General features: G+C 43.5%; 1 protein-coding gene across 1 annotated transcript; it reads left to right on the top strand.

Annotated features, from left to right (window-relative positions):
• Positions 1–1,459: 1,459 nt before the first annotated feature.
• MBTPS2 (membrane bound transcription factor peptidase, site 2) lies at positions 1,460–65,368 on the top strand. The gene is made up of 11 exons (XM_073670745.1): positions 1,460–1,651; positions 3,447–3,595; positions 6,661–6,799; positions 12,589–12,692; positions 14,266–14,393; positions 18,427–18,545; positions 45,853–46,033; positions 53,831–53,925; positions 57,603–57,798; positions 61,245–61,320; positions 64,497–65,368. The coding sequence occupies exons 1-11, from the start codon at positions 1,577–1,579 to the stop codon at positions 64,717–64,719; spliced, it is 1,485 nt and encodes a 494-aa protein (XP_073526846.1). The 5' UTR covers positions 1,460–1,576; the 3' UTR covers positions 64,720–65,368.
• The last annotated feature ends 35,622 nt before the right edge of the window (positions 65,369–100,990 follow it).

Genomic DNA, 100,990 nt, shown 5'->3' on the forward strand with positions numbered 1-100,990 from the left:
AATCTGCAACATTAAAAATTCATCAAATACTCGTTGTGGGAACGAGGCCTAAAGCAAAATCCCTGCTGCACTTTTACAGCAGGGTACTGCGATTTTCCTATGACAAACAATGCCACAAAGCACTACATTTGACATATCCGACAGCTTTACATGTGTTTTTTAAATGGTCACATTGTTTACAGATTTTTTTTTTCTACTTTTGTTTTATTATGGGTGAAAAGTAAAATATAAAAAGGAGCAGCAGACAGAGCAGCTTTCTATGCCGTGCTTTCAGAAGCCTGGGTCTTGTTTGGGCTCCCTGGTGTTTTTTCCACAGGCAGCATGCTCTGGGTGTGCTGGTCGTGAGAAAACACGTGTACACATGCAGCAGGATGATGCCTCCTGGCTTTGGTGTGCCGTGGAGGGGATTCTCTGTGGCTGCTGGCATCAGGTCATCAGTTGTACTTTGCTCTGGTGCAGGATGTCAGCCATATTATTATTATTTATTATTATTTATTATTATAGCGCCATTTATTCCATGGCACTTTACATGTGAAGAAGGGGTATACATACAAGAACAATTACAATAATCTTGAACACAATGTGATGGCGACTGGTACAGGAGGAGAGAGGATCCTGCCCCTGAAGGCTCACAGTCTACAAGGGAAGGGTGAGGATACAGTAGGTGAGGGTAGAGCTGGTCATGCAGCATTATTTGTGGAGTGGTGGTTACTGCAGGTTGTAGGCTTGTCGGAAGAGGTGGGTCTTCAGGCTCTTTTTAAAGGTTTCCACGGTCGACGAGAGTCTGATATGTTGGGGTAGAGTTCCAGAGTAGGGGGGAAGCACGGGAGAAATCTTGTATGCAATTGTGGGAGGAGGATATAAGAGGGGAGTAGAGAAGGAGATCTTGTGAGGATCGGAGGTTGCGTGCGGGTATGTAACGGGAGACTAGGTCACAGATATATGGAGGAGACAGGTTGTGAATGGCTTTGTATGTCGTGGTTAGGGTTTTGAACTGGAGTCTCTGGGCAATGGGGAGCCAGTGAAGAGATTGACAGAGAGTAGAGGCCGGGGAATAGCGGGGGGATAGGTGGATTAGTCGGGCAGCAGAGTTTAGGATAGATTGGAGGGGTGCGAGAGTGTTGGAAGGGAGGCCACAGAGCAGGAGGTTGCAGTAGTCAAGGCGGGAGATGATGAGGGCGTGCACTAGTGTTTTTGCAGATTCATGGTTGAGGAATGTGCGTATTCACATATTTGTGAAGGTCCAGCTCCCAAGTACAAGAGGTGTAATTAGAGCTTGAACCACCTCACCGATTACATTGCACCCTGTCACACTGATGTATTTACAGTTCACTTGCACTTTACTATACATACACACAGTATAATTCCATATCCACATTACTTCCGCCCGTAGTAAAGATGGCCGCTCACCACGCCTACTGGCGCTCTGCCACCTAGAGGCAGCCAATCACTTAACGCCCCAACTGGTCCATTGACCGGAAGTGCCCGACTGGAAACGTGAATCAGCGGCGCGAAGTTCCTGTGTTGGTAAAGTTCCGCCGTGATCTGATAGCTGAATGGCCGGAACCCTGTCGCTATGATCCCGGTACCGCTGGTCGTGGTGGTACTTGGCGGATGGTGTGCTATTTATTTGGCTGACACGTTACTGACGGTGAGAGGACAGAGGGATGAGCGTCCATTACTCTGCATGGAGGGTTGCTGTCACGTGGTGTATATTTGCAGGAGCTGCAGTTTTGCTCCATTGTGGGCACTGGACTCAGCAATCTGTACCTGCCGGAGGAGCACTGTTTCTGATCGGAGCTGGGTGCACTGACAGCTGTGCTGCAGCATTCTGTGTCCGGCTGTCACTGCTCCGGACAGCTCCATTATTCCCGGCCCCATCATCAAATAGTAATGAGGAAGCTCTAGCTAAGACTCCACATTGTTCTGCTTCTCTGTTCTGGAGATTAATGAATAAACTGACAACTGGGTGTGTCCCTCCCTGCACAATAGTTCCATCCAATAGGATCAGGCTGTGTAGGGACACGCCCCTATGAAAGAAAAATATGGCAACACCCAATTGTCAATGTATTTATTAATTTGTAGGAGTAATAACTGCGGCCCGGCACAGTGTCGTCCTTTCATACTCCTGCAGAACATTACACAGTGTCAGGCCGTGTTCACATGAGCGTAAAAAGCATCATCCAGCTGATTTTTTTGGATCTGTGTTGTCGTTTTGTGTGGCGTCTGCTTTATACCTCAGGGAATCACATTTACAAGATCAAGAAGTTTCCAGTGCTAGTAATGGCAATGTGTCCGTAAGGGCTCGCTCTCACTTGCGATTAAATCAGATGAATGCAATCCGATAAAAAATCAATTTAATCCTATGATTAGAGTGGAGGTTTTTTTCCCAGCGCCGATCAGATTGCAATCTGGCTGGAAAAAAATTGCCGCATGCTGCATTCGGATCACATGCACCCATATAAGTCTATGGGAGCGTGTGAAACATCGCACTGCACTCGGATATCACCCGAGTGCAGTGCGATTCCCACCTATGCCAGCAATAGCGGAGATGGAGAAATTGATTTCTTCGTCCACTCCGCAGCATGCGAGACAATCTGAGCACAGAGCACTGACACACGGCTCCCGTTCGCAGCAGAGCAGGAGCCGAGTGTCATTAGCATATCGCATCCGATGCCATACGTTAGTGGGACCCCGGCCTAAAGATCAGATGCTGCACAGATCACATGGGTCCCGAGTTTTTTATTTTGTTTTTGCACCCCAAGAATTAAATGAGTGAGTCATATCTGAAATACAGAAGTGCCTATTACATGCCGCCATGTTATTGATGGGGACATTAGGTCTGTATGTAAGATGGTGATCTGAACAGCCCTATGGAATGGGGTCTGTGTGAAGTCAGCTTTATCCACGGACCGAAAATAAGGTTGTGTGATCATAGCGTAAAGGTGATGTTTCAGACAGGCTCAGTTTTCCTCGAGTAAAAATCCACACTTTATAATGTCGTGAGAGTTCTCTGGTCCCTTGATATATCATTATAGGGCAATGGGTTGTCTTCACCAGAGAACCTTCTTATTGATCCACATAAATGAAAAAGAGAACACACTATATGTGCAGCAGGGTCCTGTATAGTCAGCTGTCCTTTTTATAGAGGATTGCTCAGCCGCCTACACAGGGTTGTAATGCTATTTCCCTCTAGATTAACCCTATATCTGCAGGTGGATAGTGTTTTTGATGATAGGCTCCATTTAACACACATGAGCACAGCTGTGCTGTTCTGTACACTCTGAATCCATCCAGCAAACAGCTGATCATTGGGGGTGTCACATCCTCTCTGATATTGATCACCTCTCCTAAGAATACACCATCAGTTTCAAAGACTTCAAAAACCACTGTAATACTTGTTTCTCTATTAGTACAAATCACCTGTGTCATTTTTTTCCCCATAGTCCTCAAAAACGTACAGGAGCTCATATGAGGAATGGCTTGCTACGCACGGCCTCAGCATTGCACCCTTCCACATCCGCTGGCAAACCACGATTTTTAACCGTCTATTTTATAAGTGGGGGAGATGGAAGCCGTACTTCTTGTATGTATGGTAAGCGTACATACAGATATATAATTGTGTTTTTGTGTATATATATATATATATATATATATATATATATATATATATATATATATGACCTGTTATAATATAAATATATTACCATTACTCTTCTATTTCTAAGCAAAAATTTTGTTTGCCTTTTGAGGTAGAGATTACTTGTGATTGACAATAGGTTTTAGTGTTGTCATTAACCCCTTTCTAGATTGAAGCTAGCCCTGTGGCTCAACTTTAGGAATCCTCAGTGATCGGCTGATGTTTCCGGAGGAAGCCGCAGACTACCACATATGAAGATGCTGCAGCCACTCTGGCTAGAGGACAGTCGCCCTCTGGGGACGTGCATATACTCTCATAGAACACATGGGAAGGAGTTGTCATAGTGAGAATACCACCTTTTAATTTTTAAAGGGGTTTTCCCCAAATCACTTGCTATTCCGTATTCTTGGGGGTCTGACTGTTAAGACCTCAAGAACTGGTCTCCACCGCTCCATTTGCCTGTAGGACTGTATGAGAAAGTGGAGTGCAGCACTCTGCTATTTCTGCTAGTCCCATTAACAATGACTGGGGTGGAGGTCAAGCATGCTAGCTTCTACTCCATGAAAGAAGGAGCTGCAGAGCCCTGTTCTCTCATGAATTTTTTGAAAACTTCTACTACAAATAGAAGCAAGGTGGACCGACTGCTCGTTCAGGAGCAACCTCTTTTTCCTTTTGCACGCATGCAAAAATCGCAGCCAACATTCTTCAGTGACTCCACTCATCAGCCCTTTGAAGGGGTCGAGGACCACTCTGAAAGCTGTGACTCAGTCATGTAATCCAAAAGGACTGTCAGCACGCCATTGCATCATTATGTTGTGTGAACAGAGCCATGAAGATGTATTTAATTTTACCTAATAAATGCTTGGAGTTGTGCTGATGCCGTGGTCTGCTGGCGGCCCTTTTGGGTTACACTTATGCTTAGGAATCGAGCTGCCATGCACCTGGCAGGTGAGCTGATAGGATTCTTTCTTCACTTGTCTTATATCACTTCCATGTATTATTTTTTAGCTGCCTCATCACTGCAAGGTTCTGCAAGGACCTAGCAATGTCCTGTCTTGTGCCATTCTTCATTATGCAGAATACCAGCTGGGGATGACTTAAATCAGTGTTGAGATGTAATGTCTTTGATGTTCACCCAACAGTTTTTCCAACATGATCCGCAGTCTTCACTAGTTGCTAACTACCAGCCTGTTTTGCCCGGTGTCTATCTCTGCCGGCACAAAGCAGTAAAGGACCGCTTATGCCACTTATGTCATGTGGACAGAGCATCTGCTTCACTTCTGCCCTGCTCTGTTGTCGGGGCGTGACTGCCGATGCCATGCTTCTGGAGCAGCAGCTCTCACTTTCTCCAGATGTATGTGATTTGTATGAAGGAATTCTGCAAGAATTGTGTGACATTGACATGACAATGTAATGCAATCCTGGGAGAGCAAGTGCCGACACCACTGGAATTACCATATTACCCTGGAGGGTAAATAAGCCCTAATTTAGGGATGCGTTAAAACATGACTTTTATTTAATACTTTTTAAAAAAATATGTGGTAAATGAATATAAAAACACACTAGTTTGCCAGTGTTTCCTCTATCTTATTTATGATCAATTCGATCTATTTTATTCATTAAGGTTCTGTATAATCATATATTCATCATGACTGCAGTTCATGAATTATAGATAAACTCGGCTGAATTACTGTTGCTAACACATACACTGGTAGTGCTGCTAAGTCCAATCTATCAGATAGCCACCCCAACAAGTTTCACCACAAGGACTTCCGCAGGGGGTTGGGGCTATATTGAATGGCACAAGCATTTAAGGTGAGTATAAGTGTTATTATTTTACAAGGGGGAAACATAGGGGTTGAAACTGGGTTGTCCGAGTAGTGGACAACCCCTTTAAGAGAGAATGATGAGTTTGGAGGTGGGGAGAGTGGCTTATAAGTGGAGAAAGAAGCAAATATAATAGCTATAGTAGAAAGCATCTTATAATCTTTTGCATCATTGATGTATGCAAAAAGAGATGTCTAAAACCCCCCAGGAAATCCCCTGTGAGTAGCAGATCACCAGCACAAATCCCTCTACAGAGCTGATACGTTTGCTACAATGTTTCAGTATAGGAAAAATAATGAGCATGGACTGGAGTCACTTTTCATGAATCCTTAAAATTTTAAGGAATTGAAACAAAAAGTATATTCATAAGTTGCAGAACTTTTCATGTCACAACGATGAAGCTTATTGTCGTATTTTTTTTTTTTTTTTTACAAAAGCTTTGTTCACTTTTTTTGTGTTCACTGAATGACCTCTTCTAAATATAATTGAACTGGACCTTTAAAATAAGACTAAGTTGATTAGATCGGGCACTGATATTTACTATGAAATTGTGATTGATATTTGCGATGTATATGATGTGAATACTAGGTCATTGTTCTAGAAGCACGTTTATAATTGATATGTTCCATTAACTATATATTAGCCAGAAATTCACAGCAAACCTTTTATTCAATCAACCAAAAATTCTACTTATAAACTTTGGGTAAAATAATTACTAATTAATTATTGTGGCACCCTTTTGATGTTATATGAACTAGACCCAGTGCAGTGATTAGTTGACATTTTTGACTTGGATTAACTGTTAATACATAACTTTATTCATTGTCTATGAGTGTAGTTATCCATATGTATTGGAATGTTAATTAACTTACTGAGCTGTGTACCCCATTTTGGTTTGAGGCACCTTTTTAGAATATTTTCGTATATGTTTAGTTTCCTTTGTAAAATAATTTTTTTCATAATATTGTTGTATAACACTTCTTGATCCTTATATGAACATTTGTCATAGGATTATTATGGTCTCTTGTTCTGTGGAGTGTTACCCTCTCTATCTTTGAGAGATGGTTTTTGGGTAGTTTGTTAATCTTCCTCAAGAAAAGCAATGTGAAGTCTTATTTTAGTAAAGGAATGTGAACCCCCTCTATAATTTGACTGTATCGGGGGCTAACTACATCCATTTCCTCCCACCGCAGGTTCAGCTTGGGGATGGTGTTTGGTATCCTCGCCATGTTCGGATCCATGATTCTCTTGGGGAGAACGCTGCTACAGACTTTAAATCAGATGATGACAGATACCCCCGGACCTCAAAATGATCGCATGCTCCAAGTTGTGGTCAGTACTAGTTATATATAGTAAAAGCGGTCATAACATACTCTGACTGGGAACCAGTAACTAAATGTACTGTCCGTAGAGTGGGCAGCATATTATAGACCAGGAGGAGCCGAGCAGATTGATGTACATGTCTGTAGGAAAATAGTCAGTATCACTCAAAATGTTTTCTTTTAAATCTCTGCGCATTTTGGGTTTAGGAGTCCAGTGGGCGGTCCTACTTAAGGACTGACAAATATCTCTGTTATGGCTCTTTCACATGTCAGTGTTTTCAGTATGTGTGGTGTCCGTTTTCACACATACAGGAGAGACATACACTCCACTGCAGCTAGGTGTCCTGTTACTCAGTGAGCTCAGTTCAGGGGCCCACTCGCTGCAGCGAGTCATTCTCCTCAGCGTGTGCGGTTGCCTCAAGCCAGGTGAGTATAATTTTTTTATTTTATTCTTATTTTTACAGGGTTTGGAGACATCAGGAGGTGAATACAACTCTCAACATTGTCCCTTGCTAGTGTTGATTGCAGCACAAGCAGTGGACAATGATGAGAGATTGCTTCAGAATCTGGCACTTGGGAACAACGCTAACTGTACCGCTGATTCCCAGGCGCCGGTACGTGTGATCCTGATGCAGCACACTGTTGCCACACAGGTGCACACGGATATCTCCGGTACTGTTTTTTCCAGTACTGGAAATATCCGGACGTGTGAAAGAGGCCTTATATAGAGAATGATGTCAATCAGAAAGTAAAAGAGCCCACTGGGCTCGTAAACCTAGAATATACAGAATAATCTATTAGTTCTACTCAGTCTATTACCACAGATCGATAACTGTTTGCGGAGATGAGTTGTTGGAAATTAAAATATCATTAAAATTGTCTTTTATCTGTGACATTTCTGTAATGTTAACTGACATTTCACAAGTTTGCTTTTACCATTAGTCTAAAGAGGCACTCACATTGCAAAATAATGGTGAATGAGTGTTGTTAATAATACTTGTTTCACGATTATCTTGTCATGTATACAGGCTGCCGATCACCCGATGAACAAACAAAACGCTCTTGTACTTAATTTGAACAATCATTTTGTGCTGACAGACTAGATTTAAGTCATTGTCCTCAGAAAGTTGTTATCTTCAAATATGACTTACAAAGTATTATTGCCTTCCGATTTGTAGTCTTGTTATGAATTATGTAAATCGAAGGTTTAGGCCACTTGAGCACTACCAGCGCCCCCCTATGTAAGCAGGTAATTGAAACTAGCTATCCTCGGATAGGTCAAACCTGTGTGTATAGAGGTGTTAGCAGCTAGCGGTGAATTCTCCATAACCAAAATGTGGATCAGATGTTCCTCACAGGCTTCCCTGCTAGCACCCAGGTGTCAAACCAAAAGTGAGAGAAGGGCCTGAATAGCCCCAGCCACTATGGCTCCACAGCGGCAGGAGGTCCACTTGACATGAGGAACAACGGCATTTTAAGTTTGACACAATCCATGCGTATACCCGTGATCGGGGAACATATTGGCATCTGTGGGTAAAAGTGTTGGTAGCTGGTAACCCACAGGAGCGCAATATCTCCCACAATTATGGATATGGATATATATATATATATATATATATATATATATATATATATATATATATATATATATATATATATATAATACAGTTGTGTTCAAAAGTTTACATATCCCGGCAGAATTTTTCCTTTCTTGGCCTTGTTTCAGAGAATATGAATGATAACAAAAAACCTTTTTCTCCACTCATGGTTATTAGTTGGGTGAAGCCATTTATTGTCAAACTACTGTGTTTTCTCTTTTTAAATCTTAATGACAACCAAAAACATCCAAATGACCCTGATCAAAATTCACATACCCTGGTGATTTTGGCCTGATAACATGCACAGAATTTGACACAAATGGGTTTGAATGGCTACTAAAGGTAACATCCTCACCTGTGACCTGTTTGTTTGTAATCAATATGTGTGCATAAAAGCTGAGTGAGTTTCTGGGATCCAGACAGACTCTGAAGTTTCTGGATTGTGAGTGATGAGGAAAGCAAAAGAATTGTCAACAGATCTACAGGAAAAGGTAGTTGAACTGTATAACACAGAAAAGGGACACAAAAAAATATCCAAGGAATTGATAATGCCAGTCAGCAGCATTCAAACTGTGATTAACAAATGGAAAATCAGGGGTTCTGTAAAAACCAAACCACGGTTAGGTAGACCAACAAAAATTTTGGTCACAACTGCCAGGAAAATTGTTCGGGATGCAAAGAAAAACCCACAAATAACATCAGCTGAAATTCAGGACTCTCTGAAAACTAGCAGTGTGGCTGTTTCAAGATTCACAATAAGGAGGTGTGGCGCCCCTGAGGGTTCGGTCGCCACAGGGTTGCTGCATCTCTTGCATCAGGTGTGGTATCTCTCCTTCGAGGTAAGGATGGTGTATCTGTCAGGACCCCACCTCTGCATTCATCACCACACCTCTCCCACCTGAGGGGGGGGCTTATAGGCACCAAGGTGCTGCCCCAGCCAGCATAAGAGGAAATGGGGGACCCAAAGAAAGGGGGAACCTAGTAGTGGGTGAGGGTGGAGGACGCACACTTAGGTTACACAACAAAAATTCATATTTAATAGCCAGCCATCTTGGGCTCAAAGTCTTTGATTGTGATCTTCATCACTGAACGTGGCTTTCTGTGTGAACCTGCAGTTGATGGGGACACGGTCCTCGTACACTGGCCTTGAGTCGAGGAGCGGGTAAGAGTTAACGGCTGTCTCTGCCCGGTCAAGGTCCCTACCCAAGAAGGCCTGGAGGGGAGCAGAGGAGACTAGCTCCACGGGCAAAAGGATCCCAGGGGGATGCAGACGGAGCGGTATACGCCACCTGTCCTCACTATTCTGGCCTAGTCAGAGGGATTCCTGCTGCAAGAGGGGTACCGGCCCCCGATTTCTGACTCTGTCACTCTAAGTCTTAGTCGGAGAAGCCCGGAGGCTCAGTGGATCCCACCGGGTAACGGATGGAGCAGAGTCGCCACCCGTACCCTTGTTCTGTGCATAGTCCAGAGGGAGACCCGGCCTTAGTACACGCATCACATACAGGACAGGAGAGGACCTAGTGGGAAAGTCTAGGAACACTCTGGTACGGGGTCCTGACCAAAGCACCTGAACTACCCGGAGGTTGTCGGACCCCTGGCCCTGGTGGCCGCAGCGCGCCGTGAGGAGCAGGGAGAAGCCTTGCAGCTGTGCATTCTACCGTGAGTAAAGCTTGGAAGACTACCCCTATGGCCTCCGGTTTCTTATTGCAACGCGGCACCACACCGCACCACATCTCCCACTACAATTCCCATCCTCCTGTTCTCTCTGCCCTGAGGCCCTGCTCCGCCTGTGGGGAGTAGTACCATCTCCTGCTGCCACTGCGTCCCGCCTCAGAGGACTGAACGCAGCGATGGTGGGGGAATCACCAGACACAACAGGTGGCGTAGTCAACACAACCACTCAGTTAACACCAACTCTGAAAGCCCATTACACCCTTTTAATGTGACGGCCCTGGGCACGGAACAGGTCCAAGCTACGGCTACAACCCACCAAACATCTGACCCGGCTCCAAGTAACCCCACTTCCCAGGGTGAGGGCTGTGAGCGTCACAGAGGCACTTGAAGAAAAATGGGCTGCATGATCGAGTTGCCAGAAGAAATCCATTACTGCGCAAATGCCACAAAGTATCTCGCCTACAATACGCCAAACAGCACAGAGACAAGCCTCAAAACTTCTGGAACAAGGTAATTTGGAGTGATATGACCAAAATTGAACTTTTTGACCACAACCATAAACATTACATTTGGAGAGAGGTCAACAAGGCCTATGATGAAAGGAACACCATTCCTACAGTAAAGCACGGAGGTGTATCGCTGATGTGTGAGTTACAAAGGCACAGGAAACTTGGTAAAAGTTGAAGGAAAGATGAATGCAGCACGTTATCCGCAAACACTGGAGGCAAATTTGCACTCATCAGCCCGGAAACTGGACGTACTTGGACGTTCCAACATGACAACGATCCAAAACACAAGGCCAAGTCCACCTTCAATTGGCTACAGCAGAACAAAGTGAAGATTCTGGAGTGGCCATCTCAGTCTCCTGACCTCAATATCATTGAGCCACTCTGGGGAGATCTCAAGCGCGCAGTTCATGCTAGACAGTCCAGGAATTTACAGGACTTGGCTTTTTGCCAAGAAGAATGGGCACCTTTACCATCTTAGAAAATAAAGAACCTCACCCACAACTACCACAAAAGACTTCAAGCTGTCATTGATGTTAGAGGGGGCAATACATGGTATTAAGAACTGGGGTATGTGAACTTTTGATCAGGGTCATTTGGATGTTTTTGGTTGTCATTAAGATTTAAAAAGAGAAAACACAGTAGTTTGACAATAAATGGCTTCACCCAACCAATAACCATGAGTGGAGAAAAAGATTTTTTGTTATCATTCATATTCTCTGAAACAAGGCCAAGAAAGGAAAAATTCTGCCGCGGTATGTAAACTTTTGAGCACAACTGTTCATTATATTCATGTTTGGTGTTGATAGAATTCCTAAAGTATGTTCGGTAAGATGACGGCCATATTATTTCTCTAGGAGGTTCCTTGGGAAAAATATGACGCAGAGTAGAAATTAGGGACAAAACTGAGGTTTAATCGTCTCCCAATCAGCAGTCGTCCTCTGCCCTTCAGCGGAGTGAGGGGTCTGGTGAGACCCCTTATAACAGCTCATCTACAGAATATCATTGTTAGACCCTTCCTCCGCCTGAAGCTCTCACAAATTAAATTTGTAAGAAGTATCTGTGTTTCTTCCTTTTTATTTTTTACTGTTTTTGCCTCTTTGTAAATCCTTCTCTTTTTCCATCTTTTGCAGTCTTTTTAAGCACTATACTCTTTTTGTATATTAAATGTAAAATGTAATAAGCTTAGAGCAGCAAGGAACAAACTTATCTACCGACCCTGAAAGGGGTGAGAATAGCTTGGTTGTGTTACCCTGTGTATACCAGAGTGCAGGAAAAGTACCTATCAGGTGCTCGGAAAAGCTGGGTGAGGTGTGTGACCCAGTGCAGGCGTCTCGCTGGTCTATCAAAAAGGCGAGTGGTGGCAGCGAAAAGTTCATAGATGTGAGAACTGGTTATGGGGTGCGCTTAGCTCACTGGTAGCCCGTTTGTGGAAAGCGGAGTGCCCCTTTACAGTAGCATCCGAGCCACTGTTTTACGAGCGAGAGGGGTTTGTGACTTGTCATATAAGGCGTATATCGGAACAGCTAAAATCCTAATCCATGGAAGCCCCGCAGACCTTATCACATGTTCTTCTTGTGCCATGACACATTGACATATTTGATATCCGTGTAATCAGAAAAAATCCAGGAATGTCTTTCCAGACATACATAAAGCACATCAAAAATGTACTTATTTATATATTATCATACATGAAATTGAAGATAACCTAATTTTTTGGGCCATTTTGCAAGATGTATGGAAAAGAATAATGATCTCATGTATATTACCTAAAGAAAAGCAAAACAAAATCAAATTGATGGGGCTGCATATAATGGAGTGCATGCGGGTGGCAGGGGGTAACGTGGACAGCTGGTCACTGACTTTCCAGGCCTTGTATATATTTATACAGACTGATGTAACCCAATCGGCCTCCTCTATGAGCGCTGGCCGTCCATGTGTCCGGGCAGCTGCCCGCACTGTATGCTGCTGTGTCTATGGAGCTCATGTTTTGGCTTTTGTCTCCATGCTGACTTGAACAGGTGCCCGGTGTGAACCTGCCCATCAGCCAGCTGACATACTTCTTCTCCGCCATCTTCATCAGTGGTGTCATACATGAGGTCGGGCATGGAGTGGCAGCCGTCAGGTAATCGGATCCTCCTCTTTTCATGTCTGGCAGGGGTGAAGCTGCATTTTGTATTCACATCAATATTTAAAGGCAATGACTGACAGCCGTGTACGAGGGGTGAATTATTTATACCGTACCTGGACGTGCTGGGGAAAGATGTCTCTGATGATCCTCTAATACTATATTCTAATCGGCTTTTATGTTTGGCCATTATTTAATTTTCTGAGAAATTTTGAATATGAAATAATAATTGAAGACTATAGTTAAAGAGTAACTAAACTTTCATTTATTTTTTTTTAATAATTTTGTCCAGCATGGAAAGTTGGGGAACTTAGCAAATCACTTTATTACAGGATTTGTCTTCATTCCTGTAAAAAATTGCTTATAAGTTGCTTCCACACCCTTGCTTTTCCCCAGTCTATTTGCCTCCCTTCAACTGCATTGATACCAAAACCTACTCATTTGGAGTACAGATGATGGCAGTGAAATGCTCAGCACTGGTCTCCACTGAGAGTTCTGCTTATGCCACGTTCACACATACAGTAGTTGGTCAGTATTTCACACCAGGAGTGGAACAGTCGGAGGAAAAGTATAATAAATACAGAAGTGGTGACGTGTTTCTATCACCCACTCCTGGTTTTGGCTTACAAATACTGAGGTAAAACACTGACCAAATACTGAACATGTGACCGTGGCCTTATTAAAACAATCTTAGTGTTAGTGAGACACAAGTGCTGACCCTTTCACTGCCATCATCTGTACTCCACCACATTCTGATATTATTGTAACTCTGGGATTTAAAAAAAATTGTGAACAGCAGAAAATGTGGTAAAAAAAGAACAACATTCACCTGAAGCTCCAGTGCCAACACTCCTGTGGTCCATGCCTGTCTTTATCTACTTTCTGGCAGTGATGACCCACAATACATACTATAATAAAGGTGGTACCTTTTCTTAGAATTGGCTGGAGAGACCTCCCATTTACATCATAGTGGGGCGAGCGCACTGCACAGGTTGTATACAACAGTTTGTGCTTTGCCTTTATTTAAAGAGAATCTGTCAGCAGATTTTTGCTGTGTAATCTGAGAGCAGCATGATGTAAGGGCTGAGACCCTGATTCCAGCGATGTCACTTACTGGGCTATATGTTGCTGTTTCAATAAAATCAGTATTTTATCAGTAGGAGATTATCACTGCAGGACTAGGTGTCTGGTGCCTCCTAGTCATCTGTTCTGTGTAGCCCCGCCCACACCACTGATTGTCAGCTTTCTGTCAATGTACAGTCTACCAAGCAGTGGTGTGGGCGGGGTTATACACTGCTCAGCATTTGAGCTCTGCTAGATCTGCAGCAGAGAAAACTGATTATATCAAAATGACATCATATTAATCAGTAAGTGACACATCGCCGGAATCAGGGTCTCAGCCCCTATATCAAGCTGCACTCAGATTGCATAGCAAAAACCAGTATACATATTTCCTTTTAAGAATGCTATAAGTGTGTACGTGAATATGGCTCCTGGAGGTTTGAAGACGTATCCCAGTTATCGATGACCTATTACTGTCACCTGATTGCCGTTCCTTTTGTATCCGCAGGGAAACGGTGCGATTTAATGGGTTTGGCATGTTCATATTTGTGGTGTACCCCGGGGCGTTTGTTGATCTTTTCACCACTCACCTCCAGCTGGTTTCGCCCGTTCAGCAGTTGCGGATATTTTGTGCAGGTAAATGACCTTCACCTGTCATTATAGGTTATTGGTGTCATTGGGGGTGTGTTACTCGCTGCTCCTGGGAGTGAGGAGGGGGGATTTCTGTTTATAATCGGAGGGCACATATTTCAGATTTGTGCCATAACCTCTCACAACACGTTTCCCAGATGAAAATAAATTCTTCAGCCGCTTCACTTTTTCTTTTTTTAAATTTGGTATGTGGAGTATTAGCTTTGATGCCGCCATGTCCTTTTCTATGCCCCCAGTATGGAAGAAGACCATGCACCAGGACTGTAGGGTACGGCCATGGATGCTGTCAGTGAAGCTTCCGAGACTTTATAGACTCACATTGTTATGAGAAGACCTTACCCTTCGGCCGTGCACTCGTTCTGCCAACAGCTGCTTGTTCTCACTCCCCCATACACCTACATGTGTTCCTAATGGAGAGGAGGAGTGAGCCGCCGCCAGGCACCTCTTATGGGAACAAAAGCTTCGCCATGTTAAAATTCAAAACGTGTGACCCTTATTTCCCTCCATTGCCGCTGTTTCATACACTGGTTTATTTCCTAGGGAAACAATGAAATTCAGCAGGGGCCCACATTGGCAAAACTCAAGAAAAAAAGAAAAATGAGTAAATAGTATTAGTTCATATAAATGATTTATGGCACTTAGTTAACGCTATTTTGATCAAAAACATAAAAGCCATCCCACCACGACAAGGTGTACCCAATAGGGACAGTCCTATCCTGTCTCTAGTATTAACTCCTTACCATGTGTCATACGACATCAGTGTGAATAAGGGCAGAGCCAGACAGGGCTCAGCTGAGACACCCAGCCATGGGAAGCTATGCAGATGAAACACTTAGCCCAGAGAAGGAAGCCATGCGATGTGTGTACAACGTACAAAGGATCACAGCAAAACCAAAGAAATGAGCCGGACTATAAGCTGGTATACGTGCAAAGTGTAGGAGCTTGTATCCCGGCTATAGCGTACACCTGCCATGGCCACAGTGTGAACGTGCTCTTACACTTTGCATGTATACCTGCTTACTGTCCAGCTCAGTTTTTTGGTTTTGCTTTTCGGTGCTGGTCCAAACAGTCACATGTATTGTAGCTCAGCTGTGTCTATAACGTCTGTGATGGGATTGTGGCATTTAATGTTGGATATCTGGGGGAGTTTCACCCCTTTTAGATGAACACACTGATTCCACTACAATAACCTGATCTCAGCCCTGGGAATTATGTTACTTTGACTAAATAAGGCCACCACTTTACTGTGTACAATGTCACAAAATAGTCTATAAATCTCTAAAATATAAGTGTTATTAAAAGTGTTGTCCAGTCTTATGATAGACCATCAGTCTCTGATCAGTGGGGGTCCGGCACCCAGCAGATGCACTGATCAGTTGTCTGTTTTCAGCTTTGGTGGCCGGATTAAAAAAAGGGAATGGAGCGGAGCTGTATGCATAGTGCTCTGTTTACTGCCTAAAACTGCAGCTTAATGTGAATAGGAGCTGAGCTGCAGTTCTCATCAGCGGTCAGCACACAGTGAACCAAGCTGTGGTGATCCTGCTCCATTTACTGTTTATATTCGGCCTCCACCAGACTGATAGAGGTGCTGGATGTCGGACCCTCACAGTCTGATATTGATGACCTATCTCAATATAATAAGCCGGGAAAAAACCCTAGTTCTAAATAGCAGCGAGAACTACAACAAGCAATGTAACAACAACAAGGTAATAAAACTGCAATTATTTTTAGCCTTGCCCTTCATGGCCACTAGATGGCACAGTAAGCCTTTGTTCATGTCGAAAGTGTTATTTAGACTTTGAGACAATTTGGGGCATTTTAGTAACAATAAAAGGTCTCCTCAGATGCAGACCGACATCTATTGCAGGGATAGAAAAACATTTTACTAAATAATTTTGAATAGTTTCTATACTTATTTTATTGGACACATGCTGGAACCTGTAATTGGCCACAGAATTGTTAATTGGGAAAATCTGCAGCCATTGATAGCTTCATTAAGAAATAAATAGCTCTCCCAAATGTATCCCAATAATAATGACATATATTGCAAAGTTTCTCAGAGGCACTTTATTGTGGCTAATTTAATACGCAGCTATACCTACAGATCGGTAGTATGGTTATTATTTTCCTTATCAAAATATTTTTAGCTATTTTTTTCCATTTTAACCTCTATGTAAATATACTCTGCTCAAAAAAATAAAGGGAACACTTACATTGTGTTGTTTAACTCCAAGTCAATAACACTTCTGTGAAATAAACCTGTCCAGTTATGAAGCAACACTGATTGTGAATCCATTTCTCCAGCTGTTGTGCAAATGGAACAGACAACTGGTAGAAATAATAGGCAATTAGCAAGATACCCCCTATAAAGGAGTGGTTCTGCAGGTGGTGACCACAGACCATTTCTCTGTTCTCATCTTTTTTGGCTGTTGTTTTGGTCACTGTTGCATTTTGTCATTGCTTTCACCCCTAGAGGTACAGTAGCATGAAGCGGGCGGTGTCTACAACCCACAGAAGTTGCTCAGGTAGTGCAGCTCATCCAAGATGGCACATCCATGCGAGCTGTGTCAAGAAGGGTAGCTATGTCTGTCAGCACAGTGTCCAGAGCATGGAGCAGATACAGGAGACAGGCCAGAACACCAGGAGACGTGGAGGGGACCGTAGGAGGGCAACATCCCAGCATCAGGACCGCTACCTCCGCCTTTGTGCAAGGAAGGACAGTGCCAGAGCCTTGCAAAATAAGCTCCAGCAGGCCACTAACATCCATGTGTGCTCAAACTGTCAGAAACAGACTCCATGAGGGTGGTATGAGGACCCGACGTCCACAAGTGGGTGTTGTGCTCACAGCCCAACACTGTGTGCAGGGCGATTGGCATTTGCCAGAAAACACCAAGATTGGCAGATTCCACATTGGTGCCCTGTGCTCTTTACGGATGAAAGCAGGTTCACACTGAGCACATGTGACAGAGTGTGGAGAGCGATCTGCTGCCTGCAACATCCTTCAGCATGACCGGTTTGGCAGTGGGTCAGTAATGGTGTGGGGTGGCATTTCTTTGGAGGGCCGCACAGCCCTCCATGTGCTCGCCAGAGGTAGCCTGACTGCCATTAGGTACCGAGATGAGATCCTCAGACCTCTTGTGAGACCATATGCTGGAGCGGTTGGCCCTGGGTTCCTCCTAATGCAGGACAATGTCAGACCTCATGTGGCTGGAGTGTGTCAGCAGTTCCTGCAAGATGAAGGCATTGAAGCTATGGACTGGCCCGCCTGTTCCCCAGACCTGAATCTGATTGAGCACATCTGGGACATCATGTCTCGCTCCATCCACCAACGTCACGTTGCACCACAGACTGTCCAGGAGTTGTCGGATGCTTTAGTCCAGGTCTGGGAGGAGATCCCACAGGAGACCATCCGCAACCTTATCAGGAGCATGCCCAGGCATTGTAGGGAAGTCATACAGGCACGTGGAGGCCACACACAATACTGACCCTCATTTCCTTATCTTGAGGCATTTCCATTGAAGTTGGATCAGCCTGTAATTTGATTTTTCACTTTGTTTTTGAGTATCATTCTAAATGCAGGCCTCCATGGGATATTAATTTTGATTTACACTGATTATTTTTATATTTTATTGTTCTCAATGCATTCCACTATGTAATGAAGAAAGATTTGCAACTGGAATATTTCATTCAGTGATATCTAGGATGTGGCATTTTAGTGTTCCTTTATTTTTTTGAGCAGTGCATCATTGAGTCGCTCAGATTTAATAGAAATGCACAGTTGCTCCCGCCATCTCTTTTACTGTTTCCATTATAGGGCTTGATCTAATAGATAAAAAAAGGCACATTTTTTTTTAAAGCACTTACAGCGGCCGCATGTAAACGTTGTACGTAGCCAGAATATCATGGCTCCATACACTCCTGGGTACTATATATATACATAGATACTTGTAGATGAATCCCGTTTATATACACTTTCTGTCATTGTTTCCTCATTGTGTACTGTTGTATCTGTCTGTAGGAGTCTGGCACAATTTTATTCTCGGCCTCCTGGGCATCTTGATATTGTTTCCACTCCCTGCCATCCTGTATCCATTTTATTACACCGGTGTTGGTGCCCTTGTGACTGAAGTCTTTGAGGTAAGTCTGTATTTTTCATACCAGTAGGATTAGTGAACACTGGATTCTGAGGCTGCCGATCTGAAACATGAGACTACAGAGCCATTTTCACCATAATTCATATTCAGAGGGTTGTTGTAATTCTCAACCTCCAGTATTGCTCCTCTCCCAGACCCAGCTTTCTGCTTTGCTGGGGGCGGTACGCGCCTGAAGATTGACAGTTTGCACCAGCAGTGTGGTCGCGCCAGCAGCGTGGTCGCGCCTATGGTCTGAATTGTGCCCTCTCCCAGGCTGCTAACATGAGCAGCTATGTTTCTGCAGCATGGAAGAAGTGCTGGGGCGCTGAAGCTGACCTGATCCCGCCAGCAGAGAAGCGAACAAGCAGCTTTTGGTATTACATAACTTTGTCTGCTTTAGTAATCAGATTTTTACTAAAAATAAGGATTATATTGGATATACTTCAGATCTAGAATTTGAGCGTTGTAATGATGTGTGTGAGTAAGTTTTTGTTGTAGAAATGTTTAATTATCTGATTGGTAGGTCCATGGTTTGCACTTTGGTTCTAAAGCTTCTTGAATGTGTCTAGGTGTGACCCTCTTTCCTCTTTACAGATGTGCACATATGCTGAGTTGGGAATCAAAACAGTTACAAAAGAACAAAATTAGACATGCTAATGCATGTGAAATAAGGCAAGAACTCCTAAAGAGTAACTAAACCTTTTTTTTTATCAGTCTTGGCAAAGTTTTAATCTTTATAATATACTCCATTACCTCCTTTTGCTTCCTTTTCTCCCAAACTCCATGCTGAAAGTGCTGCTTTAGCTGCCTTGTTTATGCGCTTTGTGTAGCTGATTTGAACCTTATCTTTACCAAAAAAGCCTCATTCCAGTGTGAGCTTCTCTGCTTCCCCCCCTGTGCTCAAACACCATTACAAATGCTCTCCATGTGTGAGGTAAGCAATGTGTAATAGATCGTTCTGTGCTCATAAGCTGCCGTTGGTCTTGACAGCGTATGTCCTGTTTATGATGATCTTTAGTGCATCACATTTGATCATTTCACTTGACAAACAAGCGTTGTTCTTGTTCATAGGGTGAATGACAGCCTGTTTATACTGCAAGATTATAATGAAACAAGTATTCCTAGGAAGGCTCATTCATGATCTCGCAATGTATACACCTTAGGTGCATGTACAAGGCAGGTAAAACAGCACTTTCTGCAAGGAGTGTGGCAGAAAAGGAAGCAAGAAAAGGTAATTGAGTATATTACAGAGATTCATAACTTTGCACAGACCAATCAATAATTAAATAAAACAAATATTAGTTACTGTTTAGTCTTGGATACTGCATGATTAAATCTAGGCAGCAAAAACCAGCTGGTAAAAAGGAGAAATGAAAGTGATCACAACTGAAAAGTGATGAGTTGTGAAATGTAAAACTGTCAGAGACCTGAAATGTGAAATGGTTTTACTGTATTCAACTACTCCATATGTATATTGGTCTACAGATATATAAACTGTTAGACAATGAAGCCTTTTTATTTTTAACCATATTGGATTGTAAAGCTTGCACCAGCGCTATTATTTCCTTACTGAGTACAGTACATACAACAATCAGCTGGAACATTAAAACTACCAAAGTAATATTATGTAGGTGCCGATGAGCTACAAAAACTGCTTTGATGACTAGTCGGACAGGCGGGTCCCTGGCAACTTCTCCTTGCTCACTGCTAATGACTGATAGGTCTGTCGTTGTACACGGACGCAGGGAGAGACCTGTCACTTAAGGGGAGCGGTGTGGTGAGAGGCTGAAAGGGACTCGCCTCTCCATCGAGTGTCCATGAACTCTGCAGCCGATCAACAGCATCTGATAGTCTGCAGTGCTTACACCTCCCTTCGGCCAAGGGAAGTGGAAGTGCTGCAGCACTCACATGGTATAGCAATGTCACGTTTGTGCTGGGAAATATGGTGCTGGCATCACTCGAATGGCGCCAGTGCGGGACGTGAGTATGTTTTTATTATATTTTAAAAAGAGGCAGTGCAGTAGTGGAGAGACCCTCTAAGTGATCAAACACGTAGAGTCGTTTTACAATGGATAATCAGTGAGCTAATTATATATTTTGGGAAAAAAAATGATTTTATTTGACTTTACCAGAATTTCTTCCTCTCTTTTCAAGTCTTGAGGGAAATAAGTTATCAGATCTGGACATGGAAACAGTTTTGGGGAAGAAACTGAAAATACAAATGGGGTTGTCCCAACTTTCTACAGTATAGATAATATTGCTGGGGGTCTCACTGCTGGGGCCCCCACCTGTTTCGAGAGCGGGGCTCTAAAATGCTGCATTCAGTGTCTTTGATTGATTGGCCACCGCTCTGAGTAATGCCATTATTGACACTAGTATGCTAACTATTTGGCATGGTGATGGTGACTCCACGTATGTGTGCCACGAGAAGAGTATGTGCTCATGATCAAATGATGAACATTAGGCCGGGCTCGTGCTGAGGCCACTACATTTCCTACAAAGTACCTCTGACACCTGCTCAGTGATTTTAAGTTGATCCCACCATGCATGGCTTATCAGAAATGACATGCTGTACATCGGGGATGACCATACACAGAGCAAAGCATGTGGGAGGATGGGGCAACTTCAGGGGAGGTCGCTTCACTAAGAGAGGGATGGATGGAGGCTTCACTACACTCGGCTAGAAGAGGACTGTGACTCAGTGAATTGAGATAGAGTTCGGTTCATCTCTGAGACTACAGGCACAGCACCACCTAGAAAGTAAAGAACATCAACCCTTGTACAGAACTGAGGACACTGCTAAAATGTAAGAGAATAGAGAGATATTTGCTGTTCTTACTGGAGAGGCTATAGCCCTGATTAATCAAAAGTGCTGTTTTATACATCAGTTCTGATGAACACTGTATTGGAGTAAGACGCGCCAAATTTGCTCCACCACAAGAATTGTACTTCAGTCGGGATTAGATTACAGTTTTGTCACGATTTACACCACTTCCGAGGCACAAATTAAGATGAATTTTCCTGGCTGCCTTCTGCCCTTGCCCCCTCTTTGCAAAGCTCTAACCCCTTTTTAATGAAATTGTAAAAGCTGGCCACTACTCGTGTAAAAAACGGCAACTATCAGTTGCGCAACGATTTTGTAATTTATCGAGAAGTTTTAAGCCAGAATTCTGGTGAAACCTGTTTAAACGGGTTTTCCCTTGAACAAAGTTAATTTTAAAGTTTATTTGAATCAATACATCTTGGAATAATAATAATAATAATTTCCACAATTGGATGTGTTTAAAAAAAATGTTCCTATGCTGAGATAATCTTATAAATGTGCCCCTGCTGTGTGCTGTGTAATGGCTGTGTCTGACCGTGCAGGAACATGGTCTGATCATACCACAGCTCCTGGACAGGGGAGGAAACAAAAGAGTATACAGACATTACAGCAGGGGATCACAGCTGATTCTTTTTGTGAGATAAAGCATTTCCCTGCCTGTTTGTAAAAAATGTTGTACCTCAAAGAAAGAATTATTTGTGATCCCCTGCTGTAATGTCTGTATACTCTTTTGTTTTCTCCCCTGCCCAGGAGATGTGGTATGATCAGACCATGTTCCTGTACGGTCAGACACAGCCATTACACAGTACACAGTAGGGGCACATTTATAAGATTATCTCAGCACAGGAACATTTTATTTAAACACATCCAATTGTGGAAATTATTATTATTCAAAGATCTATTAATTAAAATAAACTTTGTTCATGGGAAAACCCCTTTAAGGACTAGGGGCTGTAAGGCGGCGGTGTTCACTCTGTGCAGTAACTGAGGCAGTGACCCAAGCAAGTCCAATATAAACAGCTTTTATTCAGCAACTCATGGGTAAACAGAAAGTCCTCCGGTTCGCAGCCGGGTTACCATGAGCCCATAAACAACGGTTGCCGTGGGCAACGGCCGTGCCGAGCCGCTCAGAGCCTGACAGGTGCAGAGCCTTCCCGGGCGTGGGTTCAGCCACCCTCAATCCTGCTGAGCTTTCCTGCTATGCTCCTAGCAGGTTCCAGCATAGAACAACATTAATCCTTAGTGCAGGGTTTTTACTAATCTGCCTTAACCAGACTGCCTGACCAGGTCATTGCTCACCTTCATTCCTGCATTGCAGCCGCAGATGTGTCTGTGACTGCAATGCACTCCAATGGATTTCATAGGTCTCTGTACACATTCTGGGGGAGATATAACGTCCTTCGTATATGATCCCGGTCACTGCCTCACATATCCCCCCCCCCCCCCCGTTCAAACTTGTGGGGTTGAACATTTGTCACCATACAGGGTGCCCGGGACAGGGCATCCGCGTTTGCTTGCGGCTTCCCAGGGCGATGTTCCACAGAGAAACTGAAATTTTGCAGTGACAGGAACCACCTGGTGACTCGCGTATTCCTCTCCTTGGCATTCCTCATCCATACCAAGGGTGAGTGGTCCGTCACCAAGCGGAACTGATGCCCGAGTAAATAATAACGTAGCGATTCCAAGGCCCACTTAATAGCCAAACACTCCTTCTCTACCACACTATAGTTTTTCTCTGCCGGGACAAGTTTCCTACTCAAGTAGGTGACCGGGTGCTCTTCACCATTCACTTTTTGTGACAATACCGCCCCTAGGCCTAGCTCCGAGGCATCTCTCTATACAATGAAGGTTTCCTTGAAGTTTGGGGCTGATGAGGAACGGCTGTCCACACAGGGCCAACTTCATGGATTGAAAGGCTTCTTCTGCCTGAGGGTTCCACCAAACCATTAACGATGTTTTTTTCCTTTCAAGAGATGGGTCAGGGCCGCCATTCTCCCAGCAAAATTAGGTATAAACCAGCGGTAATACCCAAGGATGCCAAGGAACGCCCTCACCTGCTTTGTACTTGACGGTCTAGGCCAGTTTTTTATGGCCTCAACTTTATTGATTTGGGACTTGATAACTCCTCGGCCTATCACATACCCCAAATATCAGGCTTCCTCTAGCCCTATCGCACATTTTTTGGGGTTTGTCGTTAACCCCGCGGCTCTGAGAGAATCCAGCACCTCTTGTACCTGTGATAGGTGCGTATGCCAGTCGATGCTAAAGATGATAATATCGTCTAGATACGCGGACGCGTACTCCTGATGAGGCTTGAGCACTATGTCCATCAACCTCTGGAATGTAGCCGGGGCCCCATGTAACCCAAAAGGTAAGACCACATAGTGATATAGACCCTCTGGAGTTACGAAGGCCGTCTTTTCCTGCGCCGATTCTGTGAGAGGTACCTGCCAGTAACCCTTGGTGAGATCGAGCGTGGTAAAGTACTGGACCTGCCCCAGCCTCTCAATCAGCTCATCCACCCTGGGCATCAGATAAAGGTCAAACTTCGACACTTCATTTAGTTTTCGGAAATCGTTACAGAAGCGTAACGATCCGTCTGGTTTCGGAATCAATACAATGGGGCTAGCCCACTCACTCCGTGATTTCTCAATGATGCCTAACTGGAGCATCTGTTTTACCTCAGCTGTGACGGCTTGCCTCCGGGTTTCGGGTACCCGGTACGGTCTCATTCGCACCCTTACCCCAGGTTCGGTAACAATGTCATATTGGAGAACTGTAGTCCTACCCGGTAGCTCTGAGAACACGTCGGTATTCTGCTGCACCAGCGAGCGAGCCTGACGTTGCTGCTGTTTAGTGAGGGCATCACTTATCCTGACCTCTCCGGACGCATCCCGGGCTGAAGTTAGAGAACTCTCTGGCGATATGCCCGGAGTGACGTCTACAACTAAACACTCTCGATCTTTCCAACGTTTTAGCAGGTTTACATGGTAAAGCTGCTCAGGTTTCCTCCTTCCGGGCTGATACACCCAGTAATTTACCTCCCCCACTTTTTCTCGAACATCATATGGCCGATGCCACTTGGCCATGAGCTTACTCTCGGCTGTGGGTACCAGTACTAACACCCGATCGCCCTTGTTAAAAGACCTGACTCTGGCTCTTTTATTATAGGTGCTCCTCTGGGCTGCCTCGGCATCTAACAGATGTTCTTTCACGATGGGCATGACCGCCGCGATCCGGTCCTGCATACTAGCCACGTGTTCAATTGTACTCCTATGTGGAGTCGGCTTTGTTCCCATGTCTCTTTGGCTACGTACAACAGACCCCTAGGGTGTCTGCCATACAATAACTCAAAGGGAGAGAACCCCGTGGAAGCCTGGGTAACTCACGGACGGCGAACATTAAATAGGGTAGCAACATGTTCCAATCCGTTCCGTCCTTAGAAACCATCTTTTTTAACATGGACTTGAGGGTTTTATTGAACCATTCTACTAGCCCGTCGGTTTGAGGGTGGTACACCGAGGTGTGCAATTGTTTAATTTTTAGCAGTTTGCATAGTTCCTTGTCACTTTGGACATAAAAGGGGTCCCCTGATCCGTTAGGATCTCCTTAGGTAGTCCAAGGCGACAGAACATGGTAAACAGCTCCCGTGCAATCAGTTTTGCCGAGGTGTGGCATAGCGGTATAGCCTCTGGGTACTAGGTGGCATAGTCGACGACCACCAGTATATGTTGGTGGCCACGGGCGGATTTTACAGTGGGCCCTACTAAGTCCATTGCAATCCATTCAAACGGTACATCTATCACTGGCAGGGGTACCAATGGGCTACGGAGACTTGTGGTGGGTGTGGTCATCTGACATTCGGGGCAGGATTCACAGTACCTTTGGACCTCCGCGAAAATCCCCGGCCAAAAGAACCACTGCAAAATACGCTCTTGCGTCTTTTTAACCCCTAAGTGTCCACGTAGCAGGTGTGTGTGTGCCAACTCCAGAACCACCCAACGGTACGACTGAGGTACCACTAACTGTTCCACAACCTCGTCCCTGATTTTGTCTACTCTATAGAGCAACTCACCATTGACTACCATGCGTGGAAATACAGTATCTGCACCGGGCTGTTGAGCTACGCCATTTACCTCTACCACCCTTTCCCACGCCCGAGTCAGGGTGGGATCCTGTAGCTGAGCCGTCCCAAACGTGTCCCCGGGACACTTCCAGCTCGGGGATCGATGGGGTCTCCTCGCCCCCTCCTGCCAGCACCTCTAAGGGAAACCTATCAGGGTCACACTCTGTCCCTAGGTTGGACACCCCTACGGCAGGTACCCCTGACTCGGGTTCGTCGGGTACAGCGCCTGTAATACATTTTACCGGGGGAGAGTGGATTTTGTTTTTCCACAGAGTCCAGAACAGGGGCAAGTCTCTTCCCAACACAGTCCCATAGGGAAGACTTTTTGCCACCCCCACCACATGTTTTATATCTCCACATGGCGTGGACAAAACTACCTCCGCGGTTGGGTATTCTCGGAGGTTGCCATGGATACACACAACCCCAACTGTCCGTCCACCAGGGTTGTCTCCTGCCACCAGCGACCCATGTACCAAAGTCACTAGCCTCCCCCAGTCTAGGAGGGCCTCCGTGGGGTACCCATCAACCAGTACCTGGCACAGTTGGAGTTCACTGTCCCAGGGGTCGGCGCTTGCCGTGCAGACAGTCTGGGCATACATTGAGACCCGGCGGTTATACCCGCAGTCTATGGGTTCCATAGTCAGGGGGCAATTAGCAACCACATGTCCTGGCCCCTGACACCGCCAGCACCTAATGGTGGAGGTACTGTTAGGTCTTATGACTGTTTGGGAGGGAACCGGTCTCCTGCCACTCTCATTCCGGGGTATCCCTTCAGCACGGGTATGGCGCTGACTGTCCTCAGCAAAGGGACGCGACCCCTTTCCCGGTTCCTGGGTTGGCAGGGAACGGCGTCACAGCCGCGAGGGGGCAGAGTCCCGGATAAAGTCCTGAGTGGCCGAGTAGCGCTCGATCAGGCTGACCACCTGGTCGAGTGTGCCGGGGTCCCCTTGCCCCACCCTACGTTGGATAGCGGCTGGCAGAGTCCTCACCAGCCGGTCAACCACCACCCTCTCTACCATCTGGGCTCGAGACAAAGTCTCAGGCTGGAGCCACTTCTTTACCAGCTGCAGGAGGTCATAAGCCTGAGACCGGGCGGGTCGGGTCTCCACATAGGCCTATGAAAATACACGCTGAGCCCTCACGTATGTATTGACCCCCAATCGGGCAAGGATCTCACCTTTGAGCTTCTGGTAGTCCTGGGCGTCCTCCCAACTGAGGTCGAAGTAGGCCTTTTGGGCATTGCCGATGAGAAACGGAGCCACCACTTCTGCCCACTGGCCCGCCGGTAGGTTTTCCCGCTCTGCTGTGCGCTCATAAATGGTCAGGAAGGCTTCCACATCGTCCTCCGGTCCCATCTTCCTCAACGCTGAGTGAACCTTGTCCCGGGCCTCTCGACGTTCCGGGGCTGGCACCGTCGACGTCTCCTGCAAGGCAGCAATCTGTTGCAGCAACAATTTGTTTGTTTGCTGCTGCTGCTGCTGGGTGAGTACCGACTGCTTATACAGTTCCATTTTGTCCATGGGGTGGAACTGAAAGGTGGCAGGCCAGATTGTGGTCATGCAGCAGCCAGTGGGGGTATGCCTCAGTCACTATGCCCGCATTCTTCACCAAGCTGTAAGGCGGCGGTGTTCACACCGTGCAGTAACTGAGGCAATGACCCAAGCAAGTCCAACATAAACAGCTTTTATTCAGCAACTCACGGGTACACAGAAAGTCCTCCGGTTCGCAGCCGGGTTACCATGAGTCCATAAACAATGGTTGCCGTGGGCAACGGCCGCGCCTGGCCGCTCAGAACCTGACAGGTGCAGAGCCTTCCTAGGCGTGGGTTCAGCCACCCTCAATCCTGCTGAGCTTTCCTGCTATGCTCCTATCACTATGCTCCAACATAGAACAACACTAATCCTTAGTGCAGGGTTTTTAAAGGACCTGTGGCAAGAGGCACTGGAAAACCTGGGTTGGAGGGAGGAGGCCGCCCCACCGCCTCCTGTGACCTTCTCCAAGAAATGAAGGCCCTGCCGAGTTTTTACTAATCTGCCTTAGCCTGACTAGGTCAATGCTCACCTTCATTCCTGCATTGCAGCTGCAGATGTGTCTGTGACTGCAATGCACTCCAATGGGTTTAATAGGTCTCTGTACACATTCTGGGGGATATATAACGTCCCTCGTATACGATCCCGGTCACTGCCTCACAGGGCCTATATCTTCTAGATATGGAATCTTTTTTTTTTCCCCTCTTAGCCCAGACAACCCCTTCAATTAAGTATGAATCAAAGTTTTGTTCATTGAATTTCAAGCACAACCCTTACATTTCGTTCATTTATCTGGAAGGATGGAGACGTTGTGGATATTGAGATTAGGAGACATGTTCCTGGCTACAAACATCTTGTCTCCATCTAGTTTCTTTCAATGAATGTGAGTTATACTCTACGGTTGGTCTGCGGTGACTTATATTCCACCAAATATGTATTGATTAAGCATCCAAAATGCCATCAGTTCTTGACAAATCTATTCTTAATTTCTGCAGTTCATCCATCCGTACAATATAGATAGTTATTGGAAAGGAATGAAGTTACAGATTGTGAGCCCAGTAGTAATTATTTTTCATTCATGCTGATAACTTGCTGGAACGTTGCCTCAGTGTCAGACAGACGTTACATGAGATGTGCGGTGAAACTGAATATAAACTAATGACAGGGCATTCCCAAACCAGGGGGAAGAAAATACCGTGTCCCCTCTCATATAGAAAATACCGTGTCCCCTCTCATATAGAAAATACCGTGTCCCCTCTCGTATGGAAAATACCGTGTCCCCTCTCGTATGGAAAATACCGTGTCCCCTCTCGTATGGAAAATACCGTGTCCCCTCTCGTATGGAAAATACCGTGTCCCCTCTCGTATGGAAAATACCGTGTCACTTCTCGTATGGAAAATATAATGTCCACTCTCGTATCTGATACTAATATCTCTAGACTTGTGCACCATGAGAACGTGGGTAAAGTGCACCTGATGCAACCACTTGTCCTGAGTATCCTGGTCCCTGGCAGTAATCACTGTGCTCCCTTATGAAGAGGGCAACTCCTCCACGTCACATTTCCAGATGTGGGAGAATCCTCTGCCACCTTTTCTAAAGCAGTGACGTACGGAGATGCTTAGTCATATAATGTCCCCTCTCGTATAGAAAATACCGTGTCCCCTCTCGTATGGAAAATACCGTGTCCCCCCTCGTATGGAAAATACCGTGTCCCTTCTAGTATCTGATACTAATATCTCCAGACTTGTGCACCATGAGAACGTGGGTGAAGTGCACCTGATGCAACCACTTGTCTTGAGTATCCTGGTCCCTGGCAGTAATCACTGTGCTCCCTTATGAAGAGGGCAACTCCTCCACGTCACATTTCCAGACGTGGGAGAATCCTCTGCCACCTTTTCTAAAGCAGTGACGTACGGAGATGCTTAGTCATATAATGTCCCCTCTCGTATAGAAAATACCGTGTCCCCTCTCGTATGGAAAATACCGTGTCCCTTCTCGTATCTGATACCAATATCTCCAGACTTGTGCACCATGAGAACGTGGGTGAAGTGCACCTGATGCAACCACTTGTCCTGAGTATCCTGGTCCCTGGCAGTAATCACTGTGCTCCCTTATGAAGAGGGCAACTCCTCGACGTCACATTTCCAGACGTGGGAGAATCCTCTGCCACCTTTTCAAAAGCAGTGACGTATGGAGATGCTTAGTCATTGATAATCGTCTTATAAAAAGGTGAAGTCAAGTTAGTTAGTCAAGCAGGTCACTGTCTTCAAAATCTCAGGAAATATCTCCTATTTCAAATTGATAAAGGATAAAGGTCATTAGATTCCTGCTGCTTGAACCATGGGCCACATGAATCGGAGCCTGGCGACGCGATTGCAGCCAGGTATATTGTACTCTGAAGCACAATGGTGTTTCAGAGGAAACATAGCATGAAAAGTCGCCAGGGACTATAGGGAGAGACCTGACTAGTCCGATGCGGCTCCCGGCCAGCTTCTCCCCGCACCTGACTGAAATCGCGCAGCCAGGCTCTGGCTTATGCCGCTCATGGTTCTGGCAGCCTGAATCTACTGACCGGTTCCCTTTAGGTGCGGAGATGTCAGCCTAATCAATTTTGGAGGCAGATTAAAGGGAATCTGTCAGATCCTTGAAACGTCAGAAAACACTCTCACTTCCACTTATAACATGTTTCCAACTTCCCAATAATGTCTTTGATACCAGAGTACCGGCCTTGCTTGATTAACATGTATTGGGCGATGCCGCGCACAACTAGTCGGAATGTGGCCAGCAATATGCCATATTTTTGGTCACATGACTGCCCGCTTCTGGCACTGGAGAATCCTGAGGATTCACAAGTCTGCAGTCACATAGAGTGACTGGACAACACCCTTAAACAGTACCTGTGGTTTCATACTAAACCTGTAGAAAGTGTGATCCTGCTGCCGCCATGGTCACAAGTTAGTTTTGTTGCACATGTAGAAACTTTCCCAATCCTCATGGTTTGTAAGTTGCCATCTTTTTGTGTTTTTGAGCACTAAAGGTGCTGGAACTTCCTTTCCCTCTCTTTCCATCATGCATTGAACCTGTCATTGTCCAATGGCATGCCTGCCTCAAAAGCCTCTTCTGCATGCAATTTGACAGTTAGGAGAGGAGTGGAAAGCCAAATACTTCCCGTCCTCCCTTTTGTACTCCTTCTCGGCGTTACTACAGTTTTTAGATTACACTTTATATCAGACCGTAGATAGGAAACACCTAGTTGCTGGCACTTTAGATTGATTTTTCAGATGCAAGACAGCAAAATTGTGATTTTCAGATTGAACATTCAAATTTATTTACCTTAGAATCTGTCATCAGGCTTTTTCTACGTAGTCGGAGTATAGCATGATGTAGGAGCAGAGCTCCTGATTACAACAATGTATCACTTACTGGGCTGCTTAGTGTAGTTTTGATTAAAATATCTGTTTTATCAGCAAGAGATTATCACTAGAGGACTACTAGGTCTGCTGCCAGGTAGTCCAACCCCGCCCCCACCACTGATTGGTAGCTTTCTTCCTATGCACAGTGTACACAGAAAGCTGCCCATCAGTGGTGGGGGGGTTATACAGAGCTCAGCCTTCAGAGAACTGCTAGATTTGCAGCAGATAAAATCGTTTTTAATCAAACTGCAGCAAGCAGTAAAGTAAGTGATACATCACTGGAATCATGTTCTTTGCCCCTACATCATGCTACTCTCAGATGGGGTAGCAAAAACTTTGTTACAGATTCCCTTTAAATGAGATCAAGTCAGGGTGCTACATCAAGTTTTCTTTCACAATTCGATTTAAGGAGATCAACTGTCCTTGTACTGTGCCCACCATAAAACGGAAGCCAAAGAGCGACAGACTGCCATTATTGCTGCCATGTTAGAAGTGTATCTCCTACCTCATTATACAGGTGCATCTCACTATATTAGAATATCATCAAAAAGTTCATTTATTTCTGTTCTTCAATACAAAAAAGTGAAACTCATAATATATAGTCATTACAAACAGAGTGATCTATTTCAAGTGTGCATTTCTGTTAATGTTGATGATTATGGCTTACAGCCAATGAAAACACAAAAGTCATTATCTCAGTAAATTAGAATACTATATAACACCAGCTTGAAAAATGTTTTTAAGGTCCGAAATGTTGGTCTACTGAAATGTATGTTCAGTAAATGCACTCAATACTTGGTCAGGGCTCCTTTTGCATCAATTACTGCATCAATGCGGCGTGGCATGGAGGCGATCAGCCTGTGGCACTGCTGAGGTGTTATGGAAGCCCAGGTTGCTTTGATAGCTGCCTTCAGCTCGTCTGCATTGTTGGGTCTGGTGTCTCATCTTCCTCTTGACAATACACCATAGATTCTCTATGGGGTTAAGGTCAGGCGAGTTTGCTGCCAATCAAGCACAGTGATACTGTTGTTTGTAAACCAGGTATTGGTACTTTTTGCAGTGTGGACAGGGGCCAAGTCCTGCTGGAGAATGAAATTTCCATCTCCAAAAAGCTTGTCGGCAGAGGGAAGCATGAAGTGCTCTAAAATTTCCTGGTAGACGGCTGCACTGACTTTGGTCTTGATAAAACACAGTGGACCTACACCAACAGATGACATGGCTCCCCAAACCATCACTGATTGTGGAAACTTCACTCTAGACCTCAAGCAGCTTGTATTGTGGCCTCTCCACTCTTCCTCCAGATTCTGGGACCTTGATTTCCAAATGAAAATTGGAACTCTGGCACCTTGTGGAGTGTGTCTATGACTGCCTTCTGGACATCTGTCAAGTCAGCAGTCTTCCCCATAATTGTGGAGCCTACTGAAACAGACTAAGGAACCTTTTTAAACACTTAGGAAACCTTTGCAGGTGTTTTTTGTTAATTATTTTAATTTACTGAGATAATGACGTTTGTGTTTTCATTGGCTGTAAGCCATAATCATCAGCATTAACAGAAATAAACACTTGAAATAGATCACTCTGTGTGTAATGACTCTATATAATGAGTTTCACTTTTTGTATTGAAGAACTGAAATAAATTCACTTTTTGATGATATTCTAATTTAGTGAGATGCACCTGTATATCGAGTTAGTAAGAGCATTATAAGCACGGAGTACAGCAGCCGTGAGAGCCCTCCTGGATTAGAGTCATATAATGTCTCCAGAGCGCCTGCTGTAAATAAAGCTCTTCACGCACCTCTCGCAATTTTAGCAACTAATTAGACATTTATGTCAAGGAAAATAAGTTTGCCGTAAAGATTACTCCGCAGAATGCCCCTTTAGCTTTGGATGTGTTATAGGAAGCGTACAATGTTTTTTTGCTTACTTTTTAATACTGGTATGAAGCCCACCCTTATCGTGGCTCTGGATGCAGGCTGCTGACTACATTGGCGCATGGTCTGCCCATTTCCAAATCATAATATAGTGTAGTGATGATTGACAGGAGAAAAAAGCGCATTACTCCATTACCATACTACAGGAAAGTTGTGAATTCTCCATTAAACAACTCATTATATTTTCATGATGTAAAAAACCTGATGAATGATTTATACAGTATTGTGAATGGATCCTGGTCTTGACCTGCAGTGTATAATTCTGTATAAAGGATATTATCACGTTTCATGTTGTTTGGGTCTTTGACATTATAATTCGGGGCTGAATAAAGACTTGTTTTACTCCAATGATCCTTTTGACTAATAAAACTGCTTACCTATAATCCCTTCCTGAGCCAGGTACGCTGCCGTCTCCCCTGCCGGTGCTGACATTGATACCAGTATCTCCGGCATTAACCACTTGATGTCACACTGATAGTGTGTGCTCTGTCTCTATGGATAATGTCATTATTCACTGCAATGAGGTGTGAGAGCTGTTTCTGATTAAACATGTACACCTACAGCTTGTGGATGGGGCGGCCACATTGAAATGCCATTTTTCTAATTATTTTGAAGAAAACTGGAATGCCAATAAAGCGAAAATAGTGCCTTATCCGAGATACAGTGGGGAGGCCATAGGCAATGGCGCCCACCTGGTGAGGTTGTGTGACCACAGCCACTGAAAAGCTCAAGGCTGCTGCAGACCCATGGCTTGAAAAAGATAAATGGAATGTAAGGGTTAATTTGCGCTGCTGGTATAGAAGAATGGAAGAGAAGAACAATATTCAGGAATGCGGTTTTCTTAGTCAGTTCTTCCCGTTTTCCAGTGCATCACATGAGAAAATGAATGATGTCGTTCAAAAGTACAACTTGTCCCACAAAAAAGAAGCCCTCATATGGCTATGGGGACGGAAAATTAAAAAAAAAAAAAAAAAAGATTGATCTTGGAGTAATGGGGGAAAAACGAAACCGCAAAAACAGAAAATTGCAAGGACATGAAGGGGTTAAAGGAAACCCATCACAATAAAATGCAGTGAAAACTGAGGTACAATGTTGGAGATCAAAACCAGCTGTACAGATTGCTATGTTATTTGTGGAAAAAGATTCTGTAGAGCCTATAATTTATCCATTTATGTATAGAAACTTCTGCACATTGTAGGCTTAGGAGTCCAGTGGGAGGTCTTAAACAGCAACTGATGGATATTTGCATAAAATCATGCAGGGAAGACTGTGAGTAGGACCGCCCACTGGACTCCTAAGTCCTCAGTGAGCGATTTATATAAATAAATGACTGGTTATAAAAAATCCCTTTACATAGTTATACAGTTGAAACCAGAAGTTTACATACACTATATAAAAAGACACATGTGCATGTTTTTCTCAAAATCTGACATGAAATCAGAATAAACCTTTCTCGTTTTAGGTCAATTATGATTACCATCATTTTTAATATTTTCCAAATGCCAGAATAATGAGAGAGAGAGAATGTTTTAAGGCTATGAGCACACGTTCAGGATTTGAAGCAGAAATTTCCTGAGTGTTTCTACATTTCCTTGGCAGGAAAAAGTTGCGGAAAAAACATGCGGTTTTGCCTGCAATTTTGATGCATTTTTTGAAGCGTTTTTGTACATCAATGAATGCTTTTCGGAGCTAAATAACGTTATTTGGTGGGACATTGCTTTTTGGATTGTCAGAACTGGGGTGAGTATATTGGTTAATTTAAATGATTAAAGAATGTGTCAGTTGTATTTCAAATAAAGTGTTTACTCTGTGTCTGTGTGTTTATTTAACTCTTTACTTTAATTAGGTTTGGTGTTGAAAGGGTCTGATTGACACCTTGTCATCACCAAGCAAAAGAGCTAGGTGTCAGCTAATTCCATTCATGTAATTTCTGGGGCAGCTGTGAGCTGCTATTTTTAGCCTAGGAAGGTGCCATTAGGCAAACATGGTCCCTGGCCATTATTAACAGCTCACAGCTGTTTTGCTAGCCGCTACGTCCCCCCGATCAGCACTCAGCAGTGCTTTGGACACAGCGTATTTTTGCTAAGTCCAAAATGCAGTGTTCTAATTCCGCACTTTTGTTGTCAGTACATGTTAATCCACCGCATATAAATGACACTTCAAGCGGTCAAAATCTGCAGCGGAGACTAGCATGTCCGGTACAGAAATTGACATGCTGCAGGTGAGTTTGGGTACAAGGCCACGGTCAAATGCCGCTGCAGGTTTGACGCTGCGTGCCTATGCAGCGTCAAACCCGCAGCGTCCAGATGTTACAGCATAGTGGATGGGATCTATAGAAATCCCATGTCCACTATGCGTGCATCAGAGGCTGTGGATCAACTGCGGACACTGACATGAGGCGCGTCTTTCAGGACCGTAGCATGTCAAATACTCTTGCAGAGTCGCTAATCTCCGCAACAGAAATTTGACCACTAGAATGTATTGAATGCGGTAAATACGCAAGGTTCAGTGAACACATGTGGATTTACCTGCGTTCAATAGAATGCAACGTCTTGGACGCAGCAAAAAATATGCGTCCAAAGTGCAGCTACATCCGGATCGTGGGCACAGAGCCTAAAATTAAGAAAAAAAAAAGGCATGGGCACCCGCGTAATTTTTATAACCAGCAGAGGGAAAGCCAACCGCTTGGGGCTGATATTAGTAGCCGGGGATGGAGCCATTAGCCAACTATGCTCTCTGGCTATTAATATCAGCCCTCATCTGTTTGTTTAGCCTTTACTGCATAGATTACAGGGGGACCCCAGAAAAAAATTGACGTGGGGTCCCCCTATAAAATCTAACCAGAAAAGGCTTAACAGACAGCTGCAGGCTGATAGTAATAGCCAGAGAAGGGGTCATGAATACTATCCCCCTCTGTGGCTATTAATATCACTCCTCAGCAGTCCCAGAAATGGCGCATCCATAAGATGCGCCAAATCTGGCGCTTAACCTCCGCTCTTCCCATTGCCCTGGAGCGGTGGCGAGTGAGGTAAGACGCCCCCATTACTAACTGCGTAGTAAAGTTATCGCCGTCTTTTCAATAAATACATGGCCAGAATAAAGTATTTTAATGAAATAAAAAACACATGGTTTTAAAAAAAAATTTATTGCGCTGTCCGTCCCCGAAGCCTTCGATCTTCTGAAAAAAACGTAAAAAAACAAACAACCATATCCCTCACCTGTTTGCCATCACGAAGCAGTCCACGATTACCGCCACCGATTGTCCCTCGGTGATCCGGGTCACTTCTACATCAGTGACATCAGCAATCACTGATGTCACTGCTGTAGTAGACAGCAATGTATACTGACAGGGGTGTAAAATCACTCCTGTCAGTATACATTGCTGCTGCTGGAGTGAGGTCACTGGGGTTCATCAGCTGATCAGCCCCGGTGAGCTCACCACCAGTACTGGTGGGAACAATCTTCAGAATGTTCCCACGGTGAGGTCACGTGAGCGATCAGCAAATTCGCGCCCATTGGCTTTAATTAAAACGCAGCAAATCCGAAGGTATAGTTATTATACCTGCGGATTTGCTGCGGTTCAATTCAAGTCAATGGGCGCAATTCCCGGCAGAAACATGCAAAGAATAGACATGCTGTGTTTTTTTCCGCAATGGTAATCCTGAGTGGAAATTTCCGCATCATGTGCACAGCACATCAGGATTACCATTGCAATAGCTGGCAGACGGATTGGCAAGCATTTTCACCGCATTTATGCGGCGGAAAAAACGCAGTGGAAATGCAGCAAAAACGCTTCATGTGCACATAGCCTAAGGCATTTTTATTACTTACTGCAAAGTCAAAAGTTTACATACATTTCATTAGTATTTGGTACCATTGCCCTTAAACTGAATGACTTCGGTCAAACGTTTGGGATATCTTTCCACAAGCTTCTCACAATAGTTGGTCAGAATTTGGGCCCATTCCTCCTGACAAAACTGATGTAACTGATCCAGGTTTGTAGGTCACCTTGCTCGCACCTGCGTTTTCAGCTTTGCTCATAAATTTTCAATAGGATTGCGATCAGGGTTTGTGATGGCCACTCCAAAACATTAACTTTGTTATCCTTAAGCCACTTTGCTACCATTTTGGCAGTATGCTTCAGATCATTGTCCATTTGGAAGACCCATTTCCCCCCAAGCTTTAACTTACTGGCTGACGTCTTGAGCTGTTGCTTCAGTATTGCCACATAATCTTCTTTTCTCATGGTGCCATCTATTTTGTGAAGTGCATCAGTCCCTCCTGAAGCAAAACAACCCCACAACATGATGCTGCCACCCCCGTGTTTCACAGTTGGGATGGTGTTTTTTGGCTTCCAAGCTTCCCCCTTTTTACTCCAAACGCAATGATGGTCATTATGTCCAAAAAGTTCAATTTTAGTTTCATCAGACCACAGGACATGTCTCCAAAAATTAAGGTCTTTGTTCCTGTGTGCATTTGCAAACATTAATCTGGGTTTTTTTATGTTTCTTTTGGAATAATGGCTTCTTCCTGGCAGAGTGGCCTTTCAGCCCATGTTGACACAATCTTACCAGCTTCCGCCATCATCTTCACAAGGGCTTTTGCTTTTGTCCTTGGGTTGATATGCATATGTCAGACCAAAGCACATCAATCTCTGGGACACAGAACGCGTCTCCTTCCTGAGCGGTATGATGACTGGCCATTCCCATTTTGTTTGTACTTGCGTATAATTGTTTGTACAGATGAATGAGGCACCTTCAGGCTATGTGCCCACGATGCAGAAATGAAGCAGAAAATTTCTGCAGCATTTCTGCATCTCCCTGGCAGAAAAAAACACATGCAGATTGTGCATGCGTTTTTCCTGCAGAATATATGCGGAATACATGCGGATTCACATGCATATCCACATGCGTTAACGCATGTGTTTCCGCATGCGGACTGACAAGCACTTTCCAAGCGATTTTAGCATCACTTGGAAAGTGCTTGACAACTAGGTCACACTATATAAATCCATGCAAACGGCATGGATTTATATAGTGTGACCGTAAAAATAAAAAAATAAAGCTATACTTACCCCCGATCCCCCGCCGCTTGTGCTGTCGTGCTCGTCGTGGCTTCTTCCGGGTTGCCGGCATCTCGCGAGACAGCCTGCGGTCACATGACCGTGATGTCATCTCAGGTCCTGGAAGGTAAGCGCTGCAGGGGCCGCCGGACAGGTGAATATAAACTTTATTTATTATTTTATTCTTTTTTTACAGGTACAATGGTACCCAGGTCTGGATGAGAGTCTTCTCTCCTCCAGAACTGGGTACCATCCGCACATGGAGACGCATAAAATCCGCTTGTACAAATGAACAGACACGGATTCTATGCGTCTCAATGCAAGTCAATGGCGGCGCTTCCGCTGCGCTTCCGCAAAATGAATGAACATGCTGCGGATTTATTTGCGCTGCAGAAATGCTGCGGAAAAATCCGCAGCATGTGCATTGACACTGCGGAATGCCATTGGGGACCATGGGGTGCAGATTACCATGCGTTTTTGATGCGTTTCTGCTGCAGAAATTCCGCAGCATAAACGCATGAAAAACGCATCGTGTGCACGCAGCCTCAGGTACCTTGAAATTGTACCCAAGGATGAGCCAGACTTGTGCAGGTCCACAATTCTCTTCCTGATATCTTGGCTGATTTCTTTAGACTTTCCCTTGATGCTACACAAAGAAGCAGTGTGTTTCAGGTGTGCATGAAAATACATCCACAGGTGTGTCAGAAGCTTCCAAACACATGACATCATCATATGGGCAGTCCAGAATTGTTTAAAGGCATAGTAATCTTAGTGTATGGAAACTTTTGACTTTGCAGTAAGTAATAATAATAATCTTAATTTTTATATAGCGCTAACATATTGCACAGCGCTTTACATACATAATTATCGCTGTCCCCATTGGGGCTCACAATCTACATTCCCTATCAGTATGTCTTTGGAGTGTGGGAGGAAACCGGAAAACCTGGAGGAAACCTACGCAAACACGGGGAGAACATATAAACTCCTTGCAGATGGTGTCCTTGGTGGGGTTTGAACCCAGGACCCCAGCGCTGCATGGCTGCAGTGCTAACCACTGAGCCACCGTGCTGCCCTAAGTAATAAAAATGCCTTAAAACATTCTCTCTCTCTCATTATTCTGGCCTTTGGCAAATATTAATAATTATGGTAATCCTAATTGTCGGGAAAGGTTTATTCTGATTTCATGTCAGATATTGAGATAAACATGCAGCTTTGTCTTTTTATGTAAGCTTGTGGTTTCAGCTGTATATTAATCTGCTTAGCTTATTTTGTTTTTAGCCATGATGACTGAACTGCATTTTCAATGTGACAGGTTCTCTTTAAATGTATTTGGAGTTTGCAAAAAATAACAAGCCATGAGAAAATGTAGTCCTTGAGATGAGATCTCAGGAGCCTCAGCTGTGAGAAGAAAACAGGATGTCCGCTCACTGCTCCTCCCTGGCCTAGGTACATGCCGACATAGGGACAGAATCTGTAGTGTGGGTCCAGAGTATTAAAAGAACAAAGTCCAGCGGCCTGCCTGTATCCCACTAAAACTTATTTATTAAAAATACATGGAAGAAGTTCTTAAACATAATCACAACAGATGGTAATTGCAAAAAACGTATTTCCACCGTTTGATATGGGCCTTCTGTATAGTAGTGGACAACCTCTTTAAGTCTGAGCTGTGTATAATCCCGCCCACACCACTAATTGCACTTTCTGCCTATGCACAGGGTACACAGAAAGCTGCCAATCGATGGTGGGGGTTGGGTTACATAGAGTTTATGAATATATAGGACAGCAGGTTTACTAGTCCTCTAGTGTTAATCTTCTGCTAATACAATCGTGATTTTATCAAACTGCAGCAAACAGCCCAGTAAGTGACATGTCATTGAAATCAGGGTCTCTGCCCCTACATCATGCTGCTCTCAGATTAGGTAGCAAACACCAGGTGACAGATTCCCTTTAAAATCAGCTGTGATGGTCACATGACCTACAATATACTCATGTGACAGATTGTTTAAAAAGAAAAAAATATCAATACCATGTATTCAACCAAAAAATATATTATCGTCCTATATAGTGACCAGGTGGAAAAATATCCAAAGTCATATACTATAGTAATAATAATAGTATGTCGTTTTGGTTGTTTGTCCAATATGGCCACTGTATATATTGTCCCAGCAGTATTAAGTTATAGTTGCTGATTACATGGTGTTTGAGCATTGCTCAACTGAATTAAAGAACAATGGGCCTGATTCATCAAGACCGGCATTGTACACGGTCTTGATGAGGGGGCGTGCTGAAGTCATGAATTGGCGCACACCCCTTCATAAATCAGGAGCTCTGGGCGAGCAGTGTACACCTTTAACACCAGAATTCTATGGTGAAATTCTTGGTGAATAGGGCCCTATTTCTAAAGGTCATAAGACCATCACCAGTGATTTTAAAAGGGGTGCAATTTCCATTTTAAAACTGGCTAGTTGTAAGGAATCATATCAAAACTCATAGGTTGCTCCAGGCTCATGTTCCATGTGTACAACTTGTTTTATGAAGTTTGTAATTAAAGTAAAAGGAATCTGTCGTCAGGTTTTTGCTACCCCATCTGAGAGCAGCATGGTGTAGGAGCAGAGACCCTGATTCCAGTGATTTGTCACTTCATGGGCTGCTTGCTGCAGTTTTGGAAAAAAATCCCTGTTTAAATTCTGCAGATCTACCAGTTCTCTGACTGCTGAACTCTGTATAACACCGCCAACACCACTGATTGGCAGCTTTCTGTGTACACTGTGCATAGACAGAAAGCTGCAACTGAGTAGTGGGGGAAGGGTTATAGAGAGCTAATGAATATGGAAGACTACATGGCAGTAGGTTGACTCGTCCTTTTGTGATAATCTCCTGTTGATAAAATAGTGATTTTACCAAAAACTACAGCAAGCCACCCAGTAAGTGACAAATCACTGGAATCAGGGTCTCTGCCTCTACATTATGCTGCTCTCAGATTACATGGCAAAAACCTGGTGATGTATTCACTTTAATGGATATGTCCATGCCACTGGACTGTCTTCTTTAGATTTCCATATTTGTTGCTAATTTATAGGCAATACACATAAAAAGTATTCAACCCATGGGGTATTTTCTTGTTTTATGTCCAAACAACATTGAAATACTTGTAAGGCTGTGTGTCCACGATGCGGATTTAATGCTTTTATTAATGCGTTAATGCGTATTTCCGCTGCGGAAACGCATTAAAATTGCTTGTTAAGATGTCTGCCATGTTCCCCAATGATAATCCGCATCTACTGTGCACATGCTGCGGAAATTTCCGCTGCGGATTATCATTGCGGAAAAATCTGCAGCACTACCAATTATTGTGTGATTTCGTGGCGAGCAGTGGGCGTGGGGAGCAGTGAATTTTTATTGTCCTTAATAGCCGGCACACTGTGCCTGCAGCGCAGCTCCAGGTATGTACGGACCCCCTCATCCTGGTATCCTTGACACCGCCTGATCCCCGTCGCGCTGCACAGAAAAAAAATAAACCATTATACTCCCCTCCTCTCTCCTCCAGCGCTGTGTCCCGCTCTGTGCCTGAATAGTCACTGCTCCCCATGCCAGGACTATGTGCGTGGGGAGCAGTGACCATTCATTCTCCCTAATAGCGCGCACACTGTAGCCGCAGCACGGCTCCTGCTGCACTCGGCGGTCAGTGAGCCCGCTATTAAAGTCCATGAATATTCACCACTCCTCCTCTAAAACCTAGGTGCGTCTTATTGTCCGAAAAATACGGTACTTTGAAATTGCAAAAAAAAAGTGCAATTGCACAATGTTTTTTTTTTTTTTTTTTATTAACCATGTTCACTGTATGGTAAAACTGACCTGGCAATATAGGTAATTCTCCGTATGAGTACGCAGATACCAAACATGTATAGTTTTTTTTATTATTATTTAAGTGATGAAAAAAAATCGAAAATTTGTAAGAAAAAAACATTTAGCTTTTATCGCCATTTTTCAAGACTCGTAGGATTTTAATTTTTCGGGATCTGTGGCAAAATGATTGCTTATCTTTTGCGCCCTGAGTGGACGTTTTTATTGATAACATTTTGGGGTAGATACGATGTTTTGATCGCCTCGTATTGCACCTTATTACAATGCTGCGGCAGCCAGAAGAACGTAAGGCTGGGTGCCCACGTAGCGCTTTACAAGCATTTATGCTGCTGAATTTCCGCAGCATAAACTCTTGGGAAACGCTTGGTAATCCGCCCCCTATGGTCCCCAATGACAAGCTGCTCTTTCAATGCCCATGTTGCGGATTTTTCCGCAGCGTTTATGCTGCGCTCAAAAATCCGCAGCATGTCCATTAATTTTGCGGACACGCAGCGTAATCGCCGCCATTGACTTGCATTGGACCGCGTGACATCCGCATCACTACATCTGCACATGCGGATATCACACGTTTCAATGTGCGGATGGTACCCAGGTCTGGAGGAGAGGAGACTCTCCTCCAGACCTGGGTACCATAGAAACTGTAAAAAAAAGAATAAAATAAAAAATAAAGTTTATACTCACCTTCCGATGTCTTCCCGGTGTTTTGTCTGCTCCGTTCGGTGTCTTGCATTGTTCGCGTTGATGTGAAGGACCTGCCATGACTTTACTGAGTCATGTGACCCATCACATGGCTCAATGACATCACCACAGGTCCTTCACAGCCCCGCAAGCAGTGCAAGACACCGGACGGAGCAGACAAAACACCGGGAAGACATCGGAAGGTGAGTATAAACTTTTTTTTTATTATTTTTTACCATTCTTATTCTTTTTTTTAACTAACTTGGTCACACTACTATAAATCCATGCCGGTTGCATGGATTTATATAGTGTGAACAAGTTGTCAAGCACTTTCCAAGCGATGCTAAAATCGCTTGGAAAAGCACTTGATAACCTGCATGCAAAAATGCTTGACAAACGCTTCTACCTGGCGGGAAAAACGCATGTACAATCCGCATGCGTTTTTCCTGCCAGGGAGAAGCGTAAAAAATGTGCTTCATTTCTGCAACGTGGGCACATAGCCTAACTGTTTTTTTTTATTTTTTTTTTCTCATTACCCTGTTTACTGATTGGATTAATTTATTTTATATTATGATAGATCGGACTTTTACAAACGCAACGATACCAAATATGTGTATTTTTTTCTATTGTTTTATTTTTAATGGGGCGAAAGGGGGATATTTGAACTTTTGCTTGTGCAAAATACATCAGCAAAAAAACAGTCAAAAAAGTATAAAAGCAATCATGAATCGTCCCCTTAAGATACTATTTTTATTTTGGCTATATAAGCTGAAGCTACGTTTTTTCCTTTAGAACAGGGAGGGGGATTGCAGCTTTAGAGTTGGATTGCTGCATTTAACTTCTCCATCGGTCATTTTGAAGCAGAATACATAAGATGTAATGTCATGGTCCTTGCTTTGCACAAATACAACCTGATTTCCAGAAATCCTTAAGTCGCTGGCCTCCAGTTATGTCTCTGTAATAGGCACGACGGACATTTTTCAAGTATTAATCAATAGCGATCAATTCTGCTGATTCAGCTCCCATTCACTTAATAGCTTCAGTTCCTTGCCCTTAGGAATTGCTGCTGACAGTTTCCCTTTGGGAATCCATTCACAAATTACGGATGTTTATAGGAAAGGAAGGAATTTCTTTTCAGCTGCGGTATTTTTATTGTTTAAAGTTATTTACCACGTATCACTGCAGTTTGACATCTCGCTCTTGGACAATGGGCTTCATAGCAGCCTATTTCAATATTGGAGTATCACATTATTCGCAGTTGCCTAATGTGTTTCTAATATCACAAGAAGGAATGATTTGGATACCTAACTTGCTTTAAGGAGAACTTATCAGTAACACTTCCCCTGCGCAAGGAAGAAAGACCAAATGTTCTCTGTGTACTTTCCCATTATCAAAGCGGTGCTGACAAAAAGTTACAGATAATTGCCACTAATGTAGACTGGCTGTCTCCAACCAGACCAGGAACAGCTGAGTGGCACAATAAGAATGTAATATTTCATGCCATCGCTACAATAACATAACTCACAGTTAGGTCCACAAATATTTGGACACTGACACAAGTTTTGTTATTTTAGCTGTTTATGAAAACATTCAAGATACAGGTATAGTACAGACCAAAAGTTTGGACACACCTTCTCATGTAAAGATTTTTCTGTATTTTCATGACTATGAAAATTGTACATTCACACTGAAGGCATCAAAACTATGAATTAACACAGGTGGAATTATATACTTAACAAAAAAGTGTGAAACAACTGAAAATATGTCTTATATTCTAGGTTCTTCAAAGTAGCCACCATTTGCTTTGATGACTTCTTTGCACACTCTTGGCATTCTCTTGATGAGCTTCAAGAGGTAGTCACCGGAAATGGTCTTCCAACAATCTCGAAGGAGTTCCCAGAGATGCTTAGCACTTGTTGGCCCTTTTGCCTTCACTCTGCGGTCCAGCTCACCCCAAACCATCTTGATTGGGTTCAGGTCTGGTGACTGTGGAGGCCAGGTCATCTGGCGTAGCACCCCATCACTCTCCTTCTTGGTCAAATAGCCCTTACACAGCCTGGAAGTGTTTTTGGGGTCATTGTCCTGTTGAAAAATAAATGATGGTCCAACTAAACGCAAACCGGATGGAATAGCATGCTGCTGCAAGATGCTGTGGTAGCCATGCTGGTTCAGTATGCCTTCAATTTTGAATAAATCCCCAACAGCATCACCAGCAAAGCACCCCCACACCATCACACCTCCTCCTCCATGCTTCACGGTGGGAACCAGGCATGTAGAGTCCATCCTTTCACCTTTTCTGCATCGCACAAAGACACGGTGGTTGGAACCAAAGATCTCAAATTTGGACTCATCAGACCAAAGCACAGATTTCCACTGGTCTAATGTCCATTCCTTGTGTTCTTTAGCCCAAACAAGTCTCTTCTGCTTGTTGCCTGTCCTAAGCAGTGGTTTCCTAACAGCTATTTTACCATGAAGGCCTGCTGCACAAAGTCTCCTCTTAACAGTTGTTGAAGAGATGTGTCTGCTGCTAGAACTCTGTGTGGCATTGACCTGGTCTCTAATCTGAGCTGCTGTTAACCTGCGATTTCTGAGGCTGGTGACTCGGATAAACTTATCCTCAGAAGCAGAGGTGACTCTTGGTCTTCCTTTCCTGGGGCGGTCCTCATGTGAGCCAGTTTCTTTGTAGCGCTTGATGGTTTTTGCAACTGCACTTGGGGACACATTCAAAGTTTGCCCAATTTTTCAGACTGACAGACTTTCATTTCTTAAAGTAATGATGGCCACTCGTTTTTCTTTACTTAGCTGCTTTTTTCTTGCCATAATACAAATTCTAACAGTCTATTCAGTAGGACTATCAGCTGTGTATCCACCTGACTTCTGCACAACACAACTGATGGTCCCAACCCCATTTATAAGGCAAGAAATCCCACTTATTAAACCTGACAGGGCACACCTGTGAAGTGAAAACCATTTCCGGTGACTACCTCTTGAAGCTCATCAAGAGAATTCCAAGAGTGTGCAAAGCAGTCATCAAAGCAAAAGGTGGCTACTTTGAAGAACCTAGAATATAAGACATATTTTCAGTTGTTTCACACTTTTTTGTTAAGTATATAATTCCACATGTGTTAATTCATAGTTTTGATGCCTTCAGTGTGAATGTTCAATTTTCAAAGTCATGAAAATACAGAAAAATCTTAAAATGAGAAGATGTGTCCAAACTTTTGGTCTGTACTGTATATAAAGTGGTTTTTGCAAAGGATTTCATTTTAATGAAAAAAGTGTGTTTGTGATGTACATTTTATCACTAACATCGCACTGGGGACAGTTTAAATACTACACAGGACATGACAGGTTCCCTTTAAGTAGCTCATGTTTTAATGTTTACAGCAATAGTGGAGTTCATGTATAAATTAATTGCAGGGTGGTGATACACAAACATACACTATGTGGCCAATAGACAGTGTGTTTGTACACCTGCACTTTATTCACTTTCTGTTTTCCTTTTTTGTGTACAGTTCTTCCTTATAGACAGATTAGTATATCTTCATACCTGTTCCCTTTCCTTTAAAGACCAGACATAATGTGACACGCTGTAATATGAAGCCCTGTTTGGCCTGTGGACAGATCCTCCTTGTTCCTGCACAGAATAACTAGGCAGTACTTGACTGTAGATCACTCATTTTCCAATAATAGAACCAGTTTACAGTGGCTCCTGAGCCTTCATAGCTCCGGCCTCAGCGCCCTGTACCACAAAGGACTACTGTAAATTCATGTCTGCTTTATAATTCACTAAAAGAATGATGATAGTTTTTTAAGTTGATTGATCCATAACAAAGGCAAAACCTTGTTTTTTTCCTCAATGCAATTTTTTACTTCTTTCAAGGAATCTCCAGCAAGTGGACCAAGAGGTTTGTTTGTCCGAGACATCATAACCCAAATTCAAGACTGTCCAGTGAGAAGTGTGGATGATTGGCATAAATGTCTATCTGACATCTCCTTAAAGCCCCAATCCGGCTTCTGCATCAGCACTGCAAGTCTCCAGCAGCTGCATTTCCCCAGCAGAGGTAGAATAACAAGTGCTGAAACATCCGTCAATAATGATCATGGTTTTTTTTCATATTTCTATTTTGAGGTTTACAGTAATGCCACATCTTTGTTTTATCAGCATAATGTCTCGTTCACACTGGAGTTTTCTAGAAAACTTGAGACTCAAGAAATTATGTGCAGATGATAATCCTGGGGCGTTGATAGGAAAGAGTGTTTGTAAAAAAACGAAACACATATTGTGTATATATAGTCATTGTGACACAGAATTAATTACACACTTTACACGTTGTGACACTGCTCAAAAAAATAAAGGGAACACTTAAACAACAGAATATAACTCCAAGAATATCAAACTTCTGTGAAATCAAACTGTCCACTTAGGAAGCAACACTGATTGACAATCAATTTCACATGCTGTTGTGCAAATGGAATAGACAATAGATGAGAATTATTGGCAATTATCAAGCCACCCTCAACAGAGGAGTGGTTATGAAAGTGGGGACCACAGACCACATCTCAGAACCAATGCTTTCTGGCTGATGTTTTGGTCACTTTTGAATGTTGGTTGTGCTTTCACACACGTGGTAGCATGAGACGGACTCTACAACCCACAGAAGTTGCTCAGGTAGTGCAGCTCATCCAGGATGGCACATCAATGCGAGCTGTGACAAGAAGGTTTGCTGTGTCTGTCAGCGTAGTGTCCAGAGGCTGGAGGCACTACCAGGAGACAGGCCAGTACACCAGGAGAAGTGGAGGGGGCCGTAGGAGGGCAACAACCCAGCTTCAGGACCGCTACCTCCGCCTTTGTGCAAGGAGGAACAGGAGTAGCACTGCCAGAGCCCTGCAAAATGGCCTCCAGCAGGCCACAAATGTGCATGTGTCTGCACAAACTGTTAGAAACCGACTCCATGAGGGTGGTATGAGGGCCCTACGTCCACAGATGGGGTTGTGCTCACAGCCCAACACCGTGCAGGACGCTTGGCATTTGCCACAGAACACCAGGATTGACAAAGTCGCCACTGGCGCCCTGTGCTCTTCACAGATGAAAGCAGGTTCACACTGAGCACATGTGACAGACGTGACAGAGTCTGGAGACGCCGTGGAGAGCGATCTGCTGCCTGCAACATCCTTCAGCATGACCGGTTTGGCAGTGGGTCAGTAATGGTGTGGGGTGGCATTTCTTTGGAGGGCCGCACAGCCCTCCATGTGCTCGCCAGAGGTAGCCTGACTGCCATTAGGTACCAACATGAGATCCTCAGAAAACCTTGTGAGACCATATGCTGGTGCGATTGGCCCTGGGTTCCTCCTAATGCAGGACAATGCCAGACCTCATGTGGCTGGAGTGTGTCAGCAGTTCCTGCAAGATGAAGACATTGAAGCTATGGACTGGCCCGCCCGTTCCCAGACCTAAATCCGATTGAGCAAATCTGGGACATCATGTCTCCCTCCATCCACCAACGTCACGTTGCACCACAGACTGTCCAGGAATTGGCGGATGCTTTAGTCCAGTCCTGGGAGGAGATCCCACAGGAGACCATCCGCAACCTCATCAGGAGCATGCCCAGGCATTGTAGGGAGGTCATACAGGCACGTGGAGGTCACACACAATACTGAGACTCATTTTGACTTGTTTTAAGGACATTACATCAAAGTTGGATCAGCCTGTAGTGTGTTTTTCCACTTTAATTTTGGGGGGTGACTCCAAATCCAGGTCTTCATTGGTTAATAAATTTGATTACCATTGATGATTTTTGTGTGATTTTGTTGTCAGCACATTCAACTTTGTACAGAACAAAGTATTCAATGAGAATATTTTATTCATTCAGATCTAGGATGTGTTATTTGAGTGTTCCCTTTAATTTTTTGAGCAGTATATATATATATATCCTGCTGCTGGGTTATTGCCCTACTATGGCCCCCTCCACGTCTCCTGGTGTACTGGCCTGTCTCCTGGTAGCGCCTCCAGCCGCTGGACACTACGCTGACAGACACAGCAAACCTTCTTGCCACAGCTCGCATTGATGTGCCATCCTGGATAAGCTGCACTACCTGAGCAACTTCTGTGGGTTGTAGAGTCCGTCTCATGCTACCATGAGTGTGAAAGCACAACCAACATTCAAAAGTGACCAAAATATCAGCCAGAAAGCATTGGTACTGAGATGTGGTCTGTGGTCCCCACCTGCAGAACCACTCCTTTATTGAGGGTGTTTATATACAGTGTTGGCCAAAAGTATTGGCACCCCTGAAATTCTGTCAGATAATACTCAGTTTCTTCCTGAAAATGATTGAAATCACAAATTCTTTGGTATTATTATCTTCATTTAATTTGCTTGCAAGGAAAAAACACAAAAGAGAATGAAGCAAAAATCAAATCATTGATCATTTCACACAAAACTCCAAAAAAGGGCCAGACAAAAGTATTGGCACCCTCAGTCTAATACTTGGTTGCACAACCTTTAGCCAAAATAACTGCGAACAACCGCTTCCGGTAACCATCAATGAGTTTCTTACAATGCTCTGCTGGAATTGTAGACCGTTCTTCTTTGGCAAACTGCTCCAGGTCCCTGATATTTGAAGGGTGCCTTCTCCAAACTGCCATTTTGAGATCTCTCCACAGGGGTTCTATGGTATTCAGGTGTGGACTCATTGCTGGCCACCTTAGAAGTCTCCAGTGCTTTCTCTCAAACCATTTTATAGTGCTTTTGGAAGTGTGTTTTGGGTCATTGTCCTGCTGGAAGACCCATGACCTCTGAGGGAGACCCAGCTTTCTCACACTGGGCCCTACATTATGCTGCAAAATTTGTTGGTATTCTTCAGACTTCATAATGCCATGCACACGGTCAAGCAGTCCAGTGCCAGAGGCAGCAAAGCAACCTCAAAACATCAGGGAACCTCCGCCATGTTTGACTGTAGGGACCGTGTTCTTTTCTTTGAATGCCTCTTTTTTTTCCTGTACATTCTATGTTGATGCTTTTTCCCAAAAAGCTCTACTTTTGTCTCTTCTGACCAGAGAACATTCTTCCAAAACGTTTTAGGCTTTCTCAGGTAAGTTTTGGCAAACTCCAGCCTGGCTTTTTTATGTCTCGGGTAAGAAGTGGGGTCTTCCTGGGTATCCTACCATACAGTCCCTTTTCATTCAGACGCCAACAGATAGTACGGGTTGACACTGATGTACCCTTGGACTGCAGGGCAGCTTGAACTTGTTTGGATGTTAGTCGAGGTTCTTTATCCACCATCCGCACAATCTTGCGTTGAAATCTCTCGTCAATTTTTCTTTTCTGTCCACATCTAGGGAGGTTAGCCACAGTGCCAGGGGCTTTAAACTTCTTGATGATACTGCGCAGGGAAGACACAGGAACATTCAGGTCTTTGGAGATGGACTTGTAGCCTTGAGATTGCTCATGATTCCTCACTATTTGGTTTCTCAAGTCCTCAGACAGTTCTTTGGTCTTCTTTCTTTTCTCCTTGCTCAATGTGGTACACACAAGGACACAGGACAAAGGTTGAGTCAACTTTAATCCATGTTAACTGGCTGCAAGTGTGATTTAGTTATTGCCAACATCTGTTAGGTGCCACAGGTAAGTTACAGGTGCTGTTACTTACACGAATTAGAGAAGCATCACATGATTTTTCAAACAGTGCCAATACTTTTGTCCACCCCCTTTTTTAGGTTTGGTGTGGAATTGTATCCAATTTGGCTTTAGGACAATTCTTTTTGTGTTTTTTAATTGAAGACAAATTAAATGAAGATAATAATACCAAAGAATTTGTGATTGCTATCGTTTTCAGGAAGAAACTGAGTATTATCTGACAGAATTGCAGGGGTGCCAATACTTTTGGCCACCACTGTATACACACACACGTACATTCTTATACACACTGAAATGCATTCATATATACATGCACACATTCGTACACACACAAAATGCACACACTACGTAATCGCAAATATACATTTACACACTGACATATATATGGTACATACATTCATATACAAAGTAGACACCCAAATACATACATTCACCCTCGTACACTATGTAGTCAAAAGTATTTGGACGCAACTTTTAATCACTGAATTCAGTTGATTCATTCTGGCCCATTGCCACATGTGTATTTATCCAGCCCGCACCGTGCAGTCTGCCTTTGCTAACATTTTGTCACGCTCCACCAAGGAGCCAGATGACGCACGGCGAGACGGATGGGAAGGGAAGCACTGCCACTAGAGAACCATTAGAGGGGCAACCCCTGAAACTTGCCCTGTGCAACTCTGAGCTCCCTGACGTCCCTAGACTTGTTCTTTCACCCCGTGCTGCGATCACGCTCCTATCCCTGGCTAGTTTGTGGGGCAGTAGGAACGCTAATCATGCTCTATAATAAAGACACAAAGGGAAACAGATAAGGGTAAAAGAAAGCAGGACTCGCCCTCAGCGCACCCAAACTATAGAATGGTATATATAGGGAAAGGAAGGGAGAGGAAAACTAAAAGGGAGAAAATGAAAAGGAAAACCCCAGACAAAGTTCCAAGCAGCAATCTCTGGAGATGACTCCTAAACGGCTTCTCTTTCCACGGCTCACAACTCCAAACCAATTCCAAGATATAGTAAGCTATCACTGGCAACTACCCAGGCTAAGAGGTGAGCACTTATACCAGAGGGGAGTGGAGAAAATCAGAACAGCTGAGATAACGCAGGATGGAAAGCTTTAGGAGACAAGCTAGAGTGTTTAATCCTTGTAACTAACAATCAATGGAAATCTGCACAGCTAACTGGAAAGCAAAGCAGATCCAACCAGTTGAGGCGGGCGTGTAGCCAAATGCTGCGATCCTCTGACCCCTGAAACAGAGGAGACAACTCTGTTATGGTACCCCCATGATGCATGAAATATCTTCTCTACCAAATATTACACAGTCACCTGTGAAAAGTGGAAGTCGTTAGGGACCACAGCAACTCAGCCACAAAGTTGGTGGATGCCAGGAGAACACTAGCTGCCCTAATGCATTGTGCAATGATAAAGTCAAGAAAATATAATGTTCTCGGGGTGTTTTTAGGAGTTGGCCTGAGCCTCTTAGTTCTAGTGAAGGGAAATCTTAATGCTTCAGCATACCAAGACATTCGTAGACAATGCTTTGCCTGCAGTTTTTTTTTGTTCCAGCACTACTGTTACCCCGTGCACAAAGCAAGGTCCATAAAGCCATGGTTGGGTGAATTTGGTGTTTAACTAAAGTTTAACTAAAACAGAGATTGTCAGCCCGACCTTTTTATCTGACCTTACAAGTTCTCTTGTGGAATGGGAAAAATATGCCACAGATACAGAAAAGTGGAAGCTGTTATAATTGCAAGATAGAGACCAGCTCCATATTAAGACTTATGGATTTAGTATGGGATGTCCTAAAAATATATAGGTGTCCGAATACTTTTGTCCATATAATGTATTTGCATACTGTGATACACTTATATATGCATGCACAAACACCAAAAATATACATATAAACTGTCTAACCTATAATAGCTAGAGGAGGAGAACCAGTGGGGGCACAAATGTGAGCCTCCCCTCCCCTTATTGTGCTCACCCCATTAAGATCAAATTTTATGTGCCATCTAACACATTTAAGGAGAAATCTCATCATGACATTCCATTTTCAGAATAAAGCCAACAGCAGAGGACATTTTCGGACAACTCCTTTAAGGGCATGATTGTGATTAGCCATACATGTAGATTTATTTTACCAGTGTATTTGTGCATGCAGTATAGGAAAACTTTGTGCTCTGTTTCTTTTTTCTTTATATGTTGGCTTACTCATAGATTGATAATTCTCCCCTTACAGCACTACCTAAAAAATGTCAGGGTTCAACTGCTGATGTAGAAGTGACCTTACAGTGGGTACGGAAAGTATTCAGACCCCTTTAAATTTTTCACTCTTTGTTTCATTGCAGCCATTTGGTAAATTCTAAAAAGTTCATTTTTTTTCTCATTAATGTACACTCTGCACCCCATCTTGACTGAAGAAAACAGAAATGTAGAAATTTTTGCAAATTTATTAAAAAAGAAAAACTGAAATATCACATGGTCATAAGTATTCAGACCCTTTGCTCAGACACTGATATTTAAGTCACATGCTGTCCATTTCCTTGAGATCCTCCTTCAGATGGTTTTACTTATTCATTGAAGTCCAGCAGTGTTTAATTAAACTGATAGGACTTGATTTGGAAAGGCACACGCCTGTTTATTTAAGACCTCACAGCTCACAGTGCATGTCAGACCAAATGAGAATCATGAGCTCAAAGGAACTGCCCAGGGAGCTCAGAGACAGAATTGTGGCAAGGCACAGGCAAGGTTACAAAAGAATTTCTGCACTACTCAAGGTTCCTAAGAGCACAGTGGCCTCCATAATCCTTAAATGGAAGAAGTTTGGGGCCACCAGAAGTCTTCCTAGATCTGATGACATGAAGATAGAACTTTTTGGTGATAATTCTAAGCGGTATGTGTGGAGAAAACCAGGCACTCCTCATCATCTGCCCAATATAATCCCAACAGTGAAACATAGTGGTGGCAGCATCATGCTATGGGGGTGTTTTTCAGCTGCAGGGACAGGACGACTGGTTGTAATTGAAGGAAACATGAATGCGGCCAAGTACAGAGATATCCTGGATGAAAACCACTTCCAGAGTGCTCTAGACCTCAGACTTGGCCGAAGGTTCACCTTCCAACAAGACAATGACCCTAAGCACACAGCTAAAATAACAAAGGAGTGGCTTCAGAACAACTCTGTGACCATTCTTGACTGGCCCAGCCAGAGCCCTGACCTAATTGACCTAAACCCAATTGAGTATCTCTGGAGAGACCTGAAAATGGCTGTCCACCAACATTCACCATCCAACCTGACGGAACTGGAGAGGATCTGCAAGGAAGAATGGCAGAGGATCCCCAAATCCAGGTGTGAAAAACTTGTTGCATCATTCCCAAGAAGACTCATGGCTGTACTAGCTCAAAAGGGTGCTTCTACTCAATACTGAGCAAAGGGTCTGAATACTTGTGACCATGTGATATTTGTTTTTCTTTTTTTAAAAATTCTACATTTCTGTTTTTTTTTTTTTCAGTCAAGATGGGGTGCAGAGTGTACTTTAATGAGAAAAAAAAAGAACTTTTTATAATTTACCAAATGGCTGCAATGAAACAGAGTGAAAAATGTAAAGGGGTCTGAATACTTTCCGTACCCACTGTACATCCAATGCAAACTACATAATGTGAAGCTTGAGCAGCACCAGCCCCTGGTGCCATAATGTCCGGTCTATATTTGTCCAGACACTGAATGGTTTAGTAATGCAAGAGCCTGTGCAGGTCACACTTTGGTAGAGCTATTCACTATAATTTGTACTCTCTGGCCTCTGTTATGGCCATGTCCATCTTATTTGGTAGACCCATAAGCATAGTCTATTATTAATGGAAACACTAAATTGGGCCATACCTGAATTCCCTTTTTCATGGGTTCAGATGGAAACCTGATGTAGTCCAAATGTGTGAACAAGCCCTAATCGACTTGGCAAGTCATGCATGTGTTCAGTCAATAATTTCCCCCCGCTATACTGTATGCTACAGGGGCTGTACTTTTTCCATCATATACTATATATTTTCTTGGTAATACAAACACGTTTGTAAATTTCAATACAAAACAAAACAATGGGAAGCTTAAATACATGGGAAGATGTAAACTATTAAGAAAGAGGAGGTGGGAAGATGAAGTAAGGAGTGTCTGGCTCAGCAGCATACTTGTTCTGGTAAATAGTAGTCATTCATGATGATTACCTGCATTTCAGTGTACAGACGGCTGGATGGATCTGTGGAGTGCTGCAGTAACAACAGTCTTTCTGACATATGCTTCTCCTACAGTAGTAGTGGTTACAGTCAGCAGGTAAGCATTTACTACACCAGTCAATAATGTATGGTCTAAATATATTGCTTAAATGGGGTTTCCAGGACTAGGATAGTTTATCAGAGTCCGATCGGTCAGGGTCTCATACACCTTATGTTCTTGCTGCTTCCAAAAGAAAACAGTGTATGAACTTGGAACCCCAGAGCGCTGTACAGTGTGTAGTGGCCGTTCTAGAGTACTTAAGTACACAAACACTACTTGCCAGAAATTCCTGCAGCTCCTTTAATGTTACTGTAGGTCTCTAAGCAGCTGCCCAGACCAATTTTCTTCTTGTCTTTTTATCAAATTTTGAGGAACATCCAAGTCTAGGAAATGTCACTGTTGTGACAAAGTTAAACAATTTCTTGATTCACAATTTTCCATGGCATATCTAATGCCTTGGAAATGTTTTTGTACTTGTCTCATGAGAAATAACTTTCAATAGTGAGATCCCTTTGCTGTGTTGTAAATGGTTTATGGACCATGGCTTTTTCTGTAAAATGCAACTAAGAAAATGTCAGGAAAATCCAACTAGAACAGCTAAACTTTATATGGGATGAATTGGAATCCTTTTAATGATGGCAGCTGTGTACTGACTAATATGTAACATTAAAGTAAATGTGATTGGCTAATTCTAAACACAACCCCTTCCCCAATTATAAGAGGGTGTTCACACTGATGCAACTACATTGTTAGTTTTCTTATTTTTATTTCCCCCGCCTCAAATACTTCTCAATTGATTTGTACATATTATGGGTGAGATTAATGGTGAAAAAAGTTTTGAAATTATTATTCTTTGTAGAATTTTTTTTTTTTTTTTTTTTTTTTTTTTACACTACAAAAAAATGGCATTTAACAGTCGCTTGAAGACTTTATCTATTTATATAGATATATAAACACACTTTATATAGTATCACGTTTGTTGCAGTATACTGTACCTTTGTGAATAAAAATGTAGTCAACTTTGCTCTTCAATACAATGAAAAAAGAAATCTGTCTGCCTTTGCAGGCCATCATGAGGTATAGAAAAATAGAAAAAGGACTCTTTTTTTTTTTTCTTTTTTCTTTTTTTTTTTACATGCTTTCTAGTGATGAGCGAACAAGCTCGGATAAGGGGTTAACCGAGCACGCTCGGGTGCTAACAGAGTATCTTCGGTGTGCTCGAAAAATATGTTCGCGTCATCGTGTCTGCATGTCTCGCGGTTGTCAGACAGCCAACATATGCATGGATTGCCTATTTGTTAGACAATGTGACCCCTGCATGTGTTGCGGCTGTCTAACAGCCTCGAGACATACAGCTGCGGCGATGCGAACGTATTTTTCGAGCACGCCGAAGATACTCTGTTAGCACCCGAGCACGCGTTCGCTCATCACTAATGCTTTCCCTTCATAGCCTATAGATACATCCGGTGTATACATGCAGTACAGACCAAAAGTTTGGACACACCTCATTTAAAGATTTATCTGTATCTTCATGACTATGAAAATTGTACATTCACACTGAAGGCATCAAAACTATGAATTAACACATGTGGAATTATATACTTAACAAAAAAGTGTGAAACAACTGAAAATATGTCTTATATTCTAGGTTCTTCAAAGTAGCCACCTTTTGCTTTGATGACTGCTTTGCACACTCTTGGCATTCTCTTGATGAGCTTCTTTGAAGAACCTAGAATATAAGACATATTTTCAGTTGTTTCACACTTTTTTGTTAAGTATATAATTCCACATGTGTTAATTCATAGTTTTGATGCCTTCAGTGTGAATGTACAATTTTCATAGTCATGAAAATACAGAAAAATCTTTAAATGAGGTGTGTCCAAACTTTTGGTCTGTACTGTATATACATGCATACATACATACATACAAACAAACATGCCTTTGTTGTAAATAGTTTAGAATAACAATTTTAAAAATGTACTGTGATACATTTTGTGTGTAAAATATACTCCGGTCCTGAATAGGAAGTCACTCTGGAGGGGAGTTCCAATAAGAGATCACCAAATCGTCCTAATGGAGGGAATGACACAATTTAATATAAGCAGTAGTATATAGCAGGGAAATGGATACCTGTCTGTAATTCGCATGGGAATTCTTGGCCTGGAGTATCTGCAACCCATGCCGCCTCGTGATGATGTAGTCAGAGTGCCAGAGCCATATATTGTGTACTGCTATCTGGATATTAGATAGCTCTGGTATGAGTCCTAGACATACAGTTGGTGAAATAAGTATTGAACGCATCACCAATGTTCTAAGTGAAAATATTTCTAAAGGTGCTATTAACATGAAATTCTCAGCAGATGTCGTTAACAACCCATCCATTCCACACATGCAAAGAAATGAAACCACAGATATCCATTAATTAAGCTATGTGTAGTAATGAGAAATAACACAGGAAAAAGTATTCAACTTGCTTACTGAAATGTAAATAATAATTCATACTTAAGCCCTTGTTTGTGATGACTGCTTCAAGACACCTCCTGTATGGAGAAACTAGTCACATGCATTGCTCAGGTGTGATTTTCGTCCATTCTTTTACACAAACACTCTTTACATCCTGAAGGTATTGTGGGCTCCTTCTATTGGATTCAGGTCAGGTGATCGGCTGGGCCATTATAGCCGCTTTATTTCCTTTCTCTTAAACAAATTGAGAGTTTCCTTGGCTGTGTGTTTGGGATCATTTTTTTGCTGAAATGTCCACCCTCGTTTCATCTTCATCATCCCGGTAGTTGACAGAAGATTTTTATCAAGAATGTCTCATTTGTACATTTGTCCACTCATCCTTCTTTCAATTATTATATGAAGTTTGCCAGTGCCGTGTGCTGAAAAACAGCCCCACACCATGACGTTCCCACTTTAAAACTTCACTGTTGGTATGGTGTTTTTGGGGTGATATGCAGTGCCTTTTGGTGTTTTTGGGGTGATCTGATCTCATCTGATGATAATTTCATGTCAATAGCAGCTTTAGAAATATATTTACTTAGAAAAACTTAGAGAACCCTCTTTTGTCATCCGTCCAGTGCATAGGCTGTAGATACAACCAGTATCCTCTGCTTTTTGTTAACAACGCCAGTGTGTATATGTAACTATTTATATGGATATACTGAATGCATTGATACTGTATATATCTAGCATTATCTCTGCATTTGGTTATTATAGCCTTGCTATATTTCAGACTTTTGGAAAAGATCTGTGTGTTGATAAAAAGATAAAAATGCTGATAAAAAGTGATGTAATCTGTCTGTGATCATTGTGCTGGAATAAAATGTCACATGTCTACGTGAGAGCTGCGGATTCATATTGGAGATGTAGTGGGGTCGCTGCCCTTTACACTTAGCACCAACACTGATTGTACAGTAGTGCGGAGTCAGCAGAAACACAGGGAATGTTATATGTCAGCATATCTGTCCGATGAACAGTTATTAACGCCATGTATAATATACACACATACTGTGCCTGATTACACCCCACCAGTGGTTTTACACATTTGCCGACAGCACAGGGATTCACAAAATCTGTTTCCCAGCACTGACATTAATCTGCATATTGCCAGAATCCATGTTATTGCACACAAGTACTGACTCTGATATATGTATGTATTTGAAAGTTTTGGGGTTTGTTTTCACATGCATAAAAAATGTAATAACCTGTGATCTTCATTTTGCCATCTACAGTATGCTTGTCTGGCAGCAAGGAAAGCAATACAATCAAGTCCAGGATGTCAGTCTAACGCAGACTGTCAGAAGTCATCTGCTGCCAGTGTCTGCGCCATCCCATCAATAGAGAACCAGACGAGGCTGATCAGAGTAAAGCATCCTCCTCAGCTAGATATGTTATTTATTGGATATCCTGCACACCTAGAGTTTGGAGGTGAGAAAATGTTATAATTAAGTGGAAACTTTGCATAAATCAATAGTGCAAGTGAATGTAACTTTGTTATAAATCTTAGGCTATGTGCCCACGATGCAGAAATGCTGCAGATTTTTTCCGCTTCTCCCTGGCAGGAAAAACGCATGTGGATTTTACATGCGTTTTTCCCGCCACGTAGAAGCGTTTGTCAAGCGTTTTTGCATGCATTTCTGCATGCGGGTTATCAAGCGCTTTTCCAAGCGATTTTAGCATCACTTGGAAAGTGCTTGACAACTTGTTCACACTATATAAATCCATGGAACCGGCATGTATTTATAGTAGTGTGACCAAGTTAGTTAAAAAAAAAAAAAAAAGAATCAGAATGGTAAAAAATTTAAAAAAATGATTATACTTACCTTCTGATGTCCTCCCGATGTTTTCTCTGCTGCGTCCGGTGTTTTGGGCGGCTCACGGTGGTGTGAAGAACCTGCGTTGACGTCTTTTGAGTCATGTGACAGGTCACATGACTCAATGACGTCATGGCAGGTCCTTCACAAAAACGCGACCCATACAGCAGACCAGACGGAGGGGAGAAAACATCGGGAGGACATCGGAAGGTGAGTATAATCTTTATTTTTTATTTTAAATTCTTTTTTTTACAGTTTCTATGGTACCCAGGTCTGGATGAGAGTCTCCTCCCCTCCAGACCTGGGTACCATCCGCACATTGAACCGTGTGATATCCGCTTGTGCACATGCAGTGATGCGGATGTCACGTGGTCCAATGCAAGTCAATGGCGGCGATTACACTGCGTGTCCGCAAAATTAATGGCCATGCTGCGGATTTTTCCGAAATGATAATCCGCAGCGGAAATTTCCGCAGCATGTGCACAGCACATGTGGATTATCATTGGGGACCATGGGACACGTATTACCAAGAGTTTTTTAAGCGTTTTCGCTGTGGAAATTCCGTGGCAAAAACGCTTGAAAAATGCTTAGTGGGCACGCAGCCTTATCAGAGAATTGTGATTTTTTTTTTTTCTCTGAATATGAGCTACTCCCCACCCACATCCTAAACTCACATTCACTCTGATAAAAGCTACTCAAGTCTCACTTCTTCAAATCAAGACAGACTGAGGTGTCAGCTTACACCTCCTATTATACTCTATGGATAGGGGGCAAGGAGTGAGGAGCAGAGAGAAAACAAGGAGCGGGAGACGCAAAGATTGTGCTGAGTTTTCTGACAAGACTTTTACCTCATTTCAGAGCTGGATTCACATCCACGCAGCTGAGTACTGCTGTAATCTAGGAAATGAGGAGCAGGAATCTATTTATGTACCGTCATGCTGTATATCAGGAACATCATAGCCGCTCTTTTCTTCCCACCAGCTCATGTGAAAGTGCATAATATATAATGGGGAGATATACTGTTATTCCTCGTACACACACAGGAGTGCTTATTCTGCAAAGTTTCTTGAAAGTACAGTTACCCTTTTAAGTAGCACCGGGACAGGTATATTGTCTGTCCAGTTGAGAAGTAGCAATGTTCCAATCCCTGTTTTGTCCATCAGCACCATAAGCCATTTCTGTGAGGAAACAAGTAATAAGAGTAAAACAAAGTGCCCAACACCTTTTCCCTCAGCATTTGCTGACATGGGGCAGTCGGGAGGCCCCCATAACATCACTTATCTAATGTATATGGGCAGTTTTATTCACAGTGACATGCTAAACAGCAAATGGGTTTCATGCCAAGTACTGCAGTGTGATTGTGAAGCTGCAGCACCCAACAAATCTGCTTTTATTCTTGGCACTGACCTGCTCAGGAATTTAGTATACGTGTGTTAATTACATTTTTTAAGGCATTATGGTACCCGATGCTGCTTAATTAAATTGCCTTTACCATGGAGAGCTTAATTGCTATACATGAGTAGCTTTATATTGCACAGGAAACTCCAGTACACACTAATCAAAAGTGGTGCGGTGCTATTCTACTCTTGTACTGTGTCCGTTCATTTTAGGTACTGAATGGCAGTGTGCTTGTCAAGATGCCAGTGATATGAATGGTTGGATTAATGGCATGGTGTCTTTAAGGGGTTGTCCACTACTCAGACAACCTCTTCTCAATTACTATACTCCCCCATGTGAAATAAAAACAGCCTGTAGTCACCTCCAATGCCGACACCGGCTTTCCCGGGGCTTGTATGACATTGTCATATGAGCCCTGTAGGCAATAACTGGCCACTTCACCCTTGCTGCCTTCGGATAAAACTAACATCCATAGGAAGTCAGAACTGCGGTTGCTCTCTCATTTTTTCTGGATGTCACTTTTGTCTGAGGGAAGTGAGAGTGAAGTGGCTCATTAGTGGCCCCTGATTTACTGCATTGCTCACATTTTATGTCACGTGAAACCCAATACCGACGTTGCTAGAATGGCACCAGTACTGGAAGCGAGTACAGGCTTTTTTTTATTTTAAACAATGGAATTTAGTAATTGAGAAGGGGTTGACCAAGTAGTGGACAATCCCTTTAAGAGAATTTTTCATATTGCAAAACATACATTTCAACTTGCAGTGCCATGTGCATGGCACCATATGTGTGTAAAAAGTTTCAGTCGAACTGCTAATTTATTTAGTTAGGCCTTTGATAATGTCATAGGTTAGGAGTCCAGTGGGCTGCCCTAATCCGTGATCGACAGCCTTCCCTGTGCATAAAGAGAGAGGAATCAAGTACGCCGTCCTACTCATTGACTACATAAAGAGAAGGTTGTTAATCACTGAATAGGACCGCCCACCGGACTCATAAGCCTGGAATAATCACAAGTTTAAAGGGAACCTGTCGCCATAAAAAATGTTATTAACTTGCCGATAGGGATTAATCTGCAAGTTAATAGCGCAACTAACCTGCCTGGAGCCTGCACTTAGCCAAACACTGCGGTGGGGGGGGGTGAACTTTATTCCCCCCGGCTGCATTCTTACTGACAGCTGGCCCTAATGTAGAGCCAGTGTCAGTCAGGGCCGGGGATGTGGTTACAGCTGTCGCTCTGTATACTCAGCACCTTGACTGAACCGGCGCCGCTGCCGGGGGGAATAAAGTTCATTTTCTCCCTGCAGCGTTTGGCTATGTGCAGGCGCCGGGCAGGTTAATAACGCTATTAACCTACAGATTTACCCCATATCTGCAATTTAATGGCATTTTTTTCTGGTGACAACTTTCCTTTAATGAATGATTTTCTATCTTTACTGAATTTTTCCCATAGATATGGAAATCAATCTTTTAAGCTTATTTTGCTGTACATAATGGTTCCTGCAGATCGGACTGTATTGTCAATGAGACATAGCTACAATTTGTAGGGTATATTCGTTGATGCAAAACTAATAACAGTTAATAGTTAAAGGTATATATCAGCGAAGTAGTATACCTAAAATATCACCTGCCCAAAATTAATGATTATGTCCCTTCTTTCCACAGTAAGTCTGAGCAGTTTCATTCCTCGATACAAGTTTCTCAGTGTCGACCTCCCAGTGGTAATAGAGACCTTCTGCAAGTATCCTTTACAGTACTTTATTCATCACCGAGGAGAACATATAAAATATAAAGAAATGACTTTTTTCAGATTTCCTCCGTCTTCAGTCATTCTAATAAATTTGGATTTGAAGATTTCACTAATTTGTTGTGGGGTTGGCTCTGTAATAATATTTTATTACACTGAAGGGCTTGAGCACTAAAATCTTTATTTCTACTATATATTATGTAGACACTTCTTTCGTGGGCATCATTGCTGCGGAAAGGAGACATTTCATTCTCAGACCTATATAGCACTGTAATTGACATGGTACACTAATCTCACATTGCATTATTTATACATACTACCATGTGGGCATTGTTATCTGCTTACATCACTGGCATGGGATCAGGTCTTGAGGACAGTGTTTCATCACATTAATTCGTAAATGTTAACTTTAAAGGGGTTGTCCAGGCAAAATAACATTTTGCCGAAGAAATTGCATATGTAAAAAATGACAAACTCTGTCATACTCACCAAATGGCACCCCCAGCAGCACAGGCCACTCCATGGTCTGCACAAAGATAAGAAACAGGGATGACCATTTCATTGATCGCTGTACTACTGTGACCTGTGATTGACTGCAGCGGTCAGGTGACTTTGAACATTGTGTCATCATAAAACATGTAATGATATGATGCTCAAGTCACCTGACCACTGCAGCCAATTACAGGCCGACAGAGGTCCCCAAGCCAGTGAAATGGAACGGTGACATCGCCACGTCCTGTCTCAGCGCAGACCATGGACGTCCTGTACTGGATCCAAGTGGGTACTAAGTAGGCGAATATGGCTTAGTTTTTTTCTTTTTTCATATCCCATTCCCTGGGCAAAGTTTTATTTTGTCCAGATAGCCCCTTTAAGTACTTTCAATGCTGAGTTAACTAAGATTGATTATAAAACCAATACACTTGCATTAAAGGGAACCTGTCACCCGAAATAACGCTATTCACCTACTGATATGCTGTTAAAGACATTGTCCAATACATTGTATAATGCCCCCATCGATTTAAACCTGGTAAACAAGTGTTTTTGCAAATACATACTGCTGCCAATTGTGCCTGTGAGCGGCGCTATTGCTGACCTCTCACTAGGCATCATGTGACCCCCGGCTGCAGCCGGCTCTGACATCCGCTGATGTCACATCAAGTTCCGGATTCATGCAGGCGTGACCCAGTGGCACGCACCGCCCCTGATTGATGGGCTGTGGGCAGGGTTTCACCGCACGTCACAGCCCAGCATCCACCGCACACTTGTGGCCAATGAAAACAGAAGGAAAGCGCACAGTGGATGCTGGGCGGTAACGTGCGGTGAAACCCCTCCCACAGCCCATCAATCAGGGGCGGTGCGTGCCACTGGGTGACTTCTTGCATGAATCCGGAAATTGACGTGACATCAGCGGATGTCACAGCCGGCTGCAGCCGGGCTCACGTGATGCCTGTGAGCGGTCAGCAATAGCGCCACTCACACAGGCACAATTGTCAGCAGTATGTATTTGCTAAAACACTTGTTTACCAGGTTTAAATCAATAGGGGCAGTATACTGTGTATTGAACCACCTCTTTAATCTGCAGGTTAATAGCGTTACTACCCTGTCCGGCGCCTGCATGCAGCCGAATGCAGCGGGGCGAAAATTAACTTTATTTTCCCCAGCAGTATTCTGTTTCCAGCATGGGGCAGCGCTGGCGTTGGTTCAGTCACTGCTCTGAGTAAACACAACAGAGACTGTGACCGCGCCCCTGACACTAACACTCCCTCTGCATTGGGGCTGGCTGTCAGTCAGGACCGGGGGCGCAGTTACAGCTCCTCCTCTCTACAGAGATGCTGCTGCCATTTTTCCAAAACTAAACAGGAGTTCTAGTGAAGTGTTATCCATTTACTAGTGCCATGCCACCAGTGGGTGGATATACCCTCATAGAGCAGTGGCAGAGGACCAGCAGAGTGGAATTGGCTCCAAATTTTAAGTTACTATTTTTTTCAGACATCTTCACAAAAATAAACTTAATGGGAACCGGTCACCAGAAATAATGCTATCAACCTGCAGATATGGGGTTAATCTGCAGGTTAATAGTGTTATTTTGCTGCCCGACGCCTGCACTTAGCCAAATGCGGTGGGGAGAAAATAAACTTTATTCTCCTTGGCAGGATTAGGTTTCAGTCACAGGGGCGGTGCCAGTGCCGGTTTAGTCAGCGATCTGAGTATACAGGGTGGCCGCTGTAACCGCACACCCGTTTACGGCCGCTGTTGTGTTTACTCAGAGCAGTGACTGAACCAGCGCCAGCGCTGCCCCCGTGTCGGAAACAGAATGCTGCCGGGGAAAAAGTTAATTTTCTCCTCGCTGTATTTGGCTGCATGCAGGCGCCGGACAGGTTATATATATATATATATATATATATATATATATATATATATATATATATATATATATATATATATATATATATATATATATATATATATATATATAATATATAATCTCTCTAGTGTTGAGCGAGTATGTTCTCGTCCCAGTATGCTCGGGCCGAGCTCCGAGTATTTACAGCTGCTCGGTGATATGGTTGAATCACTCCCGTGTGCATGATTTGCAACTGTTTGACAGCTTTATTACATGGGAGGAATGTGTAAGAAATAGACATTCCTTACATGTACTAAAACTGTCAAACAGTTGCAAATCATGCACACAGGAGAGATTTAATTTAACCTTATCACCGAGCAGCTGTAAATACTCGGAGCTCGGCCCGAGCATACTCTGCGAAATAGAACATACTCGCTCAACACTAATAATCTCCATAAAGATGATGTTTGGGAAAAGATGGATGAGGCATGTTAATCTTACCTTTTATCTTATTGTTCTCAGGGGAGATAAGCTGCCATCAGAGGTGACTGGTATCGCCTTTCTCCTAGCTCTTCATTCAAAACCTACACATGTCTGGTCAAGCTGAGCATACATGTGCATGGGGTGGTCAGGAGGAATAGTTGTCAGCCAGATGAGTGTTCACCCTATAGCTATCAGAGGTGTATAGGCACTTTTAGAGTTAAGAATAATCTGAATAGGAAGGTGCTCCAGTGCTGTGGAAAATTCCTTTACCTTGTTAGGTCTTCTGCATTTATATGTAACTATTTAACATATTACCTGGTTGGGTTTCCTTAATTGCACTAAGATATGTGATTTCCCTGTCTGGGGCGCTGGCGGTAATCAATGCAGTTCCCTGCTTTGCACTGGATGGGCAGTGGATACTGAACTCTTTCCTGGAAGCTGCCCTGAGTTCTCTTATAGTAGAGAAGGAGAACAGAGAACTTTTGGGTTTTTTCATTCTTCTAGCCGGCAGTGTTCTGTTAACTGCTAATGTGGCACTGGGACTTTGGATGGTGACAGCCCGGTAGCCACATTTCCTTTTTGGTTACCAATTCAATCTTAATGAACTTGACTTCCAAATCCATGCACTATTCTTTAGTTCCTTTTTTTTTTTTTTAAATGCTACATATATGACCAAAACGACCTGATCCTCTGATGGGAACCGTTCTGTGAATGACAAGCGAGGAGCTTCACTTTTTTGTAGGAATTCAACATAACAATCCGATTGACTCTAGGATGGAGGCAAATACTGTGCAACACAAAATCCAAAGGAATGGCTTTTAAAGACTAATACCACCATGATACTAGTGTCTATATGTTTGTTCGTGAGCATGGTTTCATTGCTGAGGACACAAAGGAGATTCTTGTCATGGAAGCAACTAGCTTTCCCCCAGTCTGTATTGTTGCAACATTCAACCTACCTGCTTGTTCACTGTTAAACTTGTTGTAAGGTCCTATGTTTTACTGGGTCTTCATTCTACAATTGTGTTAGTGTATCTGTCATTTCAGGTGATTTTTATGCATCTGCTACTATGTGGATATCCATAGGAGTAGCACAATTTCTGGCCATTATAAGACTTGTATGCGTATCCTAAGTCATGCGGTTAGGCTCGTTAAAGGGTCAGACATTGACTTAGCTAGAAGTGGAGATTTGACTTATGTGAAGAAAGACATTTTTCTTTAATAAAATATATTACAAAGTTTCCTATATTTGCTTCATGAAAACTCTGTTTCTAGAAGCCCTGATACTTCACTTAATTGGTCACAGTCATTTCAACAACCTTTAGAAATACAATCATTCGAATAAGGGTTTGATTGTGCCGACGTTATGCAACTTATCTAATGTCCTAATCTAATGGTCACAGTGATTGATCATTTATCTAAATCTGCTGTCCCATTACTCATTTTGCAGTCTTAGTGTATTCCAGTATGATACAGTTTAGCTTGATCTCCCCTGACTACTGTTTGTGATAAGTTCCTCCCTGTCAGCTTTTATAAGAGGAGGCCGGGGAGACAGACAGAAGCTACATCAAATAGAAATAACCTGGAGATTTCTCCAGCCAGTTGATGTAAGTCAGGGGAGTTTTATAACTGTAACATCCTTTGTAAATACTCACCAACTATGTTATTTCAACATTTACAGTACAGACCAAAAGTTTGGACACACCTTCTCATTTAAAGATTTTTCTGTATTTTCATTACTTTGAAAATTGTACATTCACACTGATGGCATCAAAACTATGAATTAACACGTGGAATTATATACTTAACAAAAATGTGTGAAACAACTGAAAATATGTCTTATATTCTAGGTTCTTCAAAGTAGCCACCTTTTGCTTTGATGACTGCTTTTCACACTCTTGGCATTCTCTTGATGAGCTTCAAGAGGTAGTCACCGGAATGGTTTTCACTTCACAGGTGTGCCTGTCAGGTTTAATAAGTGGGATTTCTTGCCTTATAAATGGGGTTGGGACCATCAGTTGTGTTGTGCAGAAGTCAGGTGGATACACAGCTCATAGTCCTACTGAATAGACTGTTAGAATTTGTATTATGGCAAGAAAAAAGCAGCTAAGTAAAGAAAAACGAATGGCCATCATTACTTTAAGAAATGAAGGTCAGTCAGTCTGAAAAATTGGGAAAACTTTGAAAGTGTCCCCAAGTGCAGTTGCCAAAACCATCAAGCACTACAAAGAAACTGGCTCACATGAGGACCGCCCCAGGAAAGGAAGACCAAGAGTCACCTCTGCTTCTGAGGATAAGTTTATCCGAGTCACCAGCCTCAGAAATCGCAGGTTAACAGCAGCTCAGATTAGAGACCAGGTCAATGCCACACAGAGTTCTAGCAGCAGACACATCTCTGCAACAACTGTTAAGAGGAGACTTTGTGCAGCAGGCCTTCATGGTAAAATAGCTGCTAGGAAACCACTGCTAAGGACAGGCAACAAGCAGAAGAGACTTGTTTGGGCTAAAGAACACAAGAAATGGACATTAGACCAGTGGAAATCTGTGCTTTGGTCTGATGAGTCCAAATTTGAGATCTTTGGTTCCAACCACCATGTCTTTGTGCGACGCAGAAAAGGTGAATGGATGAACTCTACATGCCTGGTTCCCACCGTGAAGCATGGAGGAGGAGGTGTGATGGTGTGGGGGTGCTTTGCTGGTGACACTGTTGGGGATTTATTGAAAATTGAAGGCATACTGAACCAGCATGGCTACCACAGCATCTTGCAGCGGCATGCTATTCCATCCTGTTTGCGTTTAGTTGGACCATCATTTATTTTTCAACAGTACAATGACCCCAAACACACCTCCAGGCTGTGTAAGGGCTATTTGACCAAGAAGGAGAGTGATGGGCTGCTACGCCAGATGACCTGGCCTCCACAGTCACCAGACCTGAACCCAATCGAGATGGTTTGGGGTGAGCTGGACCGCAGAGTGAAGGCAAAAGGGCCAACAAGTGCTAAGCATCTCTGGGAACTCCTTCAAGATCGTTGGAAGACCATTTCCGGTGACTACCTCTTGAAGCTCATCAAGAGAATGCCAAGAGTGTGCAAAGCAGTCATCAAAGCAAAAGGTGGCTACTTTGAAGAACCTAGAATATAAGACATATTTTCAGTTGTTTCACACTTTTTTAAGTGTATAATTCCACATGTGTTAATTCATAGTTTTGATGCCTTCAGTGTGAATGTACAATTTTCATAGTCATGAAAATACAGGAAAATCTTTAAATGAGAAGGTGTGTCCAAACTTTTGGTCTGTACTGTATATGCTATAGATTGTATATTCACCATCCAGTTATAGATATAGAGGACCAAGAAGGGTGGAGCTTGGCTGGGTAGAGAGATGGCTGAACTCTAAAGCCCCCGTCACACTAAGTGAGATCGCTAGCGAGATCGCTGCTGAGTCATAAGTTTTGTGACGCAACAGCGACCTCAGTAGCGATCTCGCTACGTTTGACACTTAGCAGCGACCAGGCCCCTGCTGTGAGATCGCTGGTCATGTCGGAATGGTCTGGACATTTCTTTGATCGTTGAGGTCCCGCTGGGTAGCATGCATCGCTGTGTTTGACACCTTACCAACGACCTTGTTGACGACTCAGACACAGAAACACATAGGCGTGCATCGTTATACAGATCGTTACGGGTCGCTGCATCGTTGGGAAGATCTGACTGTTTGACATCTCACCAGCGACCACATAGTGACGAAGCAACGATCCCTGACAGGTCGTATCGTTGTCGGGATCGCTGTAGCGTCGCTTAGTGTGACGGGGCCTTAACAGCTGCCAGGACACCCCCGCTATATGATGTCATCCTATAGTTTGCAGGGGGTTAGAGACCGATCTTCTGTCTGCTGAGAACAGTATGTACGGGACTAGTAATTATCAGTAAGGATCTCATCTCACAGATGCCCATAATAAATGGGTCTAAAATGTATGGATTGTTGGTAACTTATCGTATAATACCAGTCAAAAGTCATGCGTTCATGCAATGGTTTTCATTGTTATTATTGTAATGTGCACATTGTAGGTTAACACAGACGGCAGCACAACTACAAAAGTACACATATGTAAAGAAAGAGTAAAGAAACATATGTGCAACAAACCAGAATATGTGTTAAACCTTAGATTTCTCAGCTTACACCTCTGTCTACTCTGATGACAGCTTTAAATGCCCTTGGCATTCTCTCATGTAGGTTCATCAGATATTCATCTGAAATGGCTTTTAATGAACAGGTATGCCTCGCCAAGAGTTTTTGTGGAATCGCCTACTTTCAGAAAGTGTTTGCGACCATCTGGTATGTTTTGCACAAGCAATGTTGGTACATAGTTCCATACAGTGTTGAGCCCTATTCCACAGCTGTTCTAAACCATAATATGGCAGGATTCACTCTACTAAGTAAATAGAGACAACAGTCCATCATTAATTTAAGTTATGCAGGTCAGTCAATCAATCTGGAAAACTGCTAGAACCTTGACAAACATCACAGAAAAAAAGGCAGCCTTACTTACTAACACCAGAAAACAACACCAATGCACTACAAGATGCAGGAAACCCCCATGATAAAGGCATGGGGCAGCACAGGTGCAAAATACTGATGAAACAACCACTCACAAACCTACCACATATGGAGGAGGTGGTTGCCTAGTATTATAAATGCTCACAAATGAGGCGTCACTAATGGGCTGTAAGCCAGACACTGTCCGCCACATATGTCTGTGTGACTGGCACCCTATGCAAGCCTCATCTATGTTAATTTATAATACACGGCAACCACCGCTACTATGATTTGTAGTGTATTGGTATTGTGACTTTGAAGGCATCCTCAATTGCAGTCATAAAATCATCAATCGATATGTATGAATTGGCTGTCATGAGGACCACCCAAGGAATGGAAGACCAAGAATTACCTCTGCTGCAGAGGATAAGTTCGTCAGCGATACAAGCCTCAAAAACTGCAAATTGAGAGCTCCTAAGATTACAGCCCTAATAAATGATGCACAGACATCAAGTCACAGATGTAACTCAACAGCAACTGTCCAGCGGAGACTGAGAGAAGCAGGCTTTTATGGTCAAATTGCTGAATAGAAGCCATTACTACGGACTGCCAGCAAGAAAAGACTTGTTTGGACTAAGCAAAACAAGGACTTGACACTGGATAAAAAATAAATCTGTACTGTGGTCTGATGAGTCAAAATTTGAGATTTTTAGTATAAACTGTCATGTCTTTGCGAGGTGCAGAAAATGTGAGCGTATGGTTTCTACATGTGTGATGCCTACTATGAAGCATGATGGGGTAGATGTGATTGTTCCGAATTCCAGGCAAACTTACCCAGAATGGCTACCACAGCATTCAGCAATGACATTGCCATCCTAGTTAGTTTGCACTGAGTGGGATTATCATTTCAGATGCAATAGGACAATAACTCAAAACACAAATACAGTCTATGTCAGGGCCATGTTGAGCAGCATTTACATTGAAAGATTATCGTGAATGATTGTTCTTTAGAATGCTCATTCATAGTCATCTTTTAGTATAAACAGGCTGCCGATCAACCAATGAATGAGCAAAACGCACGTTCATTGGATGAAATAATCTTTTGTGCAGCATAAAAGATCATCGTTCTTGGTGATGCATCATAATGTGTAAATAGGACTCACACTGCCGAGAACAAAGGCAGCGTATGTGCACTGAGCAATCTACCATAAATCTGTTCAGTGCACATCGCCTGACAAATATGGGCAATTCCCGTATGATTTGAGGCTGTCTTAACAGCCGCGAAACATGCCGCCGCCGCGAACACTTGAACATGTCACTCGAGCACCCGCGATACTCGGTGCATACCTGAGCACCCCATAGGCAAACTCCAGTAACGAGCACTTGTGCTTATCACTAACCTTTAACAATAAGGAGAGGTATGGAGTACTGCGTCAGACGATATGGCCCACACAATCACACGACCTCAACCCAATTGAGATGGTTTAGATGAGCTGGGCAGCAGTGTGAACCTCGTGAAGCTGTTTGAGAGAATTCCAAGGGCGTGTAAAGCTGTCACAAGAGTAAAAGGGGATACTTTGAGGAGTCTAAGGTTTAACACATACTCTGGTTTGATTCACACACGTTTCTTTACTCCTTGTTTCCATATTTACTTCTTTGTAGTATTTGCTGCCTTCAGTCTGAATCTGCATTGTGCACACTCCAACAAGGAAAACCATTGCATGAACAGGTGCGTCCAAACTTTTGACTGCTACTGTATGTGCAAAAAATTGGCTGGAGTGCTACTTTTATAATAATGTATGGAAAAATTGAATCATATAAAAATCTAAGGACCCATGCACACTACTGCCCTAACTTAATTGTCCAAGGCCCATGGAAGTTTATGAAGCCCTAGTGTACCTCAGTATGACTCAGATTTTCATACCATACACTGGCATGCAGAGTGCCTGCCCCCAATGTAGTACACAGCCCCAAGGGACACCATGTGCCTTTGTATCACTGTCTTTTCTGACAGTGGTAATTATATCACAAGGGTGTGACAAAACGAGATTTTTGACATTTTTTTAAATGCAATAGTAATGGATGCAGTAACACTGACTGAATATGTCATTGTTTGAATGTGAAAATACAGCGTTCCCATAATCTACTGCTGAACTTGAAACCAATAGCTTTTGGCATAAATGGAGATGAAAGTGTAAACTAATGTGTATTAGGCACGTCAGATAATCCTGTGCCAATTAATGATCCACACATTACTCAGTCCTGAGAGTAAGGGGTCATACCCATATGTGTAAAAAAAAAAAAAAAAAGTTCCGTTTTCTGGACCAAAAAAACAGCCGAGTGTCATGCGAATGCTATGCGATTTTCACGCACCATCTCTTTAAAAGCTGGTAATTCATCAGCCCCCTACAGTTACAACACAGCAGTACCCAACAATTTAGAATAGAAAGAATAAAACAAAATACATAGAATAAACAGAAAGATGTCAGTCACATATATAATAAGTACAGTGACAGTGTTGGTTACTGTACTTGTCATTTATTGTTAAAATAAAGAATTTATAAAAAAAAATAAAAAAATTGGTTTGGGGTTCCCCGTAATTTTATAGTCTAGCAAAGGTTAAGCAGACGGCTGGGGCAGATGTTTGAAGCCTGGGATGGGGGTAATACTTAGCCTTTACTGGCTATTAAAATGGGGGAGCCCCCCAAAAAATGACATGGGGTCCCCTTATTTTAACAGCTAGCAAAGGCTAGGCAGACAGCTGGGGGCTGATATTAATAGCCTAGGAAGGGGCCATGAATATTGGCCCCCTCCGAGGCTAGAAACAGCAGCCCTCAGCTACCCCAGAAATGGCGCATCCATAGATGCACCAATTCTGGCACTTAGCCTCGCTCTTCCCACTGCCCTGTAGCGGTGGCAGTGGGGTAATAGTGGTGGAGTTGATGTCAGCTTATAATGCCAGCTGACATCAAGCCCAGGTTAGTAATGGAGAGGTGTCTATAAGACGCCCCCATTACTAACCCCATAGTGGAAGTCCAATGTAAAATAAAGACACCAATTTTTTTTTAATAAATTGTTTAATTTAACAATAAATGACAAGTACAGTAACTAGCAGGGTCTCTGTACTAATTACGACCGACATCTTTCTATCCATCTATTCTATGTGTGTAGATCTATTATTTCTATTCTAAATTGTCGGGTACCGATGTATTGTAACTGATGAATTGCCGGCTTTTATAAAGAGATGGATGCGTGAAAATCGGACAGCACTCGCATGGTCCGAGTGCCGTGCGATTTTTTTCTCGCACCTATTGACTTGCACTGGCGAGTCTCGTCCGAGTTACCTGGCAATACGCAGCATGCTGTGATTTTTTTTCTCAGCCCGATTTCAGCTGAAAAAAAATCGCAGATGAGATGTCACTCATTGATTAACATTGGTCCGAGTGCAATCCGATTTTTTATTGCACTTGTCCGTTTTACTTGCAAATGAATGAGCCCTAAGACGGATGTTCTGAACTATTACATAATCTACTATAGAAATTGCATCAAGCATGTGGCGATGTGTGCATCAATGGGGCTATCTGTCACAGTTCTTGACTCCTGCAGGTCGGACTGTTGTAGACCAGTGAATTATTTGATTTATTGTAGTCTTGTTTTAGGCCTCATTGAGACATCAGGGAATCTTCTCATACTTAGAAACAACAAACCGTTGTTCATCAGTGTTTTGGATCAAAGTTTCATCAGTGTTTGACCAGTTTTTATAAACCGGGTGTTTGATCAGCGATTGATAAAAAAGGCAAATCTTCTCCTATGCATTGTAATGTTATTCAGAAATTCCATCCGCGTGCTGTACTTGATTTTCACAGACCCATAGACTTGTATGGGTAGTTTTGATTTGTGACCCGAATCAAAAGCTGATATGTCTCTGATTTTTTTTTGAGGACCGCTCAGCCCCCCTAGACTATAATAGGTACATGTGAAAAACACAGAACACATATGTGAGTCATGGATGTTTGGATGAGTCCTTAGTGAGTTTAGAAACTTGACGGCTGTGCTAAAGATGGACCTTAGCTGTGCATGTACCTTTAAATGTATCAGTTTTCAAGGAAAAATTGGTATAGAAGTAATAAAGGGGTTGTCCCCATTTGGATGAGCTTTGCCCCTTGCACACATTGTTAAAAAAAACATGCCTTACTCACTGGCCCGTCTTCGCTGTGGTTCCCAATGTCTATTATTGGCTGCAGTGATGACACCTCAAAAGCGCTGAAGCCAGTCAGTGAGCTTAGCGACTTTGAGTGGGGAGTTTTGTCTACACGGGCCGAGTTGTTGGGCAAACTGATTGACCTTCGTGCTGTCGACATGACATCAGCGCTGCATCCAATAACGAACACCGGAAGCAGTGGAGGAGACTCAACAGTGGACCCAGGGATGGTGAGTAAACCACAGTTTGTTTGTTTTTTTATAAGAAGCTGCACAGGCACCAGGATTTACTGAAAGGTAACAGTCCCTCTCTAAATCATACATGTCAAACTCTGGCCCGTGGGCCAAATCTGGCCCAAAGGGTGGTTTTATTTGGTCTGCGACATGAGAACCACCACCCCTATGTGGGGCCTATTATTCTGTATGGAGCACTATGTGGGGGCCCATTATTCTGTATGGAGGACTGTGTGGGGCCTATTATTCTGTATGGAGGACTATGTGGGGCCCATTATTCTGTATGGAGGACTATGTGGGGCCTATTATTCTGTATGGAGCACTATGTGGGGGCCCATTATTCTGTATGGAGGACTGTGTGGGGCCTATTATTCTGTATGGAGGACTATGTGGGGCCCATTATTCTGTATGGAGGACTATGTGGGTCCATTATTCTGTATGGAGGACTATGTGGGGCCATTATTCTGTAGGGAGGACTATGTGGGGCCCATTATTCTGTATGGAGGACTATGTGGGGCATATTATTCTGTATGGAGCCTATTATTTTGTATGGAGGACTTTGTGGGGCCCATTATTATGTATGGAGGACTATGTGGGGCCCATTATATTCTGTATGGAGGACTATGTGGGGCCCATTCTGTATGGAGGACTATGTGGGGCCCATTCTGTATGGAGGACTATGTGGGGCCCATTATTCTGTATGGAGGACTATGTGGGGCCCATTATTCTGTATGGAGGACTATGTGGGGCTCATTATACTGCATGGAGCACTATGTGGGGCCTATTATTCTGTATGGAGGACTATGTGGGGCCCATTATACGGTATGGAGCACTATGTGGGGCCTATTATTCTGTATGGAGGACTATGTGGGGCCCATTATTATGTATGGAGGACTATGTGGGGCCCATTATACTGTATGGAGGACTATGTGGGGCTATTATTCTGTATGGAGGACTATGTGGGGCCCATTCTGTATGGAGGACTATGTGGGGCCCATTCTGTATGGAGGACTATGTGGGGCCCATTATTCTGTATGGAGGACTATGTGGGGCCCATTATTCTGTATGGAGGACTATGTGGGGCTCATTATACTGTATGGAGCACTATGTGGGGCCTATTATTCTGTATGGAGGACTATGTGGGGCCCATTATACTGTATGGAGCACTATGTGGGGCCTATTAATCTGTATGGAGGACTATGTGGGTCCCATTATTCTGTATGGAGGACTATGTGGGTCCCATTATTCTGTATGCAGGACTATGTGGGTCCCATTATTCTGTATGGAGGACTATGTGGGGCCTATTATTCTGTATGGAGGACTATGTGGGGACCATTATTCTGTATGGAGGACTATGTGGGTCCCATTATTCTGTATGGAGGACTATGTGGGGCCCATTATTCTGTATGGAGGACTATGTGGGTCCCATTATTCTGTATGGAGGACTATGTGGGGCTCATTATACTGTATGGAGCACTATGTGGGGCCTATTATTCTGTATGGAGGACTATGTGGGGCCCATTATACTGTATGGAGCACTAGGTGGGGCCTATTATTCTGTATGGAGGACTATGTGGGGCCCATTATTCTGTATGGAGGACTATGTGGGGCCCATTATTCTGTATGGAGGACTATGTGGGTCCCATTATTCTGTATGGAGGACTATGTGGGTCCCATTATTCTGTATGGAGGACTATGTGGGGCCTATTATTCTGTATGGAGGACTATGTGGGGACCATTATTCTGTATGGAGGACTATGTGGGGCCTATTATTCTGTATGGAGGACTATGTGGGGCCTATTATTCTGTATGGAGGACTATGTGGGGACCATTATTCTGTAAGGAGCACTATGTTGGGCCCATTATTCTGTATGGAGGACTGTGTTGGGCCCATTATTCTGTATGGAGGACTGTGTGGGGCCTATTATTCTGTATGGAGGACTATGTGGGGCCATTATTCTGTATGGAGGACTATGTGGGGCCCATTATTCTGTATGGCGGACTATGTGGGGCCTATTATTCTGTATGGAGCCTATTATTCTGTATGGAGGACTTTGTGGGGCCCATTATTATGTATGGAGGACTATGTTGGGCCCATTATTCTGTATGGAGGACTGTGTGGGGCCTATTATTCTGTATGGAGGACTTTGTGGGGCCATTATTCTGTATGGAGGACTATGTGGGGCCATTATTCTGTATGGAGGACTATGTGGGGCCCATTATTCTGTATGGAGGACTATGTGGGGCCTATTATTCTGTATGGAGGACTTTGTGGGGCCCATTATTATGTATGGAGGACTATGTGGGGCCCATTATACTGTATGGAGGACTATGTGGGGCCCATTATTCTGTATGGAGGACTATGTGGGGCCCATTATTCTGTATGGAGGACTATGTGGGGCCCATTATTCTGTATGGAGGACTATGTGGGGCCCATTATTCTGTATGAAGGACTATGTGGGGCCCATTATTCTGTATGGAGCACTATGTGGGGCTCATTATACTGTATGGAGCACTATGTGGGGCCTATTATTCTGTATGGAGGACTATGTGGGGCCCATTCTGTATGGAGGACTATGTGGGGCCCATTATTCTGTATGGAGGACTATGTGGGGCCCATTATTCTGTATGGAGGACTATGTGGGGCCCATTATTCTGTATGGAGGACTATGTGGGGCTCATTATACTGTATGGAGCACTATGTGGGGCCTATTATTCTGTATGGAGGACTATGTGGGGCCCATTATACTGTATGGAGCACTATGTGGGGCCTATTATTCTGTATGGAGGACTATGTGGGTCCCATTATTCTGTATGGAGGACTATGTGGGGCCCATTCTGTATGGAGGACTATGTGGGGCCTATTATTCTGTATGGAGGACTATGTGGGGACCATTATTCTGTATGGAGGACTATGTGGGTCCCATTATTCTGTATGGAGGACTATGTGGGGCCCATTCTGTATGGAGGACTATGTGGGGCCCATTATTCTGTATGGAGGACTATGTGGGGCCCATTATTCTGTATGGAGGACTATGTGGGGCTCATTATACTGCATGGAGCACTATGTGGGGCCTATTATTCTGTATGGAGGACTATGTGGGGCCCATTATACTGTATGGAGCACTATGTGGGGCCTATTATTCTGTATGGAGGACTATGTGGGGCCCATTATTATGTATGGAGGACTATGTGGGGCCCATTATACTGTATGAAGGACTATGTGGGGCTATTATTCTGTATGGAGGACTATGTGGGGCCCATTCTGTATGGAGCACTATGTGGGGCCTATTATTCTGTATGGAGGACTATGTGGGGCCCATTATTCTGTATGGAGGACTATGTGGGTCCCATTATTCTGTATGGAGGACTATGTGGGTCCCATTATTCTGTATGGAGGACTATGTGGGGCCCATTCTGTATGGAGGACTATGTGGGGCCTATTATTCTGTATGGAGGACTATGTGGGGACCATTATTCTGTATGGAGGACTATGTGGGTCCCATTATTCTGTATGGAGGACTATGTGGGGCCCATTCTGTATGGAGGACTATGTGGGGCCCATTATTCTGTATGGAGGACTATGTGGGGCCCATTATTCTGTATGGAGGACTATGTGGGGCTCATTATACTGTATGGAGGACTATGTGGGGCCTATTATTCTGTATGGAGGACTATGTGGGGCCCATTATACTGTATGGAGCACTATGTGGGGCCTATTATTCTGTATGGAGGACTATGTGGGGCCCATTATTATGTATGGAGGACTATGTGGGGCCCATTATACTGTATGAAGGACTATGTGGGGCTATTATTCTGTATGGAGGACTATGTGGGGCCCATTCTGTATGGAGGACTATGTGGGGCCCATTCTGTATGGAGGACTATGTGGGGCCCATTATTCTGTATGGAGGACTATGTGGGGCCCATTATTCTGTATGGAGGACTATGTGGGGCTCATTATACTGTATGGAGCACTATGTGGGGCCTATTATTCTGTATGGAGGACTATGTGGGGCCCATTATACTGTATGGAGCACTATGTGGGGCCTATTATTCTGTATGGAGGACTATGTGGGGCCCATTATTCTGTATGGAGGACTATGTGGGTCCCATTATTCTGTATGGAGGACTATGTGGGTCCCATTATTCTGTATGGAGGACTATGTGGGGCCCATTCTGTATGGAGGACTATGTGGGGCCTATTATTCTGTATGGAGGACTATGTGGGGACCATTATTCTGTATGGAGGACTATGTGGGTCCCATTATTCTGTATGGAGGACTATGTGGGGCCCATTATTCTGTATGGAGGACTATGTGGGTCCCATTATTCTGTATGGAGGACTATGTGGGGCTCATTATACTGTATGGAGCACTATGTGGGGCTCATTATTCTGTATGGAGGACTATGTGGGGCTCATTATACTGTATGGAGCACTATGTGGGGCCTATTATTCTGTATGGAGGACTATGTGGGGCCCATTATACTGTATGGAGCACTATGTGGGGCCTATTATTCTGTATGGAGGACTATGTGGGGCCCATTATTCTGTATGGAGGACTATGTGGGTCCCATTATTCTGTATAGAGGACTATGTGGGTCCCATTATTCTGTATGGAGGACTATGTGGGTCCCATTATTCTGTATGGAGGACTATGTGGGTCCCATTATTCTGTATGGAGGACTATGTGGGGCCTATTATTCTGTATGGAGGACTATGTGGGGCCTATTATTCTGTATGGAGGACTATGTGGGGCCTATTATTCTGTATGGAGGACTATGTGGGGACCATTATTCTGTAAGGAGCACTATGTTGGGCCCATTATTCTGTATGGAGGACTGTGTGGGGCCTATTATTCTGTATGGAGGACTTTGTGGGGCCATTATTCTGTATGGAGGACTATGTGGGGCCATTATTCTGTATGGAGGACTATGTGGGGCCCATTATTCTGTATGGAGGACTATGTGGGGCCTATTATTCTGTATGGAGCCTATTATTCTGTATGGAGGACTTTGTGGGGCCCATTATTATGTATGGAGGACTATGTTGGGCCCATTATTCTGTATGGAGGACTGTGTGGGGCCTATTATTCTGTATGGAGGACTTTGTGGGGCCATTATTCTGTATGGAGGACTATGTGGGGCCATTATTCTGTATGGAGGACTATGTGGGGCCCATTATTCTGTATGGAGGACTATGTGGGGCATATTATTCTGTATGGAGGACTGTGTGGGGCCCATTATTATGTATGGAGGACTATGTGGGGCCCATTATACTGTATGGAGGACTATGTGGGGCCCATTATTCTGTATCGAGGACTATGTGGGGCCCATTATTCTGTATGGAGGACTATGTGGGGCCCATTATTCTGTATGGAGGACTATGTGGGGCTCATTATACTGTATGGAGCACTATGTGGGGCCTATTATTCTGTATGGAGGACTATGTGGGGCCCATTCTGTATGGAGGACTATGTGGGGCCCATTATTCTGTATGGAGGACTATGTGGGGCCCATTATTCTGTATGGAGGACTATGTGGGGCTCATTATACTGTATGGAGCACTATGTGGGGCCTATTATTCTGTATGGAGGACTATGTGGGGCCCATTATACTGTATGGAGCACTATGTGGGGCCTATTATTCTGTATGGAGGACTATGTGGGGCCCATTATTCTGTATGGAGGACTATGTGGGTCCCATTATTCTGTATGGAGGACTATGTGGGTCCCATTATTCTGTATGGAGGACTATGTGGGGCCCATTCTGTATGGAGGACTATGTGGGGCCTATTATTCTGTATGGAGGACTATGTGGGGACCATTATTCTGTATGGAGGACTATGTGGGGACCATTATTCTGTATGGAGGACTATGTGGGGACCATTATTCTGTATGGAGGACTATGTGGGTCCCATTATTCTGTATGGAGGACTATGTGGGGCCCATTATTCTGTATGGAGGACTATGTGGGGCTCATTATACTGTATTAAGCACTATGTGGGGGCCAATTATTCTGTATGGAGGACTATGTGGGGCCCATTATACTGTGTGGAGCACTATGTGGGGCCTATTATTCTGTATGGAGGACTATGTGGGGCCCATTATTCTGTATGGAGGACTATGTGGGTCCCATTATTCTGTATGGAGGACTATGTGGGTCCCATTATTCTGTATGGAGGACTATGTGGGTCCCATTATTCTGTATGGAGGACTATGTGGGTCCCATTATTCTGTATGGAGGACTATGTGGGGCCCATTCTGTATGGAGGACTATGTGGGGCCAATTATTCTGTATGGAGGACTATGTGGGGACCATTATTCTGTATGGAGGACTATGTGGGTCCCATTATTCTGTATGGAGGACTATGTGGGTCCCATTATTCTGTATGGAGGACTATGTGGGTCCCATTATTCTGTATGGAGGACTATGTGGGGCCCATTATTCTGTATGGAGCACTATGTGGGGCCCATTATTCTGTATGGAGGACTGTGTGGGGCCTATTATTCTGTATGGAGGACTATGTGGGGCCCATTCTGTATGGAGGACTATGTGGGGCCCATTATTCTGTATGGAGGACTATGTGGGGCCCATTATTCTGTATGGAGGACTATGTGGGGCTCATTATACTGTATGGAGCACTATGTGGGGCCTATTATTCTGTATGGAGGACTATGTGGGGCCCATTATACTGTATGGAGCACTATGTGGGGCCTATTATTCTGTATGGAGGACTATGTGGGGCCCATTATTCTGTATGGAGGACTATGTGGGTCCCATTATTCTGTATGGAGGACTATGTGGGTCCCATTATTCTGTATGGAGGACTATGTGGGGCCCATTCTGTATGGAGGACTATGTGGGGCCTATTATTCTGTATGGAGGACTATGTGGGGACCATTATTCTGTATGGAGGACTATGTGGGGACCATTATTCTGTATGGAGGACTATGTGGGGACCATTATTCTGTATGGAGGACTATGTGGGTCCCATTATTCTGTATGGAGGACTATGTGGGGCTCATTATACTGTATTAAGCACTATGTGGGGCCAATTATTCTGTATGGAGGACTATGTGGGGCCCATTATACTGTGTGGAGCACTATGTGGGGCCTATTATTCTGTATGGAGGACTATGTGGGGCCCATTATTCTGTATGGAGGACTATGTGGGTCCCATTATTCTGTATGGAGGACTATGTGGGTCCCATTATTCTGTATGGAGGACTATGTGGGTCCCATTATTCTGTATGGAGGACTATGTGGGGCCCATTCTGTATGGAGGACTATGTGGGGCCAATTATTCTGTATGGAGGACTATGTGGGGACCATTATTCTGTATGGAGGACTATGTGGGTCCCATTATTCTGTATGGAGGACTATGTGGGTCCCATTATTCTGTATGGAGGACTATGTGGGTCCCATTATTCTGTATGGAGGACTATGTGGGGCCCATTATTCTGTATGGAGCACTATGTGGGGCCCATTATTCTGTATGGAGGACTGTGTGGGGCCTATTATTCTGTAAGGAGCACTATGTTGGGCCCATTATTCTGTATGGAGGACTGTGTGGGGCCTATTATTCTGTATGGAGGACTTTGTGGGGCCATTATTCTGTATGGAGGACTATGTTGGGCCCATTGTTCTGTATGGAGGACTGTGTGGGGCCTATTATTCTGTATGGAGGACTTTGTGGGGCCATTATTCTGTATGGAGGACTATGTGGGGCCATTATTCTGTATGGAGGACTATGTGGGGCCCATTATTCTGTATGGAGGACTATGTGGGGCATATTATTCTGTATGGAGGACTGTGTGGGGCCCATTATTATGTATGGAGGACTATGTGGGGCCCATTATACTGTATGGAGGACTATGTGGGGCCCATTATTCTGTATCGAGGACTATGTGGGGCCCATTATTCTGTATGGAGGACTATGTGGGGCCCATTATTCTGTATGGAGGACTATGTGGGGCTCATTATACTGTATGGAGCACTATGTGGGGCCTATTATTCTGTATGGAGGACTATGTGGGGCCCATTCTGTATGGAGGACTATGTGGGGCCCATTATTCTGTATGGAGGACTATGTGGGGCCCATTATTCTGTATGGAGGACTATGTGGGGCTCATTATACTGTATGGAGCACTATGTGCGGCCTATTATTCTGTATGGAGGACTATGTGGGGCCCATTATACTGTATGGAGCACTATGTGGGGCCTATTATTCTGTATGGAGGACTATGTGGGGCCCATTATTCTGTATGGAGGACTATGTGGGTCCCATTATTCTGTATGGAGGACTATGTTGGGCCTATTCTGTATGGAGGACTATGTGGGGCCTATTATTCTGTATGGAGGACTATGTGGGGACCATTATTCTGTATGGAGGACTATGTGGGGACCATTATTCTGTATGGAGGACTATGTGGGGACCATTATTCTGTATGGAGGACTATGTGGGTCCCATTATTCTGTATGGAGGACTATGTGGGGCCCATTATTCTGTATGGAGGACTATGTGGGGCTCATTATACTGTATTAAGCACTATGTGGGGCCAATTATTCTGTATGGAGGACTATGTGGGGCCCATTATACTGTGTGGAGCACTATGTGGGGCCTATTATTCTGTATGGAGGACTATGTGGGGCCCATTATTCTGTATGGAGGACTATGTGGGGCCCATTATTCTGTATGGAGGACTATGTGGGTCCCATTATTCTGTATGGAGGACTATGTGGGTCCCATTATTCTGTATGGAGGACTATGTGGGTCCCATTATTCTGTATGGAGGACTATGTGGGGCCCATTCTGTATGGAGGACTATGTGGGGCCAATTATTCTGTATGGAGGACTATGTGGGTACCATTATTCTGTATGGAGGACTATGTGGGGCCTATTATTCTGTATGGAGGACTATGTGGGTCCCATTATTCTGTATGGAGGACTATGTGGGTCCCATTATTCTGTATGGAGGACTATGTGGGGCCCATTATTCTGTATGGAGCACTATGTGGGGCCCATTATTCTGTATGGAGGACTGTGTGGGGCCTATTATTCTGTAAGGAGCACTATGTTGGGCCCATTATTCTGTATGGAGGACTGTGTGGGGCCTATTATTCTGTATGGAGGACTTTGTGGGGCCATTATTCTGTATGGAGGACTATGTGGGGCCACTATTCTGTATGGAGGACTATGTGGGGCCCGTTATTCTGTATGGAGGACTATGTGGGGCCCGTTATTCTATATGGAGGACTATGTGGGGCCCATTATTCTATATGGAGGACTATGTGGGGCCTATTATTCTGTATGGAGAACTGTGTGGGGCCTATTATTCTGTATGGAGGACTTTGTGGGGCCCATTATTATGTATGGATGACTATGTGGGGCCCATTATACTGTATGGAGCACTATGTGGGGCCCATTATTCTGTATGGAGGACTATGTGGGGCCCATTATTCTGTATGGAGGACTATGTGGGGCCTATTATTCTGTATGGAGGACTTTGTGGGGCCCATTATTATGTATGGAGGACTATGTGGGGCCCATTATACTGTATGGAGGACTATGTGGGGCCCATTATTCTGTATGGAGGACTATGTGGGGCCCATTATTCTGTATGGAGGACTATGTGGGGCCCATTATTCTGTATGGAGGACTATGTGGGGCCCATTATTCTGTATGGAGGACTATGTGGGGCTCATTATACTGTATGGAGCACTATGTGGGGCCTATTATTCTGTATGGAGGACTATGTGGGGCCCATTCTGTATGGAGGACTATGTGGGGCCCATTATTCTGTATGGAGGACTATGTGGGGCCCATTATTCTGTATGGAGGACTATGTGGGGCTCATTATACTGTATGGAGCACTATGTGGGGCCTATTATTCTGTATGGAGGACTATGTGGGGCCCATTATACTGTATGGAGCACTATGTGGGGCCTATTATTCTGTATGGAGGACTATGTGGGGCCCATTATTCTGTATGGAGGACTATGTGGGTCCCATTATTCTGTATGGAGGACTATGTGGGGCCCATTCTGTATGGAGGACTATGTGGGGCCTATTATTCTGTATGGAGGACTATGTGGGGACCATTATTCTGTATGGAGGACTATGTGGGGACCATTATTCTATGTGGGGACCATTATTCTGCATGGAGGACTATGTGGGTCCCATTATTCTGTATGGAGGACTATGTGGGGCCCATTATTCTGTATGGAGGACTATGTGGGGCTCATTATACTGTATGGAGCACCATGTGGGGCCAATTATTCTGTATGGAGGACTATGTGGGGCCCATTATACTGTATGGAGCACTATGTGGGGCCCATTATTCTGTATGGAGGACTATGTGGGGCCCATTATTCTGTATGGAGGACTATGTGGGTCCCATTATTCTGTATGGAGGACTATGTGGGTCCCATTATTCTGTATGGAGGACTATGTGGGGCCCATTCTGTATGGAGGACTATGTGGGGCCAATTATTCTGTATGGAGGACTATGTGGGGACCATTATTCTGTATGGAGGACTATGTGGGTCCCATTATTCTGTATGGAGGACTATGTGGGTCCCATTATTCTGTATGGAGGACTATGTGGGTCCCATTATTCTGTATGGAGGACTATGTGGGGCCCATTATTCTGTATGGAGCACTATGTGGGGCCTATTATTCTGTATGGAGGACTGTGTGGGGCCTATTATTCTGTAAGGAGCACTATGTTGGGTCCATTATTCTGTATGGAGGACTGTGTGGGGCCTATTATTCTGTATGGAGGACTTTGTGGGGCCATTATTCTGTATGGAGGACTATGTGGGGCCACTATTCTGTATGGAGGACTATGTGGGGCCCGTTATTCTGTATGGAGGACTATGTGGGGCCCGTTATTCTATATGGAGGACTATGTGGGGCCCATTATTCTATATGGAGGACTATGTGGGGCCTATTATTCTGTATGGAGGACTGTGTGGGGCCTATTATTCTGTATGGAGGACTTTGTGGGGCCCATTATTATGTATGGATGACTATGTGGGGCCCATTATACTGTATGGAGCACTATGTGGGGCTATTATTCTGTATGGAGGACTATGTGGGGCCCATTATTCTGTTTGGAGGACTATGTGGGGGCCATAATAGTATATGGATGACTATGGGGTCCATTATTCTGTATGGAGCACTATGTAGGGTCCATTATTCTGTATGGAGGACTATGTGGGGCTCATAATACTGTATGGAGGACTATGTGCGGCCCATTATTCTGTATGGAGGACTATGTGGGGCCCATTATTCTGTATGGAGGACTATGTGGGGCTCATAATACCATATGGAGGATTATGTGGGGCCCATTATTCTGTATGGATGACTGTGAGACCCATATTTCTGTATGCAGGACTATGTGGAGCTCATTATTCTGTATACTGGTTGGCCCGCGACTTTGTCTCAGTTTTCCATTTTGGACTTCTGTTTGTTTAAGTTTGACATCCCTGCTCTAAGATAACTAATAGGCTATATGCCCACGATGCAGAAATACTCCGGATTTTTCCTGAGCGTTTCTGCATCTCCCTGGCAGAAAAAACGCATGCGGATTTTGCATGCATTTTTTCTGCCATGCAACCGGCATGGATTTATATTGTGTGACCAGCATAATGTTAAAAAAAAAAAAAAAAAGAATTAGAACGTAAAAAATGAAAAATAACCTTATACTCACCTTTCCGGCAGCCTCGGTCTGCTCCCGGCGTCGCTGCTGGCTCCGTGGCGGGTACCGGTAATGTAAAAGGATCTTCCATGACGTCAGCGGTAATGTGACAGGTCACGCGACCGCCGACGTCAGTGGTCGCGTGACCTGTCACTTGACCGCTGACGTCATGGAAGGTCGTTTTACACTACCGGTACCCGCCACGGAGCCATGTGGTCCAATGCAAGTCAATGGCGGCGATTTTGCCGCGATTCCGCACAATTAATGGTTGTGCTGCGGATTTTTTCCTCAATGATAATCCGCAGCGGAAATTTCCGCAATGATAATCCGCAGCGGAAATTTCCGCAGCATGTGCACAGCACATGCGGATTATCATTGGGAAACATGGGAGACCTATTTAACAAGCGATTTTAATGCATTTCCACGGCGGAAATGCCGCAGTGGAAACACATTAAATCCGCATTGTGGGCACACAGCCATATTTATAAAAATATATAAATAAAACAGTAGAGCTTGTTTAAAGCCCTTTTATATTCTCCGACAGGGGGCACATTGAGTGTTCTGACAGTGCAGCTGCTCTCAGGTGTGCCACAAATATATTACCAAGCTCATAAAACACAATTCAAATCACAATTCTTATTAACATTGATATAACCAATAAACATTTCTTAATTAATTAAAAAAAACAATACAAATTTTGGAAAGTGTCTTGTTTTGGGATTATGAAGTTTATTCCCTTCATGATTTATGATAAACTGGAGTTGTAAATTTTTTACCTTGGGAAGTCTAACACAGGTCTCCTGAGGCCGTTCGATCATGTCTGGAGACCCGCACTTGGAAAGCGTATTACCTCCTAAACCTAAGTGTAGAGGAGCGTTGAATTTATCGGACTACTCACATTCCAAAATAAGGGTTTATTCTTAATTTTCTCTCTTGATACGTCATCCAAAGCATTTTTTGTTCTTACAACTCGGGGAAAATACTATAGGGCTGAATACTAACCTGTCGAATTTTTAGACAGTATACACCAAGACAAAATAATCTAAAACTTTTCCAAAGTCATCAAAGTGGATCATACTGCTTAACAAATGTGTTGCAATTTTAGACTGTGTAGTCATAGAATCATAGAATCATAGAATGGTAGAGTTGGAAGGGACCTCCTGGGTCATCTGGTCCAACCCCCTGCTCAAAGCAGGATTCACTAAATCATCTCAGACAGATGTCTGTCCAGCCTCTGTTTGAAGACGTCCATTGAAGGGGAACTCACCACCTCTCGTGGCAGCCTGTTCCACTCACTGATCACCCTAACTGTCAAAAAGTTTTTTCTTATATCTAATCTGTGTCTCCTCCCATTCAGTTTCATCCCAATGCTTCTAGTCTTTCCTTGTGCAAATGAGAATAAAGATGATCGTTCTACAATGTGACTGCCCTTGAGATATTTGTAGACAGCTATTAAGTCTCCTCTCAGTCTTCTTTTTTGCAAGCTAAACATTCCCAAATCCTGTAACCTTTCCTCATAGGACAGGGTTTGCAGACCGGTCACCATTCTGGTCACTCTTCTCTGAACTTGCTCCAGTTTGTCGATGTCTTTTTTTTAAAATGTGGTGCCCAAAACTGGACGTAGTATTCCAGATGAGGTCTGACCAAAGAGGAGTAAAGTCCGATAATGACTTCACGTGATCTAGACTGTATGCTTCTGTTAATACATCCCAGAATTGTATTTGCCTTTTTTGCTGCTGCATCACACTGTTGACTCATGTTCAGTCTATGATCTATTAGTATACCTAAGTCTTTTTCACATGTACTGTTGCTTAGCTCTATTCCTCCCATTTTGTATATGCTTTTTTCATTTTTATTGCCCAGATGTAGTACTTTGCATTTTTCCCTGTTAAAAACCATTCTGTTGGTTACAGCCCACTGCTCCAGTTTATTTAGGTCTTTTTGAATCCTCTCTCTCTCTTCGCTAGTATTAGCTATCCCTCCTAGCTTTGTGTCATCAGCAAATGTAATCAGTTTACACTCAATTCCTTCATCTAAATCATTGATAAAGATGTTGAGCAATACAGGCCCCAGGACAGAGCCCTGTGGTACCCCACTTGACATTCATCCAACTGGATGTGAAGCCATTTACGACCACTCTTTGAGTCTGATCACTAAGCCAGTTATGAATCCACCTAACAGTTGCCTTGTCCATTCCATACTTGGTAATTTTTTCAATAAGGATGGTGTGAGATACTTTGTCAAATGCTTTGCTGAAGTCGAGATATACTATATCTACATCTGATCCACCCAGTCAGTGATTTTGTCACAGAAGGAAATTAAGTTAGTCTGAGATGACTTGTTCGTTACAAACCCATGCTGACTCTGGTTAATCACTTCATTCTTATCCAGGTACTTACATACATGTTGTTTAATAATTTGTTCAAAGATCTTTCCTGGTATAGAAGTCAGACTCACTGGCCTATAGTTCCCTGGGTCCACCTTCTTCCCCTTTTTGAAGATAGGAACAACATTTGCTCTTCTCCAGTCTTCTGGGACTTCTCCTGTTCGCCAAGAATTTTCAAAGATTATGGAGAGTGATTCTATAATTTCTTCTACGATCTCCTTCAGTACTCTGGGGTGTAATTCATCTGGACCTGGAGACTTGAACTCATTTATGTTAGCTAAATATTCCCTCACAATCTCTCTGTTTACAGGTACCTTGGATTCTTCTATTCCTTTAATAGGACAGTGAAGATCAGTTGATGTTACATTTTCTTTCTGAGAGAAAACAGAAGCAAAATAGGAATTAAAAAGTTCGGCCTTCTCAACATCCTTTCTTACCATTTCGCCATTTTCATCCTGTAAAAATCCTATAGCATCTTTGACTTTTCTTTTACTTTTAGAAAAAAGAGTGGGGTCGCTCACTGGTCTATTCGGGTGCTCTGAAGAAAAGAGTAATCTCAATTGCAAAAAGAACTTCGGCACTCCATACATGAATATATAAGAAATATTGTATCTAGACTAATGTCACTTTGAAAAATGAAGTTTTTTTGCGCATAATATGGCCAATTTATGTGTGCCCATCAACCATGACAAGGTCACCTTCGTATGATGGGAAACTACGCTACGCTACCACTGGATATGCCACTCTTGGGCTGTAAGCCTGTATGAACAATAAGTCTCTGCTTGGGCTTTTAACCTACAATGTATGGGCTGGTAGAGCTAGTTAAAACCACCTGTGACTGAATGGGAGGGACACATGGTCAGAAAAAAGGCTGTCAAACTTCTAATAGTGTGAACACTTACCTGCTGCAATATTCCAGGAGCGGGATCCCAAAAATGATTAATAGAAAAAAGAGAGGGGTCGCTCACTGGTCTATTCGGGTGCTCTGAAGAAAAGAGTAATCTCAATTGCAAAAAGAACTTCGGCACTCCATACATGAATATATAAGAAATATTGTATCTAGACTAATGTCACTTTGAAAAATGAAGGTTTTTTGCGCATAATTTGGCCAATTTATGTGTGCCCATCAACCACGACAAGGTCACCTTCGTATGATGGGAAACTACACTACGCTACCACTGGATATGCCACTCTTGGGCTGTAAGCCTGTATGAACAATATGTCTCTGCTTGGGCTTTTAACCTACAATGTATGGGCTGGTAGAGCTAGTTAAAACCACCTGTGACTGAATGGGAGGGACACATGGTCAGAAAAAAGGCTGTCAAACTTCTAACAGTGTGAACACGTACCTGCTGCAATATTCCAGGAGCGGGATCCCAAAAATGATTAATAGAAAAAGAGAGAGGTCGCTCACTGGTCTATTCGGGTGCTCTGAAGAAAAGAGTAATCTCAATTGCAAAAAGAATGCAAAATAGGAATTAAAAAGTTCGGCCTTCTCAACATCATTTCTTACCATTTCGCCATTTCCATCCTGTAAAAATCCTATAGCATCTTTGACTTTTCTTTTACTTTTGACATACCCCCAAAATCCTTTTTTATTGCTTTTGACATCTCTTGCAAGCCTTAATTCATTGTCAGCTTTAGCTAACCTGATACGTGCCCTACAGGATCTGCAGACTGCATTATAATCTTCTTTAGATATGCCTCCCTCTTTCCATTTGATAAACATTTTTCTTTCTTTTTAGCATGTGTTTAAGTTCTGTGTTCATCCATCCTGGTTTCCTTAAATGCTTCCCATTCTTCCTACTTTTCGGGATTGTTAATGATTGTGCTTTGAGAATCTCATTTTTAAAAATTTCCCATCCTTCCTGGACATTTTTGTCCTTAAGGACATCCAGCCATTGGATTCCTCCTATTCTCTTTCTGAGTCGCTTAAAATCTGCCTTTCTGAAATCTAACCTTGAAGTTTGAGTCTTCACATGTTTTCCTCCTCTAGTTATCCAAAATTCTATAATAGCATGATCGCTGCCTCCTAGGGTCCCAACCACTTTTATCTCCTCAACCATTTCCTCCCTGTTTATAAGGATTAGATCCAAAGTAGCAGATCCCCTTGTTTTCTCCCCTACCTTTTGGAAGATAAAGTTGTCAGCAAGAGAGGATAAGAATTTGCTTGACCTGTTAGCTTTACTTGAGAGAGATTCCCAACAAATGTCTGGATAGTTTAAATCTCCCATGACCACTACGTCATATTTTTTGGAGAACTTGGTCATTTGATACATAAAGAGTTCATCCATATCTTCAGTTTGCCCAGGTGGCCTGTAGTAAATGCCTACAATGGTGTCCTTTCCGTTGTTCTCTCCTTGTATTCTTACCCAAACAGTTTCCACAGAACTCCCAGTCTCTGAAGCTTCAATCTCTGTGCAGATATACTCTTTTCTAACATACGATGCGACACCTCCTCCTCGTTTATCAAGTCTATTTCTTGCAAATAAGTTGTATCCTTTTAGCCTTTTATTCCAATCATGTGTATCGTCCCACCAAGTTTCAGTGATTCCAATGACATCATATTCCTTTTCCTGCGTTAGTAGTTCCAATTCTCCTTGTTTGTTGCCCATGCTTTGTGCATTTGTATAAAAACATTTTAGTTTGTGATTGGTTTCTCTTCCTCCCATATTTTTATTATTTAAATTGTTTTGTCTTTGTTCTTCCTTTCCACTTCCAGTAGCAGAGATCTCAATAGTATTTGTCAGCTGTATGGCTTTTTCTGGCCTTTTCCTTCCCTTCCCACATTGTTGTAGTTTAAAGCTCTCCTGATCAGTGTAGCAAGGCGTATATAGTCCAATATCTATTCTATTGGTTGGCTTACTTAAACTGTTGTTGCATAGTGTCGTATTTAAGCCACACCGCATCCCAGTAAGTAATGCCCGTTTATTCCAGTACAGGAACCTCCTGTTGGGCAAGTAGAAAAGTGTTTAAAACATTAACTTAATGTTACTCAATGTATATATACCAGTTTTTAGCACAAATTGCACCAGAATTCTGGTTCATTTAGCTGAGTAAATAACTCTTATGTGTTAGAATATTGCGTATTTATACTGTGTCCCAGGGACGCTGTGAGTGACAGCTCTGCCGCCTTATAGGATCTAGAGTGTGCTGGACTGTCAGTATAGTGAGTGACAGCCCAGTCATCCAATCTGAGGCTGCGGCGTGCTGGGCTATCAGTATTTTGATTGACAGCCCTGCTGCTCAATCTGGCCTAGCCTGTGGGCTTTCCTCCAAGTGTCTCCCAGTCTTGATAACCGCTAGCTATTTAACTGACTAGGTAAGAGCAGACCATTGTCAGTTGTAGCTTTGCTCAGTGGGATGTGTGCTCCGTCGTACTTTGTCTGATTTCCTGATCTCTTTGTTGCTGGACCTTGGATTTCTCTTGACTATTTGTGTGTATTATCTCTTTTGCTCTTGACGCTCTCAGGGCTCAGGTACTTGACCCCGGATTTGGCTTCTGACTATCCGTTTCTCTTTGTATCCCTAACATCTTCCATAGATCCCTGTTGAAGGAATTTGTCCCTTCGGTGGTGTCGCCCTTGTGTCCACCTCCTCCGGTTGTTGCCAATGACAGTTTAGAGTAGGAGGTGCAGAGAATTATGGATTCTCGAAGGGTCTGAAATTCGCTTCAGTACCTCATTCATTGGAAAGGATACAGACTGGAGGAGAGATTCTGGGTTCCAGCCCGATCTGTGAAGGCCAATTGACTGGTCAGGGCCTTTCATTATAAGTTTCTTGGGAAGCCTGGGGGTCCGGTGGTCCCCCCTAGAAAAGGTGGTACTGTCGGTTTCATCACTGACTGTGTCCTAGGATGCTGTGAGTGACAGCTCAGCCAACATATAGGATCTGGAGTGTGCTGGACTGTCAGCCAGTCATCCAATCTGAGGCTGCGGCGTGCTGGGCTGTCAGTATTTTGATTGATAGCCCTGCTGCTCAATCTGGCCTAGCCTGTGGGCTTTCTTCCAGATGTCTCCTGTTCTTGATAATTCGCTAGCTATTTAGCTGCCTAGCTATGAGCAGACCATTGTCAGTTGTAGCTTTGCTCAGTGGGGTGTGTGCTGAGTGCTCTGTGTCTGATTTCCTCATCTTTGTTGTGGGACCTTAGATTTGTCTTGACTATTTGTGTGTATTATCCCTTTTGCGCTTTACACTCTCTGACCTTAGGTACCTGACCCTGGACTTGGCCTCTGTATCCATCTCTCTTATCTCTATATCTTGATGTACCCTCCTGGCATTTGACTCCGGACTATGACTTGACCACGCCTTTGTCTTGCCCCTTTGTACTACAAGCCCTCCTGGTATCTGATGTTGGACCTCCTGATTACCCTGTCTCACGGCTTGTCTGTGAGCAGTGACTCAGCGTCACACCCAAGTGTCATAGTCCTTGATGCACGGACTTGTCCCGAGTCCCCTGTCTCAAACTCAATAGCCTCATAGACATATATAAAGCTGTGGAGTTTGGGTCGGTATTCCTGTGGTATATCTGTTCATCACAGACCGCAACATACGTATGCCTGCATCTGTACTAAGTGAGAGTCCAACAGACCACCACCCTTATTTTCTTAAAGAAGTCAGACGGTTATGAGGGACATGGTTTAGAAACTTTCATCATAAATGCATTGATGATCATTAATAAGATTTGTCCTAACCCATAACTACCAGTCAGACTCGAGCTTTTATGTCACTTCATGTCTGGTTAGATAATAGAAAGCAGAATCTGGTTGCTATGGGCAATGTGGACCCTTTTTACTAAAAGTTGTTATACATGAGAAGGCTCACATTTACTTACCGTAAGAATAGCAAGTTATTTTAGTGTTATCTACTCTCCCATGTGATTTAAGTCGTGAAATTAATTGTGAAAATAACATTGTTATGAATATTGCACATACATGTTACTCTGTGACAAAATAAAAGTTGCTGGACCAACCCAGTCTATTCCTAAGCACTGTAGCTGTGAGAGGATACGTATGTTTGGAGAAGGCTTATCAAAACTAGTGTAAAAGAGGAGTGAAAATATTTTCCCATACCAACCAATGAGGCCTTGCTCACACTCAAGGATTGAAGCGTGAATTCTGCGCCTAAATCCTGACAGAATCCAGTGGCCTTGTCCTGGAAGAGCATGTGAATGAGTTATTTTATATCCTTTTTATATAAAATTTCTCTGGAAATTATTTGAAGCCACGTATTCGCTCTAGTGACATATTATGGGTCTAAGCAGATTAGCAGTGCCACCTAGCAAGGCCTAAAGTGCTCCATATACATTAGACTAACCCGCCGATATTGATGGTCTGATATGTATGGGATGTCTGGATTATTTATTGTCTGGCGATATCGCTCCAGCATGTCCAATTTCGGACAGCCAATCTTTTTATTTTCTCCCAGAGATAATCAGCCGCTAGACATGTCCGGAGGTGGCTCTCATGGAGAAGACAGGAGCACACGGCCTAATGAGCGATCCTGTGTATGGAAGAGCCGGACGAACAATCGGCCGCTCCATTGTTTGACCATCGGTGATCTAATGTGTGGAGTGGGCTAACATGCAATGTTTCAACCATAACGGTCTGTGTCAGGCGTTGCAAGTCAAGATGCTTGACGAAGACCGGGGTGCTTGTAGCGTTGCATGTCCAGTGAATGAAACCCCTTGGATGAAGCTGGAGAGCTTCAGTTTTCTTAATTCATATAATGGGGCTTAAGATTTCAGCTTTCTTTTCTTAGATGCCTGCACGATTGGTTGCTGTAGGCAAATAGTCCACTTCTTATTCCCTGGCATACACAAATATTCCTCTGTGTAGTTCTAGACTATTCCTCGAATTGTAAATCATTTTGTTCTGTATGGTAATTTGTGTATAATTCTTATGTCATTTTTGTAAACTTTGTATTGTAATGCCTTTCTTAGTTAACCCTACCTCATTTGTTTACATTCCTAAATTGTCCTTTCACATGTTTCGGGTAATTTTGTAGCTGATGTAGAGGCTCCTGAACATCTTATTTGATAATGTTAAAAAAAATAATATATATATATATATATATATATATATATATATATATATATATATATATATATACAGTACAGACCAAAAGTTTGGACACACCTTCTCATTTAAAGATTTTTCTGTATTTTCATGACTATGAAAATTGTACATTCACACTGAAGGCATCAAAACTATGAATTAACACATGTGGAATTATATACTTAACAAAAAAGTGTGAAACACTGTTAAGTATATAATTCCACATGTGTTAATTCATAGTTTTGATGCCTTCAGTGTGAATACAGAAAAATCTTTAAAGGAGAAGGTGTGTCCAAACTTTTGGTCTGTACTGTATATACAGAAACAAGTCCCTGAGTTTTTTTCTTACTGGTTATGGTCTAGATCAGACGTTTTAGATCTTTTGGATGCTGTTTACTACTTTCGAGCACAATGGATAGCATGTCTCTGCATTATTTTTTGGGGGACACGGGGGGGGGGCAGTGCGGGTGTTCAACTGCAAATTGGACTTAAAGGGGATGGAGCTCAGGTAAAATAATGTATCTGAAATATTTTTGGACGATCCTAGGTGAATTGGGGCTGAGCAAATGCGGAATTAAATGTTGCAAGGTAGGACATATTTTTAACCCCTTCACAACATATGATTTACGTCATATGTCATATTCCCGACTTTAATGCAGGCTCCGCATCTTTCCCCGCACTTGGAGCTCCACCCCGGCTGTTAACTAGTTAAATCCTGCTGTCAATCTCTGACAATGGGATTAAACACAGGGCAACTGGTAGCACATCATAAATCCCGCCCATCGGCGTCATCTGGTTATGTGACAGGGTTGTCATGACAGCCTGCTGATGACCCCCATGCTTGTCATAATGAATCTCCTGTGGCTAGCGTTCATAGGAGATCGTGATCTCTGTTATACAAGTTCTTCTCACTAAATTAGAATATCATCAAAAAGTTAATTTATTTCAGTTCTTCAATACAAAAAGTGAAACTCATATATTATATAAAGTCATTACAAACAGAATGATCTATTTTACGTGTTTATTTCTGTTAATGTTGATGATTATGGCTTACAGCCAATGAAAACACAAAAGTCCCTATCTCAGTAAATTAGAATAATTAACAAAAAACACCTGCAAAGGCTTCTGATGCGTTTAAAAAGGTTCCTTAGTCTGTTTCAGTAGGCTCCACAATCATTGGGAAGACTGATGACTTGACATATGTCCAGAAGGCAGTTATTTGCACACTCCACAACTCCACAAGGAGGGTAGGCCACAAAAGGTTATTGCTATGAAGCTGGCTGCTCAGAGTGCTGTATCCAAGCATATTAATGAAAAGCTGAGTGAAAGGAAAAATTGTGGTAGAAAAAGGTGCACAAGCAACTGGGATAACCGCAGCCTTGAAAGGATTGTTAACAAAAGTCCATTCAAAATGTGGGGGAGATTTACAAGGAGTGAACTGCTGCTGGAGTCATTGCTTCAAGAGCCACCACACACAGACGTATCCAGGACATGGGCTACAAGTGTCACGTTCCTTGTGTAAAGCCACTCATGACCAATAGACAACGCCAGAAGCGTCTTACCTGGGCCAAGAAGAAAAAGACCTGGACTGTTGCTCAGAGGTCCAAGTTCTTGTTTTCAGATTAAAGTAAATTTTGCATTTCATTTGGAATCAAGGTCCCAGAGTCTGGAGGAAGAGTGGAGAGGCCACAATCCAAGCTGCTTGAGGTCTAGTGTGAAGTTTCCACAATCAGTGATGGTTTGGCGAGCAATGTCATCTGCTGGTGTAGGTCCACTGAGTTTTATCAAGACGCAGCCGTCTACCCGAAAATTTTAGAGCACTTCATGCTTCCCCCTGCCGACAAGCTTTTTGGAGATGGAAATTTCATTCTCCAGCAGGACTTGACACCTGTCCACACTGCCAAAAGTACCAATACCTGGTTTAAAAACAACAATATCACTGTGCTTGATTGGCCAGAAAACTTACCTGACCTTAATCCCATAGAGAATCTATGGGGTATTGTAAAGAGGAAGATGAGAGACACCAGACCTAACAATGCAGACGAGCTGAAGGCTGCTATCAAAGCAACCTGGCGGTTGCATGCTAAAATCGCTTGGAAAGCGCTTGACAACCTGCGTGCGGAAATGCATGTGAAAAACGCTTCACTTATGCTTGTTCCTGGCAGGAAAAACGCATGTACAATCCGCATGTACAATCCGCATGTGTTTTTTTCTGCCAGGGAGATGCAGAAACGCTCAGGAAAAATCCGGAGCATTTCTGCATCGTGGGCACATAGGCTTACAGTTACAGGAATCGTTTGATTGCAGTGATTGCCTCAAAAGGTTGTTCAACAAAATATTAAGTTAAGAGTACCATCGTTTCTGTCCAGGCCTATTTCATGAGTTTAATTTTTTGAAAAATTCTGCGGAAGCAGAAAAGCAATGTCTGACTTTCATTTGTTCATTTTCAAAGATTTTTCGTTTATTATTACTTTTGTCAGATTCAAGTTATTTCTGTGACCATTGTGGGTTTTTCTTTCATTAAACGAGGGGTACCAACAATTTTGACCACGTGTGTATAAAGTATTCTAATTTACTGAGATAATGACTTTTGTGTTTTCATAGGCTGTAAGCCATAATCATCAACATTAACAGAAATAAACACTTGAAATAGATCACTCTGTCTGTAATGACTCTATATAATATGAGTTTCACTTTTTGTATTGAAGAACTGAAATAAATTAACTTTTGATGATATTCTAATTTAGTGAGAAACTTGTACATAGCAGTGCTGTAGCTCTGCTACTGTATTTATAGCACAGGCGATCAGACAATGCAGCTTCAAGTCTCCTAAGGGGACTATTGAAGTCAGTAAAAAGTGTGAAAAAAAAAGTTTTTAAAAATGTAAAAAAAGCACACAAGTTTTTTGCCTTTTGCCCCAAAAATACAAGAATTTGATATCAACACATATTTGGTATAGCTGCATTCAGAAATCTCATTCTGGCTTTGGCATAACAGTGGGGGAGGTGAATTGTTCAGGAATAGTTTACCTAAGACACTGGCAGTGCATTGAGTTTGTATGACACTATTTACTTTCACACTATGGGGTCTGCCATTCAGTTGCTCAGGGCATTGTTCAATTTCACACCTGCCTGGGCCACAGGTACTGTTCAACCTCACAGGTAGCTCAGCCAATGTTTAAACTGCACACATCACTAATTTAATTAAACTCTCCCTATACAATCAACCATCTCACTGACCAAGACAAGATGGTAAAATCAAAAATAAATGTGTTTCACATACTGTTGTACTTGCTTATTTTCACTAAAAACACAGCAAAACCTGATAGCTATGTTCACACTAGGCGGTTTTTCACTACCCATTACTTCCAATGGGTGTGAAAAACGATGAAAAAACGATGAAAGGAGTGGCAAATCCTGAACAAAAAAAAATATGATGTGTGCATGAGATTTCTGGAATCTCATAGACTTTGCTAGTACTGCAAAACGCAGCAGAAAATTTGCATAAAAAAACGCTGAAAAAAACATGATGTGTGATGAGAAGTGATAAGAAACTTACCATCGTGTTAAGTGCCAGAATGGTTAAAGAGGTATTCCCATCTCTAGGATCCTATCCCAATATGTAGTAGGTATAATAATATTAGCAAATACCTCCAATTAGAAATGTAGTATACAGTACAGACCAAAAGTTTGGACACACCTTCTCATTTAAAGATTTTTCTGTATTTTCATTACTTTGAAAATTGTACATTCACACTGAAGGCATCAAAACTATGAATTAACACATGTGGAATTATATACGTAACAAAAAAGTGTGAAACAACTGAAAATATGTTTTATATTCTAGGTTCTTCAAAGTAGCCACCTTTTGCTTTGATGCCCAATAATTTTGATGTCCAGCTTGGATACCCAATAATTAGAAGGCACAGAGGATGTTTTCCCTCCTTGTCAGAGTACCCTACGCATCAGGGCCTGGGCGCTGGGAGGGTCTGTGAAAACTGTTCCAGACCTTTGACAGTGTTCCCCTGCCTCTGCTGCATCATATTTGTGTCTCCCTTGCCTGTACAGCTTGGTTGTTCAACAAACTGTGACCTCTGCCGCCAGCATTTTCAAATGGGAATTTTTTTAAGAATTCTACAACATGGGCCTTCTGGTACTGCAACATTTTATTAGTCCTCTCCGCCACGGGAAGGAGAGATAGAAAATTCTCGTTGTAGTGTGGGTCTAGAAGTGTGACCAACCAGTAATTAGTGTTGGCCAAAATGCGTACAACGCAAGGGTCACAGGAAAGGCAGCGGAACATAAAATCAGCCATGTGTGCCAGACTACCAACAGCCAAGACTTCCCTGTCCTGACCAAGAGGACGGCTGTCCCTCTCATCCTCCTCCTGGTCTTCCTCGTTCTCCCTCTCCTCAGACCGTCCACGCTGAACAAACGATATGACTGTTGTGTGGGTAGTACCATCTGTAGTGCAGGAAAACAGCTCCTGTTCCTCCTCATTATCACCCAATCCGCGTTGAGATGAGATCATGCTGGGCTATGTGGCATCACCCTGTATAGTTACTTGCTCGATCTCATCGTGCTCCGCCTGCAATGCCTCCTCTTTAATTGTGAGAAGCGAGCATTTCAGTAGACAGAGAAGCGGGATGGTGACGCTAATTATGGCGTCATCGCCACTCACCATCTTGGTGCTTGTTGGAGTCCTCAAAGTTTTGGAGGATGGCATAGATGTCAGACATCCATGCCCACTTCTCAGCTATTCTGTGTGGAGGCTGACCTGAATACCGACGGGCGTGTTGAAGCTGGTACTTAACAACTGCCCTCTGCTGCTCACAAATCCTTCCCAACATATGCAACGTTGAGTTCCAACGCGTGGTGACATTGCACACCAGTCGGTGAGCTGGAAGCTGCAAACGTTGCTGAAGCACAGCGATGGTGGCGGAAGCTGTAGATGACTTTCTCAAATGGGTACACATGTGGTGTACTTTCACAAGCAGCTCAGGCAGATCCAGGTAGGTTTTGAGAAACCGCTGAATCACTAGGTTGAGCACATGGGCCAGGCATGGTATGTGTGTGAGGTTGCCAAGCCTCAGAACCACCACCAGGTTCCGGCCATTGTCACACATGCCTGGCTATAATTCCAGCGGTGACAGCCACAGATCTGCCTGATCTGCTACAGAGGTCAACAACTCTGCAGCATTGTGCAGTTTGTCACCTTAGCAAATTTGCTTCAGGACAGCCTGTTGCTGCTTGGCTGAGGCAGTGCTTCCAGCTTCCGACTGATGTGTTAATTTCGGAAATGGAGGCTGAAGAGGAGGAGGTGGTGCAGGAGCTGTAGAATGTGGGGGCAACCCTGATTGACCCAGGGCCCGCAATCCTCGATGGGTAATGTTCTGGGACACTTGTTTGTGTAAGGCAGGGATGGCACACCAGGAGAAATATTGGCGGCTGGGGACCAAGTACCAAGGATGGCCACTGCTATGAGGTTGCGGAAAGAGTCCGTCTCCACGAGCCTAAAAGGCAACATTTCAAGTGCAAGCATTCAAGAAATGTGGCAGTTTAGTATTGTGGCCTGTGAGGCGTTGGCTGCGTATTTGCGCATGTGTTCAAAGGACTGGATAGGGACAACTGAACGCTGTGCTGGGACAAGGACGTGGATGTGGTTGCTGAAGGTGGTGGTTGCTGTTATGTTCTGCAACTTAGAACTAAGGAATAGGAGGGAAAAGCTGTCCCTGCACTGAGACTCAGCTTAACCCTACGCTGGGGTGGGTGCCCTATTCCTTGTGAATAGCCCCACCGACACTCCTGCACTGAACTCAAACGAAGACCTGAAGGAAGGGAAAAGAGTGTCCCTAAAAGATCTAAGGACTGGGAGCAAAAACAGGAGACCTCCTAAAAGAAAAGTAAGTTGCAGAAACGAAGATAAAAGGAAACAAAACTGGTGGAACAAGAAGTCCCAGGATATCAATTGTCCTAAGCACAACAAACTAACAAGGCAACTTAGCCAGAGCACAAGCGAAACAACATTGATGTCCAGCGGGGAATGGGAGACAGGTGCTGAGTAATAAAGATTGACGAGATCACATGACCAAGACATCCAGCACCAGAGGAAAAGACTAGAAGCCAGCAAACCACAACAAGATGGCCGATAGTAAAACAACATAGATTCTAACAGTACCTCCCCTTTTACGAGGATCCTCCGGATCCTCTAGGCCGAGCCTTACTAGGAAATCTCCTGTGAAAAGCCTTAATTAGCCTTGAGACCTTCACCCAGGAATTATCCTCGGGGCCGAAACCACTCCAGGACACAAGATACTGTAATCTTCCTCTATGCCACCTGGAATTCAAAATGTGAGAAATCTCAAATTCACCGTCCTCATCAACAGGAGGAATAGTAGGCTTCGCCTGCTTATCAGGCGTGTCCGCCTTCTTAAGTAACAACACATGAAACACAGAATTAATCCTCCAGGACGAGGGAATTCCCAACCTCACCGCTGCCGAGTAGACAATCTGAAGCACTTTGAAAAGACCCACAAATTTAGGCCCCAGTTTTTTAGAAGGAATTTTCAAACTAAGATTCCTAGAGGACAACCAAACCATGTCCCCAACAGCAAACAAGGACTCCTTTCTTCTTTTGTCAAAATACCTTTTTGATCTCCTGTTAGCCTCTTTAAGATTCAGGCGTACACTGGTCCAAACCCTCTCCAAATCACCAGAAAAATTGTCCTCCTCCGGTACAGCAGCCCCAACTTTGGAAAATGGACCAAAAGATGGATGCCTGCCAATACAACAAAAAAAAAGAGAACACCCAGCCGAGGAAGAAGTATGATTATTAAGGGCAAACTCTGCAAGTGGTAGAAATTCTGACCACATTTCCTGATTGTCTGCCAAAAAACATCTCAAAAACTGCTTGACATCCTGGTTCTTCCTTTCAGTCTGTCCATTGGACTCTGGATGATACCCCGACGAGAATGACAAATGAATTTTCAATCTGTCACAAAAAGCACCCCTAAAGCGAGCCACAAACTGTGGTCCTCTATCGGAAACAATGTCCGTGGGAACATCATGGAGCCTGAAAATCTCCTTCACAAAAACCTTAGCAAGAGTCTTGGCGCAAGGTAACTTGTTGAACGGAACCAGATAACACATTTTACTAAACCGGTCCACAACAACCCAGATGACAGAAAAACCCTCCGATACAGGCAGATCGGTGATAAAATCCATGGCAAGGTGCGTCCATGGTGAACTAGGAACTTCCAAGGGGCACAGCAACCCTGCAGCCGGAGCGTGAGAGGCCTTCGATCTAGCGCACACAGAACACTGACGCACCCACTTAATGACTCCCCTTTGCCACCATGGCCACCAGAAACTCCGACCGATAGACTTCCTAGTTTCCGAAATCCCTGGGTGACCCGCCAACCGAGACTCATGACATTGAACAAACAACGCTCTCCTCAAGGCTCTAGGCACAAACAATTTACCACACAGAGTGTTAGTTGGTACCGCACTCTGAACTCCTTGGATGCTATTCTCCAACTCAGAATCCAATGCGGCCACCACCACCCCTCTCTGCAAAATACACTCCTCCCTCTCAGCATTCATGGCTGGAGAGAAACTACAAGACAAAGCGTCAGCCTTAACATTCTTTGTAACCGGGACAAAGGTTACGGAAAAATTGAACCGGGCAAACAACAATGCCCACCTAGCCTGACGGGCATTCAAAC

This window comes from Phyllobates terribilis, unplaced genomic scaffold, assembly GCF_046119375.1.
Source record: "Phyllobates terribilis strain yellow unplaced genomic scaffold, ASM4611937v1 Scaffold_2__4_contigs__length_985480577, whole genome shotgun sequence".
Classification (NCBI taxonomy): domain Eukaryota; kingdom Metazoa; phylum Chordata; class Amphibia; order Anura; family Dendrobatidae; genus Phyllobates; species Phyllobates terribilis.

Bases quoted from the DNA above. Each gene is read 5' to 3' on its own strand.
- MBTPS2 (XM_073670745.1), top strand. From the start codon at position 1,577: ATGATCCCGGTACCGCTGGTCGTGGTGGTACTTGGCGGATGGTGTGCT. The intron at 3,596-6,660 runs GTAAGCGTACAT...CTCCCACCGCAG, and splicing joins CCGTACTTCTTGTATGTATG to GTTCAGCTTGGGGATGGTGT. The intron at 46,034-53,830 runs GTAGAATAACAA...CCTGCATTTCAG, and splicing joins GCTGCATTTCCCCAGCAGAG to TGTACAGACGGCTGGATGGA.